The following is a 141,625-nucleotide window of genomic DNA, read 5'->3' on the forward strand; positions in this document are numbered from 1 at the left end:
GAAAAGCCTTTCGAAGACTAAGACTTCAATACCCATTTACACAATCTTGCTATTTTCAAACAGAAATAACACTATGAATTTGTGGCAACAATACCTGTACAGGGAAATGCCAAATTTAAATACCTACAGCTACCTCGCTTCCTTGAACAATTATCATCTCCTGTCACAGTGCAGTAAGTTTTGCCGGGCTCCAATGAAAGCAGTTTCTAACCACTTCATATCTAAAGCATTTTGATATACTGTTATTTTCTAAACATGCAGCAATAAGGACAGAATCAAACCAGTTGAGAATATTGCTTTAATAAATTCTTACAAAAAAAAAAAAAAAAAAGTTTGTTTCTCTACAGTATTAATTTATTTCCATTTGTCAAGTAGCATTTGAATCTAAATCAAAAAACTCCAGAAAGTGAACTTACAATAATAAAAACTCATTATACAAAAGCTTTACACAAAACACTCTGAAGTTACAGAGTAACGATCAAAATTAAGTAAGAGAGAAATGATCCCAAACAAAATGTTCCATTTACTGAATAAATTCCTTGGAGTTGTGCTTGTTAACTTCTGGAATATCTGTTAAGTGATGAAAAAAAGGACGACCATGAACACAGCCTTTATTTTCCCTTCCAAGCTGTTGCTTCATCCTGTAAACTGTGTTTTGTACATCTTCTTTTGACAAATGTAAGGGCAGCTGCCGAGCTAAACGCACTGCTTCTCCCTGTGGAAAGGAAAACAAAACCAAAAACCCAATAGTATTAAAGTGCCGCTTTGTAACATATTAACCTGAGGCTACCAGAAAGCAGGAATTAAGCACTCACTGTTGAAAGGTCACTTTTCTCTTTTCTGCTGATATATTCTGAACATTCTGAATCCCAGAAACTCAAATGGAACTCTAAACATATCTTACTGGTCATTTCATGCACTTCTACAAGAGTCACACATAGTCAGTCTCCTGGTCATGTCTGTACTCTTTTCTTTCTTTTAGGGTCCACTTTTGCAAGATGCTCAGTGTTTCTGAACATAAGATTTTCTGTTGGCAACAGTATCACCTGAAGACATTTATCAGTTCACAAGACACACTGTACACCACAAGATAACGAACTAGCATAAATTAAACAGCTAAACAGTTTTAAAAATAATACAGTGAAATTTTAAATCAATGCTGTATTAACTATAACCTACTTTATTCAGTTACCTCACAGTACTAGAAAGCAGAAGTGACTAGTTACTAAACACAACTACCGAAGCACCCACCCGCAAAGAATCCGACAACTTCCAAATGATTTTTTCAGACAATTTTTGCTTCTGGGTCTACCAGAAGATGGTAAAAGATGAGGAAATGCTGACTGCTCAAACATGAAACTCATGATAGAAGTTGCAATTCTGAACATGACAGCAAACAGCATTTCCAGTGTTTAGCCCACCAGAATGGCAAAAAACACCCAGTGTTTATCTTTAAAATCATTTTTTCATGATTGCAAGCCACATACTTCCTAGTAAACATGCATTTTCCAGCTACTTTTATTGCTGTATGCGCTTCCTCTTTCTAAATGCTCCTCACAGGATTGAAAATTGTTTTTAATAAAGCTTCCTTTGATAATCTCTTAATATTTATCTTTATTACTTATATATATACACACCTTTATGCACACACCTCTCTTCTAAACACCAGCCTTCCTACAAACCAATTCCATCCCAGTCCATCTGACTAATGAGTATTTGTAAGTAGAGAAAATAAAGCTTCCACCTCCAAACCAAGTTACATTCCTGCCTCAGGGCTTAACTCACCCCTTCTTCAAGGGTGCATGAGAATGGTTCTGTGGTACACAACAGAATCACACTTGCTTCAAAGGCAGCTGTAAATTTGCTGCCTCAAAAAGACAGGAAAAGATCTGTACAAGTAATATTTAAAAAGTCAAGTATATATTCTTTGTAAGTGCCCAAGTCCCACTCAGTAGCCTGATTCAGGAAAGTGTGTTGGCAATTACTTAAACCAAGAAAAAATTGAGCACATACTTTGGTATTCTTTCTTCACAGATTGCTAGGAATTGGAATTAAGGATAGCATTAGTGAAACATCTAGAATTAAGATTAAAAAAATGATCGAAAACTACTCTTGTTAGTTACTCCAGCTTTCACTAGTACCGTATGTATTAATTGTATGTGCAAATTCATGCCCATTATTGTCTCTGGACAGACAAGTTCATCTATTTGCATATCAAATATTGACAAAAGGCATTCCAGTTCCAACTGTTGCATAGTAACTTCTGAAAACAGATTAAAGATTCTTTTACTCAAGTACCATACCTCTAGCTGCCTATGAGAAATGCTGGCTGCTGGTGGAGAACACGTGGTTTCCTCTGCCAGCACACAGCAGAACTTACTAGTGCACTGAATGCAGTGGTCTTCTAGGACTGTCAGTTGTCAGCATGTGCTTCCTTTAACTGCAGAAGTTAGTGATGTTACCTAAATACAAGCATTTGCAGAAGCATATGGATTTCACTGCTTGTGAGACGTCATTTTTTTTACTTCCATGTCTTAATTCCAGTGACAGCTTGCTTTCTGGCAAGGAAGTCTCCCTTTGTCTCTATCCTGTCTTTGACTGAATCATAGGAATTTTTGTTTGAGTGGAAATGGTGTACTTTCTGCTTTTCAGGACGTGTATCTCATTGAGTTTTACATGACAGTTAAGCTTTTGATAACACTTTTCATAAACTACTATATTAAATCATTTTATCATTTCTTCACAGATGCATTTACAAAGGAATAAAAGCTTGAAGACTTCTGCGTTCAACCGCTTGTAGAGTTTGTAAGCAATTTTATGACAGTTCTGTATTCTAACATGGAGCTTTCTAGTCTGAAAATTGCTTAAGTAGAAAAATTTTGTGAACCTAAGTATGTATTGGATCACATTGCACTGTTTTGCAGTATGTCTGATGGAAGTATTTAGGTAAGCAATGCAGAACTCATACACCTCAAAGAAGATCTGGTGTTCTCCTTTTCAGAAGTAACTTCTGTATGGAACAGAACTACATTACTTAAAAACTGAAGAAAGATTTGTCAAGCTGTTTAAAGACTTAATGTAAGCTTAGCTGGTCAGCACTTACTAGCAAATTGTTACATCTTACCTCCAAGTAATTTATCACTTTGAGAGGCCTACATTCATATACTTCCTTTGCATTCCTATTAACTACTGCATTCAGAATTTCTTTCAAATCAGAAAGACCATAGTATGGCAGACAATTAGCCATTCCTTCTATTTCCATATGACTTTCTGTAGGTGAAGCACCTGAAAATATGAAAACAAAACAGTAATTTATACACATATACACTTCGATTTCTATTCTGGAGCAATTCATAGAAAATTAAACAGATGTAAAATCGCTTAATAAATTAATATAATGAATTCAGTACAACCAGGAAACCTTTTTGTCATCCTTCTCTGGAGTGAAGAGCATTTTTTTTGTCCCAGGTTTCACAGTCGCGATGCGTGCATATTGACATCACAAACACTTCTGTGTATTTTAATTCAAATCCTGGCTGGCACAGTTTAAATGCTTAAAGCATTTTGCAAAATTCCCAGTCTTGAGCATACCTTTTTAAAACTTCTACTGCTTTTATTAAAACATACATAAAATTGAATTAGAAGCTTGTAATAAAATCCAATTTAATTTGAAAAAAAATAAAACAGCGTTGGCACTACTTCCTATGGAATTGGTTTAGACATCTGTACAGTTCAAATGCTAACAGAAGGAAGCTCACAGATGCTAACAGATAGGTTGAAAACAGTTCTCTAAATATGAGCGTGTCACCAGGTAAATAATGTTGGACTTGTTTTATGCTTCATGGCCAGAGACACTTGGACCAGAGTGGGAATTTGATACAAGGAACTAAAAATCACATAACCTACTTCCAGCTATATATTTAGCACCACTTCAGATTTGAAGCTTTATTTCCTTTTTCACCCAGCATTGTTGCCCTCTTCTTTTTCAGGCTGTCTTTTGCTAATCTTGGCCAGCAAAACCAGCCATTTTTTATGTACTGCTGTAAGCCTGTGATCAGAATCAGCTGAAAGCAGAACTTTAAACTATCTGAAAGGTTGCCAGCTACTAAAGGTGAGATAAGACCACGTACTATGCCAACATTTCCCCACAAGAAAGGCCGCAAGAGACAGCGTCAAAGATGAAGTGTCTGTTCTTAATCTCCTCCAGCTCGTTTCATTTTTATGCAAATTTTGTTTTAATGAAAGCAAGACTAGATTTGTGTCACTGTTCCAGACCGCTTGCTGCTTTCTCTCTACAAGAAGAGCATATCCTATCTGATGAACCTTCAATAGTTCTGTATGCTCTATATGTTGCCAACGACAGGATTTTATATGCTCTATAGGCTACCAAAGCTCTATATGCTAACAAAGACAGGACAAAGAACTTCATTAAGTTTCAAATGTTAAGATTTTCAGTTTAGAAGTTTGCATTCCCTCTTAAAGTCTCACGACACTGAGTTTCAGGATTTGCTAAGCATTTTTTTTTTTAAGCAAACCCAGTAAACTAGTCAGATATGCTTGCTTGTAAGACTGCTGATGCTCAAAACTTTTTAGTTTTACCGATAGCAATTTCTTTGTATGCCAATTTTGACAGTCAGATTTGACTTCACAATACTTTTCACTTACTTGAAAGTCAGATGAGACTTCAAAGCAAGTGTAACATAAGAACAAACAATACAAATCGTGAAATTTCCTTCTTTAGCACTTCTGTTTGTGTATCATTCTCCTTTTCTGCTTACATTCTTGAAACTAAAAAGTAGTCCATTGCATGCTGATTAACATATTTATCTGCAAGTCTTTGCAGGAATTCAGATATTGGCAGCATCTGATGATATAAGCAGATGTCCAAACCTCAGTGTACTTGTAAATTTTTGACAAAATATACATTAAGATTTTTGAGTACTCAAACAGCAGTCTTCAAGCAGTATCCATGGTAATTTCTGTGAAATGCTCTGCAACTTCCAAGGAAAATATGTCAGTGAACAAATAAACTAGTTTTCAACTCACTAAAAATGTGGATTTCTCATTGCTACAAATTTCCCCTTTTTCTGTCCAAACAAAACATTTACAATCATCTTTGGATAATTCCTTTTTGATGGCCAGGAAAAACTGCTCTCTTCCAGCAGCCACCTAGATTAGGTGACACTCTAAGTCTACCTAGCTGACAGTCTATGATCAAAATCAAGCTGAAATAAAGGAGCAGCATGATTTTCCACTGGTCGGTTACAAGAGCTGAGGCAGCTCATGTTACCAAGGAAGATGGGTTATTTGCCTGTTACTGCTCTTTGAAGCCCTGTAAGCACATTCTTTGCATATACATAGGTTAGATGCACATATTCTACTAAGCATACAGTTCTACCCTAACAGCACGCCTTAGGGCATGACACTAGGCCCACCGTAATAAAAATAAATAAATAAAATAAAAAGGGTAAGACGTGGTTGGTCCCTGCTCCCAGTTCCTTTCCACCCCAAAATTCATCCTATCACGGAGGAAAGAGACAGACGTGTTGTAAAGCTCCATATTCCAAAAACATGTTAAGAAGAACTGGATGGAAAGTAATTCGTCTTACTTCTTGAAACGCTCCTCTGTATATAGGGATCACTGCAAGCTACACCCAGCAAACAAATGCCTGGAAGATCCCAGAGTACTGAGCTAAGTAAAAGCAAACAGGCTGCTCTCCCAAAGGTAGCATCACTTGAAGTCTCAGTAAGGCCAAAACATGAGGGGGCGGGAGGGCAGTGGAAGGAGGACTGGAGCTCAGCGTCACAGCTCTGCAGATCACAACAACTGGCACGTTCCACAAAGAAACCATTGATTTTGCCTAACTGACATATTTACAGCAAGAAGCTTTTTCTGAGCTATTTCACAACATGTTTTTCACTGTCAGCTATCCAGAGAAAAATCTAGTTAGAAACTCCTTAGACTGCTGAGCAATCAATATAAGGAGAGACAAAGAGACTTTATGAAAAATATTGGTCTACCAAAACAAGAAGATATGACACATCCAATGTCTAAGATACTTAAAACAGCTTTGGTTGCAGTCAGAGTCTAAAAACAATAAAAAACAAAGCTAAATGACATTCTTTTCTCACAGCAAAGGAGCATTCAAAGGACAGACTTAGCCTTAAACGAAGGCAACACACAAGTAAGGCCTGAAACTCTTGCACTTCTTTAAAAGTTGCTATCCAAGAGCTGCACTGGTGAAAAAGGATAACGTTGCCAGAAGCTGAAAGAGTTTTCCTGCTAAAATAACAGGACAAGATCAGAACTCCATGTGAAAACGAGTCCTTGACAGGAGGAAAAGTCCTAATTAGACCATTCAAAACCCTATGAGGCGAAGTCAGAGAAAAATATCTTGGCAATATAAGGCTGATGAAATTGAAAACTAATCATTCAGGCAAGTAAATCGAATGAAAAGTCAATAGTTTTCTGTTACTAAAAAAAAAGTATCTCTGATGGAAAAAAAAAACAACAAAACAAAACACAAAACCAGTCCAATTTAACTTCAAAAGCACTTCAACACCCCAACAACCCCAGCTTTAAAGTGGCAGGAAGTGCCCAAGCACAGTGGCAGATCTGCCAGTGTTAATAATGGCAGGGTTCTGATTTTCCCAACAGAAGACACAAAATTCCAAAATGAAAACTTCCTTGAGCGCTGGTTAGCTAGCAATATTGGCATTGCTCCACCTGAAGTCAAGCATTTCAGTCTTCCTGTCCATGGGATCAGAAGTAAATCAAATGGATCCTTTGGAAAAGAAAGCTCTGGGGAGGGCCTACATGAAATCATCTTGCTTACAGAACACAAAAAGACCAAGCAAGTGAATCACCAGCTGGAGGAGGATGAGCAGGTGAACAAAGTGGCCGTACTCTACAGATGTTGTCTTCTCTTATGGCTCCCGTTACAAGGTTGCCTGGAAAACTCCACTGTTGCACCCTGCCTGCATGGAGAATTACTGTAACAATAGTAAGACAGGGATCAGCCTCTGATTTTTGTCTGCAATTTTGGGACATTTACTGCCCCAAAGGCATTCAGACTGTCCTTTGAAGGGGTATGAAGTTATCAGAGGAGTTGAATAGAGTCAATATTAAGAAACAGCAGTCAAAGGAAGATTCAAGAGAGCTGACAAATTAGGCGAGACAGCAACCCGTCCCAAATAATTAACAGTATGTACCGAAGAAAAAACTTTTCTGAGACAACTTCTAGTCCAAAACCATCTAAGCAAACGTCCCATTTACAGGCTGTATCTGAGGTTAACAACAAACAAATCAAAGACACTGTAAAATGTTTTATGAGATGAACTTGTACTCGAAGTTGAGAAATGCTACAGAATATTCCCGTGTGAGTGGGACAAAACATGCCTGATTTGCAGGTCACTTTACGTAAAAATTAAGAGAAGAAGGATCTAGAATAAAGAACCCCAAACTACAAAGTGAAATTTCCAAAAAAGGGCAGGCAAGGAGTGTTAATAATTAATATCTGTGTTCCTGAAAAATAGATTTAGTGTTTGTAACAGCAAGAGTTTGTGGCGTATTTCAGGGGGGAGTTTAATAAAAGAAAGAAAAGAGAGGAACTGATGAAGTATTAAGTAAAAATCCTTGGGTCGGTTGGAAAAAAGGCTGGGTGAAATTCCATTTTTTTTCCTGGTCTTTCTACCTTCCCCTGCAATGCTATGCTCTTTTAAAAGCAGGGGCTGTAACTGCCGTAATGTCATCAGCAGAAGCTTATAAACATGACTGACAAGCCTCAGATGTGAATAACGTTTCACTCAAGTAGTTAAAATATCAGACTGGGACAAAGAACAGAATTAGATTCCCATTCTTCATATGGGCTGGCCATAAAGTACTCATCAAGCCCATGGCTTACCTACCGTGGTTCCTCAACCTGTACAGTGCACAAAGCCAATGGAGTAGCCTTCATACTTCCACTAACTGCCATCCAAATGCAAACAAGTTTCCTCACAAGACCTCATTTTCTTCATTTTATACAGCTAGGGGCATTGTATTTGAAGACAGTCACTTACTACTTCCTGGTTACTAGGTCGAGTCCTTTGGTGCTAAATATTATTGTTAAATACTGCTCTTACCCTAAGCAAGCCATCTTAAAAGTCGTTTCCCTCCTCCAGTATCACGAGACTGCTCAACAACTCTAATCTGCTGTTACCTAAAAACTGTCTTCACAATTCTCCAGAGTGAATTTATGCACAACCAGTTTACATTAATCGGATTCTGCGCAAACCTGAATCCTGGAAGAAGCCCCCTACACCTCCAAGGAAGGTCTGTGAGCAAAAAGGCTGAGTTCAGATCCCTTCCTCCCGTATTTGTCTAGAGACAAATCGTAGACCTGCTCAGCTGCTGATTTACTTGACCGAGCTTTGGAAGAGCTGTCTCTTACCATAGGCGCTCTATTCCCCTAATCATTCAATCTAAGAGTATTTCCACGAACATTGCTTTTACAAAGTTCTTGTTATTTATCACAGGATTTAGCCAGTCAGAAAGAAGCGTCCTTGTTTTTGTTGTGCATGGTTAAGAAAAGAAAACAGCTTAGGCTCTGCTCTTCCCAAGAGCCAGCCTCTGACTGAGGGAATTACTCCACATCCCTTTTTTGTCCCTACTCTTAAAAGATCCCATATGTTGGAGTAGATCTGTCATCACTATACATATGCGGGGTTCTGTAACACATGAAGCTATAGCATTTCTAACAGCTCTTATAGTGAACCTTTTCTCCGAGCTGTCACAGCTAGGTACCACCCCCAAGGAAGTTTGCTTTTCTTGGAATTCTGCTGGAGAAATCCTGTTGCACAGAACCGACCCTGGGTGGGTTGCCTCTGGACTTCCAACAGCATCCCTGCAAATCACTCTTCAGGAAAATACTTAAACATTAAATCTCTCTTGTTAAGGTGAAAGGATGTTATATTAAACAGATCTAGTCTGTGATCAAATTAGAGGCATTGGAAAGTAGACTGAGAGTTGAGAACAAACTACCAAAAGGGCTGACAGTGATCCTCTAACCCTCTCTTCACTGGCCCCTTTGGGCCCTGTATTAAATCCTGATAGAACAATAACTATCAATAAATTCAATATTCAATAAATCCTGAAGAACAGTAACCTGCTCCGGCTCCTTACTGGACCTCCTCAATTTCTGAAGGGCAGAGGGATAGTCCGCTAAAGCACATACTCACAGGGGATTATGCAAATACCTATCCTCTTGGAAGAAGCTGCAGGACTATGGAATTCTCATCGCTTTAATCACTCTGTCAGAATGGCAATCCAGCATTTGGAGAATGATTTTTTTTTATTATTATTACTTTTTTTTAATACAAAAATGTCAGGAGAATGTGGATTTCACACACTCTTTGAAATGCTGAGATGTGTGTGTTTGCTCTCTATAGGTACCTCAAGGGAGGCTGTAGCGAGGTGGGGGTTGGTCTGTTCTCCCACGTGCCTGGTGACAGGACGAGGGGGAATGGGCTAAAGTTGAGCCAGGGGAGTTTTAGGTTAGATGTTAGGAAGAACTTCTTTACCGAAAGGGTTGTGAGGCACTGGAACAGGCTGCCCAGGGAAGTGGTGGAGTCACCATCCCTGGAAGTCTTCAAAAGACGTTTAGATGTAGAGCTTAGGGATATGGTTTAGTGGGGACTGTTAGCGTTAGGTCAGAGGTTGGACTCGATGATCTTGAGGTCTCTTCCAACCTAGAATTTCTGTGATTCTGTGATTCTGTGTAAACAGGAAGTGCTCATTACATTGTTATCTACAGACCTTTCCTTTTTTATTCATGTTTTCTCTTCAGTTACTAGTTTTTATTACTCAATGTTCCACGTAGACAATTACTGGCCTAACAAAGCAATAAAGAATCACAGAATCATCTAGGTTGGAAGAGACCTCCAAGATCACCAAGTCCAACCTTTGACCTAACGGTAACCAGTCCTCCACTAAACCATATCCCTGAGCTCTACATCTAAACGCCTTTTACATTCTCAATCTTAGGGAAGGCAGGACCTCGGTGTTTTAAATGATAAGGTGATGTTGAACAACAAGATCTACATCATTTAATTCAGTAAATCAGAAGAAGCAAGCCCCAGTAAGACTAAAAGATTTTAAAACCACCATACCTTCAATCATTTTTATCTGGAATCCATTTGCTACAAGCCTTGGGTCTGTCAAATAAGCTGATCCCTTTAATCTCTGGTAATCCTTCTGCATTTTGTGAAGAGCAGACATATAGTGAGATCCACCAAGAATACTGGAAAGAAAAAACAGCCAAAAGGTTAAAAAAAATATAATGAATTTGAAAATTAAAACTGTGAGAAAAATGCACTAAAAATGTTAAGGCATCGAGAGTGATCAAAAATTTTTTTAAAGTATTTGGAAAAAAGCAGTTTGCTCAAAGAAGAAATATAAAGCATCAACTATTCATGTATCTTAAAGAATGACCAAGTTTAGACATATAATAATAATAATTACATCAGCCGTTCCCTAATCCGTGGGGAAAGTTAGCTAGAGTGAAGTTGTGAAAATGTGCAGCATTTAGTTTCCCTCTGGGGGAAGAAACTTGTCTTCACTGCACTACCAGCCAAACAGGTCAAAACTCATACTTATTTCAACTGGAGTATGACCAGGCCTGCTCATTATTTGTTCATTTGTTTATCTCTAAGAGCATATTTTTATGCTTTGTATGCTTTCAGATTAAAATAGTCACAGAATCAGCAAACAGGGCCATACAAACCTACTCTAACTAACCATCAATTATTTAAATAATACACAGGTTTTTGCTCATTTGTACGCTACCTGTCTGTTAACACGATTGGCTTGTCCAGTTTCTCTACTGGAAGCTGGTGATTCTTCAGCAACCTTTTGTGCAGCAGGGCTTCTTCCAACCTATATGGATTCAGCAACATCAGCTTTTTTTCCGTAGCGAATATCCAGATATCAGGAAAGCTCTGACGACGGATCAGGTAAAGCTCGTGTTCAGCTGAATTACTTTTCTCACGCCTCTGATGTCTACAGGAGCTCAGGGAAAAAGGTACTGTCACAGTTTTCAGAGGCTGCTCAGCTTTCTGCTTCTTTTCAGTTTGAGCATGGAACATTTTGTCAAGCTTCTGCTGGTTGGACAGGGAACTCTTCAGCCTGGGTTTCTGTCTCTCTGTGTCCTTCGTGGGTCTGTGCACTGTTTGCTGCATAGCTTTACTGGCCTCTCTGTTGTATCGTTCCAGGTCTTTAGCAGCTTTTATTTCATAGCTTAAAAGAGAAAACGAACCAGTTGAACCAAGCAAGAAACCCCAGACTTCAACACTAGCAAAGGGCAAGGAACCCATCCCTAGACAGGCGAGAATCCCCATGGTTCATTAATTAGCCACATCAATAAGCTTCCACTACGAATGGGGTGGGAGGGAGATTGGGATTGGTAGGTGACCCTGCCCAGCGAACAGGAGGAGGTGGAAAATTTCCTTCATCATGACAGCCAGCAAAACCTCAGCAACTGAACAGGGAGGAGTGAGCTGCATCTTACAGCATCGCACCAAGAGCCACAGCAGATTGCATTAGACCTCAGTCCCAAAGGCCTAACTCAAATCTGCAATCAGATGCACAGCTTTTGGAGGAGCTTTGTCAGAGGCGCATCCAGCCCTACTCACAAAAGTCATTTCAGCTTCTAGAGCTACGTGAATTTCAAGGGGAGTCCAAGCGCTTGCCTAGAGGGATGGAGGTTAAATCATTTCAGAAGCCTCGAGCTTCAGTTGAGGTAAAGAATTACGCTGACTTCACATGGCCTACAATTAGCCACAGAAATAAAAACCCATGAATCCAGAATAAATAAGGTTATCACAGAACTCTAATAAATTTACAGATTTGTTTTTACAAAAATACTCAATAATGAACTCTTCTAAATGCTGTCTGAACAGTGCAACCATTGCTACGTACTAAACCTCTACAACCTGAATGGATTCTTAATGAGTTTGCAAGTGTCAGGAAGATAGCTCAGGCTTTAGAGATGCCAGGTTTATGCTTCCCTCCTCCACAAGAGCCTGATTTTTCAAAGGCCAAAGGAGCAATGTGCTAACTCCCTCTTTTGCCCTGATTTGATGTTCTGAATTCTGGCAGGTTATTCAGAGCAGCCTGATCTTCACTAAAAGGTAGTACTATCATGTGTAAGTGTTGGAAATAAGTATTTTAGCTGGTCATATTTATTTATTGCTACTTGCTGGAACAGTTTAATTCAATTATGTGTATGCACACTGGAAAATTAAGGTCAACAAAAGGGTCACCATTTGCAATTAATTATGATGTGCTAGCACTCACATATGGTACCAATATTTAGTTAACTAAAAAAGTCAGCTTAAATAGTTTCTTGCAATAAATCATGTCCTAGAAAATATGGAGTAAATGTTAAGATAAAAAACATCTGCTCCTCTTAAAATGAATGGATGAAATCACTTGAACAGAAATTTTTTCGCCAGAATACATTTATAGCTTTGACCAGATCAATAAATACTTTGTTTTGAATAGACACAGTCATAACGCAGGAGAATATTCAACTACGAGAGCACCGAGCTTTCAATGATACAGATAACCCAAAACGAAAACACTTTTTCCAAGGAAATCTTCCTTAGTTGTCATTTTAGGCCACCATCAGAAAATTTCTAGCCTTGCAAGCTCTGACTGTGAGGGTTTTGCAAGTGACTCTCGGTGATTTGTTCAGAACCACTGAAAACAGCCAGTTTACAAACTGCTAGGGAACACCTTTGCTTTTTCCAAGGGCCTTCCCCAGAAGCAAGCGTAATCAACAGGAGCAGTTTCTTCCCTGCTTTGTGAATTAGGACTGTAAAGTCAGGGTCCTTGCCTCCATTTCCAAAACCTACAGCCAAGGAAATCTGCAAAACCCTGGGTGTAAGGAGGGAAGTGGAAGACTAGAATAAAGCCTCGTCTCAAAGGAAACTTTGGCGCAACTTAGAAAAACGCATCCCACAATTTATTACTTTCTCCTTGCAGCTTAAACCTAAACGAAATATTCAGCATCTAACAGGAAAAAAAAAAAAAAAGAAAAAAGAACATAATGTCCCTCAGACTGTTACACTGAGTAGACAAATAAAACTACCGACCTCAGGTGAGCTATTTGGAGTGAGCTCTGACCAGAACTGGTGACTTGCACCGATGTGTACAAGTCCAGAGCAGAGGTATCTGAATGTAATACCCCTCAGCATCACATAACGAAACCCAGAGCACTCAAACTCTCACCAGAAGTAAATGTCATCTTCTATTTCTGTGTCTCCTGCCTTTGTGAAGCCAAACAAAGCTTTGAACTGCTCCTATCAGCTGGTCACCGCGTGCTTCTGACGTGCAGCTTTCAGGGGAGCAGCCCAGCTTCCTCCGGGTGGACAACATGAACCTGCTACTACTGCTAAACAAATGCTGGGGACAAACAACAGGATGTAAGGACTGATACCAATTATTGATACAGTTATTTAGTGTTAATATCTGGCAGCATCTGAGTGGAGCTGGCTAGGAATACAAGGCATGGCTACTGACCACCTGGTGACCCCTACCCACATATTGACCACAAGGTTAAAACAAAGGCTTCACGGATATTTTTTCTGAAATTGCTAAGCAAGTATAGTTACCCCAAAGGGATCTATACCAAAAGATTTGCAAATGAGCTGCACACAAAAGCCACGAAATGCTTAAAAATAAATCAGGCAGGCAAAAGCTACCAGCCAGGAGCTAGTTCCTGGTCACCAACAGTCTATGGGCACGCTCCAATCTGTCAACCCGCAGCAAGGGCCATGCTACCTGGAGTGATATTTCTCCCAAATATACTCACAAAGAATTCCCGTACGGCACTGACAAGGTGATTTGTTAGCCCCATGATAACGCGTGTGTAGCTCTGAACCCTTCCTGCACCTTCAGGCCAATTTCTGCTGCCTGTCGTGGCAGTTGGGTGGACTTCTCCCCCCGTTACCTGAGCCTGATACGCAAGAAACATTAAGGCCAGAAACACACACAAGCTGTGTTAAGTAAGAGCAGAGGGAGTCTACGAAATTAAATCCTGGCTGTGCAAAGCAGGGGGATATGCGATGCTGCCAACATGGACATGCATGGAAGCTTTCCTCTTCTATTATAACCTAAAGACCATAACATTTTACATTCCGGTTGAGTAATAAATGCTGGCTTGTTTTGAAAAGGCTATCCTATGTCATTCTGAGACATCTGTTAGTTGCGCTGCTCCCAAAAGGCATTTAAATTCATTTAGACCTGCTGGAGAAGCCACAGAGATAAACAGGGACGCTGAAGCCAAGCACACCCATTGCAACCCAAACACGCGACTTCATCGCAGGAGGACGGAGGGCTGGAGCCTAGCAAAGAGGGGGCTTGCAGGAAGGGTGGCAGCGAGTTGGAGGGAGAGCGTGCTCAGTGGAAGCCCTGCCGCATAGACATTTGTTGTTACCTCTAGGTGGCCCAATTTATCCAGAGTATCTGGTAGGCAAGGCTTAAGCTCTCTGCCAGACCTGCAACAGTTCCTCTGGATTGTTGCCTTGAAGGAAAAGATACCTGCAGATGTCTTCGTATTTGGTATTTTCAGAGGCAATCTCGCAATATGAAAAGTGGAAGAGAGCTACGCCAAAGCTGAGCTGCATTGATAATACTGGGAAATTTTTCATCGACTTTAACATGCATTGGACTATGCTGCGTTCAGTCCTGCATGTAAGATACAAATTCATTACCGGAGAGGTCTCCTTCCTGAACTAACACAACGTTAATCTGTAGGCACACTCTTAAACATAACAGTTGTACCAGGAAAGCAACCGTGAAATCTCAAAAGCTAAAGCAGAGCAAATTAAAATTTTCTGAAACAGCTGGCAGAACCTTTTGTTTCACTTCATTAAAAGCACAAACATAATTGGAGTGGATTTCTACTATTACACTGAGCTTTCTGCTGAAGCAGAGATGGACAACACACTATTTCTCACAGGCATGGCTTTGTGATCAGAGCACGTTGTTTGTTTGGTGACCTCTACATTAGGTAAATCAGAAGCTAGATATTAAGGTTTTGCTTCACTCTGCTACGGCTGCTGTTCAGAACAATGCAGAGGATTTCAAATAGAAGAGTCACGTAGTACAGGGTCCAAGGAAAAAACAGTAATTAATAGTAATTCAGCAGGTACAGCTCCTCTTTCTTACCATTCTCCTCCTCTAATCTCTCATTAGCATTTAAAATTATAATGTTTGGCTAACATAACTTCTTCAGTGGTCTTAATTCCCTCTCTTTGCTTCCATAACATTAAGAAAATACATCTTCAAAACACTGCCAGTGACTCTGTTCTTCAAAAACAAATTCCATTTCCCACACTTTCTGCCTCCATCACAATGAGCACTCAAATCATTGCTTGTGAAACTGTTGCAGAACTATCCTCCTCCTTTGTATGATGCCCCAAAGTGTTTTACATTTCACAAAATTACCAAAAAATAACAAAAACCAAAAACACCAAAGAAAGAAAACACCCACCTTCCATGTTTTGAACTGTCTTAGGATGCCTCAAGATCTGTTATTCGAATTAATCTTTTACTATAATATAAATTTCACATAAAGGACAACATTTACATATTAACTATTCCACTACCACCTCTCCCTTAAAAAAAGAAAAAAAAGGGTAAAATATTTCCCTTACTTGTAGATTTCATTTCAAAAATACAGTACTAGAACTCAGTGTGGAAAATGAAACTTAGCTGTTCAGATTGTAATCTGAAAAGAGGTTTGGTTTAGAGCGAAGCAGAGGATAGACAAGCATTCAAACTATACTATACTCTGAACCAGCACTGCAATATCTGTTCGGGGGGATAAAGAAATTCCTTGTATCATTTGATTGGGTTTTATAAATACAATAATGGGGTAGCCTGGGTTGGGATACGTACTAAATGTAGGGGAAAGGAGTTTACCAAATGTTCAAGTACTAAAGACCCTGAAAAAGAATTCTCACTTTAGAGCAATAAAAAAGAACTGCTGGTTGGAAAAAGTTCTGGAGGAACTATACAGTGCCTCAGCCATCACGGGGCTGGTTTTCATTGATGCTACATCTGAAGTGACAATATACAGCAAGCCCTTAAAAAACTGAGGTTTGTACAATTGAAAAAAGTACATTTCTTGGCTGTTAGCTCTACATAATAACTCATCAAAACTGTCCCGTTAACTGCCGCATGGCAAGTACAGTGGCAAAATGAGTAACTCAGCTCAGCAGTGCACATCTGCGCACAGCAAAAGATGACAACTTACTAGATCAGTGCTGTTCTTGAAAAGCCAAAAATAATTTTCTGTTCTGTTTTTCATCAGTAACTGGGAAGTTATATACATATATGTATATATATTTTTTATTCACAGCAAATGACTCATTTGCTCATTGGTAATTACCAGAGATTTAGAAGCAAGATACAGCCTAGAAACTTACTTCTTCTTTTCCTCTTCATTCAAATTCTTCCACTGTTCTTCAATTTTCAACAGGATGTCCTTCATGCTAGTCTTTGGGTGCTCAGAAAACAATTTTGAACGATATTCTTGGGTGAAGAGGGCAAATGCAGTCTTTGGTTTCCTTATTATTCGACTACTAATTAAGTCATAAGCAGTTACTTGTCCTGTTTTATCATTTATTACATTTGTTTTCCTTATACTTTGATTTGGCATTTGTGGATCACAGCTGTGTTCACCAGCATGTTCGCTTTGCTTATTAGCTGCTCCTCCAACTTCAGGAATTAAAATCTTAACAGGTTCCAGGTTGTCTCCTAGAGAGTCTTTAAATCCGTTCCCCATACTCCAATTATCAGCAGAGATTTCAGGTAAGTCTTTAGGTACTGAGGCTTCCTCATTCTTTTCCATCTCGCAAGTATTATCAGAACTCAAAAGATGCTCATCAGCTTTTTTGCATTCAGGTTCCATTGGAGCCCTGCGAGTTGGACTAGCAGTTGTGTTCTGTCCATTCTGTTCCTCCTCACACAATAAATTTAAGGAACCGTCTTGAAAGGCATCACTCTTAGAAACCTCTTTTTCCTCTAGGCGACTACGTATATTATCACCACAAAATGCCTGATGATTTAAACAGATCTCTGTGTTTTTTCCTGCTTGACAATTTTGCACATCACTGCTGACTGAAAGGAATGAAGTATGAGCATGTAGATCATTGTTTCCAGATGGTTCCATTTCATTAACAACCACATCTGTTTGTCCTGTTTTATGAACAAACATGTCTTCTGAGGTAACATCTGTTTTATTAGCTTCACCAGAGACCGTAGCAGGTAGTGGCCCATAGAGTGATTTCAACACATTTTCAACAGCAAATAAGACAGACTCCTGGAGGGGAAAGAAAAAAAGGAAAAAAAAAATTTACAGAAAAAGCACACACAACCATAAAAAAAATACATAATAACTGACAGATATTGAGAATAAAGAACAAAGTGATCTTGCTCATAATCTTTTTCAAATAAATCTGGGCGGATTATTGCAGTTCAATTTTTCACACGTGTCCCAAAAGACTCTGGAGTAGACACCTTTCACCTCAAATATTTCTTGAGAGGTGCTCTGCTTCACTCCTGTACTCCGGTATTACAAGGGTGATTAACTGCTTTCTTTATAACACAGCGTACCAGTTGCTTCAAACTGTATCAAGTGAAGCTATTTCCACCTAACACAGTGTTAGAAGCTTATAGTAAGGACAGAAATACCAACACCAGCCCAGTTTAGCAAGCATGTTTGCAAAGAGCTTCCAGGACAGTTCTGCAACAAAAATTGGAAATAAAACAAACAAACACTTTGTAATGCTAAAGAAAGTTTTAAGCTAGAACAAATGTGAGAAAGTTATGTTAATTTTAATACAAGTGGCACTTAACAGGCAATACATTTGCACAGACAAGCACAAAAACTTTCACTGAAGACAAGGACAGTCTCAGTGGTGAGTACCTACCATCACTCTGAATAACAGCCTTACCACTGCAGCTTCCTTCATTTTTGTGGCACTCACATATCAAGTGCCAAAAAGTGAAACTGAATTTATGGAACATCTATCACTACATAACATATAAAACACGGGCATATACTGTTCAAATTTCCAGTCCTGTTAGCACGAACTGGATGTCCTGAAACTTAAGTGATGTCAACAATTATTTACACATGCAATGGCAATTATTACATTTGGTAGAAATCATCTCCTCCTCCCCTAATGCGCGCAGTGTTTGAAAAGTTTATTACTTAGTGTAATTATGAAACTAAACATGAGATTTATTCAAGCACACATCATAATTCCATTTAGCTTCAGTCACTGCTACACAGCCATCTGGAAGCAAAGCGATACCCACATGTATGTGACAGCACATAAGCGATCTTTGAAATCAACTGGGAAATTAGTTTCAAATAATCCTCCCAAAGACTTCAGTGGCACTGTTTACCTTCAAACATTTCAGCAGTTCCAGAAGCCCTTATTATACGTACGTAAGTAAAAAGTTGTCAACTCAAAACCAGAATTAGACATCAATTACCTTATACTGCAGTAAAACTTGACTTTTATCAGGCGTTAAATTCACATCCACAGCAGATGCAGGTACAGTAATATTCAAGAAGAAAACAGGGTATAAGCGGGTACTGTCCTTGTGTGACGCCGCACTGTAGTACTGCCGAATTAACTACAGATTCATTTAGCAAAGAGATGTCCGTACAGGCAATAAAAGAGACACAAAGGCACAGATGTTACAAAATCATAACTGTATTTCCCCCCCAAATTAATGCAATGCTAAAAAGATCTGTGTGGATATATATATACACATCAAAATAATCACCCAAAGGGGAGTTACTGGTGGTTTCCATGTTTTCACAATTAAAAAAAAAAAAAAAGGTAAGAAAAAAAAAGGAAAAAAGAACAAATTCCAAGAAATTAATGGCAGCTACTTTGACCTTCTGAATGAATACATTGATCATCTTTGGAAGAAAAGACATGATACGCTTGTACTTTGATTATTCATAAATTTAGTATTTCTCTGCAACTCTGCTTGCCCTTACTGTTTTCTCTATAATCTCCCTGAAAATTCACGTCAAAAAACTACAAAGTTATTTAGTTGTTTCATAATGCAGGTCTTGCAAACTAGAACGATCAAATAAAGGTCTTTGTATTTTCCTCTTGTGTTGTGGATCCTTTCCAGTATATACTGGAGAAAATATGTTAACACACTAACAGTATAAAAGAGCTTCTGAAACTTGATTTTTAAATAAAAGTTAACTATAAAATATTATTTTAATAATAAAATAAATTAAAATAACATAAAAAAAATATATTTTAACCTTACTATTCCCACAGTCTGTTCTCAGCTGGCACTGAACTGCAGTAATAAGAGGACACAACTAAAAAGTGGACAAAAATAAAAAGCATCACTATCACCACTATGTGAACAGCCCTAAATGAAGGGCCATGTATTTCTACTTTGTATTACAGTAATCTGAACCCCACCTAGCCTCTGCTCTGGTTAAAAAGCTGTCTCTTACATGGGACCCAAACTGAGCTTTGAACTCCAGCAAGAGCCAGGTAGATCAATTACTGTGTGGCCACGGAGCACAGGACTAGCCTTGTTTGTCACTTAAGATATGAACACAAGTTCAGGGTTTACACCCACAAAACTGCCAACTGAAACCTACTCGATTGTCTCCACTTTAAAACCTACACGTACACTTCAGCATGAATGGAATTTTATTTTCTGTGGAGGGCAAGGATTAGAACAGCAACGCTGCTCCGGGTGAGGTGCTGCAAGGTTCAGTAGTGTGAGAAATCCAAGAGTATCAAATTCTGCCTACACAATGCCTAGCGGTAGCCAATGCCTCTGCACTATCACTTTCATTTTTATTCAATGCATACACAGATTTAAAGGGAAAGCAAGCAGATTTGCTGGTTAAGTGAACAAAATTAAAATTTTATTTTCAGGAAAATTCTCTTACAGGAAACCACACAGAGCTCCCTCATGGAAAACTGCCCAGGTGTGATTCTGCTACATTAATATAAATTTTTCTGTGCTCTTATTTTTTTCAAGCAGCCATAAGGATAGCCTCCAGCTCTGTGGCTGCAAGTCACTGCAGAGAACGTAACAGAGCTGAGATACCAGGAGCATCAGACTTGTGGATGAGGTTTCTATTGTAAATGCTTCACATGTAGTACTCCACTTATCTCATGTGGGCAGATATTGCAGATAGCAGAGCCCTTTCTGTCCTCAAAGAAATCATGTTTTTATTCCCTGAATAAGAAGTTAGAGGGTGTTACCTTCAGTATTTCCTTCTGAAGAACCGGACGATTGTTTATAAAAATGAAACTCCTTTCTGAACCTGACAGACATGTCAGAGAGCTGTCTGACTCAGCTTTTGGGAGAAATCCAGAAAGATTTATCTGCAAGAAAAACAAATACAGTACAGAAGTCTTTAAAAGAGAATCCCCAAAAGCTTTTTATTTAGGGGTGCAACATTACAGTGCAATTCACAGGAGTCCCAGTCGTTCAAACACATGCACCACTTCTTTAGAGTTACATGTATGATTCAAAAGCACTTTAAAAAAGAGATTGGGATGGATGGTTCTATATCTATTACCCTTGATTCAACTGATTGAGAAATTTCCCATCTGGACTGTCAGTTGCAGTGGGCTGCTGCAGTGAGCGTGTGCTTTGGGCCTGCTGACTGCAGGGCTGCCAACCTCACGCCTGCAAGAAGCTCAAGGCGTGCAGTGCTGCCCATGCTGGCGAAGGCAGCAGTGAGCTACCTCTAGCTGGGAGCACCAAAACATGAAATCCCTCCCTTTGTTTACCCACAGCACCTTAAATAGCTCATCAGCAGGCATTTATGGAGGGCACCTAAATTTACCTACAGCACCTGTATCCAAATCATCTGACTTTGCAGAGTGCTGAGCACCCACGATTCCCAGCCTTCAGCAGAACCTGTGAGCACCCAACCCTGCCAAGGAGCCCAGGAACAAATCACACAATTCCAGTACCTAACATTAACTCCAAGGTTTAAAACTTCTCTGCTAAGCTCTTCTAGCTTTGGGTGTGTTTTTTTTTTCCCTGTCAAAATGAGAGCGATGACTTGTGCTGCCTGCCCCACTGCCTCCCCCTCTCCCCCCCACCGAGCAACTTGGAAACCCTTGGATCGATTTCAATTCAATCTGATGAAGAAGCAGAAATCCCAACGATATTACGTTTCCACAATTTCTGTGATAACTGGCAGCTGTTTGGAGAGGGCAGCCTCGGGATAACGGCCTTACTGCGGAAAAGGCAGTTGTGACTTCTCACAAGCTGGGATCCAGCAGCACGTAAGCGCTGGCTCGCCGACCTGCCCATGTGCTGCCCCACTGCAGGTTGCCCAGACAAATAGGAACGGGAACAGTGGGGGCCGGTGCACAGCAGAGGCTGAGGTTCTGGACATACGGGAAAGGTTGGAGAATATTCTGGTAGCAGGGTGGATCGCAGAAGACAGAAATCAGACCTCGTTAGTTTTTCTTTTGGCAGAACCACTTGTATTTACTAAAAGCCGAGTGATCATGCATTTGAAACGGAATTTAAAATCCCTGGGACTTGGCCTATCCTTCCCATTCACCGACGTCACACCAGCGATCTGCTCATGTGCTCCCTTATTCCCTCTTGACCTTGTAACAAGCATTCTGTGCTAAAGCTGGAGCGTTCTGGTCAGCAACGTTGCACAGAACCAAACACCACTGGTCAAGTTAAAGAGGTGTCAAATATCTCTTGGATGATTATCAGAAAACAACATGCAGCACTTCTAGATTTTGTCCTGCAGCTTTAGCACATCCTCTTTGAATGTTCCTCCCTTATGCTTCAAATTCCTTTTCCAATTTCCAAATATCCGTATAAATCTTTCACTTCAAACGGCATTTTTATATACAGACAACATTAAAACAAAACTGAAAGTCTCTAAATAAGACATTTAAGAAGCTGCCATATTTAGAAATGGCTGACTGCTGTTACTATTTAAAGCCACGTGGAATATCAGTATGCTCGTTAAAAGTTAGTAACGATCCTAAAAGTAGTCGTAATTGCTAGAATTTTCTTATACAAAAGTTTTGTTTTCTTTTTGTTTTGTTTTGTTTTTTATTAAGGCAGAATTGCACAGACTGGAAAATATTAATTACTAAACACATACACGTATTAAAATCTATCTGTGTTAAGCGGACAATGTCTTCCTACAGTACTCACCTTTTTCCCAGAGGCCTGTGTACCTGCCAAACTTAACTTTCACACAACAGGAAAATTCCTAGGAATTCCATAGGAATTCCCTTCACTACAAAAATTTCCCAAATGAAGCTTCTCAGCCAAAATGGACCCACCCATTTCCAAGAATGGGGATGCAGAAAGCATAGATGCTGTTTTGCACATTAAAAGCTGACAATTCTTTATTTTCTTTGGTTTTCTTTCTACTTTGCGAGTAGTTCCTGATTTTTCCATGCTTTGGGGCCAACTTGAACTATGTTCTTGTTTCATTCAGTGCTCATAATGGAGAGGTTTTAAAAGACTAGCCATCTGCAAACCCTGGGATTGCTCATTGCAGAAGTTTTAAGTGTGCGGTTAGCAAGATACAGCTTACAAAAAGTTGTTTGTAACAACTCTGATTTTGCCTTCAGAGTAGACTTTGCAGTGAAGGATTAAGAAGCTACGTAATGGACGAGTAGGAAATGAAAAGAATTAAGGAGCTGCTCTTTGGTCTGTGTACTGAATGAGACATGGGTCTAATAGGAAGGAAAATTGGCATATGTCTAGTCATTGAATACCTCTCCCAATTCCTGAACACAAGGGAGAAAGATAAGGGTTACGCAGGCAAGCTTAATTCTGTCATTTCAGTGTTTGGCTGCTTGATTTAGAAATGTCCACAGTTTCTGAATGTAGATCTGTGCAAGTGCAATATGCATGGATCACTTATACACCTATAAATGATGCACGTGGTATTTTACACACTATTTAGAGACAGAGAGAGAGATGGAATGTTCCCCAACTTCTATTCAAGGAATATGGATGCCTCATGATATAGCAAAGAGGTAACGTGAGAACCTGAGTGCCTCCTTCGAGCCAGTCCCTTCTAAATACCCCCATGTCTTCCCTGCAGAGCTCCCTGCACTTGCCATATGAGGCACAGCCAAGTGGGCGCTCAGGTATGAGCAGAGCATCCGGACTTGTTCGGACAGAAACAGGAAAAACTTCTTCGTAAACCCTAAGAAGCAACTTGGCTACTCCCCCCAGCCCCTCCCCACACATTTCCCTGTGTGTAGACACCATGGGCATTCTTACAAACTCATGATTTAAGTCTGAATAAAGTTTCTTCCAGCATGGCATTGTGTTTAATAGCCACTCTGACTTCACAGAAAAAAAAAAAAATCAACTTTCCAGGCTCAACAGGAGGAAGCCTCTCCGTTGTAAGAATGTCTGAGACAAAAATGGGAGTAAAAAAAAAAAGCAAATATTAGACGAAGGACAGTATCGTGGGGAGCTCCTTCAGTTTCAACAGGAGCAAAGAAAGTTATGTGCATGAGAATTTTTGAAAGCTAGCTAGTATTTCCTTGACACATAGGTTTATCATATATTTTGCACAACTTGCCTTCTAAGTACATGTTTATTTTACTGTTGAGGTGCCCCTGACTGAAACTGAGGAGATATTCTTTAGAAGATAAGGCTAAAAGGCCACGAGGATGAGAACGATATAAATGCCTAGTTATTAATCAAAGCACAACCTGCCTGCAGGCCAGGAATCCTAACTTAGACAGCTCTGAGCAATCAGCAATTCTGCATTTGTCATCACAACTGTTTTTACTGCCATTTGATCAGTGCCACATGAGTCCTGACTAGATGATTCTGGGAGTGCATTTTCAATCACCAAACCAATTAATTTTACAGAGAGAGCTGTAAGAGAATCAAATGTATTAATCAGACGTCAGCCTGGAGATAATGTTCTCTTTTTGAAAGTCTCCTTTCTGAGTGCTGATTTAGCTCCTCATTGACAGGCTTTAAGTGGATTTGGGAGAAGGAAGTTTAAACTCACCTCAGGATCTTCACAGCAGTGTTGAAAAGGTACCATACTGCCCATAACGGCTGTTCCCAGAACTGACATACAGGCCATTTTGTGATCTGACACCCTGGTCTTTTGCCAAATAACTGCCTGAAACAAATGGCACAGAGTCAAATTTTTGACATTATATTTATATTTGTTGAACTCAAGTCATGTCTATTAACATGCATATGCAACTGCACACATACTGTATATGTAACATTCTGTACTTTGACCCTCTTACATTCACAACTTTCAGTGTTAACACACACGATATGGTACTTTTTGGCATGTCTTCTCATGTTGTATTACTTATTTAGAGTCGCAGCCATCAGAAAATCTAGGAGTTCGTATTCATGAATGTTACGTGGCTAATCTGGACTTCTGCACTTGAAACAATTGCTAAAAAATAGATCAATAAAAACACCACTTTTCATCTAAGATACACAGCAGTGGGCTATGTATTTTTACCGTGCACACAAATTGAGGGTTTCTGATGTTTTTGGCATGACGGTCAGCATTTGAAGGTGGACCTTACACCACAATGCCTGTGGTATTTAAAATACATGAAAAAGCCGTTTTCATAGAAACTGGGATGTTAGGGGTACATTCACAGTTCTTGTCTGAATACTCTAGGTCTGTTTTTTAGAAAGGAAAGCAGTTTCTAAGGAGGTATCTCTATGGAAAGCAGTTAGTTGCTTAATGACAGTTTTGTAAACGTTAGATAGAAGGATATCTGCTCTACTCGCTACATACCTTACAATTCTGTTGCAAAGGTTTAATAAATACAGTACAGCAGTACAAAATGCAACTTGCATAAGAAGACTTTACCTGTTAAGTCCTCTTACATACACAGAAAGTATTAGCTGCTTTGGGAAGTGAAATTTGGTCTCTCGCTAATGAGAGGGAACGAATGACTGTATGAAACAGCCACAAATTTAACTCTGAACCTGCTTACTTTTACCACTGTATCTCAACAACAAAAAAATTGTGTTTAATTGGCTTTCCACTTCCTGGCAACTGAGTCTACTGGATTCTTTGTATCTGCTTCTCTCATTGTTAGCTGAGTCTGTTTCACTGTGCAACATTCAAACATAAAAGGAAAGAAGTGTGGGAAGTTGCCCGTTAAATCTGACACTATGATGCTAGTTTAAAAAGAGCTGTTTACATAGGCCCAATAAATCCAACATGAGTTCCCAGTATTCTGGTACAGGATGTCATGTGAAAGCACGGTGAGCAACGCACCAATCTCAAGAAACGCAATACAGAGCCTTAAAATTCCACCTGTCCTGGAGGATATTCGCTGGCCTTGAAGGGTGAATTCCACTGCAGAACACGGTGCTCTTGTAAAACGATATTCCCTTCTTACAGGACAGGTGGGATTTTAAAGCTTTGAGACTGGTGACCCTAAAACTGTTCCCCAATCTTGAATTTTCCACTTCCAAATGCACTCCTGCCTGAATCTAACTCACCTTCTGCACACAGCCTGACAGCCCTTCACCCACACCGCGCTCACAGCCCTGCCATCCTACAGCAAGCTGGAAAACCCCCCAAACAAAAGACAATTCACACCAGGGAGGGCAGAGAATACATAACGGGGTGAAGGAGAACCACGGGCCACATGGCCACGGCTCCGTGCTTCGGAAGCAGGCAGCAGCAAAGGACGGAGCGGGGCTGCCCAAGCCTGCTGCGCTCGGCCTCCCTCCTCACACCTGCTGCACATCTCCTCGGAGACATTTCGAGTGATGAAAGAGTTGGTCGTCTTCTTTAGAGCTCCTCTTATAAAACATATCCTGTACTGTGGCTATTTTAAAACCGATTACTTAAAATGGAAACACGGAGTGCCAAACAATTTTTTCTTTACTGGGCACATTTTAAATTAAACGCTTGTGACCAAACAGAGAAAGACACTTGTTACGTGACTAATATAAACATCACGCTGCTTATTTTAGGTTATACTAGCGTGATGCCACAGGTACAGATATAAATCGTAGCTGCTGATTAATGCAAGGTTGTTATTACACTGTCTGACCTGCTGAATGGCTGATACACGGGCCTGTAAAAAGATCACTTCAGTAAAGTGCTTTTAAAAAGCCAGGGAACATGAGAACTTATTAAATGCAAACCTGCTAAAAGTAGATGCTGCTAATGAGTTCAGGAGGTATTTTCTTCATTTGATTTTTGAGCTACCCACATATTTGTCAAATTTTAATACTGGGAACTTCAGAGAAAAATTTAGGAACTAGTTACCATCCCCGTTAAATTACCATTACCATACATTAAAGCCCACACACTAAAGAGGCAATGCAACTCCTGAAATTTTTATACTAAGTAAACACAGAATAGTCTGTGTGCTCAGCTTTAGCCCTGACTGCATGTTCTGAAGCCACAAGGTAGGATCAGCCAATTCATTTAAAGAAAATGATTTCTGAGACCCTCTAGATGTACCAACAGGCTTTAAAAAGAAAACTCCATGAAGAAACAATGACTACTCCATTTCATTTATTTTACAAAGTGCCTGTTCCTGCAATACCCTCATTTTTTTAACCTTGATTATACCCTTTAGTTCAGCTAAAAATACACACCCCCACACACCCCTCATATTTTTTTTGTAGGTCATTTAACCTGGTGTCCAGGATGAGCCAAGGAAGAATCTGACTCTGGTCAGTATGATGACACTGCAAAAACAGCCTACTCGCAGATATATTATTACATGCGGACCATCTTGGGGTTTGTTAGAGCTAGCCAAATATATCCCACCTCCCTCTCTGCTTCACTGAAGGGGATTACATGATCTAGATCTTATTAAAAAAAAAAGTCATAATGTATATCAAACTCTGTTGCACAGACACACGTGCTGCATTTCCCTATCTGTATTTCTTCAGCCCCATCCAGCTCTAGACCACAGGTGTGTGCGGGCATCCTTCTGTGCAGGATGACAACAAACACGTATGCATGCAGCAGGCCTCTCTGTTTCTTTGATGTTACACATAGCCCGGAAGGATTCCTAGAAAAACATGAAAAAAAAGAGTATGCAAGCTCTTCCCATCGAGATCCGTGGTATTCGTCACTAAGGAGAAGAAGAGCAGTTCATCACTGGTTTCCTCAAAGACCCCAGGGAAGGCCCAAGGAGAAAATGCAGCCAACCAATCCTTCGTATTTTAGAGCTTCTACCAGCAGCCACAACGATCTGAGATCCCAGACAAAAGACAAGTCTTAGGAAGAGCTGAGGACTGGATGCTGTTGCTGAAGATGGCTCGTGCAGTGCCAACAATGATGCCAAAAAAAATTCCTCCTGCTTACTTTGCCACTACACGATGGCTGGAACTTAACCAGCCTCCCGTGGCACAACGGGGATTTTTGGATGAAAGGTGATGTGGACTTTCAGTACCCAAACCCAGTCTTCTTTGTTCATGTATCCTGTGGTTGGTATTGTGTTATTTATCCTGTTAATACCGTTTCAGGGTGTAAAGGTCCAGCAGAGCACGCGCTGCACATGAACTGTAGATTAGTAACCTAAGGTAGCTCTGTTAAAAAAACGTATTTCACAGGCTCACTGATTTTGTTCTACACGTTTCCAAAATCCTGTCTCCCTGGCACCTGAGACCTCACTTCAGAAAGTTAAATCTTTAGGTCAGTATGTTTCTTCGCTTTCCTGACTTAAAACTTGAGCCTGACAATTTATGAGGCTCCAACACAACTGAAAATATCCCTGCCTACTTGTTCACACGGCGTATAAACAGGAACAAAGCCAGGCAGCCACAGCAAGAGTTTGAATTCGGCCGAAGCAAAACAAAGCCATCACCTTGTACCACGTGTGTAACTGCTGCTGCCCGTGATGCACTGACACCCTGCTGCAAGGGCAGGCACGTTCTCTGCGGTGGAAGAAAATCTATCAGCTAAGATGAAGAAGACACCAAGATAAAGACTTAACCACGTTCTTTAAAATGCCAGCCTTGAAAAGTGGCGATGGTGTTTGACCTGCTCCAGGCCATGACTGGTATCTTGTTTTAAAAAGCGTGGCAAGCTACCTTAAGAAAAGAGAACTCCTGCATAATCCTCCCTTGAAAACAGAAATCGTGGCATTTTTGCAGTTTAGCTTACAGAAAAGCAATGCAACCCCTTACAAAATCCTAACTGATTTCTGCATACATTTTATATTTGCCTCTGGAGAATCTTTGCAACTGATGGTGGTTCAACCACCGGTGGAGGTAGGGAAGAGAGAAACTCAAGGCACTGTTTTTCCCCCCCCAAGCATAGGCATCAGCCATTACAGCTATCACAGAAATTTGATGAAAGGTAGCTATTTTCCACAGCACCCTTCATCCTAGAAATCCCGAAGAATTTCCTGCTCAGATTTCCCATTTGCGATATGAGAGCACCCGCCCGAGGAAGAGGCATTCTTGAGCATCGTGCCGTGGAGAAGCGCTCAGAGCTGGAAGGTAAGTTATGAGAGGAACCAGGAGATGGTACAAGGAGCCAGGGCCCTCCACCTGCTAACACCTATCTTCACAAGCTTTCAAGAATCACAAAGGCTTTTTTTTTGGCTGCTTTACCCACATGAGTTCTGCTGTGGTGGATAGAGAAGTTCCATTTCCATATAAGAAAATAATAAGATAAAAAAGCAAACAATTCAACTGCTTAAAACAAACAAACCCAACAAACTACACAGTTTCTAATCCTAAATTGTCAGTTAAAAGATGCAACATCATCACAGTGATTTCCACGTTAAGAAGGGCGTTCAAAAGCCTTTTGAAAGGTGCCAGTCAGTAGAAATACCAGGGAACGTACCTAGCTGTGACAAAGTACATTGCTAAGGAAGAGGGAAAACTCCCCAGCGGCTTTGGAAACATCTTTTTTGTGCTAAGCTTTCAAGCGTACAACAAAAATGTGCAAGCCTTACAAGAGCTAAAGGCACATCGCAGGCACTGCAGCACACAGGGCGTATGTGAAACAGTAATTGTTTTGAGATTTCAGCCATATACTGTGCTGTCATTTGAAAAAAGTGATGGATGAGAAACTGGAAACCTCAGGGAATTAGTAATAGGATATAAAGCATTTCACCTCTAGGTCACCAGTTCAAATTCAACCAGGTTGGTAGCGACCAAAAGTAGTTACCATCTGGCAGCTGTTCTCTGGCTGATGTAAATTGAGTTGAGGGTCTCAGCGCATTTCCTAGTGGACAGGTGTCCACATCACAAAAAAAAACCATAATTAACTCTCTGTTTCGCTTTCCCTGCAAAGCCACTGAGCACTGAATGGAAGAAAAGACTGAACTGTACTCCAGGTCAGCATGAAAACACGTTGGCTGCAAAGCACTGCAGATTCTTAATCGTAATTCCCCTTTACATTTTAAAACATAGCTTAGGGAAGGAGTCAATTTATCATCATTACATTAAAGGGAGCAGCCTTTCCAACTCCAGGAAGAGCTTGAGTGCTGCTGTTTCTGCTCAGCGTAGACTTCTTTTCAACACGCAGCTAGGACAGAGTTTGGAAGCACAGCGAATGAATCTGAAGTGCAAACCTGTTATTAAAAATGGTGAGTTTACCCTAATGCACAACTCTGGTTATTCCACCCCTAAAAACAAACAAACAACAAAGCCCAGTTACTACAGAAAGCAAACTGTTACTGTGCTCATGGACACAGACTGGGGGCGGCCAAGGCTGTCCTGTAAGAGGAGACTAATTGTAAAGCAAAAACTTGAGCTTATAGCAGACAATAACGTGGCATTTCCTCACAAACAACTAAAATGGTAAGTAACTGCAACCCAAACCAGGCATCACATACACGCCAAAAAAGGCTGTTTCCAAATCTTACGTAAGGCTGATGTAAATCATTAAGAAGCATCTCCCCACGTGGCACACGCTCCAACTCATCACCCAACGGCATCCCTCGGTTTAAGGCCAAGCACAGCCACAAAAGGGGTCTGGGTAAGAATCACACCCACCCTCACAAGGGCTAGGGAGGGGGCCACTGGCACCCCGGAGGTGTAAGCCACGTCCCCCTGGCAGAGTGAGCAGAGAACAGCTGGGGGACACGGCTGGAGAGGAGCTGAGGTTCCACCTGATGGCACACCGGGGCGTTTCTCCAACATCACCACCTCCTGGGGCTGCCGTGGGCTCCAGACGCCGTGCAGTGAAGAGCACAAAGGCTGTTGTTGTGGGGCTGAGCCCTGCGGCACCTCCTGCAAAACGCAGCCCGAGCCCGGAGGTGGCCAGAAGATGGCATCTCGGGCTGAAGGGTTTGCCGTGGGTGAAGCGGTAGCTGACTCCGGAATGTTCTTCGCACGCCTTCAGATAATGTTAACTTTAAATAAACTTGCTGAATACTCATGTAAATTATTTCCATTTGGCTGTCTCATTATTCAATATGCTTTCAAGGAACATGGTGATGAAAGAAGAAAAATACCTCTTTCTAACATAACCATACTGGCAAGAGGATCAACATTATCAGTATTCAAAGAATGTCTTGGCAGGATAAACCTTCATAAAAAGAAGGAGCACGAGCTAATCCAAGTTGTCAAAATAGCAATAGGACTTCAAGGGTTGATCTGCAAAGTGATTCATTATTTATTGCTTATGCAAACAAAACACTCCGAGCAGAAACAGCAACCAACTATTTCCTATCAGAAAGTCACTGACAAAGAGTACACGATAAATAAACCCTGGGAGAATTGATAAAAGGAGATCTGTTTTTCTTGCTAGAAAACAACTCAAAGGCAGGAGGAGTATCGCTCTTCATAGAAAGCAAACCAGACATTTAATGGACATATTTTCATTTGTACTAACATGGATGTGAGATGTGGTATAACAGCAAGGAAAAAAACACGGAAATTTCACTGAGAAGCATGAGATGAACACCATTAAAATCAATGTAGTGGAAATACAGCACGCAATGCGCTGTGGGTCCTAAAAATGCATATACATTCAACAGCTCAATAAGAAGCCTGATTTTCCAAAATGCATTTCTTCCAGAATCAGTTGGACAACCATTTTCAGATGCCGAACTTCAGACACGTTAATGAAACTTTCAGCCTCATTACATTACATATTCTTCCTCAGTAAAGTGAGAGCTGTGCTTTCTTCCATTCTCCCTTCATTTCTTATAAAATGCAGGACTTTAAGGATTATTGTAAAATATGCTGCTTTTGTCACTTATTTTCAAGATCTTTTAAAAACACGTGTTGTGCTACCCTTTCTACTTTTTTTTTTTTTAACCCATCTTTCCTCATCTCCTTCTGCAGTACCTCATCTGTGCTACCTTCTTGCTCTTTTAAGCCTTGGAACCTGATCTCACTCCTGACGTGTATCATCTTCTATTGCAGCAGAAAGCATTGGCTCAGCCTCAAGAATTTGGGATTCTAGGAACTTGTTTGAATAATTGAACATACAAATTTTTTTTTTTCAAGTAATATATAATCCACGAGCTCCATGAAAAAATAAAGCTATTCTAAGAAGTTGATTCCTGGTACATGCCAAACAAATACAACAGCCACCAAAAAAATAAAAAAGACAACCTGACTCAGTAGAGTATTACCCTAACACACACATCCTGTAGCATCGTATAGGAGATGCATCATCTGATCTGAATTAATAATTGTAATGACAGTAATATTTAGCATCTGAAGGAAAATGAATTGCATGTAGACTTGTTGAAAGTAGTTATGCACTGGAATTACACAATTCCAAATTTCTGAAAATGCACAGTGCAATAGGCAGTTTTTATTTTGCAAGGAATGACAGCAGTAGACACACAGGAATATGCATTCATTTGTTTAAAATAGTTTGAACATTATTTTATAGCAGTTTTGAAGCACAGACAGACTACACTTTCTATACGATTCCTTTGGCCTTTGATATTTCCAGCTCAGCAACAGCTACTGAGCGACCTCTTGTGTTGAAAAATGTCTGAGCATTTTTTTTTTTAAACTAATTTTTATTTTAAATAAATTAAATTAATTAGGGTCAGCAGTGCAAAATGAAGAGCCGAAAAAATCGGCACTACTTTTGCCATTACAATGAATATATCCTGCCCGCAGAAAGCAGTTGTACTGATTTACTTTACCAAAGAAGCCTACCCAAACATGCTACTGGAGAATTTACCTCTGAAGCAGAGAGGACAGGACGCCTTCACACATTCCCAACAACTGGAAACCAAGTGGTTTGGAGCACGGATGCATCACTTCCTAAGCTAGGTTGAGACCACTGCCTGAAATGAGCTTCAAGTAGCCATTAAACATTTCTTCAAGTACTGCTACCCTCCCATGGCAAAGAACGCAGTGACAACTAAAGCAATTCTCTTGTCTCTTCCTTCCTTTTTATATCAGAGACTCATGCCAAACCACGTAATATCCTCTATTCCTAAGACTACTGGTCTGCAGAAGTATCACACATGCCATTAGATAATAATACATAGGGTTTTTTTTTTTTTTTTTTTTTACATGATCAGTTCCCATACCATACACGTCCTGATCATTGCTTCCCCCCCCCCAAAGTTTTTTTTTTCTCCAGCTTGCTGTTGTCCCACACTTTGAAGTACAATGTCACTATCAGAAAATATTTCACTGTCAGAAAAAAATGTTTGTATGTGTACAGAGTTAACCTGGTGACAAAATATCCCTAAAAAGCATTTCCTAACCATTCCCTCCAACAAAACCAAAGCAGCTTACAGGACACTGCTTGCATTCCTTCTCGTTGGTCAGCAAAAGGACAGGTTGGTAGAACGGAGCCATTTACATCTTCATGCATTTCTTTCAGCTTTAAGTGGGTTTCAGATACCACAAAGAACGGAACAGTGATGTTGCAAAATGAGATCATTACCAAGTCCACTGCTCAATGAAAAAAACATACTATTGGGTCCTTAAGTGAATTTTCAAAGCTAACGGCTTGCAGGAATCTATTTTGCCAGCTGAGCACAGCCAGCATCAAAAACATGCAATGCTTACTGTCTCAACATTTTTCTTGTAAGTGCCATGAAAGAGACGTGACCAACCTGCACATTATTGTCACTGCATTAAAATAGACATTAAAAAAAAAAAAGCTATGTAGTAGCCTAATCAAGGGGGATGAAACCAGAATGCCATAGAAATCATTCGCAGCCTGTCAGTAGCAATCTCAGCACTGCTCCCCTTCTCATTTTTCCACTCCTCAAAAATCACTGCTTCCTTACCCAGGAGACACGTTCCTATGCCTCTCTGCCAACATCCAGAGGCATCAATAGGAATTTCCAAACAGACCGGAGCACGCAAACTCTAAAAGCAACCATGCAATAGATGTCTAGATCAGCAAGGTCAGCTGAGCAACCACGCTCTGTACAAAAAGCAAGGCATTTCCCAACACAGCATATCAAACTCAGGATCTGTCATAGAAGATAACAAGCTACAGTTGCCACACGGGGGAAAAAAAGGTCGACAGAAGGTACTGTACTAAGCCCTTGTAGTAACCAAGAACCATAAATAAAAGCCCCAGCTTAACCAGAGAAAAATTGTACCACATCCATCAGAGAGAGCAAAAACCAAGCCACCAATTAAATATTAAATTAGTTTTATTAACCAACATTTAAGACCAATCCTGTGAAGCACTGCTAGATATGTCAGCCAGCTTAACACAATTTATGAAGTAAAAAATCCTGAGGTGTCTCTGGTTTTGAGCTTTCTGTAGTCTCCATGAAATACCACTGAATGTAGTTACTCAGCTTTGGAATACCAATTCCGTAGCCACAGGGCTAGCTTTTCGGTATTCACCACATCTACACTTTGATATTTAGAAATACATACCTAAAATCTGATCAAAGTATGTTCTACAACTCCAGAAACAGATGGACAATCTGCTGTCTTTTCAAGAACACACAGTGTAATTCACCATTTCCCCTGAAAAGGAACTCCTGTGTGAATGTTTGGTTGACAAGCAACCGATCCAAACCGAGCAATAAACAGGGAAAAAAACAAGGTCAACAACCAGAAGTTTAGAATAGAAGAATTGCTGAGGGGTCTGGCCACGAGATGTCACTCTCGACTTTGTGGCAACTTGGGAATTCATCAGTGTAACTTCCCTCTGGTGTGTCAAAAGCAGGAGCACAGCCAGTAAAATTAGCTATGGGAAATTGAGGTCAGGTAAAGGAGACATGCTTGAGGTGTCACTTCTGTAGCTGTGTGTTAAAATTACTGTTCAGTAACCTGTGAAGTCTAAGTAGCCTCCAAGAAGCCTCTCAATTTGTTCTCTCAATTTCAACCAACAAGCTCAACTAAAGCTTGTTGTTACAACACGTTACTCTTACACCCATGTAGCAAGCTGTTTTGAAATTTTCAGCTTTTAAAAATAAAACCATCATTATGCATTGAGCTCTTATGAGTCAGCACACAGCAAGCTACTTGCATGTGCTATAGGTTAACACTTGAGTGGGCCTTTTGTCATCGTAAGAGCCGAATTCTTTGTTCAGCAAACACCAGCTAAAAATAATGTTTATACTTCATACGTCTGCCCAAGATATCTGTTGGAGCAGGACAAAAGGCAGAGTGTGGGTTTTAGGAGTTTAAGATTAAAATCTGTAACCATTGTAAAACATACATATATAGAACAAAGAAAGAAGTGGAAGTCCAAAAGCAACCTATGATGAAAGAAACTTCCTAACTATTTGATGAACTTCATAAATTCCTCAGAAACTGAGCCTTAACATAGCTGACAGAGAAATAGTCATTAGTACCTTATTATGTGTAAAGATTATCCTCAGCTCTGGTTTTATGATGCCATATGCTATCAGAAGATCTTGGATTTTTTTCAGTTCTTCCTTGCATTTTTTATTTGTTGAGTAAAACTGTTTTCTTACAGGAAGGTTCTTAAACAACTTGAGGACTGTCACTGTTGTACCTGCAAGCGGGTGAGAAAAAAAAAAACAAAACAAGCAGAAGTTACATTGAGTAAACAAATTATTTTGCACTTGAAGAGGACTGTATGCAGCCCACTGCATACAAATAACTCCTAGTAACACTAAATTACATTATATCTGCTCGAGGAGAAGAAATATACCAAGTTAGCAGTCATCTCACCAAAATCAGTGCCAACAGACCTCACTCACAAGCTTTGCCTCCCCTAATGTACCTCTGCTCAAGGCGCAGTGCCTGACAAAAAGAAGGGTATTAATCTACCAATACAACCGTAAAAATTCCTAGTTGCCAAGTTAGATAGTTCCCACAGAATTCATTTTTCAACAGTAATTGTTTCACAATTTTGACAGAACTCACAGTAACGCAACTTCCAGGCTCCAGACCAGGAGTTCTGGCTGTGGAAAAGACTGCAGCCTAAATCCTAAAAAGATTTCCTGGTTCAAATTAGCTCTCTGAGATGCAGAATTTTCAGATTCAGGCCTTTCTTTGGGATTTGTCCATTGACTAGCCCTAGGCAACTGCTTCTGACTTAATGGCTCCCTGCTGCCAGTCAGCAGACTGACAAGGAAGAGACAGGTCTGGCAGCCAGGCTCCCCTCCGGGTGTACAAGGCCCTCCTTGCTTCAGGGGGCAAGAATATTGACGAGCAGCTTCTGTGGCTCAGCTGGGATGTGCTGAGGGTGAGAACAGAGGTACCTTCACAGACAAGCAGCGACTGCTTCCTCAGAAGCCCACCTTAGTCACAAGAAGGGAGCAAACAGCACCTCCTCTGGGAGCACAGACCTGCTGGAGCGTGTATGTGAGGGGACAACGCTGTCTTCAACAGTCCTCACCGGGCAACAATCAGCCAACCAGAGCTACCAGCAGAACAAACGCTGCCCCAAACCCACACCAAGTCTGAAGCACCAAGGCCACCTCTGAGGCGAGGGCAACCTTTATCTTTCACACAAACATGCACAAGGATCTCTATGGCATGCCCTTCCGGGCAGGTTAAAAATAACTGAGGCTTTGCTCGGTTGGTCCTACAGCCACGCTGCTTCCAGCTACTCCCTCGTGTACAGGACAGCAACTCTTCCTCCTTTAAACAAGGGTTTTGCAATGCACAGAAACATTATTTTTGTTTTTATTTCCACTCTGCCAGCTCGAAGAAGAGAATCAGAGAAGGAGACGCTAGTTTCTAATTGCTATCTAAGACAACTTCCAAGACATTCTCATGATAACAACACGTTCTCAGCTGACAGACATAAGGCAAGACACGTTTACAGCTGCCAAGATTTCACACTCAGCCTTCAAGTATAGAACAGATATTTCAACATCAAATAAGAGCCCCAGAGAAACAAAAAATACCTGTCTGAATGCAACGCTAGAGCGCGGCATCCTACCTTGTCCAAGATGAGAAGGCCTTTGGGAAGTTATGTGCCCACTGTTATCCAACGTATACTGAGTGCTGACACTATCAGCAGCTGTCTTTGTTGTGATCAAAACCTGTAAATAGGAAAAATAGATCATGTTAATCAAGGATTCCCAAAGATCAGAAGGGGCTTAGATAAGCTTCGCTTCCACTCTAACCATCACGTTATGTTAGTCACCACGATTACATTTAATGAGTTTATAAAACTCTTCTCCTACAGGTGTTTTCACAGTCACAGAACACATGCAGCATTATCACTCAGTTTTTCCATCCATTTAACTAAAAGCCACGCATTTCTAACAGTGTGACAAAGTGCAAGGTATCCCTGGTGCCCACCAGGCGCACTTCTTTGTCTTCTATTCTGAACAGTTTAAAGGAACAACTAAATCCACCGACCAGTTTGCACTTCCATCCCTCACGAGAGAAGATATGCTATGCCAGCTACGTGGGATTACACAGACCCAGCTACTATCAAACAAACAGAATATTATCTTTCCACACCCAACTGTATCTAGCAATCACGCAGCAGTGTGTTTTGTAAGCTATTAAGGTAATACTCCGACCATCTTTAGCAAGACCAATCGCACGCCAGAAGATCAATCAAACTGCACCTCCCTGAGTTCAGGTACCAAGATTTTGAGTGACAGAGCCACTGTGCTTGAACCACCTGAGAGACAAAGGTTAGCAACTCCTACAGAGCTTCAGGATGTTCTGGTTTATTCTAGTTTCTCATACAAAACATTCTGAGTTCAACCTGTAATTGATTAATTGGAAATGACAATATTACAGACATGGTTAAGGGCCAGTAGTACAGTGCCTCTTAACTGAAACTTCAGGGGGCAGTTTGGGTAGGCTGAATGCAATTAACACCAAGAGCATTTAATTAATGTAATTACTGATCCATGGATTAAAGAAATGCCTACTAAAGTACTTAATACACTCAGAGCAACTCCCATCTCTTACGAAACACAACCTGGAGCTGCTTAAATGCTCAGAGCAGATGGCATCCTGTTCTGACAACTTGTCTGCAGGAGCCAGAGATTGAGGGCTGGCATCGCCTGTCAAAACACCAACACTTCTGAAAGCATCTTTGGAAATCTCCATCCACACACACAACCCACTCCTGCTTAGTGCAACGCGAACGTAGCCCAAGGTAGCACGGAGTCAGGCACTCTCAACCCCTGACACCTCTCCTGACCTTGATGGTTGACACTTCCCCTCAGCCACTGACACCAGAACCTTCCTGCGGGATCTAATCCTCGGCAGGCTTAGGAAGAAGAACCCCACACTTGATGGTGGCACAGCACACGGACAGAAAGGCAGAGCACAATGGAACACGCAGACGCCATGCCCTTCACATGCAGCACGAACATTGCTGGGATGGTTTTGAACTAACGTGGCTGCTTTTAGTCAACAGCTTACGTCGGAAGTGTCCGTACCCTGTCAGCGTCAGGCAACACAAACACCGGGCTCAGACTGGGGCAGGCCAGGGTGCGGGTTCCTGTTTACTCCTCAGGACAACACCAGGTTTGTGCAACTGCTGCCACACACATGTCAAGGAGCGACGTGGAGCCCAGCAAGATCCCATGACTGCTGCTCACCTAGATAACATCAAGGCAGAAATCCTCGCTGCAACTGCAGCTATGTGGGCCATCAGTGCCCTGACTGAATCCTCCTGGCCACCACCTTCTGCTTCTTACTTTGACGTAGCTTAATGCAAGGAGCAAACTCAGCCACACTCTTAGACTTTACATTTTCTGTTAACTCTACAAAGGGCAAACCGGTGTACCAAGCAATCACCTATCTATCTATACCCTGACACAAACGAAAAGGACAAAGAAACACGAAGCAATCCATCCCTGCTCCATTCTGGCTGAGACGACTTCTTGGGTAGAGAAAGGCAGCACACGCAAGGCAGACTGTTCTGGCAGCCTGGATGGAGCCTGTTTTCTGAACAATTTGAACACTCTGCTCTGAAATTTTTTTAAAGCTTTCACAGACACGCACAAATCACAGAAGTCCAGACACACAGCAACTGCTCACCTCTGATATGCAACAAATTGATCCCAGGGCTTCCCCACGAAAACCGTACGTTGTCAGCTTTTCAAGATCCTCAGAAGAGCTAATTTTTGAGGTGTAGTGTTTAATTGCCATAACTGGAACATCAGTGACCTTGACTCCACTGCCATTGTCTCTTACTTCTATTTTGTCAAACCCATAATTCTCCTTAAAAAGAAAAGAAAAGAAAAAAAGAAAGCAAACAAAAAAAAACAGAAATTGATCACAAAGACAGACAAATGAATTAAGGCACCAAAAAACAGCTAAAAATACTGCTTCCCTCTTTTAATATTACATGTCAATCTGCGTGATTCACCTTTATGTGTACGTGATGCATATTTTACCGGTCTGATTTAAATACTTCTCATTTCAATAAGCACCTGCATAAATAGTTACAACTCTGAAAACCCAGGCAATTAGAACAACTAAATGAAAGATGGAATTCAGATTCTGTAACATCTCACACTCAGCCCCAGCAAACAAATGCTTCCTTCCAGCTATATCATAATCTGCAGGTGTAAAGCACAGCCAAAGAATTCACAAGCCAGGAGGTTAAAGTAATTAGAGCTGCAGGATAACTAAACTTCTTTTACAGAAACCATGTGTGGCTCTTTGAAAAGATTATGATGTGACATGCAGAAAAGCACGCTGTACTGTGTGGTACATCTAGGAACCTTAAAACAGGTTTTACTTCGAAAAAACGTCTTGAGTGAGTGGCTACCATGCTTCCAGAGCATGTGGTGGGTGATCACAGAAAGCTAAACTGAACTAACTTTGTTGTTCCACCTGGACATACGCTAGAAGCAGTTAAGAAAAACAGGATGTACTCCCAGGGTTATTTCTCAAGGTAAAAAGTAATGCAACTCAAAACAAAAGGAAGGCATCTAAAGATAACACATGTATTCACATATAACCTGCATTATGAAACAGCAAAAGCCTCTGAGGCAGGCAGAGAATTATAAATATTTAGTTAATTGATATACAATAGAAACGTTGGTAGTTTTTGCTTTGAGTATTAATGAATATTGGTAAAGTTATCTTCAGGTGAAAAACAATGCTTCTGCTTATATTTGAGTCAAACTCCTACTGGGAAGCAACATGGAAACTGTGATGTACCTCAGCTGGACTTAAAAACACGTCGGAACATAGAAAGGGGAAATGTTCCACTCCACTGCAGTATGCAACAAGGCAGGGTTTGGGTTTTGCATTTTACCATGAACAACCGCCTTCAATTCCGACACTTGTCGTTCATCTGCTTTGGAAAACAGTGAGCAGATTTATCTTCTTCACAATGTTACTGATTGGTTTTCCATTTCATTTCTAATGTTCTTCATTTTTACTCACGCACATTGTCTTAAAATATTAGTGTATAAACTTTGTATTTTGTTAACACCTTCCACTTGTGCTCCACGGCCTTAATCCCATGTGATGCTATGAGATGTTTATGCTATTCTAACAGACCACTGATGCCAAGCCATGTGGTTCAGCTCCCTCCTCTTTCACTCACGACTGCATGGACCCATCTCTGCTTCAGCTACAACTCTCTGAAGATCAGTTCAGCTCATTAAACTGGCACAACACAGTCCATCCTTCTTGCTGGTCTTTTGCATTAGCGAGATGAACTGATCACGAGAGGCAGAAAGGTCTAGCAGTATCAAGCACAGGGTTTTAGGTCCATACTTTCTGAATCCCACCTCTGCTCCAAATACTACCATAGGCTGTTGCTCATCTCTCTGTTTAATTACAACACACGGGTGGAAATCAGACTTCAAAGATTAGTCTCAAATTCCCGTCGCTAGAGCTCAGTCAGTGAAATCGATAAAACCAATGCCCGTGGAGTCTCTGCACTCATACACAAGCAATTATATTGCTTAATCAACAGTTTTTAGCATACTTCAACCTGAACCCAGGGCATCTCGTCAAAAATAAAACCATTGCTCTACATATGCTTATTGCACAGTCATGCTACTGAGGCAGCTGACCCTGCTGCTCACAAGGCAAGCTCCAGCGTGTTTGTCTTTCTAATAGCAACAGAGCTGAGGTTCAAATTAATAACTAGATAACACGTAACATCTTGGCCACAGTTCAGTTTTTGATTAAATGACTAAGTTTATATTGTAATGAAAGCAGTACCACGTTATCTAGAGCTACAGTACGAGCTGATGTGTTCCCCAGTCTTGTCTAAAAGCCATCTGACACACCACGCGAAGACAACACCACCTATTGGAGTTTGGTCAGCCAAGAAGGCAACAGAAATAAAACCCCAGCCAAAGCTTCCTGCTACAGCTTGCCACTGCAATGGCTTCTACCTGCAAACCACCTCACCTGCAGGTTACCTCCTGCCTGGCAGTAAAAACAAAAAAAAAACTCAGTAAGCCAGTCTGGCAGTGAAACTCAAGTCCAGCATCTTTTAAAACAAGCTATTAGTCAGAAAAAAAATTTATGAGTAAGAAAAGAAGTATTAAATAAGCTGGCAATTCTTCTCAAGACACACTCAGCAGCACAAACACAACTTGTCGTTTCAGTGGGGCCTCAGAACATTAAGGGAAAATGATTTGGAACCACTTTTATTTGAGGTTAAAATGTATACTTATACACAATTATTAATACCCTCCCACCAACAAAACTACGACAGCCTAAAAAAAAATACACTGGCAGTGGAACAACCTTCCCAGCATCTTATTTTATGTATAATTACCTGCAAGCATACAAGAAAGAGGACTTACCAGTTTAACATCAATACTCGTGGCACTGGCATCCAAAGAATTTTCTATCAGCTCCTTCACCACGCTGACAACAGAGGTAATCACCTGAGAGCTCGAAAGGAGACGAACAGTTTCTGCTGGGAGCTGTTTCATAGTGGAATTAGAATCGGAGAAGCTGCGCAGAAACAAAGGAGAAATAGAATATAAAAGACACGCTACAAATCTGCATTTCTAAATAATTGTTTTACAGTGACTTTTAAATGTAAGTGACATGTAACGTTACAGCTAAGGAATAAAATTTTCAAGACACACTAGGACACAGCTTTCTCTCCAGTCAGGGAGTTTGACTCGTGGAAGAAACAGTACACAGAGGTCTAGACTAGAAAATATTATTTTAAGCAGACTTAACTTCTACCAAAAAAAAACCAACAAACAACACTTCAAGAATTCAGAGATGTAGTGAGGAAAGCAGTATACTATCTCACATATATAAAGTCATCTCCTCTAAATTACCATAACATGTGACTTTGATCTTGCAATTATAACAGAAAAGACATTACATGGCAACCTGGAGTGCTATCAGAAATGTCTTCAGGTAGAGTACCTACCTAGCACCACGTCTAATTCTAGTGCTAATGACAAAACCTAAAACTTTTGAAACTTTATCATTTTTTTCCGAACTCTTTGTATAATTTTTCCCTGCGTTTGTAATTTCTGAGCTCCGTGCTGCTGACTGTGTTCTGCATATGATTCCCAGTAGCCAAAAATTCAAGGAAGAAACGTGACTTGAAAGTAACCGCTTTGGATCTGGTGAGGGCAGCACAGTGGTGCTGAGAAAAGTTGTATTCATTGGCATTATGAACTACTGTCAGTAATAATGAAAAAACAAAAACAAAAAAAACAACTTCTGAATTATAACCTTACTTTTCTTATCAGACTTAGTATGTACCCGCAGGCAGCTCACTTGATTTCTGGGTCTTCCAACTGAAAATAGAGATGCCTCATATTATATGCCAATAGAGATGTTTTTATCAGTGAAAACACTTACAAAAGGCTACAAACTCTCAGTTGTATTATAATTTGAGACAGTCTACCATAAGGATTGTAAGTGGATCTGCAAGTTTTGGCATATATTGATCTTTAAACACACGACTAGACGTGATTAACCAAGCTCCAGCTAAAATCTTTGCTGATCCTTGCAGCCCGACACAAGGAACTCAACCATAGCTTTTGCTTGTACACAAGAACGGGGGCAGAAAGAGCATTACTAGCTCTTTGTGCCTCAAGGAGGGTTCAAGCGCTACGTCACTCCGTCTTACAAGGAACGTTGTCTGTCCACAACAGCACCCTTTACTGGGAGATGTGGAACGGCCATTATTTACACTGAAAGACAAACAAACCCACAATCCCAGTTGACTGATTGCTTCAGTCCAAGCTATCTGCTGGAGGACAGCGTGGCCGGTTCCCTGACTGCACACTCAGCATCTGTCCCGAGGATATGAGCACGTGGGGAGGAATGGAGCAAACCCAGAGCTCTTCCTGACACGGCGAGGACACCGGGAGGGTGTGCACAGCAAGGGACTGTGGCCAGCACCCCAGACTACCCTGCAGGGTACCTGCAGCTGATACAATTACAGAACGCTTCTCTGCCTTGATATCCTTCTCAGAAGTGCCACTGTAAACATGAAGTACAAAACAAATACATGGTTACCTGGAAAACAAACCAAACCAAAAAAAAACACTAACCACCACAAACCAATGCACAGTGTTTTGAAGAAGCAGCAGAATTAGCACTTTTCTGAGCACAGCACCAGAAGTTTTTTTTTTCTCTTTATACTTGGCATTTGCATTCCAAAGAGGATTTGCCCTTTAGATGTGGTTAAGAGATCTGACAAATCATTTTCCCACCAAACACACTGACAAAGGCAAGGCACACGGGAAGACAGGCGTTAAAGGCTGACCGATATTACTCGTCCAGAGGCACTCAGGAAGGCAGGTCAGGTCGCACACCTCACTCAGGGCTTCTGCAGCAAGTGTTTTCTGCCTTACTAAGAGCAAGCGCCAGACTGCAGCCGTGCATTTTTATTAAAAAACATTGACTAAGCTGAGGGAGGATCTAAGAAGCGATGCTGCACACTCCCACACCCACTCCTCGGCCTCCTGGGGGTTCCCTGGGGGTTCCTCTCTGTGGGAATTAATAAAAATAACACCAGAACAGCGCCAGGCAGCTCAGGGCCCTCTGCACTAACCTGGAAGCGATGGGGGAAGCCCCACAGCACCCGCAGGGCGCAGGGGCAGGCGTTACACGGCTGATTTTGGGGTCTGCCCCGCTTTATGGGGGGGTTTCCGAGCAGCCAGGCCCGCTATGGCGCTGGGGGAGCCGGGCGCAGGCCTAGGCCTGGGCGGGCGGCCGGTGGCGGGCGGGCGGCTCCTCCTTTTTCTCCCTTTTTTCCCCTTTTTCCCCTTTTTTTTTTCCCTTCTCCCCCCTCACGACCCATCCGCGCCCGCCCCAGCCCCGCCGTTCCCCCGCTACCTGCGCGCCCGCCGCTGCCGTGGGCGGCCCCGGCTCCTCCCTCCCTTTGCCTTTCCCTTCCCTTCCCTCCCCTCAGCGCTGCCGGGGGCGGCCCGGCCGGCATTGCCCTGCTCCGAGCTCCCCCAGCGCCCCTGTGGTGAGCTGAGGTGAGCTGAGGGGAGCTGAGGGGGGGACGGGGGGCGGCTGGGCTGGGGGTGTGTGTGGGGACTGGGGGTGTGTGTGGGGGCTGAGGGGCTGTGTATGGGCTCGGAGCCGCAGCGCCTCACGCCGGGGGGCTGGTGCTGGCAGGAGGGGCTGTGTGCGGCGTGGAGCTGCCCTTTTGTCCCCCACGGGAGGGCTCGGCGGTGGCTGTGCTGTCCCATGGCCGCCCCGCCTCGCCGGCGGCCCCGCACCTGCTCCGCGCCCTGCCCCCGGCTGTGGCGGTGCCGGGCTCCGGCCCTGCGGCTGCAGCGGCTCGGCGCTGCCCGGGGGCGGCTAAACGAGAAACGTGAAGGAAAAAACGCTGTCAAAATCTCCTAATTTCTGTCTGCGTGCTCACAAACCAGTGATGCTTTGTCCTAGCAAGGTGGTGGCAACCTTCTGTTGCAAATCTCAACACATGCCCGTTTGGAAATAGCGTGCAACAAGTGCTGGTTAAAACCAGCGTTGCCCCAGTTCAATTGCAGGTTTGTCGCATCTGTTTTTATTTTACCACCTCTGCTAATGTGCGTGTTGTACATATCACAGCGTGTTTTGCTGCGATATCACAGCTCCTACAGGGCTTTACTGTCCTAAACAAGGACAAGAAACAAACTTCCTAAAAAACGCAAATTATTTCTGCCAGTTAAACAACTCTTTTGTATGCTGATTTAGAAGGAAGTTAACAGCTCTCCATCACGGTCCCATAAATAAATACAGTCTTCCAGGTATATTGTCTTACAAGTCATGTGAGTATGAAGTATGCAGCAACTTTTTTTTTTTTTTTTTTTTTAATAATTATTAGAAATTTTAGTATGCCAGGCCAGGAGGGTCTCCTCCATTAACTTGTGTCAATTTCCCAAAGTAACCAGGATCACAAAACTGTGCTGTGTCTGTGTCTGTCTGATCTCAGCCAGACAAAAACGTCAAGGTAAGAGTTCCAAAATCTGCAGAAAACTGCCCGAGGGAGGAGGGAAATCTGAAATCTGCACTTGGCTGCAAAAGAGCAGGCCTACTTTAACCCTTATTCAGTCTTCCTAGCACTAGGTTGCCAGGCACTTGGTAAATGCAGATTTCCTGCGTAGCCTTAACACGAGTGAGAGGAGGGGGACAATCACTTGCTATGGGAAGTAGGACAGAACTGTGGATATTGTAGTGGCAGGAGAAAGAAATTTAGAGGATAAAAATTACAAAGATCAGTGTCGCTATAGGTTTGCACCTTCAGCTTCTAACAGCACAGCTTACTGTGTTTTGTTTTTTTAAACGTCCCTGTTGTGGCAGGCCTGGTGGTGTGGGTTTTTTGTGTGTGCGCGCATTTTTTTAACAGCTTCCAGCAGCCTCTTTGTAGTGACTTCTTTATAAAACATACCTGAAGATCTCGAGGTACATCTCAACTTAGGCACCATGTTCCTTCCAGACCTACTTATTTAAAACGGTCTTTTTCCTAATTCTCAGCCTGCATATATATATATCTATTGGGTAACTCTATAATACAGCAGTCTCACTCTTCAAACAGTTCTGTTTTACAGAGTTAAAATGAACGTAGGAGTTGCCCACAGCGAGGTAAATCCAAACACGCGGGTGATGAACAGTCGTGGAATGTGGCTGACATACGCACTCGGAGTTGGCATGCTTCACATTGTCTTGCTCAGCATTCCTTTCTTTAGTGTCCCTGTTGCATGGACTTTAACAAACGTGATTCACAATCTGGTGAGTACCCTCTCCTGTAAGACAATTTAAAAAGTTGTTCACGTGTATTTTTAGAAGCAGTTGAAGAGGAAAAAAGCCTGACTGTATGGGTAATAAAATCCATCTAGCCAAAACACTTTCTCTACATGACATATCTGCTATTAAATGGGTTGGCACATTTTGGGAAGAGGATTGCTTTGGGTCGAAGCAGAAAAGTTATGAGATATTTCTTATGTACTAAACAGATCTAAGAACTGTAAATGTAATGTATTAAAAATATTTTCAATTAATGTTTCTGCATAAATGTGTTCATGTCCTAAAATGTTTGATTTCAGTACTTCAGATGATGCTTGTTCCTTGAGCAGAAGCATTCGTGTTCTTTTTTTGTTTTGGTTTCTGGTCAAGCTAGATGACTTCAGCACACAACACTGTAACTATACATGACATTAAAAAAATTATATTTGAAAGCGGTGGGAAAAACTGGACCGCATTGACCCATTGAAACTGATTTGTTACTCAGTGGATTGTGATTTGAAGGATGACTTCTGTATGCAAAAGCATTTGGAAGCTGAAAACCTTGAAAATCTTTCTGCCTTCTCTCCCCAGGATGATATAATGCCGTTATAACTATTTAAATAATGCAAATGCGTATATTGGTCCTGCCAAGCTTAGAGAAAAGAAGGCTGTAATGCAGCAATTCATATTGTACTTGAGATTTGCTAACACGGCTTTCAAAGGCTAGCAAAGAAGTCTTGACAAAAAGATATCTTCCTCCTTATTTAGGAAAATAATAGTTCAACTTGAGACTGAGGTTAGGTAATATCCTCTGTAATCCTGTAGAATTGTTTTTATTTTTCCTTGAGCCTTTTTTTTTTTAAAAAATAAAATAATAATAGCAGATTATTAGGTTATTATTTTAATAATAGCAGGTTGTAAGCATTAGTAGAACATTTCGTTCTTTATCTTTGACAATATCAGACATGCCTGACTTAGGAAGATACTAACAGAAGCAAAAATTACTAAATATTTCCCAAATACCTTACTAAATTAATTCAACTCGATATAATGACAACAGGGATGAGAGTGTGCACTGGCAAGTGGTTTTCTAGTGGAACACAGAAGATGAGAATAAACCATAGTTTGGATATTTTAGCATTTACATGGCAGTTTTGTGTTGTTATTATTTATTATTATTGAAACAAATCCTTAGATGCTTTGATAAAGATTTCTGCTAGAGGAGAACTCTCACCTGACCTTAAAAGCAATTTTGGCGGTCCTTTGTGTAAGTATCGGTGCAAAATAAAATGTGCAGTAAGCATTTGGATGTCCAAAAAATGCCTTTTGCTTATTAAAACTGAGATACTTTGAACATCATGAATATTACGCAAACTGGTTCTTTTGTGGTACTAGGCCTCCGGTTAGGAGGCTGTTTCAAAAAAAGTGTAAGAAGACATGAAGTGACTTGCTCAGCTCTCACCTCCTTTACAAGAATTCAGAAAAATGTGATTTTTCTGTATAAATCTTTCTATAATTATTTCTCTGGGTGCATAAAAAATAAATGCACCTGAAAGAAAGAAAATTGGAGTCTTTATTTTCTGGTAGAGACTCTTGCTTGGAGTTGGCATGCTGTTTTTGATAGAAGACAAATGTTTGTTAAAATTGGAAAGTTTGTTCATTTGTTGAAACTGGACTCTCCTATACCAAATGAAGGGACTCAAATTTATCTTTTAGAACCAAGTAGGCATCCTTCCATCATATAATAAAAAAGAACAATCCAGTGTGGCTCAGGAGAAGTAGCAGAGATGGACAGATGGCATTCAACAGATTGCTGGTAGTTAGCTTCAAAGTATTTGAAGCTAGAGGGGGATTGCGAAAACTTTCAGAAGTTCTTGTAATATTGCCAACGTTCACAGAGATTTTTACTTTGTGTAGACTCTACCTTGTAACTCAATTTAAGACTGTTAGGGAAGCAGTAATATACATTGGTAGCCCTAAACTTTTTACAGTACTTGTTTCAATTCTGTTGATGTCATTCCATCTTTGCCATCTGATGTAGAAGACGAGGCACTGGATTGCATGTCACAGACCTCAGCTTTAATTCTGAATCCGCCACTGACTGTGTAACTTTGGGCAAATCATTTCTTGTCTTTTCCTTTTGTTCGCCACTAATGTGTTATTTCAGGTTAGCTGCTCTCCTGGGTGAGAATTCATTTAGTCTTTTTTTCTTTTTTCTTTTCCACAATGCATTGAACAATGTAGCAATTATATAACACAGATAAAAGTGCCACTGTATTTGCTTTTTTTTTTCCCCCCCCTCAGGGCATGTACGTCTTCTTGCATGCAGTAAAGGGAACTCCTTTTGAAACACCTGATCAGGGGAAAGCTAGGCTACTAACACACTGGGAACAACTGGATTATGGAGTACAATTCACATCTTCAAGAAAGTTCTTCACAATCTCTCCTATAATTCTGTGAGTTCTAAACTACATTATGATGATTTGAGTCATATAACCCTGATTTCAAAAGCTTTGATGAAATGAGCTGCAATTTACATTTTAAAGCATATTCTCTCTTTCTTTGCTTGTTCGTATCTACATCAAAGATGTAGGGAATATGTATTTAAAGACCATATCATCAACAGTCTTCCTTCCTGCAGCTTTCAGTACTAATTCATGTACTGAAGTTGAAATTTTAAAACCCATCCCATTAATAACTGTTTACAAAATTAGAAAGCTTGTGAGGAAAACTTACTATTAACCCTCAAAGTTCTTTCAGAGATTTTGAAGTCACAGATACTGAAAAGCTAAACTACTTGCCTTTAATGCATATACATTACTTTACAGCTTTTATTAACCATTTTGGATCTTGTGAGTTATGCCCTCATAACTTCCGTAAGTGGCAGTGTGCACTGAATGAGGCCCATGGTACTGCATGTCAGTTGTGCCTTGTTCAGATTGTCTTGTGTACACTGGTTATGTAAATAGACTGATTGGAAACTCTACAGCACCTGTCTCTGTTGACAAAAGTACGGTTGCATAACTGAAAGAAATCAGATACGTATTTTATATCCAGTCCTAAAAAGTTTGTCTGTTTTTCCTATAAGGAAGTTGTCCACTGGCTTGGCAGGGTTGGGGGAGGCGTGAGGGAAGATATGGTGTTGTGTACAGAAAGTTGTTTCACAAAGGTTAGAGTATGAAAAAAGTACTTATAACTGCTCAGATAATCCTCTCTTTCTTCAAAGATAGCTTCCTGCTCGACAGTGAGAATTTTGTATTCCTAACACTTGTATATGGTTCTCTTCACGCACCAAGAATGTGTAAGAAGCTGAATAAATGTCTCCCATTTGCTGGAAGAGCAAACAAACAAACCCAAATGTGATAACGCCACTGCCATGACTAGTTTTTGCAAAAAAATAAGATGAAATTATTGGTTCAATGTGTTAAAAAGTACGTAATGAATTGGGTTCTGAGGCACATTCCCTCACTTTTCCAGTTGAACAGGCTGTGGACTAGCTTTAAAGCAAATTGTGTTGGAAATGCAAACCAGACATTTTAAGATCATCCTGCTCACAGATGTGCTTAGCAGAACTGAGTTTTGCACTGAAGAATGTCGAATGGTTTGTCACTGAGTTTGCAAGGGTAGCTGAAATGCACATAGTTTTGGTAACAGCTCTTACACCATGTAAAGTCTGTATTACAAAGTCAGACGCTCTAACTTCAGGGGTGGGGAGAAATGCTGGAGGAAAATTCTACTTGAGAGTTGCTTTCTAGCACCTTGAGAATAATTGAAAGAAGATACTTAGTCCATAATATTATTCTATGGCGTTATAGAACCCAAAGTGAGATACAGGAGTATATCCATTGCTAGCTAGTAAAATGTATCTGATTACTGGAGCACCTTTTTCAAACAGGCTTCGTTGGTGTATTTGTCGATAAGGGTGCCATCAGCTAAGCTTGTTCCCTTTTCTCCTTCAGGTACTTTCTGGCAAGTTTCTACACAAAGTACGATCCAACACACTTTATTCTCAACACCACCTCTCTTCTGACAGTGCTTATCCCCAAGCTGCCGCAGTTGCATGGTGTTCGAATCTTTGGCATCAATAAATACTAAGCAGAAGGTGTGATGCTGACCGACCCTGACATGGCTACTGCTTCTTGGGCAAAGGAAACAAGTAGTCTACTGTGCCGTTCGTCTAATTGTATTCGATGAGAGATGCATTTACATCTGAGGTACAATTACTACTTCCTAAAGCATTGTCTGGTGTGAAAGTTGGGTTTATAAGAAGATGCCTTCAAATACCGAAATGTGAAATGGAAACGTCAAGAAGAAAGATTTCTGTGAAGAACTGGGCAGGCCTAGCTCTAAAGCATAATCAACACTAAAGACTGTATGTAAGTCTGGCTGATGCAAGTAAGGAAGCTACGAATAAATGCTGAAATGGAGAGTGATGCTTCACAGATGCCCAATCAGCCATGACACAAGTGATAATCTACTAAATAAATCCAGAATTTTTCCATTGAAAGGACTGGTGGGGCTACCATTGCAGGATAGTTAAAAGTAGCTGGTTACTGCTGTATGGATTGTAGATGGGTGTGTTTGTTACTGCATTGTGGAAGTTTGTCTCACAGTAAATACTGTGACAGTTGGTATAAAATGGTGGTATAATTCATGCCTTATCTGCTCTTGTGATTTTTGTCACAAAGACTGAAGAAAGTCCTTAACTGTCAGCTCAGGGGATTTCTACATCAACTTGGTAGCTCGGTTTATGTATGCTTTTGCAAATTGTCACTCTTGCATTTATTTCGTTTTGCTTACCAGAACGTTGATTTGTCAATGTGTAAATGGGACATCCTGAGAAACTGAAATGTCTTTTAAGGTGTAGCTTTTTGACTGCTTTCTCTGATACTTGACTGATGGATTATTTTTCAGTAGCCGAGAGACCTGTAACAGTGGGGGAAAGGGTTGCTGTTGTTACAGGAGAAGGAGCTTCACTATAGAACAATATCAGAATATGAAGAGAAACTGTAAATTGTAAGTTAGAATAGAAGTGGAACTAGAAATAGGTGAATTGACAGATTACATGGCCTAACAGTATGCTTTTGCAGAAAAGGATATAAATAATTTGCATGTCTTGGAAACGTGCAGGAATACTGCATTTTAGGGGTACCGTGTAGTATTGAGTAATCTTGTATATAATCAACTCTGGAACTAGAATGAAGGAGGTACAGCTGAGCTCTAAGCGCTTATTTCTGTATCCTAGCAAAAAAAAAAAGGATGAATTTTTAAGTATACCATGTGGCTTCCAGACAGAAGCGACTCAAGATTTGACAGAAGACTATTTAAGACTTGATTTACATTTTGGTTGCAATGACAGCCAGTGAGGGGGAGGACAAAAAAAGCTCAGTGGTGTATTTCTTTTCTTGCTAAGAGAATGTTCTGGCAATGTGTGATAAATATGTTGTTTAAAAAAAAATGTCATTGGAAGTAAAAAATGTCTTATTTGTGCAAAAAAGTGGTAACTGGCTATTTTTAAAATAACATCCATCACCACATTACACTAGCCCCTCAAAAATGTCACAGAAAATCCCTGTTTTGTGCAAAAGTGCCCACGACCTGAGGACACGGACTGGGTTATCAACGCAGCGTGACGGCGGCTGGTGGCGGTTAGTGGCGAAAGTGCAGGTGGGACAGAAGTAGGAACCGCGGCTTCGCCGCTTTAATTTTAATTTTAATTTAAAATGTGCGAGCTGCCCTCCCCCGGCCGCCTGCCCCCTGGGGGCTGGGATGAGCGCGGCCCGCCCAGCCCCAAGATGGCGCCGCCTCCGGCCGGCCCCAAAATGGCGGCGGCTCCGCCCGCCGCCCCGCCCCGTCATGGCGGCCCACAGGCCGGCGCTGGCTGGAGGCTTTTAAGGTCGCGGGTAAGGCTTATTAAGAAAATATTTCTTCCTAAGGTCTTAAAAGCCACCCGTGGTTTACTGGTTAACGTTCAAAGTGCATAACTTTGAAAGTTATAGCATATCTTCACAGTCACGCATGCTTTAAAATCCTGACTTTCAGAGAAATACATACTACTGGTATATTTTACCTAAAAATCAGCACGCGAATTTTAAATCTGTAGGAGTACTTGCTTGAGAACCCTTCAGTAGTAATAAATTTTACAATCCTTTCCTAGACGTAACGTGATAAATGTTTAGCCATGAAGAGCATTGCCAGGAGCCTTTTGCAAACAGCCAGGAGCAGCCCGGCTGGGGGGCTGCGAAGCCGCTCTACTCACTGTGGCAAATTGCATCGCCCTAAACTTGTGCTGGGAATAGAAACGAGCTGTGACGATACGGGTGCTGCAGTCGTGGATGAAGCTGGCAATGTGCTGGGAGAAGCGCTGCAATGTCAAAGGGAAGTCCATCTGAAGTAAGAATATATGGCTCACGGGGCTTTCTTACAATACTGTAGTTGTGGCTAAATATGCTGCTCACTAGTGATTTTATTGTTACACTTCCATGTAATATCATCTATATAAAAGTATTCTTCAGAAAACTTGACGTGAGTGTCAACTTTCTTTGGAAAGGAGCCCATTTTCTTTGGATAGGAGCCCCTTTCTTTTGGGCTCCAACACATACTGCTTTAGATAATAGCAAGTATGAGGAAAGAAATGCTGTGCATTTAACAAGTTTTTTTTTTTTTTTTTTTTTTTTTTTATTGAGACAGAGTACTCATCTTACTTGATTAAACATTCAATTACTACTACTACTAAAACTGCCATATGTATGTTTTAAGGGAAAATTAATCACAAATAGGCATTAGTTACTAAGTACCTCAACTGATGAATGAAAGACTGTGAACATTAAGTTACAGACATTGCTTTGCAACAGCACTGAAGTATATTTAAAATAAATGTATACCAAAAAAGGGAAAGTTACGTTTTTTGACCTCCCAATGGTGATTACACTCTCTTCAGTGCATAGATGTTCTTTAGACTAAACAAGGCATTCTCAAATGTTTTAAGGAACAGGCAGGACCTGGCAAGATCAAGGTGTTATAAAATCACATAAAAATATGTTTTTAGTTATGAAATACAAATATATTCCAAATACTTGTTTTTAACTAGAACAGGTGGAATAATTCCTCATGTGGCACAGCAACTCCACAGGGAAAACATCGAGCAAGTGGTGAAGGAAGCACTTAGTGTCAGTGGAGTTTCTGTAAATGAACTTACCGCTATCGCGACTACAGTGAAACCAGGACTTGCGCTAAGCCTGGAGGTGGGACTGGACTACAGCTTGAAACTGGTGAACAAGTACCAGAAGCCCTTCATACCCATCCATCACATGGAGGCTCACGCACTTACCATTAGGCTGACTAATCAAGTGGAGTTTCCTTTCTTAGTTCTTTTACTCTCTGGAGGCCACTGCATCTTGGCAGTAGCACAAGGAGTTTCAGATTTCCTTCTGCTCGGACAGTCAATAGATATAGCACCAGGTGACATGTTGGATAAGGTAATGTTTCCACACGTAAGTGAATCTACCTGTTTTTATTGCAGCTACACTGCTCAATCACACTATTAGGATCAGCCTGAAGACAGTAATACAGTGTGATAAGAGCTTTATCTAACATTCTATTTCTCTATTTTGAATAGATAATATATTCAACATTGATAAACATATTGATATTTAGCAGTCAATGTGTGTTTCCTACAGCATAAAACTTGGCTAATTAATGCTTCCTGCAAAATTTGATGGTCCTCGTGTTTGCCCAAATTATTATAGAATTGCATTTCTAATTACTCTAGCAAAAACATCCATGTGCCATTATATTTTGTCCATATAGTGCCCTGTTCATAATTTTATCTTAATAACATTGGATTTTGTGGTGTCTGATTTCACTCTATTAACCGCAAAACAGTTACGCGGTTACATACGCAGAAGAATTAATTTAGCTCCCTATATTGATTCTGTTTGTTATCTCCTCAGGTAGCAAGAAGACTCTCTTTAATAAAGCACCCCGAATGCCACAGCATGGCTGGGGGGAAGGCAATAGAACACTTGGCTCAAACTGGAAACCGGCAACAGTACACGTTCAGGCTTCCCATGCAACAATACCGTAACTGTGATTTTTCTTTTTCTGGACTTCAGAACCTCATCAATAAAACCATTATACAAAAAGAAAAAGAAGAAGGTATTTTTAAAGTCAGATATGAACCGTGTGCTTGATGAGCTGTACTCAGGAAAACCCCTTTGATCATACATTTCTATAGGTATTCAAGAAGGCGAGCTCCTGTCTTGTGTTAAGGATATCGCCGCTGCCGTACAGCATGTAGTAGCCATTCATATTATCCAGCGGACATATCGAGCTATGCTTTTCTGCATAAAAAATGGCATCTTATCACCAAAACATGCAACTTTGGTGGGTATACTTGAGTTTCTTATTTATGTTACGGAGCATGTTGCATTTTCTACTTATGATAACATAACTTGAAGATGCAGTTGCCTTGTTACACTTTCTCCGTTGACAAAAATGGTAATCTGGATGGGTGAGGAAGACTCACAGTATGTATTAAATTCCCTTAAAACACTAGGATTAAAGTAATACTCATTTCAGATATTCATATGACATCTTTTATACTTGGTCTTATGCTACAAGGTGTTTGTTTGTTTGTTTGTTTTTGCTTATTTTGTTTTACCACCTAACCTATAACAACTCAGGCCACATGCTTTGATCTAGTGCTAACCAGTACTAGGTAGCTGGTCTATTATTTATTGCTGTCTTCAAAACTATTTTTTTTTTCCTTTTTAAATATAATGCTACTTAGAATGCTATCAGTAGTTACTTTTGAATTAAGGCTTTTTTTTTTTTTTCTTTTTAAAATTGCTGTCAGGTTGTATCAGGAGGAGTTGCAAGTAATCAGTATATCAGAAAAGGCCTGCAAGCTCTGGCAAATGCAAACAGTTTTGCTTTTCTATCTTCTCCTCCAAGACTCTGCACTGATAATGGTGTTATGATTGCATGGTAAGGACTGGTTTTCTTTGTATTTTTCTGTAATGTTCTTTAGAATTTGACAGTAAGAATGTCCCTCTATGGTGACCGAACCACATACACTACACATACATTTTTACATAATTACTTTCTTGCTTAGGAATGGCATTGAAAGATTACGTGCAGGACTTGGTGTTTTAAACAGCACAGAGGGCATCCGCTTCGAACCCAAGTAAGTACTCAATTATTCACAGTCTATTTCTTCACTTATTCACTGTACTCAGTGAAAGTGGAAGGAGATAGAAACTGATGAGTAACTTTGCAACGCAGATAAGGTCTGTGAATCTGCACATCCAAGTGATACAGCACCACCATCTTACTGCAGCAATACTGTTATCTTAATTACTTTTATCAAATATACTACTTTGTTATTTTCTAGAGCTCCCCTTGGAACTGATATTTCAAACCAGGTTGAAGAAGACTCCATCAAGGTGCCAAAACTAAGGAAGATACTACAGTTGGCAAGTTAAGATATAACTTAAGGTAAATGTGACCAGAAATGGTTAAGCGAAAACCATTTCAAAGCTGTTACACATTTGCTTTCTGTTGTTGAAGATCACCTGTTGGAGAAATAAATGCTGTGTGGTATCACCACAGTTATTCCAGTTACTGTCATTGCTGTTCTACAAGTGTCTGAGAGTTCTAGGTATCAAAACAATAACAAGGAAGTACATTTTCTATTAAACCTAAATGTAAGTGAAAGTACCTCCATTGCTTATGCTTACTTGATAATTTGTAAAAAGATGTAATTACAATACATATCATCTAATAATTTAATAGTATAATATATAATTTATATAAAGTAATTCAAATTGCATATAAAAAATCATACCTTCTGTGAGTGAGAAGTGAAGCTGAAGAGGTATGATAGACACTGAAAATACCAAAAGATACAGAAAGGGTGAGCCTAGCAATCTATTCTCTCACGTGTAGAAAGGGCAGTTAGTAAAACAGGTTCCTCAATCACTGGGCCCTGTAAAGTAAGGGTTAGGAATGCTCTACAAATAAAATCCTAGAAAGGTAGGGGAAGGGACCTTAAAGACCACCTTCTGTAGAGACCACTATTTCGTTCTCCCCTATAGATGCAGTCATAATGAGATTCTACAAGTATGCATCTATTTGTATTAGTTGGATGACTGTAAAGTCAGAGTGTGTAAAAAAAAAAAAAAAAAAAAAGGCCAAACATTCAAAAACAAACAAACAAACACAAAGTTTTACTGAATGTACATTTAGGATAAATACAACATTTTGGATGCAGCTTTATAATTCATCTACTGAAAGTAATTTCAGTCGGCTGCAGGTGTCAGATGCTTTTTCACTGTTGCTCTCCAGTTTTGCAATCCGAGATCCAAACTGTACAGCCCTTTTTGGCAGAACAGCCGAGGCTTTAAGACCAAGCTCCTTGGCTACAAGGCGCAGAATCAATTTCTCACCGATTCCTCGAGGTAAAGTCAAGTCTGCTTTTTCTGAGATAGGCAGTGAATTGAGGAATGAAACAACATCTTCATCAAGAAAAGGAAACCTAAAGACAAAGACATACATAGCAAATTATAGATACACCTTAAACGTTGGTGCCAAGTCTCCAAAGCAGGTATACTGTGTGAGAGGAAGAAGGATTTAAACACAGGAGCCCTGAAGTTTTCAAAACTGATGCTCGTTCTTGCTCTTTGCTTGAGCTTAGAAATGCTAGTTTTAGACCAAGGGAAAAGAAAAAAATATATCAGAAAAACACTATGAAGGAAAAAGATAAGTTTTAAAGCAACACTTGAAGATAAACATTAAAGTGTTAAAATACTACAGGAAGCTAGGCTGTAACTTGAAAACAAAAACATTTACACACTACATTCTCACAACCTTCTGAGTTCCAGGCATTCATAGCTAACCACAAATGTTATTAGCAGCATGAACACAGATGAAACAGAATTAAGAGACAAAAAAAGTGCACACAACTTTCAAACCGAGCTTTCTCTCAGACTGATAAAACCAGAATCTAACCAGCAAATCCAGTTTTGCTTCACATTAAAACAATACTACCTGGCTTCTTTTCCATGATCACCAATAATTCTGTCATCTCTACCAAGATTTCTAGAAGAAATGCGTCCTAATTCCATTTCAAGTTCTTTATTTAGACCTTCTAAGCCGTATTTTTTGAAGCAAACACGATGTCGAGAATACCCAGCAAGTTGTTCATCTGCTCCAATGCCTGTAAGCACAACCTAAGAGAACAGAATAAAAGAAATTTTTCTTGGCGTCTGTGCAAGCTAATAATACGTAATGCTTAAGTAATTAAATGCTTAAGTACAACATGATAAGGAAAGTAACTTTAATATGTATCTTCTCTATATATTACTATGGTGATGGCATGTTCCTTATATATTTACACAGCTTACCAGTAAAGCCACTTGTTAACAGGTTCGTGATCAGACCTAAGTACACACATTTATACTCAAGGAAGCAGAAGAAACTGAAGTACTGTGTGTCAGAAATGGGTATCTTGGAAGAATGTCAGTTTCTGTTACAATAAGCAGCACCTGCTAAGCACCAGCCTTTAAAAAATTCATTGCCAGAGATGGTGCTATGTCACTTTAAATAGTTACCTGAATGTACACCGAGATGATACTAATTTCCCAGCTACTGGGTTAATAACCACGTTACATCACGTAAAAATGTTGTTGTCCTGTCTACTCAGTGATATGCACGTAAAATGTCCTCAACACCTGATCTTCTACCTGATCTTCTACTGTGCCTTCAACAGCAGCTCACTGTAGAATAACCAGTCATGACTAACCATTTCTTTCAGCGTACTACTAACGTGCCACTAGCTAGTTAGCAACCACATTTACCTGCACGCAGTAGCCACTGATAGGAGAATGAGATTGTCACTCGGGTTTGGAAACTCACACCTCATTTCAACGTATTCTGGACCTGCTGTGATTTTATATTTTGCAAATCTGAGATGCACAGACTTGAGCAGAGCAGTCAACTAAATAATTAGTGATCTACAAGTGGTAGTTTTTAAGCACATCATAGCATGATGTCATAGCACCAAGACCTTCTATGTTTTTGAATTGTTCTGAATATAAAGCATCAGGAAATTGGGTAGGGATGAAGGAAGGAATTAATGTATTTTGTATTTTGAACAGTCATTCAATCAGACTGTAATTATAAAAGATTCAAAGTAGTTGTCTTTTCTGTCATTATTAATGTCTATTTCATCATGTACATTTGTCTAAAGGAGCAGCTAGTAATTTTACAACTTCTAGGTGCTGGCAAGTGATACAAAATAGTATCACTTCACTTTAATTAAAATTTCTCTCTAAATTTATTAAGCTATTCAGTTGGATTGAATAACACTTCTCTACTACTGAATTAAGACATTGAGCACGAGAGGTGCTGGGTGTTATTTTTTCCTAGTCACTGTTGCTTATTCAAGCTTACTGAACAGCTACACACATTACAGGACAAAGGAACTGAACAGTTTTTAATTCCAGAATTATAAAAAGATTATCAGTCCGGAACTATCCTGCATTCAGCCACTGAATTTCAGAAGCGTCATGAGTATTAAAAACTGCTGCTAATTTCTGCAGCGGAACTATTTTCACAGTCAAAAATCAAGTGTAAGAAAGAAAAATAAAATAAAATTAAAAAAAAAATCAGTACCTTTGCAGGACTTTTATATGGTTTTATTTCTCCTTGTTTACTAACAGACCCCTCCCCTCTGGAAGCAAACCAAATTGCACAGCCGATGCTATCATCCAAGACTGTATCCAGTGGATAAATCAAGTGATTAATGCGTTGTTGTCTCATCTCTTTCAATTCCTCTAGCGTAACGTTAATTTCCACAAAGTTCCAGATTCTTGAGGGGTTAAGGGCTTCTAATTCTTTCAGTCCTGCCCTACCAGTGAGTCTGTCAGGGACATCAAAGCAAGACAAATGACCAGCAGTTTTAGCATCCGTCTCTTTACAGCTTTCTTGACAGCTATGCAAATCAAGCCTTATTTCCTGGTTGCTGCGTTTTTTAGTAGTACCCTTCTGCTTAGCTTGTTCTTTCATCATGAAAGCTACGTTGAGAAGATCAATTGGTTCCTCCACAGGAACGTGGCGATCAGCAAGGGCTGCAAGAACCATAGAATCAACACCACCAGAAAAGAGCACTGCAACGTGGGCTTTCCCATGAGAAAGGCTTTGAACTTCTCTTGTTTCCAGTTCATTTCTACAGAGTAATAAAACCCGCCTCTTCACTGCTTCATTTAAAACATCAATAAACTGATGGACTAATTTTTTCCTGGGTTCCTTTGCAAGAAATCCTTGCAGAGTGTCAACAGAAACCATAGGGGTAACGTCACTAATATTAGTGCTTGCACATTCGTCTGAGGCTTCAGAAATTGTTTTATTTAAGGGGATAACCGGTGCTCTGAGACATAGTTTTGATTCATTCATCACAAGAGGTATGTGACTTGGTAAGTCTTTTGAAACTTGGTCCAGAACATTAATGAATATTTCTTCTACTGTTTTCTCTGAGGAGCTGTACTTCCATGGAAAGACTGTTAAAGACAAAGATTTAGTTGTTGCCCAAGCTTTGAGATCAATTTTGAAAATTCCAGATGCTGGGACTTCTTGATATTGGTTCCCAGATTCAGAATAAACACTTACAGATGTGAGACAGAAAGCCCCATCAATCTTATTACTGAATTGCCAAAGCAAACTACGGCGACCGAAATAATCTCTACCAAACCATAAACTGTGCTTAGAAGCCTGATAATAAATAAAAGACCATGGACCCCGAAGTGATGAGAGGAGCGACAAAACGTCAGCTTCATTACTGCATAATTCAAGATGACGAAACATAACTGCAGTGTCATTTTCTGTATCTCCTACAGGCAATCCATTGAAAATTTCTCCGTTCCAAAGGAAAATACTGTTATTGGCATCTTCCAGAGGCTGAGGAGTCAGTACTCCCCTCAAGTGAAGTACATGGCCAGAAAACAGACACTCATATGACAGATCAGACGCAGTTTTTATCAACTGTTGGCTACTGTCTGGTCCTCTTCTTCTCAGACAGTGGTGCATGTCTTCATTAAAGGAACCATGAACAGTGTGCTGGCTAGGCAAGGTAACAACACAACAAATACCACACATCGCGACCGAATTCAGACCGGCTACTTCTTGATTTTAGTCTTCTCTGAATTTTCCATCTCCTGATGTGCCTTCTTTAATTCATCTAATACAACTGTGTGATAAAAATACACAAATAATTAGTTCCAGTCAGTTTAGAAGTAAGCAAGTTTAAGAGCATATCTAAGAAATGAGTAACTTCAGCCACTTGTTCAGTTAAAGAGATGAACACAAAACTCTGAAATAAAAGGTCTATAATACTGATATAACACAGTTAGTTCACTGTAGCCTGTTTGTCTTCAATTATACAAAGTTTATGATTTTTCCCCTCCTCAATGGAAGCCACACTGGAAGTTTAAGAATTGAAGAAATGGCCAGCTATTGCCTACATCATCAATAGGATTTACAAGTTCATAATAAGTGAACTGTTAAAGTATTAATGCTGTAAATCCAATCAAAAGAAGTGAATTAGTTTAGCGGTTTTTCATTCCAAGAAGTCTATTTATACATTTTAACCTGTTCAACCATCGGCTCTATTTATCCTCCATTATTCTGCTTTCCTGGTTCCACAAATTTTACACAGCTGAAATTTTCTAGCCTAGCTTGCAGTTCAGTTTGTCATTATTTAATTTATATTCATTCCGTGGAATTTTGGGGATTTTTTCTTTTTTAGAAAAAAATAGGACCAAGTGCACACAGATTCACAAAGGGCACAAATAATAGCGACTCCTCTGCAGGGGCAGATGTTCTCCTTCCTGTCTCAGCACTTGCTTTTGTATCGTATGCATATCAAGCAGAAACATTTTCACATTTATCCAAGCCAGAGAAATAAGCACCCCTGAAGCATACTTCTCATTTAACATGCAGTTGCCAGTTTTTCATTTTAATGTATAAATTTTAAAAGCTACACAGAGATCTTTTAAACAGTTAACTGCTGGATTACCTTTTAGTCTGCAAACTTACTTTTGCATTGAGACAGTGTTTCTGTTCGGTCTGCAAGGAAGAATATGTTACTGTTGGGTTGCTGCTTATAAACTTTCTGTAAAACAAAAACAAACTGCATTAAGGGAAAGTAACAAACTCAAGCAACCACACCTCAGCAGAAATTGATGCAGGTTCACTGAAATATCCTTCACTTTTAGGTCAGAAGGGCTACTTTTACCCTGCTGACAGCAACGCTCTCATGTACATTTCAGAAAACATTTCATGGTCAGCCCACTCCTATTTTGTATTTCTCTCTTCCTCATGGGATCACATTTTATTTTAAAACATATAAACATGAGAAGCAAGAATATTTAATGACATCTTCTGGTCAACTCAAACATCATAACTTAGATAAAGCATTAAGAAAAATACCTCAATGTCACACTGTATTACACTATACAAATAGCCAAACACAAATCTGTAAGTACTTACCCTGTTCTTCTTCAAATTAGAAAGCTCATCAATTATAACTTTCTGCTCTTTAATCTGAAAAGTAAAAAACATAATCCAATTTAATTATTAAAAATAAACTATTGTGTTATAATCCTGGTGGGGAAAAACCCTTACCCATATTTTAAAAGACAGCTACAAGGACACACAGTCACTGTTCCCTGAATGGACTGTTGAAGTGAAAGTGGACACAGGAATGAAGAAGTGGCATTAAACTACCCAGTATTCCTGTCAGGTACTGCGATGCTTTGGGCCAGGTAACTGAATTACAGTTTGCAGACCTCTTTTGAGCTTTAAATGATGAATACACCTGGTTGGTGAAGCAGTACTAATAACTGCTCTGGGAAGGGGCTACCTTGCGGGAATTGGCATTTCCCCTATCCCCCAAAGCAATCATTACTGGGAAGCCAGAGTATGTCCAGCTGTTTATGATCAATATCTCTACCTATTTATGATCAGAGATTGCCCCCAAGAAAACAAAACCAGAGCAAAGCAATGTGTGAACAGCTAACAACAAAAATATCAAAGAACTTTTGGAGACCAAAGTTTAGCATAACCTCTACAACAGACTTTACAATCACAAATATTCTCCAGATTCAAAATGAAACGGACAAAGATAAATACATACATTAGAAAATAAAATACCCCCCTCCTAAAACTGTATTAAAACTGTCCCACCAGACACAACAGCGGTGCCATCTTTTGCTGCAGAGTTTACAGGCTGCAAAACTTCTGTGCTAGCCCTGCACGGCTCCTCAGGCGATTAAGGAATGACAGAAACCCCCCGGAGTTTATAGGACAGAAACTCAGCGGCGATTATGTGGAAAACCCCTGAAGTTTATAGGACGGGACCGCATGATAAGGCAGCCCCCTGACAGCACCGTCCCCCCTCTCCTCCCCACGGCAGCCAACAGGCTTCACCACCTGCCTCGCCGCCCCTCAGCCCCCCTCAGCTCACCCTGCGGCTCAGCTGGTCCCTGGGGCGCAGCCCGGCGCTGTCCCCGTCGCCTTCCTCTTCTTCCTCCTTCTTCTCTTCCTCCTCCTCCTCGCCCCGCCGCGCCGCCATGCCCCGCACCACACCGGGCTCCTCGCGCATGCGCCGCGCGGCCGCCATTAGGGCGGGAACGGGGCTGTGGCAGCGCCGCCGTGTGAGGGAGGGCGGGAAGGGGAAAAGTGAGGGAAAAAAATGGAAAAGGAAGAAAAAGAAAGAAAGAGAAGGAAAGGCCCCGGGCTGCAGAGTTTGGTACATGCGTCAGGAGGTCCTTTTTTGAAGTCTCCTTAGTTAAACGAGCTGTCCCCGTTGCCAAGGGTAGCGGTTGGGCGCCTCATCCTTTTGCGCCTCTTTTCCAGTTTATTAATTGCCCCCAGCTTGGGGTGCACATCAAACATCGGAGCAGCGGCGGTGTGCCTGGTCTGGACACCAAATGAGAGGCAGAGCCAATCGTTTGGGACTACCAAACTGCAGCGTTTGGCAATGGTCACAAAAGCTGGGACTAAGAGAAGGCGGCATCACAAATAAAGCAGCGAGGGGCTTCGTGCCCGGGGCGTGCAGCCCCTCAGAGGAAGCCGAAACGAAACCACCACATGGGAAGGTATATTTTTTTTTCCCCAATTGAAGTGTTTGCAAACAAAAATTGGTTTGGCAAGTTCATCGTGCTGGGCACATGTAAAACAAAAATCTCCACCTTACCTCTCACCCTGGAGACCTTTTTCTGGCCTCAACTCATGCTTTGTTGGCAGTCTAGAACAGGAAGGAAGCCACTAAATGGCTTGTGTCAGGGTTGCTGAAGGCCACAGCATTGTCAGAGGCAGTTTGTTCAGTGATTTAGTGGATCTCTTCCAATTTCGTGCCATCAGTGACTGGAGTCCAGCTCCGGTGTATGGTATACTGGTACGTTATAGGACTCTTATTGTTCTTTTGGAGAACAAAATGTTGTGATGGGGAGAATGAAACCCACAAAACAAGTAGATCGGTATCCAGAGGGAAGGGAAAACTAACCTGCAGCCCATGCGTGGATTGCATGAATTTCTGCCATGTCAGGCTAGAGCAGCTGTTGCTACAATAGCTACGGGTGTACCCGTGAGCAAGTCCAGCAGTCTCTTTATGCAGTCAGTCTTACAATTTATTAGACTGCTGATGGGTTGGAATGCCACTACAGCATTGCCACCAAAAAGAAATGCAACTGTTGAAATAAATACTTGTATTAAATGATTTTATAATATTGGCAAAGTGTGTCAATGGGGAGGCATTTTGTGCTCACGTGTTTTTGAAGAGATTTAAAATGCCTCAAACGATACAAACACAATTATTAGAAAAAAATGATTCAGTAAATTCAGACCTGGGGCCTCGTTCTGGTATGGCACCTTTAAAGTGTGAATGCCTCCAGCAACAGGACTTATTTCTGTCATAATATTTATGTGAGAAAACATCAGACTGTGTGGTCATCATATACTATCTCCTGTATTTTTGCTTTGTTGCCAAAGTAGATTTTGTTTTCTTGTGATTCTGTTGGGAATATGAGCATTGAGTGATAAGTCCCAGTCTTTATTTGACCATCAAGCTTGATAATTAAGCCCCAATCACAGAATCATTATCATAAGAGACAGAAAAAAAATTCTCTTGGCTTTACTTTGATTATTTAAGGAGTACAGATGAAAGTGTGGATGTTTCTGAGTGATGATGTAATCAGCGTAGCACATGAATTTATCTGCAGTTTCTGTACTTTGATGGCACTGGTCTTGTCCTTGTCAATGAAGTGCGTGCTGTTGGTGAGCCCTTTTTGTTGTCTCTTTGAGTACATGTAAGAGAAGCACAAGTGAGGCCTGCATCATGAGGATGCTTATTTGAAATTGACACTCCAGAGGAGATATGAATTTTGTGCTACTTACAGATAGTAAGATTACATAGTTCGCCCCGTGATATGATGGTCTCAGTTCTCTCTCCTTCATTCTGCTCTAGGTATATTGCAGTGATGCATCTGTCTTCCTGTCTTTGCAAATACATCAGGGAAGCAGAGAGTTGTTTAAGTGGCGGGATGATGAAAACGCAAATAATAGTATCACGATTCAATATCATAAATAAATTTAGGCTGAGAAATGGAGAAGGAGCCAAGTTAGTATGACAAGAATGTTCTGAAAATGATTTATTCTGAGGCAGAATTTTATTTGGCTATGAAAGAAATTTTCTGTTCTGATCCATGGTGACTGAAATGTGTATCTCAAAAAATCAGAAGTCTGCTGATTTTCATGGAAAATAGAGCATATATTTATTAATGAGTAATAGTGGAGGGCTTAGGTAAGGCTTTATTAAGCAAATTGATGTAGGAACATTAGTGTTGTTGTGTTTTTGTTTGTTTGCTTGCTTGCTTGGTTGGTTTTGGTCTCATTTTATCCCTTTCCCTGTCCGGTGGAGTAATTCCTTTAATCGGAGCACCTCCCAGCCGCCTGCCGGCGGCGCATGTTACTTGCTGTTCTGTTACAAAGGTTGGTGATTAAGTAACCCGGTAGGCAAAGTTGATCCCTTTCATGCTCGGTAATAAACACAGTTAATGTTTATTCATCAGAAATGCTGCTGAGGTTGTTCCATCGGTTGGTTCGTACATGCAGGAGTGAGTAATGGTCTCGAGGCGCAGCAGCCAACGTTGTACCACGCGTTGTGGATACGTGCTGATACGGAGCGTGCTTTTGAGAAGTCCTTTTAAAGATGAGTGGCTTCCTACTGCATCCCTGCTCCTGAACGTACCCACGTTTTACCCGCAGTAAGAGTAGCCTCGTTTAAAACCCAACAAAGGAAAAGCTCTGCACCTTTCCTCTCCTTGTGCAGGCCTGTGAGGTGGGGGGGTGAATGCTCTCACCACCTCTAAAAGGTGAGCTCAGCAGCTCAGTGGGCAGTGTGGTTCAGCGATAGGGCTCTGCTCAGCCTGCCTCTGGTGCTCCGGGCTATTTTTAGCATGAACCTATTTCGGAGAGGTAAACTTGTAAGGCTCATTCAGTTCCCAGAGGGGGCAGGCAAGTGTGTATGTACAAGGAGGGGAAGTACTCAGCTGGGGCCGGGGAATGAGCTGTTAGCTGCTCCAAGTCTCCCAAGAGCCTGGAAATTTTTGGCAAAGGGGCTGGAGGTAATTTTATCCCAACAGCAGCCTTGAGAAATAACAAAACAGGAGAGCTTCACCAATGCTTTCCCCTTGCTCCACGGGAGGAGTGCTGGCTGGGAAAGGATTCCAGCTGCTGCCAGCTGGGCCGCAGCCAAGGCGGCCTTCATGTGTGCTTTCCCTCAGGTTTCCTCCTGCCCAGGGGATTTTACTTCCTACCTGGAGGACTGCACTTCCTACCCGGCAGGTGACACAGTAGGGGTTGTCGTCCACGTGGGTCACAAGCACTAAACAGACAGGGCACCCAGAAGGAATTCTACCCGTCTACATAGCTAGCTGAGTTAGACAGGAGAAAACCATTTCTCTACTGTCTTGCAGACACTGGTAACTACTCAAATTCACTTTGCCTTTGTGATGCTTGAAAGTCGTTGGAACTGAACAGGGCCAGGACAGCTGTAGCTCTAAGGTTGGCCACAAGAGAGCAAGCTGAACCTGTGCTGGCTCTTCGGCAAACCCAGAGCTGGTCAGAGACAGAGCAGAGCCTGGGTTATAGGACGGGTAGGTAGGGGAGTGCGTGGTCAGGTGGTGTCTGCATTGCTTTTGTCTTTTTTGGAATCTTTTCCATTCTGATCCTGGATTATTTGGGGTTCTGACATTGCAACTTCAGGATCCACACGAGTAAATTCTGAGGTATAACAACCATCTGCATTAACTTCTCTGTCACACCCATATCTTAATAACTGACTAACTCATGCCAGGGTAGTCCAAGAAAATTCAAATTGCTGAAATTAATCAGTGTAGCTTCACAGTAAGCTTTTTGCTAATTTGATTGAGACGCTGGGATTTGAAGGAAGTCAGGTTAGTTTACACAACTAGGAATCTGGATCTTTGTACCTGAATCTATGCAAAGTTGTGGTTTGTTTCCTTAGGTTAAGTATCTGGATTATCAGTTGCACAAGAAACCTTGCAAACCCTCTAATCAATCTGCTTTAAAAGTCCTGTTACTGCAAACAAAACAATCTCGGAGCATTTTGTGAGCTTGTAGCACAGCCAGGTTTTTTCAGGATCTGCTTTTGATACACTTTTAAAGCAATCAGTGACCTCCTTTGCACAAAACTTCCGTGTTGATCAGATGCAGGCAATTCTTCATTTTCCAATTAAAAGCAGAATTTCATCCCTTTCACACGGAATGTTTCCAGGCTATTGTGAAAGTAGTTAAGAACTTGCACAGCATCGTCTATTAATAGTTTTTTTATATTCTGATTACATTGCTTAAAGCTTCCGAGTGCATTGGAGCTTGTTTATAAAGATATTCCCAGCATAGTCTTTCACCTGATGATTTAAACATAAAAGGTCTAAAAATAGACTTTTCCAAGTCCACACCGTGTTCTCTGGTGTAAAATTGAGATATCCCTAATGAATACAAGGTCCTTTCTCCAGGCCTGATGTCGCTATAGCTGAGAATGCAGTCTGACCTTTAATTCTCATATCTTCCCTTCCTTAGTGCACAACACCTTGCTGTGCACTGCTGAGAAGTTCACATGGGCTGTAGTTTTACTTAGTAAAGTAGAACAAAAAGATTTGGGTTGTCATACTTGTTATACAGACTTAATAAACTGACACGGCATTCCCTCACATATGCTAAATAACCAACACACAGCTTCACTTTAGTAAGTGTCCAGTTTGAGAACGGGATCAGATCTCTAGATACACCTTTTGAGCAATGAATGTTCAGGCACCTTAAAAAATTGAGTGCTCTGTCTTGTAACAACAATCATTTTGTTTGCAGTGCGAAGCCTGGAAGCTGGAAGCCTTTCCTTTGATGCTGTTAAAGGGCATGGGTGTGAGCAGCTCCGAACTGCCTGTGGACAGCAGATGGACCCGTGCCTCATTCGTGCTACCTTGGATTGGGGCACCTCGATGCAAAAGCAGATCACTGCTAATGTATCTATCTAATAATGAAAGGAGAAGAGAACTGCACCAAACACACGCCGAGAGAAGAGGCAGCCTGACTGGGAGCCTGTTTTTTTGCAAGTTGAGCTGGGAAGCCTAAAGAAGAACAGAGGGATAATGATGTGCTTGCTCCTGTTTCCTGTTGGGAGATCCTCCCTGTTGGTAAGTACTGTGTTTAAAATATTATGCACAAGTGATATTTTCTTGAAGATAAAACACAGAGATTAGATTGCTTTGAAGGAGGAGGCAGGCCCAAGCAGTATGGGCTAAAGGTACAGAAGTCAGGGCCTTTGTCATTGCAGAATGTTACATCCCATAATGCAGGTTCCCTCAGCCAGGAAAGGAACCTGCCCAACTGTGAATTTGGGCAGACCAGAACACATCTGAGTAGGCTGGAGGGAGGAGGAAATGCCTAATACTTTTGCAAAGCTCTCTGAGGCAAGAGTGATGGTAAGGCTGGTCAAAGGCACGCAGCTGGATTAGGATTTACCTAGACTGATTTATTAAATGTGGTGCTCTTGAGTGCTCTTTGTTGCTTTGTCCTCCTTTTTACACACATTTGGAGTTAGTGCTTGCTAGTGAGCAAATACAGCCTCTTGAACACCAAGGACAGAAAATTTAGTTTTCCCAGGGTCAGAGAGGGGACTGATTTGGAAGGAAACTCTCAGGTTTTCAAATTCTGATGAGCCAGAGGACATGTTATCAGACAGTTTGTTGTGCTTTGCTTATTTTTATACTTTGTCCTTTGTATCTTATGCTATGCTGAGGGCTTCCCATTTACCCACTGCCCTTATTACCCTCGAGCATTTTTTTTTCTACTTGAAACTTTGGTACAAATCAGCCTGCACATGTCAGGACAACCTGGGACCCACATAACTGAAGTCCTGTTGGAGCCTGGGATTCCACAGTTAGGTGAGCTCTGACAGAAGAGCTTAGAGAATAGATCTCATGAGACATTTATTTTAGAATGTCATGGGACAAAAGCATCTTCGATGTTTTTTGTCTGAACATCACTGAGAACTAACTGTTCTCCTCACAGTCACTGACCATATATTCTTTCCCACTTTTCCCACAACTTTTGGAATAATTGCAGCTGTTAGAATTGAGCAAGGACCTGCAGCAGTATGAAAGGACTACAGCTACTGTGAGGTGTAAGAACCTCATCTCTTAGATGGTATTGCAGCACTCAGAAGGCTTCCTTCTTCTCCAAAGCAGAACCACTAGACACTAAGAATCCAGCAGTGGAAATCTGAGTAGGCTTTGAATATTTGTATAGCTGTAGCTGATACAATTATTTGAAATGTAGTCATGTTGACTGCATTTCTAGTACTCACAATGGTGATTTTTGAATAGGGTGGCTCATCACTTGGAGCCAAAACCACCACAAGGGAGGGAGACGCATCATTACGTAATTCCTGGCATGTGTTTGACCTGGTGGATATTTAGCAAAATATTGCCAATGACTTGGAGTCTTAACAGTGGTTTAGGTAACAGAAAACTTTAAAAAGGTTTTTTTCTTTCAGTCAAATACACAGCCATATGTGATAGAGGTAGCCTAGATAAATCATACAATTTTACAACATTGAACCTCAGAGTAACGCACTGTTTTTATAAATATTTATTTAACGAATGATGTTGGTGTTTAGCACTTCTGAATTCAAGACGGTAAGGTAGGTGTCTGGAGAAGAAACTATAACATCATATTAGCCACCTGTAAATTAAAATCTCAGCCACCACACGTTGAGAGTTCAGTTAGTGCTGTTAGAGCAACCTTTTCAGACTTTGTAAAAAGAGAAGAATATGAGACTATTGGTGTAACTTGACCGAGATGCTAAAATGCCCTTGTTAGCAGTGGAAGTTAGTAATAAGACTAGCAGATTGAGAACGAACAGCCTTTGTAAAATTCTGCTTACGGTCTTCATAGGCTGAAGATGGCAGCAAGGTAAGTAAGGTAAGATTACTTGGGTGCAAAGGAGGAAAATTCAGAGCGACCTATGAGCAACATGCAACCACGTTTGATTCTCTCTGGACCAGAACAAAGAAGCACAACATTAAGTTGTAATTGAAGAACAGAAATTCCTAGAATTATGCCAGTCCAAAAGGAGGTATAAGTTCTTCCAGAAAAAGGGAAAACTGGCAAACGTTTTTCCCCTCTCTTTGGATCTTCTGAGCCTTCTCAGGTGGTTTCCTCTGGGATTCTCCCAGTAAACATTACAAAATAATTATCAGGGAGATGATGAATTGCAGTTCTTGATGTGGAAGCTCAAAAGTGGTACTTGAGGAACGTGGTAGATTTTTCAAGTGTGGACTGTGAATATTGACATGGCTTTTCCTTATAATGCACCAAAAATAGCCCACAATATTATCTCTGTCATAAAGCTATTTCAGTATACTTGTACCTGAATTACAGTACTAAGTTGGTACAAGGAAAGTTCTGCTCCTACTGATACCCAGCACTCTGTGGAAACAAGTAAGTTAGAACCTCAGATATGAACAAGCAGCTGTGTGCAGTCAGATCAAAGGTCCATCTCGGTCTGTAGGCTGCTTCTGGCTGTATTCGAGAGCTGAAGCCCAGAAAAGAATATGCAAAGAGCTATAAACAAGAAAACAAAATGTTTCAAGTGCTGATTGTACTAAAAAGGTGATCTGTGGGGCAGTCCTTTGGTTTTTGCAAGCATGCTGCCTTCTTTAACGAGATGAGATGAGATGGGTTTGTTCCTACTGCTTGCTGGTAAAGGAGGAGCCAGGTGCGTGCCTTCTCGGAGTAGAGAACGAAAGTGCAGTGTATATAAAAACCCTGGGGAACTTGTCAGTTTTTCCAGGTAGACAGCTCAGCACTTAGGAGGAATTTTTAAGGAATAAATGTTTCTTTGCTTCTTCTAATTTACTGGACTAGGAGAACTACAGTTTTCTAGCACAAGTGAATATTAAAAAGGAAAGACACGTTGTCTCTCAGTAGTAATCTGCAAAAAGGGTTGTATTGCAAAAATCCCTATACAGATGCTAGGATGTGTGTAGCAATGTGTGTTTGTAGGATGCAGAAAGCAAGAAGTAATTAATTCCCCAAATGACTGCTGGAGACCATCCTACATAGGTGAAATGACGGGGGAGCATTCTCACTGTTCCTGTCAAAGCCAGGATTATAATTTAGTCTATGTTTTAACGCCATGTGGAATGCACAAGACTGCACTGCTACTCCAAGGATCCCTGCAGCATCTCTCCCCGTGGAAATAAATAAATAAATATTAATAATTAAAAAAAAAAACAAAACACAAACACACACAACAAAAAACAGGCCCAAGCCCCTACAAGGCTGTGCTGACACGCTGGTGAGCAGAACTTAAGTGATATGTTTGCCACCATGGCTAATGAAGTTATACTGTGTTCAAGACAGTTAAAGGGTAGAGCTGACAGGTTTGGCAAATACTTTCTGAAAAGGCCTCTCTAAAACAAGCAAAAGAGACTGCCAGGCTTTGCAACTGCCAGATTTGCTCTATTAGTTACACTGCTACTGCAGAAATTGTATTAAGATGCTAATGATTGAAATAATATTAACTAGAAGGATGCCATGATCCTCTTAAAGTCAGTGAGATGATGCCATTACCCTTTCTCTTCTTGTAGTTTACTTACTGGAGGTTTTATTGTAGCTTTTATCTGAAGTAGTTAACTGACTTTTAAACCTCCATTAAATAAGTCCACTAAATGCAGTCCTACAAGGCCTGTCTGCTACTGAAGCAACAGGTTCTTAACAGCACACAAACCATTCAAAGTATTTTTGGCTAAGAAAGGAAGGCTCTCGTGTTCAGTTACTGCCTGTGTAACTTACACTTACTTGTTTACTGTATCTTTACACAAAGTGTTGCCAGGAGACTTTGCCATGCTTATTTTCGGTCACACACTTGAAGAGACTCTTGCACATTACATGCTTCCTCCTTTGCTGTTGTACTTTTAGTTTTGCAGTAAAAGAGCTGAGAGCTGACAACCTGGAGACATAAATACATCTTCGTATGATCGCTGTTTGGCTATCAGTAGCTGTGACTTCTGCATGAGCAGACACGCTTAGGGTAGTTTTTGGTCCTGCTAGGTATTTACTTAGGCTTTCAAGCCTCACAAATAAGCAGTAAGAGCCTCTGAAGTACATGCTCCTTCCTCTTCATTGCTTTCATAAACAGATTTCTACCAGAGACAGGTTTCAGACATTAATCGATAATTGAAATCACAGATGTTTTCATGACTTTTGCATAACTACTGTAGGAGGTTGTACACGTGGTTTCAAATAATTGAATTAAAACTAGAAAAACATCTGTCAGATTCATAAGAATCCCATTGGGTGAGTTTAATTTGGCAAAGGAATCTTTGCACTTTTGATACATTATTCATTTGTTATTAAAAGCTCAAAATCATGTTGAAAAATGAGAAAATTGGGTTCATACATTGCGTTGGGAAATAAGCATTTCTTGTTCCGACTAATAATGGGAAAAGGAATTTGAGTTTGCAGTCACAGTTAGTATTTTAAACTGCAATAAGAGTCACTATTATGTGATGAACCGACTTCCATATAGGAAGTTAGGCAGATGATCTGCATCTTCCTTGATGAAATGACTGCTAGTCCTCAACACCAAGTCCTCTGCTTTAAATAATTTGTATCACACAACTGTTGATTACAAAGTGACACGAGCAAGAGTTAGCTGGTAAAGACCTATTTGGATGACTGCGTTCATTTGGTAGGGAGTGTAAGGAACATGGGGTTGAAAGCCTTGCTTTTGGAGGATCCCCATTAGCTTAAATGGATGAGCTTGTGTGTGTCTGTGTGTAGAGAGAGAGCATTTTGTGTACATAAACATACTTCATGAGATAATAATCTTCCCAGACATTCCAGTAATTCTGTAAATAGCATTTTTGCTACATAATTGCATAGTGCGTATGTGTTGTATATGTGTGTGTGTGGCACCAAACAAGAAGCTTGTAGTTAAGCTCTAAAAAAAAATCATTTCCAAGTTTCATCGTTCCTGTGAAAAAGTGACGCAGAGAAAGATAAAATATTAAAACTGTGCGTAGGTTAGCTTAAGAAATTGCCAGTGAAAGTGAGATAAGAATAATGTGAAATGTTGGTAAGGACTGAATTAACTTAGAGAGAATACTTTGGGAGTTGAGAACTATGTAGTAAAATTACGTGCTAAGAAGGAGGCTCTTTACAATTCAAAGTGGAGCTGACTGTGCAACACAGGTGCTGAATTTGTTTGTAAAACAGCTTTCTGACTTAAATAGTTCCAGATTCTTGTGAATGTTTTGTTAGGTCTGGGTAAAAGTCACTAGGAATCAGTGGACAAGTGGCCACAAGTTTGAGCAAGCTGTTCTGTAGAAACCCGCTCCAGTTTCAGAATTAAGTTTGAACTTGATCAGATTCTGTCGATACGTGATGTTTAAATAGTGTGTCTGATGTACACGACTTGGAAGATACCGTATGGGTAGTGGAATCTACTGGAATAGCTGGTGCTCTGTGTGGGGGACAAGGTCAGACTTCACCTAGAGGATAAACTCAAGTCAGGATGCAGCCCTGCATTGAAGCCCTGGTTCTATAGTTTAATAGATGCTGTTCTACTTCTGTTTTGATCTGCCTTGAATAGTGATAAAAATTTTCTGTTAGGCTCAATTACCCCTCAGGATGCCAGATCCTGCTCTGAATAGGATTTTGAAATCATCATGGATAACTCAGCTAATATTTTTTCAAGTTTATGCAAGTCATTAAAACTCAAGTGAATTAAAACACTAATAGAAATGAAGCAGGAAGGAGGGCAATTTCCACACCACACATCATGAATCAGACCTAAATATGCATCTAAGAGCACTTGAGCTTACTTTTTCCTTTCAGGCACCACTCCGTTCCAATCACACAGAATCTGTAACTATTTATTTTGATAATACATTCAGTCTTATTCAAGCTGCTTTTAGATTTTCAAAGCTGAAGGTAGAGCATGTGGCTGCGCTGTGTACTGGGCTGAGGAGGAAAGCTGGATGTTTACCTGTAGTTACTGGCTGCTTTGTTTCCTAATCACTGCAGAGCTGTGAGTGTGTTTCACCTTCTGATGCTGAGGACTAAGCTGAGGACATCAGCGGTAAAGATTTTCTGTACTAATACCCAGATAGGGAAGTGATTTGGGGGCGAGGGGGGAGGAGAAGTCTCGTATTCAGCCTCATCCCTGCACAGCTGCTAATGACAGGTTGCGCCATCTATCCAGCCGAAATATCTGGCCCTACACAGAGCAACAATGAGGAAATACTCACTAGATGATCGGCAAGGAATTTGGTAACAGTGTTGACATTAATTATGTTTCTGATCTAACACCTCGTTGGTACTACGTGGTTGATGTGTGGGAGAATTCGTGGACAACTGTATTAAAACTGGAAAAGTGGTTGAGTGGGACATGCAAAATGGGATGGCTGCCTCTCCGAAATGTCATTAAATAACAGAAAAAGGACCTGTGAACAGCAGTGTGTTGGGAACTGGATATATTCATGATGCACACGGTGGGTGAAATGGAATGTCACAGAAATTCTAAGCTAAAAATGCTGGCTTTTTAAGAGACTAGTTTTAGGAGCACTAATGTCATTTTTTTTTTTTTGTTGCGGTGTACAGTAGAATAAGAGGAACCACATCTCATGCTTCAGGGCATCAGAAAGGAATTCAGGTGTCAGAAAGGAATTGTTTTAAGCCCTCAAGTCTCCTTCTGCAGTGGTGTGTGCAAATGCAGCAGTGCCTGGCACGTCTAGCTCTGTTGAAATCTGCTTTTGTAGTATTGGCTGTTGGTCCGAGCAAAAGCCAGGATGCCAGACACTTAGATTGACTGGGATAGATCTGATGCTCCAGTATCACATTTTCTGTTTAAGAAGTCAACAACAACAACAAAGCGTCACAGGCTTGGCTATACCTAGCTGCTGGTAGCTGTGAAGTAACAGAAGTAGAACAATTTCACAAATGCCAGTGTTGTCTGACTTGTCCTCTTGCATGGGAGGACAGGTAGCTGCCAGTGCTAACTTCTGGTTCGCAGCTTCAGTTCTGATTTTTCTCTATGCTATTTAGAGTGATGAATTGAAAATAACTGGATCCAACTTAAGTTCTTTGCATTTGTGTTTTAATGTGAGTACTTTTTTTTTTCTTTTTTTCTTTTTCCTGAAGCATTAACTCCGGTTTTTACCGAGAGACATGACAAAGGGGAATTCAGCTTAGGCATTAATGTGATCCATTTAAATGAATTTCTACCTAGTTCATCTTTAAAAGACTTTATCATATAGCTGTAGGCAGTAAATAGGTCTTCTTGCATGTGTTTATGATGTCTGAATTTCTGATGAGCAGAATAGGTGGCAGCTGTTTTGAAATCATACTTAGCTCATGCACAGAAGAAGGATTCAGCAAGATTTCATTATTTAATTCTTAATAGCTTTTTTTCTCATCAAACTGAATATAGTTGGGGGCTTGAATCGAGTAGTTCTTGCTGCTTATAGAGCAGGCTGTGTCTAATTCAGCAGTGGGCTAATCACTTTTGTTAAGTGCAGCAGTTAAGGTGAATAGGCTGGGGATATTTTTGTTCTGTGTGTTACTGTCATTTCATGTTAGCCTGTACTTTTAGACCTTTGTACTTTAAAGCTGTTAGGCAGGCTTCCTGCCTGACTTTGGTGCCATCACTTCATGTGTTTATTTACTTACTGGTTTGTTGGGAAATAAAACTTCACCTCTGAGAATTTTTAAAAATCATCAACCAGCCCTGCATCGCTGTGAAGTAATCCCCGTTTCCTGGCCAAAATTCTTGCAGAGGACGGCTGTGCACGGTGGAACAGCTGCAACATCCGGACTGAAAACTCGTCTGAGGAGGGAAAATGGAGTAATTAGTCCTTGAGCTCCCTGCAGGCTCTACCAATTTATCAAAAAAAAAAAAAAAAAAAGAGCTATCTTTAAACAGGAAGGGTTATTAATTTGAGGACATTCTCTGTGTTGCCCAGCCAAGTTCAGAGCGTGCATTGTGAAAGGCTCTTGCGAGGAAGAAGCTGTGTCTGTCAAGCTTTTGACACATACCAGTTTTCCTGCAACCAGAGATTTGATGAAAGAGCAGAGCGCCACACCTCCCCACTCGCGTGTGGGAAGAACATTTATCAGTGCTTTGTCTGGGACACAAATGATGTTGTTGAGTTTTAATTCTCTGAGGTGACGAGCACTCTGGCCCCTGTCTCGAGGCGCATACCGCAGGACAAATACAAATCTGTGTCGTGGAGGATCGTGCTGTCCTTTTCTACTCCTGTAACTACTTCTCCCACAGCTGCTGGTCTCCCTTGGACTCCCTGAGGCACTCAGGGTGCAAGCTAAACAGCCGCTGGCTCCAGTTGCTGTTAGTTACTGTTTTCTTGATTATTTTGGCAGGAATGCTTGCACAGCTGCTTATTTTATTTAATTATTTATTTATTTGTTGCCATTAAACATCCCTGGGGACTGAAATCCTTGTTCTGATGACAGTGCGAATATTTCAGCCTGTCCAGGAGCCAGGTAGGAACTCCTAAAACCCTAGCCCAAGAGGCTAGTGCCTCGTAGCCTCCTGGATTCAGATAAGCCAGCTGTGAAAGGCAGTGCCACCTCCTAATGCCCTACAAGCTCCTGAACAAAGGTGGGTTTTCTGAAGTTTATAATGTAACATCATCTCTCTTCTATTTTGTTACGCTTATATGTCGCCACAGCTCATAACACACGAACTCTGAAAAAAATAATTTCACCTGCCACCTTAGCAAAATAAAATCCATTCCAGGCTGTCAACATGAACGAAAATGAGGCAGGAACAGATGCGGGAGATACCTGGCAGCTGGAAGCATTAATCCCTTTCTGAGATGAGATAAAGCAAGACGCAGATGAGGACAGTCAGGCAGTGGAACAGGTTCTCCAGGGAGGTTTTGTAGTCTCGAACTTTGGAGGTTTTCAAGACCAGACTGGATAAAGTTCCGAGTAACCTGATCTTGTAGCTGACCTTGCTTGGAGCAGGAGATTAAACAAGAGACCTTGTAAAGTCCCTTTCAACCTGAATTATCCTGTTATTCAAATCTGTGATTTCTAGAAAAGTGTGAAAGTGTCTAGCATCTACAAGGTCGATAAAACCTCTCACAATCTGACCTGATGTTTACCTGCAACATCCTCCTTTCTTTTTTCTGCCCTTCTTTCCAGCCAGGCTGCTCCCATCTCCTGGTTCTGTCAGTTCCTGTGCGGAGCGCTGCCTACAGCAGAATGACTGACGTTGGAAGGGACCTCGCCCCCTTGCCCTCTGTTCCAGTCTGTGCCCGTTGTGCACTGGGCACCACTCAGCTGAGCCAGGCTCCATCCCCTTTCTACCCTCCCTTCAGGTATTTATAGAGATTAGTAAGACCCTCTCTGAGCCTCCTCTTCTCCAGGCTGAACAGGCCCAACTTTCTCAGCCTGTCCTCACAGGAGAGGAGCTCCAGTCCCTTACTAATCTTTGTGTCCCTCTGTTAGACTGTCTCTAGCACGTCTGTCTCTCTTGTTCTAATGGGCCCACAGACAGACACTGCCCTCCAGTCCTCCCCAAGTGCAGGACTTTGCAATTCTCCTCAAACTTTGTAAGTTCCTGCCCGCCCACTTCTCAAAACCCTCTCAGCCCATTTCTCAAAGGAGGTTCCTGCCAGCTATTTCTCAAAACCCGTCTCCCACACCCACTGATCTGCCCCAGACTCCAGTGCAAAGATTGTGCTGATCGCTTCTCTCTGAGGCTGTTTGACTTCCACGAAGTTATCCCGGAGGGAGGAGTGGACAAGGACAGCGTGTACCATATTATAATTTCAGGAAGTTTTGTTGTTTCCTTTCATGTGCTCAATTACTGAAGTTAATCTCCTTGCCTCGTTCATGCTGATGATGGCCCTGTATGAGATCAGTGCCACGCTGTTTCAGGTACAGTAGCGTTTTTGACCTGTCCAGCCAAGCCACTTTCATCCTCTTACTCCGGCCGTTCTTTAATCCTCACGTTTTCCCCAACACCTGCAATAAATTACTCACATCTTGTATTTCAGACTTAAATTAATTCCACTTTCCCTCCTGCCCCCTCTGTTCAATAGATGTGCACTGTTTGCTCCTGCACCTGCACTCTCTGTGCTGCTGCACAGTCACTGCTCCAGTACTGGCAAGGCACGCAGGGGACAGCTGACTCTGAAGACCTTCAAGGAAGGTGGCCCAAGGAGAGCCCAGTGCAGGGGACAGCGTTAGCGCTGTCACTTGTCCTCCCAAAGAGCTACTTCTGACTCGTGAATCCTGCTAACAGTGCACTTCCCATGGGGATTTTAGAAGTGCTCAGCATCCCGCTGCAGGACCCTGCTGCAGAAATGCGATCGGTATCACTGGGGAAGGAGCGCAGCTGAGTTTTAGCCCTTTGGAATTTCTCACTTTTAGCACAGTAGATCTGTAAACCCAGCCGCGCGTTTTCCTGCATGAACAATTCTCAGCAAGTAGCCCAACACGGTTAACCCTGAGAACTGCCCTCCTTTTTAGGAGCTCCCTGAGTTACAGGGTCACAACGAATAGAGAACTGGGAGCTAAGCTGCAGCCCTTGTTCCTCGCAGTTAATTGAGTGTCACCGGGTTGTAATGGCCATTGTTCCAGCAGCAGCCTGCGCACAATAACACCGCTGTTCCCTGTCTCCTGCTCCCTGGCCTCTCCGTAGAGTCGTGCTTTATGCAATCTGCGTGCGGTGAAACTGATAATAATATTCTTTGAACGCTGCCTCCCTTTCCATGTTTGCCGAATACTCGACTGACATTCGTGAATTTAACCTCTTACTGACCCATTAATTATAACAAAGATAATAATTGTCATTTTACAGACGAGGAAATTGGAGGATATAAAACTAGACATGACTGTACGTGACAGCTGTCTGAATTTACTGTGCAGGACAATGTTCATCTGCAAATTTTAATGTTTTGTAACTTTTTGAGTGATGTTATTTATATGTGATGTGCTTGAAAACTAGTGACTGTGTTCTGTCATGTTCAGCGATACAGCCTGTATTTCTTTTTAAACTAGCAGTTATTTTGTTTTTCTAAACAACTCCATCTTGCAGGTTTTTTTTTTTTTTGCAAAACCTGTGAGCACATTTGATTGTGTTCATCTAAGTATTAAAAGGGTCTGAAAAAAAATAACATTCTTAATGATAATGTACATAATAACGTACACCCCTACGCTTCCTGCCTTGCAGAAATTGTAAGTTATTTTTCATTGGATTGCCCCAAACTGAAAACATTCAGTTATTCCGCATTACCAAATTGGGTCAGGCTGTGATTTCATTGAGAGTTGCATATGTAAAGCCTGAAACACATAACTTCAAATAAACTCCTGATAAAGCCAGGCAGAAATAATGGTTGACTGAGGGCACCCATAAGACACGAAGGGCCTGGCTGGCACTGGTTGGCTTTCCTGAAAAAACACAGCTTTGAACAGAGGAATCATTAGGGAAAGTAAGCAACCAGAATTTTTGCAGCCCAGAAAATCGGCTTCTGGTTTGATTGTGACCAAACAAACACAAAGGTGTCTAAGATGTATTAGGCTTTTGATATTAGGTGAAATAATAAATATATCCTGTATTTTTTTGTGATTTTTTTTTTTGTATTTTAATATTATAAAACTAATAAACGCCAGCCGTCAGCAGTGTATTTCAATGCTATGCCATCAAGAAACACAGGCCTTACGAACGGTTCCAGCCTCTCAGAGCTGATGACCAACGCTAAATGTATTTGTCACTTTTTAAAAACTTAACCAGCTATTATTATTCGTATTTGGAAAAGCATTTACCAGATTTTCCTGACATCCGTAGGTATATGATAAAAGATAGTCACTTTGCACACCACTTACAGGCCTGGAATCTAATCCGACGATCGTTTGGGCACGTGCTTCCCTTTAGCTGATAACTGGTTGTACACCCAGGATTTGCCTGAATCAAACATCAGCTAAATGCTGAGCGTAATCATAGGAGAAAATAGGTAGGAGAGAGAGCAGAGTGCAATAATAGAAATGTATCTTGGCATGTTTTTTGTGTGTTTTCTCTATTTATAGGCTGTGTTTGCTGAATAGGAATAAGCGAGCCAATTCACTGCCTCCCAGCCATTGCTGTGAATTCAGCCTTTCATCTTCAAAGTGCTTTCCAAACATTTATTAATTAATCTTTACAACATTCCACGAGACTGGTAGATAAATATCACCCTGCTTATGAGAAACTGAGACATAAAGGTGGAGTCATTTGTTCGTGGCCACATGGTGAGTCAGTAAGGAGTTTAAGATCAGGATCCAGAAGTGCCTGGCACCCAGCCTGTTGGTCAGTCACTGGATCCACCTCTTTCCTGGGCCTGTCTTCCTGTCTGCCAAAGCCTCGTTTTTTTCCTTGCTTTCTTCCCATTTGTCTTCTACTTCCCCCAGGCCCCGCTGGAGGTTAGATCATGTCTACACCAGCAGATACAGTCTCGAATTTTCTGGTTTTACCCCTCCTTTTGTAGTTCAGTAAATGTCCAGTTTTCTTCTTCTCTTAGGTGCTCTCTTTGGTCTCTGCATTTTAGAGGAAGTAGTAAACCTAACTGAATGTATCTTGTGTTTGTTAATTTGATATATCAGAGATAATTAGATAATTTTACTAAATAAATGCCAGTACATAACAAAGCTGAATCACAAGAACACATCTAATTCATCTTCATGAATTAGTTAATGAAATACTTCTTTTGATGGCTTCCTTTAAACCTCCAAGTCTAGGCTTCTGCACCAAATGGTGAGGAACTGAAGCACGTTATTGCAAACGGTGTTTCCCACAGCCCATCTCCATGCATTTAATTATCTAGGTCACAATAGCTGTGAAGACAGACATGTTCCTCTGGCCACTTCGGAATGGTTTTCTCCTTCGTGGTGAGGAGCTCCCTATAACCTGCTAATCACTGTAACAGCACAAGATTGTGTATTGCAGAGCCATCATTTTCTCTTTTCAGTTTTCCCTCTAAAAATCAGCCAGGATAAGTTCCCCCTTAGGCCTCCATCCAAGGGTTCTGGTAGCTGCAAGTGGGCATCCTGACATGGCTCCAAGCACGTGCCATCTGAATTGCAACTGCGAGATAGGGTTTTGATGGGTGAGCTCTATGCTCTGCCTGTGGAAAATACTCATCAGAAAAGACTGAAGTAGAATTTGGGAAGGGTGAATGTGTCTCAGTCTTCTTGAAGCTCAGCTCTTCCACAACGTAGCTGTAATACCTAGTGCAGAAGCACTGCCGAGTCTCAGCAGAGAACCATTGGCACGTGGATAACGTACAAAAAAAAAAATAAAAAATGACCATAATAATAATAAACACATACTGTCCTAAAAGTTTAGTGCATCTCTAGTAGCCTTAGTAAGGTTTGTAACGTGTCAGGATTTTATCTGTTTTTCTAAAGTTAGACATCTAATATCATCTGAGATGCCACAGGGCATCCTATCTGCCAGGGAGCTGATTCTCCAGAAGAGCACAGGCCTTTTATGGGACCTGTTTTTTTATTTGCCATTCGGGTGTTTCGGATACCCAGGGGTGTCTCAAACCAGACGCTTGGTTTAGGCAGCTTAATTTGGCTCTGCGTAGCGTGAAGTCATGGTGTGATTTTTTAGCTGAATTAATCGCCGTTTTGAAGCTTGTGCTGCACAGCAGCAGAAACAAAGCACTTGTTTTGCAACGGGAGGTATGAAATGGATTGCTGGCAATACGAATGCGGTCAAAACAGAAAGACTACAGAAGAAAAGAATTCACAAATAAAAAACCTCTGTTCCCCGGGATGGATGTGAATATTGTGTAAATAGACATTAGAGTTGGAGGTTTAATTGTGTCAATGTTTTCTTTAATAATTACACGTTCCAGCAACTCTTCTGTTTGTTCGCAAGGTTAACTACATCACAACAATGCTTCTGACCGTGCCCGACATCCAGAGTTGCATCTTCACTTAGGAAACATCCTCTGCCTGTTTATCCTATGTAATTTCCCAACCACTTAGGAGCCCTATATTTAATTGACTTTGGCACAGACTCTCACCCTAAAAACACTTGGAAGCACGTGCATAATAAATACTTGACTATTTTGACTGAACACAGTAATGGACAATTATCTGTTTTTATAGAACAGAAGACGTGATTAGTGAGCAGCCCATAGATTTAAAAGACTGCTTGCTTGAAAATTACCTTGAGAGGCAACTCAAGTCAGTTAAGCAAGAGTCCTGCCTTAGCCCCAGCTGAAGTCACAAAAAAATCAATATATTGTTTTTATGAGATGATTTAAAATCTGTTGATCTTGCTGCTACTTTTCCCATATGCAAGCACATGCAATGTGGGTTAAGAATATAGCTAACATATAGCTGTTCTGTATCAGTAAGATGCAGACTTCATCAGATTGTTTTCTTCTTATAGTTGTCTGAAAATATTTGCTCTTTTTCTCGACACAGGTGTGTTAGGAAAGGAGTCTTGCACACTTGACTCACGTGCCAGGCTTCATATATATTTAGACCAAGATCCCCACGATGTCACCAGCTTTCCAAATCAGTTCCCTTAGTTTGTTGTTTGGTCTTCTGATGTTCAAATTATCAAAGATCTGCTTGTGTGTATTATTCTGTTAGCTTTGCCTTGATTTAAATGGAATTGACTCATGAGCACTGAATACAGATTTATTTTTATGAGCAGTTCTTCTGTAATACCTGGTTATTTGCGACTCTTCCCCCAAATTCAAATCCACGTTGCCTCTTCAAACAAAAAGGTACAGTCTTGCAAGTGCCAAACAGGGGGGAAAGGATCATTTCTCTGGGCCTGCTGGCCACCCTCCTATTTACACAACCCCGAGTGGAGATGGCCTTCTTTGCTGCTTCGTGTTCAACTGCCTCACGGTCAACTTGCTGTCCCCCACGTCCCTCCGATCCATTTCTTCAGAGCTGCACCCCAGACAGCTGTCCGCCAACCTGTACTATTGCGTGGAGTTATTCCTCCCAAACACAAGACTTTGCGTTTGCTTCTGCTGATCGTTTTTTGAAACGCTGACCACACTTGTTTTTCAATTTTTCAGTGGGCACTCATATGGAGACTTGATTTCCCTGACTAATTATTTACACGTATCACAGTTTGTGCCATTAAGCCTAATTGTTCCATGAAAAATTGTACTTCAGCCATATGTATGGGTTGGGATAACAGGTCGTGCCATCCATTTGGGAGTGCTAGCCATAATAATAGGGTGGAGAAGTATTATAGCAAGATAAAAACAAGCTATCACCCATATTTGTGTTTTCTTGTTAGCTTGATTTCAGCTAATGAATAGATTTGTGCTTAAGATATCAGAAAAAACCCTCTGCAAATACTTTAAGGCACATTTTCAGCTCTGATGGAGCAGTGACTGCACAAAGCAGAAAGGGAGGGCTGAGACCACCTCCTTGAAGAACACCCTGGGGCAGTGAGGGTTGGATCTTGTCGCTGAGCTCAGCTGCATAAACCCCTGGTGCCAGCAGCCTCTGCAGACCATTCGGGATACTGGGGGGATCTCTGCAATATCTTTGAGACCCTGGGCGTCACTGATGGAACAGAGAGGGAGTGCTTTCCTTGGTGCTTAATTGCTTTAACTTTCATCTTAGGTAATTGAGAACAGTAACACAACTATTAACATGTGCATTCTTCTTCTTTCTGTAAAAGAAATTGCAGAATGAACTTACATTTTAAGGTTTTCTTTCTTTTTTTTTTTTTTTTCCAAATATTTGTTAATGATAAACACATTGTACGAAGAAGGTCTGAAGGTGGACAAAGCTTTCTGTGGGCCCAGCGTTACTTGACTGAAACGCCAGCTGATCTTTACTGGTGTTAGTGGAGTCATCTACCATACGGCACGAAGGTATTAGGTCGCGTCTGATGAGTAAAATGACTCTTTTGAAAGCTACAGCTAGAATTTATTACAATCGAGAGCTAAGTAATTGTAGAATGATAACTAATTACTAGATGGGTTATTATGCATAATCAATATAGCACTTGCTCCAAAGGATTATATTAACGATGTTGCAAAAGCAGGAGGCTGGTTTATTAATTCCTCCTAAGATACAGCTGCTCAGTTAATCACTGCCTAACATCAAGCACGCCTAGAAGCTTGTACATTTTTCTCGTACCTAGAAATGCCAGAGTCACCGCTGCAGGCTCTGCTGAAGGTTTATTTGGCTGAGTCCTGTGCCCTGTTGCAGAGTCCTGCTCGCGTGGGGTGCTGCCTATGGGCAGAGGGCCCCACCCTTCCTCTTTGCCTACAAAATAGATGCCAACAAAGCCGATAGCTGGTGAGGCTGATGTTATGTTTGTAATTGTAGAACTGCTGATATTGATGATTTTATTCACTGCCATCATCTTATTTCCTCGTGTAACTCTAAGTACTTCCTGCCCTGTATGCTTTGCCTTCCCAAAAAGTACCTTAAAATGATGGCTCATTTGAACGTGAGTTAATATTGGCTCCAAAGACAAGACATATGTTTTTATAAAGATGGTTCTGGGCGACACACCCAGAAGCAGAAATTGATAGCACAACAGATAGTGCAAAAAACACATGTACATCACATTCAGAAGCTCTTCGGAGGGATTTCCCTTTTCCTGCTGCAGAGGTACAGCAGGAAAAAAAAATCACTCATATTACAGATAGTTCTGTTCGAACTCATGCAAGTCAAAAGGTTTTATTCCCCAGTTCACTTCTCGACTGAAAACCTTTCAACATTACCTTAAATCTATTTTATTTTTATTTCATTGAAACCAGTGAAAATTAAATGTGTGCCTAAATTTTAAAATGTTTTTTTTTGTTTGTTTGTTTGTTTGTTTGTTTGTTTTTTTGGCACAGAATCAGAACAAAATATTGCAGAGAGGTGAAGGGGGGTGTCAAAATCTGACTGTCTTAAAGACATCAAGCATAATCTTCAGTGGGAGTTGTTCAAGAGGACAATGCCTTCTGCTGACAATAGGCTATTCTTGTTAAGAGATACAAATAATTCCTGACTTGCTTTCACATTTGATTTTATTGCATGTGTCAAAATTCCCGAACACTGAATGGAAAAGTAAAGCCAAAATTTGTAGGTGTTAGAAGGCTGCAGGGAAAATAACAAATCCCAAAGTTTTCATATTGCCTACTGAAATACGGACAAGAAACAAAATGCTGCTTAATAAACATTGTGGGATTGTTTAGTAAGAGAACAGTGACACCCCGGAGGTGACAAACGGCTGAAGTTCTAATGAGGAAAGCTAAACAAAATGAGCTTAGCTTGCAGATAGGCTCTTATCTCACCCTCAGGACTCATTTCAGGCCCTTTCTCAACACCGTGTTCAAATTCAAGTCAGTAATTGCACGCTCTTGAGGATGAATGTTCAGTAAGATAGAGGGGGTTTGCAGAAATGTCTCTGCTGTCATCTGAGTGTGAAACATCCACTTGTTATTAGCAGACGGAGTGCTTTCCTTCCTTTTAATTACCTTTTTTTTTTTTTTTTCTCATTTGGTACAAGATGCGTTCGTTACTTGTGTTTTGGGTACAGTGTTTTCCTATGGCTGAGAGTGATCTCCCAAAAGGAGTCCTACTGAAACAAGATAACCTAGGATGTTAGGTGTGTTGGTTTGCTCACCAGCCAGGCCACCACTGCTTCATTTACAAATGCCTTGGATCAGGCATGTGAGCAGAGGGCTGCTCCAGCCTCCTGAGCTGGACTTTTGTATAAGCTACAGATCGAGTCCTACCCGAATCAAGTCTTGAATTGTGAGTTTGCTCGCCCCTCAGAATGGATCCCCTACAAGGGTTTGTCACTGGTAATGACAGGGATGATCGCTCCGGATGACAATGCCTGCAGCCTGTCATCGGGCCCCAAGAGGCAGAGCTGGCACTTTGCAAGGAGACAAATCCAATAGGAGCGTAACACCGCGGGTCTTCGGGGAATGCAGGAGGGCCCGGACATTTCCTTAATGCAGGTTAGCGCGTACAGATAGCCAGGTTCCTTGGATGCAAGTGAAATGAATGGTTTTGGAGGAAAAAGCATCTCTTTCTGCATAGGAGCAGGCAGCCTAAGAAACTCTCTCCATGCCGTCTCTGCCTGTTTCCCCGTGCCAACGCACAGAGTCCCAGCAGGGCCCGGCTCAGCGAGCAGTTCCCCGCTTTGCCCTTCAAAGGGCCGCAGATCATGCACATTCTTCCCAGCTTTGCCAGGCCTTGTGTAAGCTGATGAGTAAAAAGCCACCTTGCACACCAAGAGGGGAGCTGTAATGAAGAATGGCAACATCCTGATAATTAAGCTTCATGAAACCTCTCTGCTGAGCGTAAGATCTGAGCTTCCATGAGGTCTCTCACCATTATTCACGCCTCTTTGGTTGAATCCGTGATGACATTTGTAGAAATTATTTTGTGAAATTGCGGCTGCTCTAGATTCAGAAGCCCTATGACAAGCACCACACTTATACAAACTGCCAGTGATGTGGGCAGTGGTTAGAAGCTAAACATGCCCTCTCTTATTTTTCAAGACATGTCTTTCCTGGAAGCGTATCTTTGAATATTCTTTGCATCATAGCTATGTGCTTACCAATCACTACAATGCTTTCTGTTGTTCCTCGTCTTGTAGTTGAGCTGTTGTCCTTGTTGCCAGGCAGGTTAAGTCTACCCGGACTTTCTTAGTTACAGACAGATGTTTCGTTAGAAACATTTTGAAGAATATTTCTGTCTTGTGAATTGAGGTCTTTGGAGATCTTAATCCGAAGCTTAAAAATTCTAAACTACTCCAGCAGTCACGTTTCTTCACTCAGGTAATAACTGGAGAGGCAACGTTAACCATATATTTTAAATAAAGCATAAGGAATCAAAGATTTTTTATCCACCAACAAGTTTTGCATAGGAAGACTATAACATAAATGCAGGGCTGGTTAATTCCTGCGCATTGTCAGAGAGAGACAGTAACGAATTAAGAAATTTGTTAAGAATAAAATGCCTTTGTGACAGCTACAACAGCAGTAAGAGGCTCTTGGGCTGCCCACAAACGTATATTCTAGTGACCGGTGCAAAGCCAGCGTTATCTGCATAGCCAGGCTGTCTTGCTGTTTTGGTCAACGCTTGCAAACACAACCTAGGGCTTCGGCACACGCTGCTTGCCCTTGTTGTAGAGGAAGATGAGAATCCTGCTGTTTACAACCTCTGAAAACTCAGAAGCTATTATTTGCAAACCGAAACATAGATATGAAAGCAGACTTTCTAAACTTACAGACATCTTTCAGCACCTGTGTTTCAACAAAAAAAATGATCTTGCATCTCCCCAAATCCCACTTTTTTGTCTCCAGTTCCACTCTGCCAATGACAATTAGTCAGGCCTGGGCTCAAATCCACTGCTGGTGTGCTGTCCCATTATGTAAATTATTGCTGTGAGGCTGCCGAGTCTGGTCTATACCAAGTAAAACAGGTAACTCCTCTCGTACGGCTTCCAGCTATTAAACACCTCCCTGAATGCATCTGAAATCTGTAAATATTGTGGTGAAAGGGCTCCCTTGAGCCACTCACCCAGAAACAGAAGCTGCCTCTTTAAAAATATTCACAAAGAAATCTAATAAAATTTGGAGGTATTGGAGGTGTAAGTCCAAATATAAGAATATTTGGGCATCTTTTAGTGACTTCTTAGGTGTAAAATCAAAGCACTGCAGCTAATTTATTGGGTCAAACCTCATCCTTGTAAGAAATGTTCCGTGATTCCCTGCTTGACAGGGGAAGGAACGTGGGCACAGACTTCTCTTAGTAAGCATCTGGTGAATGATCAGGCAGCAAAATGGTGGCAAATTCAGAAAAACTGTGGATTTCCTCTACCTGCCACCAGCACTGCCTTTGGAAGCAGACAAAAGCCTCACAAACCAGCGGTGGCTCTGGCCTTTTAGCCTTTGTGCCTTTCCTAAGGAACGCACCCGGGAGAGCCAGCCCCATTAAAGCAGTAATTTTAGGCTTCCTATGTTTATATGGATTTTTATCCCCGTGCTGTTTTTTTTCCCCAAGGTAGCGCTCCCTTTACGCGAAGGATAACGCGTGATTCACGCGCAGAAAGCCATCTAATTAACAGGAGCGGCGAAGCCCAAACAGATTAGTGGCCTGTTGTGTCACACACCTGCTGCGGGGATGGCCTATATACTTTGGGGGGGAAGAACGAGAGGTTTTTTGGAGCTCGGGAGGGATTTTGCGGTGTGAGGGGATAACATGGAGGCTCCCGCCCCGGCAGCTCGCAGCCACCACACGCAGCCCACCTCCCCCCATCCCGCCCTCAGGCGGCTTCGCCTCAGCGCCATACGCGGGGGGCGGGGCTCGCGGTGAGGGGGCGTGGCTTGCGGGCGGTGGGCGTGACGGTGGGCGTGGCCTCCCCGCCGCCTATAAATTGCGGTGCGCGGCCCCCCGCTTCCGGCCCCGCCGAGCAGAGCGGAGCCGAGCGGAGCCGGGCAGCCCCCGGCAGCCCCGCGGCCCCGGCAGCGCTCCCGGCGCGGCGCATAAGGCCAGCGCTGGCCGACTTCAGCTACAGTGCTAGCTAAGTCGGGGGAGGCAACCACGGAGCGAAGCGGCGCGGCCCGGTCACGGTCCCGATCCCGATCCCCGTCCCGAGGCATGGCGCGGGGAGCTGAGTCCGCTGGCGAGCGGCGGCGGCGCTGCGGTCAGTGGGGCTGGGATTGGGACTGGGATTGGGATTGGCATTGGGATTGGGACTGGGGTTGGGGTTGGGACTGGGGCGGCCGCTGTCAGCCCCCAGCGCTCAGTTCTTGTTCCCCTGCAGGCTCCGTGCTCGGCTACTTCACCTCTGCCAAGTTCCTCCTCTACCTGGGCCACGCGCTGTCCACATGGGTGAGTGACACAGGGACGGGGCGCTTGCTGCTGCACCTTGCCGTCAGAAGCCCTCGCTCACACCCTGTCCAGTTTCCAGCCGCATGTGGGACTACCCTCAGGGCCTGCTTCTGCACCTCTGGTGCTTTCTGTGCCTGCAGAGCCAGGGAGGTTCCCCGAGGAGTGAGCTGTCAGTGAAAGGCACCATGCGTGGTCCAGAGTAGGATGGGAAAGGCAGGTCGTTGCAGCTCGTACATGGAGAGCTGCACTACTTGCTGCCCTTACTAATAGGAAACACACCGTGTTTGCAGCAGACCTCTTGCTGCTCTCTAGCTAACCTGTTGAGAGGGTCAGGGGGCTGCTCCTTTCCCTGTCAAAACGCTTAGCTGCTGAAATGCTTTCCTTCTGGACTAAATTACTCACTCTGACATTTCTTACTAACTTGAGTTGTGGTTCAATAACCTTAAAATACAAACAAAAAATAGAGGCTCTGGTCATCTTTCATATCGGAAAATGAAGAATAGAACCTTGTGCTATAACCCGAAGTCTTCCTTCAAATGACTTGAATCAAGAAGAAATAGAGAATTTCCCCCCAGTTCTCCCTGCTGTCCCCAGTGCTGGATTTGGGCTGGATCAAAATGTGCTTTGTATAGCCCTGGCCAGTTCGCTGCTCTACGGTTACAGCACTGCGTGCCCAGCCCCGGCAGTGCCTGGCTTCCAGCACCACAGGAGGCTGTGCTGGTGTCCCCTTAATGGAAGGAGGCTCGGAGTGGTATCGAACACTTGTTTAAACAAGAGCAATGTTTTAGCAATTACTAATATCATTGAAAGAGCTGTGCGGTGCTGTGCCTCTTTGGCTCACCATTCTTCAGAGGCCAGGCTTGTTACCCACCAGACTTTTCATCAGGAGTGCCAACAAAGGGCTTACCTGGCACTGTGGCCGGCCCTGCTTGCCCCTGGCAAGGCTGGCGGTGGGGCTGCTCTCAGCGAGGGAGGCTGACAAAGCAGGGTTTGAAAACCCCGCTGCACCCTATGACAAACAGGCTGCAGGGCGTCTGTTCAGCTGGTTAGCAGCATTAATAGTGTACTCCTCGTTCCAGCGTGTTTTCTTTTGTGCTGAAAACCTTGACTCAAAACAAACACCGCCAAAAAAAAAAAAAAACCCACCCCTAAACCTGCTGAAACAACAGAAATGCGGCTTATTTTGGCAGAACTGGTGCAGGGCTGCACCTTCTCTATCTCCAAAGCTTTAGTGTTCTGGGCTGAACATTTTTTTTAACAGGAACAGCAACCAAGCACCTTTATCTTCAGAACTCAAATTGCTATAGCATCCTTGTTGTAAACAGTCTGTGTCCACAAGACAAAGCCTGGGAGAAATGGGGTTTTGCTGTGGTTGAAAGAGCTTAACTTTGGTTTCCACGTTGCTAAGACATTCCCAAAAACAGAGAGAGGCTGTAAATGATTAAATACAATGTCCTCAGATCCCAACAAAGCCTAGCATACCTTTCTGGCTCTCGTTAAGTAAAGCATTTGAATCTGGGCTTGGCTTCAGCGCCTTGCTCTCCTGGAGTCTCAGACCACATGCTGTTGTCCTCATGTATGTAAGCCATTCCTGTCTGTCACTCAGCACCAAAGAAGGAACAGAAAGAAACAAAGTTCACCGAGGTGCTGCCAGGCTGATACTCGTCAAGAGGCCAGCAGCAACTTCCCAGCTTTGCCTGGGCTCAGGAGGCCCGGCAGCAGCCAGGCTCCTGCTGGCTTCAGTGCTGGGGTGGGGTTGTGTACAGCCACTCTGGGATGGTTTATAAGGGCGATGATTACAGCTGGAGAGCTAAGAGCCATCTTTAAAAGTCTGGTGAAGCTAAGCAGCTATAGTTATTGGAGTTGAGATACCCATATTTTGAGACTCTTTTAAAGTGGGATTAAGTTATGTAATTAAGGTTTTGCCCATTTCTGAAGGCAGTATGTACTGCTGAAATTTCAGTAGTTCTTACACACCAGCTTCAAACCTCTGTCATTCACTCATGCTGTTCTTCTGTGACACTAACTTATCCTTACTTGCTCTTTATGGTTTTTAATTCCTGAAAGAAACCCATCTTTCCTGATACTAACATCTTTAGTTACCCTAGAAGTTAGCAGTGTGTATTGGCCCGGTCAAATTACTCTGCGTAAATGTTGGATGAGGTTGAACAGAGTCCATAGGCTCCTTAAGCAAATTGTATGGCAAAATCATGATTTCACTGGAACCAGAGGAGGCGTCCTGTGAATATCAGGTGAGATTGGGTTTCTCACTCTGACAGCAGACCTGTCAGAGATTGTCACTGACTTTCACACACTGAGGTGCTTTTAAAATTACTTTCACAGTCATTGAATTCTTATCCCAACTGGAACATCCCTGCATAAAGAAAAGCCAACAACTTCTATGTTCAGATTTTGATGCAATATTCCTCCTTTGACTTATTTATTCTCCCACCTTAAGCAGTTACCCAGGCTAATCAAAATGTAGTTAATCCACCTGCAGAGATTGTAAGTGGAATTTGGTAACGGGATGCCTCAGATCATAGTAGGCTTAAGTGGGTGCTGGACTTGGGGAATGACATCCCTGTTCTCATGGCTGGAATACTTTCCATGTGCCTCCACTAAACATGGAGTAGAAGTGGAACATGCCTTAGAGAACACATCTTTAGAGAATGACAATTCTCTCCTGTATGAGCAGGCAAATCTAAGCCAGTTGTGCCTGGATACACATTCTCTTATTTATTATTTAGGAAACATAATACCCAGATTTTTCTTTGAGCAGGTGAAATTTTGTTCCCACATAATTGGCATGTAATTCTTTTTCTGCTCGTGGTTAAGGAAACAAATGTTTATGCTCTGAAGAAGCCTCTTTTGGAGAACTCCATTGACTAAGTTCTTTGTGTGCCTGCGCTACCCTGAGGACTTGCATCAAGCTTTGCAATTATGTTGCCCCTACAAATAGCATGCATTTTATATCTCTATGGCTGTGCTGCTTGACAGATTTGGCAGACTTTGCTTTGTAAGCGCTTCTATGTTGCATCTTCTCCCCCAGCCCTTCAGAGTACTTGAGATTCTTAGAAATTGGTGCTATTTGCTGTTTCCCAGAGCAATTGCTTATTTTAGATAAGGCAACAGAAGAAAACAGTTTCATCTTTCGCTTATGACAGGCTAACATTAGGAACCCTTGCAAAACAAACCATCCACGAACAGGACGAATGATTGTATTTATCTGCCTTTTGATTAAATAAAACGCTTTCTGTGGTGTACTGGCAGCGTGTTTAAAAATAGTGAGATGCCGACCTCCATCATGTGACACTGGTAAAACCTTGATGTGCATTCATTAGCAGGCCACAGGTCTCTTTGGCAGCAGACCTAAAGATGTTTCGAATAGTAGGAAAATTACATCACTTGGATGTGTTTAGTGTTTTGGGCTTGTTTTTTGCCTGCTGTTACTGGTGTTGGAGCACTGAAATCCTGTATTCCAAGCACCAGTACTGCGAGGGGCTAACCTAGCTCTGCTATCCCATCTCTTAGCAACGTGCCCAGCTTCACCATGTTAAAGATGTCGAGTGCCTTGATTTCAGAAGCTTCAGTTAGTATTCAGGAATGTGTAGGGTGCCACTGTCCTCGATTTGCCCATCTCTATATTATGGCTTGCTTTGCCTAGACTTGCTTTTGTATTTTAAAATGGTATTTCTTGAGCGTTTTCAAGAGCAAACTGCTGTCTTGCTATGTTATTTAAATAGCATTGCTGATCATTAAATCTGTTGGTGCTAGCTGATCTCTGGAGAATCCATGTAAGCTTTCTGAGTCCTGGTGGATGTGGCTGGTAACACTGTTCTGTATTACAAAGAAATGAGGATTTTTGGTGTGAGCTTCAAAATATATGCTACGTTTGATTAGTACAGATAATTTCAGTGATGCCGGGATAATCAATGATGACAAGATGCATTGATTAAAAAACAAACAGCCACCCCAAAATCAAAACCCCCCACCTCTGTATGTGTAACATATCTGATACTTCTAACACAGATATTTTCAGGGCATTAGTAAAACAGTCAACTAGCGTGCTTGAGAAGTGCAAATACTAACGCTGTGTGTCTACTTTCTGTTACTCTTAAAGGGAGACCGTATGTGGCATTTTGCTGTGTCTGTGTTCCTGGTTGAACTGTACGGAAACAGCTTGCTCCTGACTGCGGTCTATGGCCTGGTTGTGGCGGGATCGGTTCTTCTCCTGGGAGCCATTATTGGAGACTGGGTGGACAAGAACTCCCGGCTCAAAGGTTAGATGTCCAGAGCAGGTTATTTACTCAAGGATAGATTAAATTAATGACAAAGCTGTTAGTTAACTCCTGAAGTCAAATACGAGAACTGGGCTTGCTTGGTTTATTACAGGTAGTGTTTCAGAGTGGTTATAACTATACAGAATGTCAAAGACAGGAGGCAAACAGTTCTGTATCATGATACATTCACTACTCAGGCTAAACCTATGCAATACATAGAGATCCACAGAAATGCAAAATATAAAAACCATGGGTTAAGGTAAAAGCTACAGGCAAGTTCTTTACCTTCTAATATGAACACATCATGCATTATTTGTTGTCTTGTGTCTAGATATAAACATCTTTTGTGTAAGTGATACTATTGCATTTGTGTTACCTGTGTTTGAAATATGTTTGCTCTAGTCTGTTTCAAAAGTAATGTGGCATCACGTTCTTCATATACATGCTTGCTTTCCAAGGGTTTATGCAGTAGCATCACTTGCATACTACACTGCAGATAAATTTTAGAGGCTTAAGCTGAGTCTCTTGACCTTTTAAAAATGGTGTCAGCGTGCAAATGTTTTTTTTTTTTTGACCGGGAAGGACTATTTAGGCACTACTTCTGTCTGATGCAACTTCACAGCTAGTAAGTTCATTTTCTAAGACAATGGAATGTTCAAAATCAAAAGTGATACGTACTTTGGTTTTATATTTGGGTTGGGAGAATAGGAAGCTAAACAATACTTAAAGAATCCATGCATGTTCCTTAATTTTAACCTTTGTAAGGTTATAGTTTCCTCATGTTCACGGTTATTCTCTTTTGATTTACAACAGTGGCCCAGACATCCTTGGTTGTACAGAATGCATCTGTCATCCTGTGTGGTATTATCCTGATGATTGTCTTCTGGTTTAAGACACAGCTTTTGACCTTATACCATGGATGGCTTCTTGTGAGTGCTCCAATTTCTTAATAAGGAATTCTTTTATGAAGAAACTTCTGGGAGTATGGGAGACAGATGCACTTTTGTTTTTCTCGTTGTGTTTAGACACTGCTGTGAGCTAAAACTGGCAAGTAAAACAAAGTAGCTGGGGAAACAAGTGATTGTTTACTTTTAGGAATTGTGAAGTAGACTTGGTCTTGTCTGAAGAATAACAGTAGAATGCATGATTCAAATGTGAAAGTGTCTTTTCTCCTTGTACAAGGTAGGAGCGAAGATCTCCCTTCATCGCTTTTCTCACCTTGTAACTTTTCCCCCCATTTCTCTAGACGATGTGCTATATCCTGGTTATCACGATAGCAAATATTGCCAATTTGGCCAGCACTGCCACAGCGATCACAATTCAGAGGGACTGGATTGTTGTGGTTGCAGGGGAAGACAGAAGCAAACTGGCAGGTGAAATACATTGCCTTTTTAATACTTTAAATTGTCTTACTTTCTGAGTTTGAATTTAGGCTAGAATTTTACAGAGCTCAGCACATCTTTGAGTTCCAGTCACTGTGTGAAACAGCAGGTAGAAAGGGCAGCCTTTATTTCCCCCTTTCCTGCTCTGTGCCAGACTTAGAGGGATTAGAAGTTACTGTTGTGCTAACAACTCAGTCGGGTAGCCCTAAACTACTTTTGTCCTTGTTTAGTGCTACTGCAGCTTTGTCAGAGGAAATCTTTATTCTTGTCATCCAAATAAACATGCACCAACTCCTAAATCAAATAGTGAGTGTTTAATAGAAAAGCTATTTAACCTTAAGGCACTGAGAGCCAAGTGTTGCAATACTTTATTTTTAGGTCCCTGGAATGAAACGGAGAGCTGTTGCGTAATCGGGCTCCTTACCTAGGGATCAAAGAGATGCCTAAGAATGAAGTCCAGAACAATAAAGTGTATGGATGGGGAAGCTGCCAGTAGGAAATGCTGTGCATGCGGATGTATTTGAAGTCTCTCAGTTCTCTAGCATTAGTGTCTAACTCAAAGCTGTGGATTCAGTTGGAACTGAGTACTCAGTATTCCTTTGGCAACTGATAGCTTTGGTCATAGAGTCTGGACTTAGCCTCCTTTTTACTCCAGTAAATATTTTTCCTTCTTTTTTTCCCCTTTCTTGTGCAGTGGCATGGCATTATTAGGAGAAAGAGTTCCCATTCAAATTCTGCTGCAGCTTGGTGGCCATGACACTCCTTGGATACGAGAGATTTGGGGATCTTCTGCACCAAGGAGGCATTGAATCCGAGTGCCCTTTGCTGGGGAGTGCTCCTAGCAGCAAGGCAGTTCCCACCAGGGGCTATGTGATCGATCTTTGGCTATGCTGCTGCTCTGATATAACAAGATTGGGAACTGGCTGCTTTTGCAGTGAACTTGGGCATGCTGTAGGGACTCTGATCAACCCGGTGAGGAGATTTGAGCCTTCCCAGACAGAGGAACTGATACTGCAGTGCAAACAAGGCACAGAGCAGCTTGACATTGCTAAGACATTTATAGCTCGTTGAACTAACTCTGGGACTGAAAGTTCCAAGTCTGAGACACTTCTGGAGTTCAGATACCTCAAGACTTAGACAGCATTTCAGCTTCTGGTCCCTAATTTTGTAGGAAGCTGCCTAAATTATCCATAAGTTCACATGCCTGAATCATTGTAAAGATTTGCATCACAACCACAAGGAAGAAATCTGCAGTGTATCTCCTGTGATGGAATTTTACTTGCCCATCTCATCCAGGAGAGGTTTGCTCTGCTTTAGGTGCCTGCAGTGTCTCACTTTCATTTCCAAGTATACAAGTTCTCCATTCTAGTCTTCTGTTTTGACCTTGCAGTGCTTTTCTAGGTCATGCCTTCTGTAGAGCAGCAGTACCAGTTAACTTTCTTTATGCACGTAGGAAAAATATGATCTGTCCAGAGTAGCTTTGAAGTTCTTCTAATGGTTCTCATTAACCTTTCTTCTTATGTTAGTTCTTATTCAGCAAATCATGCTCCCCAATCCCTGTGCGCCTTCCTGAGATAAGGTACAGACCACACCTGCAAAGATCTGCTGCAAGGGAGGCGGTCGTGCCTCTGTACAGCTCGATGGGTTCAGTTACATGACCACTTACATTCTGTACTGAAAATTCAGGCAAGAGGTTACTGTGAGTTCTGATGCAACTCGGTTTTAAAACCAAGAAAAAGCCCAAACTAAGCACCTTGGCTCATCGGATCCATGTAGAAGCAAATCTCACTCAGGCTGGATAAGGTGGCTTTGTACTGAGTCATAATGTAACTTGGAGACTGAGGTTCCTGAACTTAAAAAAAAAAAAAAAAAAAAAGTTAAAAAAAAAAATAAAAAATTAAATGCCACCATTGACTTTGCAGCAAATATTGTCATCTATCTCAGCACTGCTAGATTTCTTGAAAGAATAGCCTTAGTTAAATAAATTGGTGGGAAAGGCAAATAATAATTGCCTTGGCTTCCCCTTCTTTCTTGTCCATGATTAGTCTTTCTGTTCACTCTGATTACTTTTGTAGCTCTCCCGAGTTTGGAAATACTATCCTGACCCAGATAAAACAAAGCTTAGTTCTTAGAGCTTCTAAAGCCAAGTATTAGGCAAGTCTGACTCACTCATCTTAGCTAAATATCAGTGAAATAGTTAATACTGAACCAATTAATACCGAATTGACTTTGAATTCTAATTTGAATACCCTAAACCAGTCTCTGAATGCAAAGGAACCATTCTCTGTAGATTCAGTAAGCCAGCTTTATATTGCACTAATTCCATTTTCCCTTGAAAAGCTTTATTTTCTTAATAGGAATCTAAAATCAGTTTGAGCTGTATTGCTAAGCAGCCCGAAGCCTTAGTGTGCAAAATCATGGAGCATCCAGGAGCTGTTAGGGGCAGAACAATGACACCATTAATTGAAATCCCCAGCAACCTGGAGGGACTGAAGCTGACTTAACTGGGGAGGGTGAGACATCTACCAGCAAGTGGGAGATGTATTGTGGGCTTCTTGTTTTGCCCGTAAACATCCACGTGTGGAGCAGAAGGGAGGGAGGACTTCGCTCAGGAAGTCCGTAGCATGCCTGCAGCTACCATCGATCAGTGTGACTCGATAAGGAAATTGAAAGCCATTTCAAAGGTCTGCTGCTATCATGGTGGGTACTGTGGTCACCACGTATTAGAAGCGAATGCAGGGAGACTGCAGCTGCTAAAATTATCTTTTCAGGAATGAATTCTACCCTGGTAGGTTTCTGTTAGTGTCCCGAGTTGTGCATGTTGGGGTGGAGTGTTAGTGAGTCCATAGTGTCACCTGAATGTAAGGGCAGCCTGTGATCTACTGAGAAAGCATTTCACCTACAGGAATAAGCTGCCACTGTAAATGCAGAATCCTAAACCTGGAAGACCATCTGCAGGCAAAACTGGCAGAGGAAGGGTTTGGCTTATGAGCTCCTGGATCGGGCTCAGTAAATTCTGACACTGGAACGCTTTAAAGGAGTGTCTAGCAAATCCCTGTTCCTACTGAAATCGCTTCAGGTTGAGTCAATGCTTATTGATGTGTGTGCTTCAGTGCAACTGTCAGTTCTGGTAGTGAATGTCCCACTGTAAGTATTCAGCAATTGATATCCTCAAATCGGTCTGACAGATATGAATGCCACGATACGACGAATCGATCAGTTGACCAATATCTTGGCCCCAATGGCAGTTGGTCAGATAATGACGTTTGGCTCTCCAATGATTGGCTGTGGATTCATTTCTGGTTGGAACCTGATGTCAATGTGTGTGGAATACCTGCTGCTCTGGAAGGTTTATCAGAAGACCCCTACCCTGGCTCTCAAGTGTTCAAAAGTTGAAGAATCAGAACTGAAACAGCTGAATGCAAAAAAAGGTATGGGAAACACAAACATCACCGTTGCAGTCTGTGGTATCCTCGCTGTATCAGTCAAAATGAAATTGTTGACTTCTGTCTTCTCACTGCTTTGAAGCTCAAGCTTTTTGCTCCTAGCTTGAAGCTTTCAGTTTTTGGGTAGAGATGCAGAGACTCCTAAGTAGTGACAATTCCTCATGCAGCTATTTGACAAATCCCATAAAATGTAGCCCCAAAATGAATACTTTCCTCTTAATCCTTCAGTCTACCCTGCTATTCAGGGCTGGTCTTGTTGAATGCACCCCTCCATCTGTCTCACATCTCAAGGGCTGACAAAGCCCTTTGCTCTGGAGTGTCTATGAGGAAAACAGCTTGTGTAGGTCTCTTCCTGCTAGCTTATCTCTACTTATGCACAGTACTACCAGGCTTTCAGGAAGATATAGAATAGGCGGTAATATTGCTAATCTAGCAAGTTTTCAGTTCTACGTGCTGCAGGAAACAGAGGAGGAAAGTCTGGTTTGGCCATCTACTCAACTTCCTTGGCCAAGCTGAACAACTGGGATTTGCAGCATAGGTGGCTGCGATGCTGATCTTTAAGGCAACTGCAAAACTAATACCAATGTTAATTTTGATTCTCTTAATAGCACAAAATTAGTTCAAAGCAGTCTGTTTGTTCTGAAGCACTTGAAATGTACCAGATACTAGAATGCAAGACTTGAGCCCAGTGGGGCTACCAGTATGTAAATTCTACTGAAAGCCCATGCTGTGCATGGTACTCCCAACGACAGCATGCTTCTTTTTTTTTAAAGCTAAAAGTGTTTTTGAAGAACTCTAGTTTTCTCTTCAAAAGTGAGCTGACAAATCTGTTCTTTGCTCAATATATAGTGAGCTGGGAGGCTGCTATTAAAAGTGCTGAAGAGACTTTTCTTCCCAGGCGCAGAAGCCTTGTGGTCCAGTAGGCTGATGGCAGCCCTAGGGTAGAGGAGCATGATAAAGAGGGCAGAAGGCTTTCTCTCTCTGAACCCAGCTCTTCTCTGCTCCTGGTGAACGAAGCATTTAGCAAACAGGAACGTTCTCTTAATCTGTGCTGTTGCAGTGTTTTGATTCAGTAGAAGGCTTGCAGTTTTTGAAAACTTGCCAAAATACTTGAAGTGCCCCAATTGCAATACGGGGAGTTTAGGCAAATATAAACACTGCCATGACTTTTCTTTTTCAATTTGCTTGTGGCCAGTGGAAGCATGGTGCCTTTTCCTTATGCTAAAGGAGTAAGCATGGAATTGTAGGAAAGCATGATCTAAGGTTTTAAAGCCTTCTGGCTTTGGTAGGCTTCAACAGGCTTCTGTCTTGGCTTTCCTACCGTAACATATTGACGTGTTTAAATATTCCCTATTTTCTCTGCTTAGTGCATTTAAACATACAAAGCTGTATTAAAATACCAACTAATGCCAGCTAATTCTCATCACATAAATCATTTCCTTATGGAAATGAAGCATTTAGTCACAAGTCTGAAGAAAGCATAGCCTGCTTCGTTCTTAATACAGTTTAATTGAAAAAGCAGGAGTTTAAACTCATACAGGAACTTTACTTCATCTCACTGTGCAGGTGAGATTTAAGACGGTTAACGAAGTAGAGGAAAGCTGATGAGCAAATTGAACCGAGGCGCTTCTGGAGCAGTGAGCTTACTGCAGCCGCTTGCCTTGCAGCTCCCTGGCAGGAGTGTATCTAACAGTTCCGTTTCTGTTTACAGACAATGACATGAAACCCGCTGAAGGAGTGCAATTAATTGTTGAGAAAGATGTAAGTGGCTTTGAGCCCCAACAGGAGAAGGAAGTCGGCTGCGCTGCCCGGGTTGCCGAGCCTTTCATCACCTTTCGTGATGGATGGGTTGCGTACTACAACCAGCCCGTGTTTCTCGCAGGCATGGGGCTTGCGTTTCTGTATATGACTGTTCTGGGCTTTGATTGCATTACCACAGGCTATGCATACACTCAGGGTCTGAGTGGTTCTGTGCTCAGCCTCCTGATGGGTGCCTCGGCAGTCACTGGCATCATGGGAACGGTGGCTTTCACCTGGCTTCGTCGCAAATGTGGCCTGATTCGCACGGGCCTCATTTCTGGAGTCGCCCAGTTCGCTTGTCTGATCTTGTGTGCCATCTCTGTCTTCATGCCTGGAAGTCCGATGGATCTGACGGTTTCCCCGTTCGCTGACATCAGTGCTCGGCTGTTTAAAAGTGAACCATTACCTACTATTGCATCTCCAGGAGGGGAGCCTGAAATGGCTTTGGCAACTGGGATGCCCAACGTGTTAAACGGGTCTACTACTCCTGCTCACAGCGGCCCAGAGATGAGTCCTGAGCCCGTGCCTTTAATCTCTGTCAGTCTCCTGTTTGCAGGGGTCATTGCTGCTAGAGTTGGTGAGTATCGCATCGCTATTAACGTCTGATTGATTGATTGCTTTTAATTCTAGAACCTACAGCACTTGTCAGCTAAATACCAACTTGAATTGCGAATTGTAGGCTGCAGTTGGTGTTGCATCACACTTCTAAGTCTAATTTGTTGCACTTCACAGGCAAATGAAATGTTCTTACACAAAGCAGTATTGCCAATGCAGGCACTGCAGTCCTGACTTGTGTATCACTCTGCTCTAATGTGAGGAGTTGGCATACATGTACTTGGTGTAGCTTGTTCTTAATTAGTATAGCTTGTTCTTTGGAATGATCATCTCTAAATACTCTTCCTTTTTTCCTTTCTTAAAAACGTGTTAATACGAAACAGGTCTAAACCCTACTGCTATGTAAACCTTCAAATTTTTCAGTTTACTAAATTAGTTCCTTAAATAAATGACCTCTTCTTCAAACTCTTCTTTAAACTTGTGACCAGCAAAGGAGTTTAGAAGAGGAAACATTGATTTGAATGGCAGCTTGATTTTTTTGAGGAATTGCCAGATAGTCTAGTATTTGTCAACAGTGGAAAAAAAAAAAAAAAAAGTTAAATATGTATATGTAATAATTTTCATCTATGGAACCTTTATACTCCTAAAAATTTCTGCAGCTTATGCTGAGTTTTGGAGGAAGAAAATACTTGATTCACACGTAGAAAGCTTTTAGCAATGTCAAGTTGCTGTAAAACAGCTATTTAAATAAGGAACAGGTGAGCAAAACATTGTTAGCTTAATAGGTGTGTTGAAGCAAAATGTAATGGGGAAGTTGATGGGCAAGCTGTTTGTATTAGTTCAGGAAATATGAGTAATGGGGAAAGAAGTGTCTGTTTGCTGTGCCAGTGTGAAATGCATCGTATTCTGACAGGAGGTTAGTTTGACCTGCATATTTTAGGCAGAAATAAGTGTGTGCAAACAGAAAGAGATTGTGTCAATAATGAAAGCTTATCTTGAGAAGCCCAGTTGTATGGATAACTTTTTTTCTCTCCTCAGGCCTTTGGTCCTTTGATTTGACTGTCACACAGTTACTCCAAGAAAACGTGGTAGAATCTGAAAGAGGCATCATAAACGGTGTCCAAAACTCCATGAATTACCTTCTTGATCTGCTGCACTTCATCATGGTCATCTTGGCCCCTAATCCTGAAGCTTTTGGCTTATTGGTGCTCATTTCTGTGTCTTTTGTTGCAATGGGCCACATAATGTACTTCAGATTTGCTCAGAAAAGCTTGGGAAAACAACTTTTTGCTTGTTGCACTCCTGATCCCAAAGCAGTCTCTGATAGTTCGCTGCCTGGTAATACGTCCACTGTCTGAAAGGATCCACTTCTTACTAACTTGCTACACAAATATCATAGTTAAAAACATATATGGCCTTTTGTTACCATGTCTGAGGTGTTTCTCTAGAGTTGAATGCATAGCTTAAACATGTGAGAAAGCCTTCCCAAGAGAACCAAAATCCATCTTACAGCGAGCCTGCACAAATGTTTCATGTTTGGCTAGGGACAACCTCGCTGGATCTTTATGAGTAGTGTTTCAAAGGAACCTCGGAAGTAGTACATCTAGTATTTGATCACAGAATCATGTCAAATTTAAGTCCCCAAGATCCCTACGGTGAAACTGTTCTGCAGTTCAATGTAGTCACTTTGTGAATTCTGAACGATTCTTTTGCTCATTGAGCAAAACAAGGTTTTTATTTAGTTGCTTTAGAAAAGCTTCATATACCATATTTTTTTCCATTTTTCCCCTATTCAGAAACATTCTGTTCCACATATTGCTCCCCTGTCTTCTTGAAAAGGTTAAAATGTTCCTGAAGGAACTCCGAAGTTCTGATGCTTTCCCCAAGGAGCTTTTTAGTATTATATCTGTTCTGGTTTAACTTTACAGAAACACCTACGTAGTTTTTTTTGTTTTTTTTTTGCATGTTTTCTTACAAGTTAGATTAGCCATAGGTACAAGATATTGTATTACACTGTTGCACTTCATAAACTAGAACATAACCTCATTTTAGCAGAAGCTATTAATATAATGTAACATTATAAAGCATGGCTTTTTTAATTGCAAATGACAGGTCTGCTCAGGTTTGATGTAGCAGAGAGTGATAAGGTCAGGAGTACTGGTACAGAAAACTTAAAATCTGGGCTAACTTAGCCTTTGCTTTTGAGTACAAGCAGCTCTAGTTTACCTTCAGACGCTACTGTTTTCAGAAACCCTATTGAAGTCTGATGCATTGGAAAATGGTTCGTATTCCAGGCAGAAGAAACAAAGTGGATGACTTGCTTTTATCTGTTTTACATTTATGTGGATTTTGACTTAGTTTGTTCTAAAATACTGCTAGGACAATGAGATGTTGGATTGTGTGGCCCTCTAAAGCAACTTCAGAGAAATGGAGAATGCTATATCCCTCTGATTTTCAAGAAGTTCTTGTGTTAGTTGGCCCTGCACGTGTACTAACGCAGTGCTTCTGTAGTCTTTACCCATTTATGCACTTTTGTGGAAACTATTCCAAGCACTTTGCTTTTCTGTAGAGTTCCAGGTTTTCCTATGGTATGACAGCATGGCTTTTCAACCTAAAATCTTTGCAAAATGTTTGCCAAATTATAAGAAGCATGCAGAAACATGAAGGATAATTTTCACAAGTTGCTGACATAACTTTGAAGGTTTTTATTTTAGGTACTGTCCTTCACACAGTCATCTATGATGCCAAACTTCGACCCTGGAATGTAAGTGTGTGAACTCCGTTGATGTTAAAGGCGTTACACCAGGGCTGGATCCAGGCCATCTGTCTTAAAATTTGTGGTGATTATCTAAATAGAATGTAAACCACTTCTAGTGGCTTTTGTCTCACAGTATTTTGTAAGAAGAGTGAATGAATGGGAATTCAATGTACAATCTACTTGTAGCCCTCAGGATTCAATAACTGGATGTAATAATTTTTTGCCTCTAATGGACCAAAACTAATGATTATTAATACATTACTGAAAGGTTCTCAGGGATGTTTTCACTATGTTTGTGTTTTCTTTGTCCAAGCTTTGGGGTTTTCTTTTAATGTAATATGTAAATTAGAAGAGCTTTAAAATTTGTGACTCAATCCTGAGTGTAAATTCTTGAGGAAAAGGGAATTTTGCCCTCAGCAGAACTTAAGTCAAAGAGAAATAAATCAAGCTAAATCTAGATTTGTAGAATCAAGATGCCCAAAGAATTGCCTTTACAGCATATGATAGAGAATAGGGTTGAACCAGTGAGGAATTTCAAAGTAGTAAATAATGTCTGCTTTGCCAAATATGTTGTCTCCTGTATGTAATCTAAACTGGGACCAGATTTCAGTATTGCTGAATATAAACAAAGGTAGCCCAAATAACAGCGAATGCCTCTGTACTGCGCTTTGAGGAACTTCTAAATACCAACTTATGTCTTGGACTCGCTGGCCGTCAGGGAAGCCAAGCTGAAAATGCAGTTTCCTGTGGGCTTTCTATAGCCCCCAAAATCGAGTGTGCCTAAAGCTTAATGCTACAGCCCTAAGCAGCAGGCATCCCAAAGAGGATCTGTTCCTGCAGTCTGGAGAGCTCCAAGACCATGCAGCAGGTAGGGCTGGGAGCTTCCCAAGTGCCCATCTGTTCCCAAAGCATTTTTATTTTTAAGATCATCGTAGTCCTACGTGTAGTTCAGTAGGGTAGCAGTTTGTTTCGCAAAGAGGCCCACTAAATACTGCAGTCTGGATCTCAAGCCAAAAAAGTAGTATTGGGAGGGGGCTGGTCCTTCGCGTTCTGTATGCATACTGTTCCTGGGATTTGCATGTGCAGATATACAACTGGATGGCAAGACAATCCTGGAAGGCAGAAAAGCAAGATAGATACTAGCTTTAAGAGGAGTACGGAGGTCTAAATTGGAAATCTAGTCTAGTATGCTTTAGAGTGAGTCAGATGTCAGAAAATGTACGCTGCTTGAGCACAACCCGTGTGCATGTCTTCAAAATGTACACAGACACCTGTACTGATCAGTGCTTTGAAGCAATGTGGAGCCTGAAGTCTTACTTAGCAGGACTTTCATTAAGTAAGCATTTTTGGCCTTGTATTTATTTATTTTTTTAAATGTGTCCAATTTGGATGAAAACTGCCCTTAAAATGTACGCACTAAAAATTAATCTTTCCAAAATAGCCTATTTTGTTATACAACCTTATGCTGGACATAGTATTGATTTATGTATTAATCTTGTTAAAGCTAATGAATAAATTTGCACAAAAAATGTTGTTGCGTGTTACTCAGTTTGCGTGCAACTTGAACTGATCCCATAGCTGGTTTTTCTAGCGTGATGGGATGGGAACAGCCAGGAAGCACTAACAAATAGCTCTGAGGAGAAGGGAAATAGTAAATGGAGTACAAACCTTTCCATGACACTATGTCTGTCTGCAGTAAGCTGCTTTTTAGTTACCATTCCACAGAATCTTGCAACCTCAGGACCAGCAGTTCTGTCTCCTGGCTTTCTGGGCAGCAGGAAGCACATAAATTTACCTTCCCAGTCGTCTTCCTGCCATACTGAATTTGAGCTGATGGCCTTTTGTAGCAGCAACATGTAGGTGAGAACACTATACAACAGCTAGGCATAATAGTGGTTGCAAACAAACATGGTATTTCTCATACTGTGGGTTGCATCTTGAAAAGACTTCAGATGAGTGTTTTGTATGGGACTGCTGCTTGGTATGGAAGGTGTGTATGTTTGTGTGATTGCTAAGTCTTTGGAAGGATGCTCTACTTGTTCAGTAGGATTTCCCTGATGAGATTCTTCTTGGTTTTATTTTCATAATGGTTTTCTTCGAGCTAGCACTTCCAGTTTTCAACCCCCAAATCCTATCTTGATACAAGGAAAAGGATGGAATAAGCTCAGTCCCTATGGATTAGACTATTTCCCGTTTCTTGCCTCAGTCTTGCCTCAGAAAGCTCTGTCCCTTAGAAATGCAAAACAAGTAGGCCAGGTTCATTCTGAATATTTTTAAAAATACTGTAGTTAGGGCTGTCTTCACTTCCACAACGCAGGTGGTGGATGGGATCACGTATGTCCCAGATTAGCTGAGCGAACTCCTTGGCTTAATCAAGGGGTTGAGTGTTTGTCTCCTATCAATCTCAAAGCCCACACCTTTTCCTACGGGGTTTTATTTTCCCCTCTCTTTTCCCTCTTCTTTCAGAGCCTGCTTCATTAGTGTTGCCAAGCAGTCTTTAAACCGGTAATGTACAAAGGATCACATTTTGCAGATAAAAATTTCTAAAGAAAAAAACACATTCTGTAACAAATAAACAGCCCATTCTTGTCTTTCATTTCAAATAACTTCTGCTGTTTAGTATTAAAAAACAACAGCTGTTACTGAGTCAGTGTGAAGTCATAAGCTCCTTGCAAGTCCAAAATGATAAAAAAAAAAAAAAAAAAAAGAAATAATTCAGAGTAAAGATGTTTGTTTCTGCTGAAGAGCAGTGCTGCTAACATGTGACTTTTCTCTGTGGAGATGAGTTTGCTTTCTCTGCTTTGAAGTTGACCAGTTTTTAGGTCCCCCGGGAATTAATTGCTCTATTCAGATTTTTCTCTTGTGCTTAGTAGCAGAGAGGCTGCTGGTAGGCATCAGGGTGCTTGTGCTCAGTACTCTCTTGCCCTCTGTACTCGTGTTCTTTTTTTCTGGGTGCTGTTAACCGCAGGGTGTAATAACCACTGTGGGATTAAAAGAAGGTATTTTGCTCCCGTAGTAAGACTGTGCCTCCAGCTTGTGCTTTCAATAAGCCAGACTGTGTTTTGCAACTCCGATGGGCAGAAAAAGCTGGATGAGGATGTTTGCTTAAAGACTTGCAAAGTGCACGGACAAAGTGCGAGCTGTTCAGTAAAGCTTTTTCAAATACTTCAGCTCGTCCTTGTGCGGGTCAATATTTCTTTCTGGTTAAACTTTTATTGCATTTGGTCACAAGCCTGCAACCATGTGCTTTCCGCTCGTATTCTAGGTAGAGAGTGATGGAGCAATCGGTTCACACGCGCAGACTTAGAGGTCTTACTCCGTGGTAAGTGTGCAGGAAGTTACCTGACTTACATCTAGAAAATCTGATTCTACTCCTTAGGCAGATAAGGGAATGAAAATGCAGAGCAGCATGTGCCCTTAGGGCTTCAGCAGGTAGCTGCACCTCTGCTTTAAAGGAAACAAGCAAAGCCTCCAAAAGCAGCAAAGCAAACTCTCGTTAAAATGGTAGTATCAGCTCAGAAAACCCAGCCAACCGTTTGTCCGTGGTACAACGTACAGCATATCAGCATCCCGATGACACCGTAAAGCCTGAAAATACATTTTTGGCTTGAGCAGCCCATGTAACGCAGCGTGACTTGGTGTGTCTGTGTGTGTCCTAGGTCGCTGTACGCCCACTGCTGCCATCACCGTGGCTGCTAGCTCTGCCTGGGGTGCTCCTGGCTCTGCCACCACATCTCCTCGCAGCGCTGCCCGCTCTTATCGGCAGGGCAGAGCAGGGCACCAGCTCTGCCTGACCTCAGGAGCACCCTGCCTGCAACGGCCCGCGGGTGCTCGGGGGCTGATTAGCCAGCCGGCAGCACAAACAGCACCAAGGAGGGAGTCCTGTGCTCATGCCAAGGGCTTTGCTCTCTGGGAGGGGAAGCAGTGCCAGGCTTGCCTCCAGCCAGGCGCTGATTCTCATAAACCCATTAAAATGGATTCTATGATTAAAATCCGTCCTGGAGACCTTTCTCTTGTATCCTGGGTAGCTGGAATTAACCGTGTGGCTCGGGAGCTCTTTGCCACGAAGTGATGGAGGAGCGTGTTACAGAAAGCAGGGTGACTGTGGGAGTCCCTTGCCTATAGAAAACAGATAAAACGGCAATATGCCTGTAACGAGCTGTGTTAATACAGCTGTAATTAGTCGATTGCCAACAGCATCCTAACCAATTGATCAAATGGTCTGGAAGAAAAAGAAGTCGAAACCACCTGTAGCCAAGTGCAAGGCTCTGTGTTTAAGCTGGCACAACTGACTGCTCACATACTGGCTAGGGAACACCCATCTGCTTTTGCAGAAAAGACTTGCGGTGTTATAGCGTCAAGGCCAAGCATAAGTCAACGCCATTAACATGAAAAGAGAAATGGGAACAGGTAATGTAGTGCGTGATTCATGAAGTGAACCATGCAGGCTGTTCTTTGGGACTGGGCAGACTGGGGTACTGCAGCCCACTTTTTCTTGAGCAGCAGTGCGAACTGGAGAGAAGCCAGAGGAGTGAAAGAAGCATGAAAATCCTCTTCATGCTTAGAAAGTACAAGTAACACAGCTTCAGCACCTTTTCACCTAAGGATCCTTTTAAAGGAGGACACCTAAAGTGAAGAAAACATTCATTCCTTACATTAGCACTTGCAATACGGTTCAAACCGTTTCAGGTACTTTATCTTGAACTAAAGGACTCAAAACAACGCCTCTTGATTCATGCCCTTATCACTTCAGCAGAGAATATCTTACGCTTTATTATTGAGCATGACAGTTAGGGATGTTAGATCCCCTCAAATTATTTTGGTGGAACAGTGCAAACAATCCTGTTATCATTAAGCAGACTTGCCAAAACGGTTGCCCAAAACGCTCACATGCTGCAGTATTCCCGTGCAGAGCCTGCCTACGTGATATGTGCACATCTCCTGTGCAGTCTGCTTCGTCAAGCTCTTTCAGCTGCCTGGAGCCTGCTGATTTAAGTAAGAGCTGCAGACCTTAGCTTGGAGAATTTGGGCTGTGTGTTTTGCGGGACTGCTCCTAGAACGTTTTGGTTTCAAGACTCCCGAGAAGGTGCTTGCGATGTTTGAATGTCTTCATTTTGGGGGGCTTCCCTCCGCAGGCTGACCACGTTAGACACGAGAACTAACAGGGAGTTACAAAAATATGTTGGCTGTCCAGCTGAGAAAGAGGGAGGAGGAGTTGTCCACGTTAGAAATATTTGTTCAGCTGCTCCTGGAGTAAGGCCAGTCAAAGTCACTGTTTACAGTATGAAGTGTGCTGCAGTCCATTTATCTCCCAAAGATAACAAAACAAGATAAAGAACCCATTCTTGGGGACAGCTTCGACAAAAGTTTCAGAGGAATAAAAATAAGTTAATTGAAACGTTATGAGCTCTGATATTTTTATTTGCTTGGCTGCAAAATGCTTATTCCAAGTCAGCGTGTAGTGACTTGGCATTGCTCAGCCGTGCCCAAAAGGAGCAAACTGTGTCACAGCCGGGGACCACAGAAACACTAAACAGCCCCTCTGAGCTGCCGGGCTTCCTCGGTGGAGGTCTGAGCACAGGAGGCTTCATGCACATGATATTTTCTTACAAGAGGTTGTGAACGAGCAGCCAGAGCTGCTCTGCAGAGACCCACTGCAAATTCTGGTAGCGTAAACTCAGGATCTGAGGGGACTGAGGGGACAGCATCAGGAACAAATTGCCCTGCAACCCCGGCACACCGCGAGGTGGTTGGAACATGAGCAGTTTGGAGAGAGACACACAGCGTGGCACTACGGCACTGCATGCCCATGGAAGGAATATAAAACAACACTAACATTAAATGCTTCTACCAGGAGAAAAGCTTTCCAGGAGAAAGTCTCCTGAATGTCTTCTGAAAAGTTTCTTCCCCATCTGAAACCCATAGAAACTTCACATAGGTCATTGTGCTCATTTATTTTCAAGACCCAATGGTTCTCTTCCTTTTGTGCAGGATAGCAGTCCTAGAAATTGTCTAATGATAAGAAAATAGAGCTGGTTTTGTCGTGCATGTTTCAAGGGCCTTTAACTTTACTGCTGTTACTGTGCCAGGATCGCCTTTCTAGAGATTTTCAGTTGTCTGAGAGGCAGAGTCATGGTTTGGCTCTTTTGTTTTCTGCTCTCTTGCGTGCTTTAAATAGTGCCCAAACTTGGCAGACACCACCAGCCTCAGTGCTGAAACCACCAGATCTACAAAAGAATGCAATATATCTCATCACCTCTAAGTCCTGCCCCTGACTGTGTCATTTGGCCTCATTGGGCCAAAAGAGGGAAAGAAGGAAACTGTGCTCCTGCTGCTTCTTTTCTGTACCTTTAGTTCTGTGGGACCAGGCGGACACCCAGAGGAACGGATTTGCTGAATAGAGGAATTCAGGGAATAGAGGACCCAGAGCTGAGGATGTCCAAGCTTTGGATTCAAAGCAAACACAGCCTGATTACACAATAAGAATTATTTGATTTTTTCCTCAAGGTGAATGCATAGGTTTGTTCCCCCTCTACAGATAATGAGTTCTTAACGGGTTTTGCTTTGCTAACTGAGACTAGGTTTTCAGTAATGAAACGGGAACTTGGCTTAACTGGCTTGGCTGGTAACTCAGGGTACCAGTTAAGTTCAAGTTCAAGGCTACAAAGGAAGTTAGGTCTCATTTTATCTGTTCAGCTGAGGTAAAATCTCAATGTTTGTCTTATCTAAATGGAACAGAGCAAACAGAAGAGACGAAGGGCAATATTTGGGTGTTCAGCAGAAAGCTGTGCCTTCAGACTGGTTTTGTATTTCTTTCTGATGTTCCACCTGCTGCCTCGCTGGCATTCCTCGTATAGAAGCTGGGGACACGGGTTAGGTAAGTATCAGAGCATGGAAGCAGAAGCACTAGAAGACAGTATGAATAACCAACCACTGCGCTTTCTAGCAAGTGTAAGTACTCTGAAATGTGATAAAGCAATTGAATTACGGGTCCACATTCTCCTCAGCCCTAGCCAGGCACCTCCACATTCACAGAGCCCCAGACCATGGAAGCTGCACCCGTGTCTTCAGGACAGGTGCTGATTTTGGGGTCTATATTTCCAATGCATCGCCTATTTGCTGAGGATGGGTTTGTATTCATGGACAAATTTGACATCAGAAAAGAAGGATCTGGAAGCACTACCCTGTTGGTGGCACTTCATCAGGGTTATTGGTGGCCTTCAGATCCTCAGCTTCAGGGTGCAGACCTGACGTGCTGCCCAGTGCCAAGCAAGATGACCAAGGCAGCTGCAACTTTCAATTTTTGTCAACTACAAAAATGTTTGCTGCACTGCCGCAGAGAGGTCTGTGCACTGCTGCTATAAATTCCAACAACCTTCACCTTCGGGAAGGACAACAGCAAATGTTGTACTGAATTAATACAGACGTATTCAGAGAATGATTTCTTGGTGACCATTTTGATCTTCAATGTAGTCATTTTATATTGATGCCTACACAAATTGTTCCTGAGCAAAGTTTTAAGGAATGAAATAAATATAAGAAGCTCACTTCGGTAGCACTGACTGCAGTTCTTACAATGTGTTTTTATTCAGCCAACTTTGCATCTATGAATAGCACTGTTTGGAAAAAAAAAATAAAGGACAGAACAATTTCGCAAGAGCACCCAGAGGAAGTGATACAAGGCATTATTGGGTGAACTCGGGGAGGAGTCAGCACTTCTTGCCTTATGTCACGCTGGGTAACATAGACCAGAAGTCCAATGCCTGTAGGAGAGCATATTGGAGAGCTCAGGCTGGAAAGCTAAAAGGATATAAAATGCTAAGAAAGAAGGAAGTGCAGCAGCTCACCGGGAACACGTGACGGAGCACGGGCAAATAAATATCGAAGGATGAGGTTTTTTGGTTTCGCGTGATCACCGCTCTTCTAGGCACTATTGAAATCCCCGCACCCTTCAGATCTTTATCGTATTGTGTGGCAGCTCCCGTCCTTCCCTGCTCCCTCACCCCAAACCATTGCTTGTCTCACTCTCTCAAACTGCCTCGAGACTTTGGGGGCTTGGATAGGCTCAGTCATTTACTGCTGAAATCAAAAAGAGTAGGGCCAAGAAGCAAGACCTGTTTGTGAACTTCTGGAAAAAAAAAAGTTTAACCTGTCAGGCAGAGTGACCAAGAGGAATTACCCGATTACAGCTGTGCCAAAGAGTTTAACCAATTACTCACAAAGTTGTGAGAAACAGGTAGCATAAGTGGGAAAGGTAATTAGGGAGGTGAAGTACCTATAACCTCCTGTGCGGCGTGGAAACTGCAGATGAGCTGTACCAGGCAGCGCTGCTAAAACAGCAAACTGACTCAGCACCTCTTCAGCAGCCCCCGTGTGTCCAACCCACCGCAATTTGGAGGCCTGTAAAGGAAACACCAGGAACACCCCCCTCTGCTTTCGGAGCAGGCTGCCCTCCACGGAGACTGGAGAGCCGGGCTGCCCACGCTTCCTGCCTGGAGAGCATTCTCTTTACAAAGGTGGATTTTATTTGCAAGACAAATGACACGATTGTATTTAAGTTATGGGCAAAAATGCAAGAGCTGCAACTTCACACAGCTGGATTTACCGCAGACATTTTACTTTCCACTGCACTAATACAAAGTGCATGAGAAAGTTTCATCAAGTGATGCACAGGCTCCTGAAAAAAATTGACAAGGCAAATGTTTAATGGGGAGTATAGATTTTAACTGGACAGTTACATCCGTGTCTCATTACCAGACCTTGTACTGTTTTCCCAGCCCCAGCAGGAGCTCAGCAGTAGCAGCGATGCCCCAGGGGGAGCACAGTTGGTGATTTTGGTGCTGGTCAGCCACCACAGAGAGGTCAAGTCGGGAGAGAGATGGGAAGTGATGCTCCCAGACTGAGCAGAGAAAACTGCAGTCATTTTCCTTCCCTTCTGAAGTTTCTCCCTATACTTTCTTGGTGTCCATCCTCTGGCAGCTAGGATGAAGGGGCTACTCTGCACAACCTGCCCCTCCAGCAGGGCTAAGGCACCTAGGGTAAGGCCAACAGCATCCATGCTGGCATCAGGCACCATGGGGACCAGGGGACAGAGAGAAGATGAAGCTTGTGCTGCTGGAAGTGGGGCATTGGCCTGCCTTAGACAGACTTTGCCAAGGTCACGCCAGCCCTGCACTGTGCCCTTTCTGCTGATAAACCTGGGACTTCAGCCCAGGGCTCCGTCACACCAGGGCAGAAGGAGTAAGGGAGGAGATCGCTAGGCTCCCCGAGAAACTCAGGCGGCAGCTCTTGTCTCTCCTTCCACCACCGGGACGCCAGGGGCAGGGAAATGCAGTCATTACAAAGCCTATTAGAGAACATAATTAACTCTGGCTGGAACTTTTGAACTCAACTTTTAAAAACCTCTCACCTCTTGTTAAGAGTATTAAGCAATCACTTTTTCTAAGACCTCAAAGAGCACCGCTTCCTTCATATTGATTCAACATTTAATCGACATAGATAGGCTCTTTTGCTCCCTTCGATCTAAGAAATGCCTTCGAGGCCCCAAACTGAAAACATCAGCCTCACCAGAGGACTGACCGTCCCAGAGGTGAGTGATAGCTGCCACCCTTCAGCGCTCTGTGTGAGAAGGCACAGACATTTTATTCTAAGGTGCCTCCAACTCAGAAAACTCACAGGATGGTTTGAAGCTGTTTTGGGGGCTTTATTTATTTATCCCTACTTAAAAACTAATGTTATGAAAGGGAGAATTAATGTAGGAAAAAATAGAACCGCTATTCTCCTCCTCCCAAGGAGGCAGCAAAGTTAGGAGAGGGCTTCTTCACCTTTACTGAGCAGCTGCTATTCAGCAGGCATGAGACAATAGGGAACACGAGTAGCTTGTATGTGCTTTGCCAAATTAAATGTTATTTTCAGTATGACCGTGAGGGAATGATTCAGCAGTTTCCTAGCCAGCAAGTCGCTCAAACCTATCCCAGAGTATTTTAAGGCTTGCTATCACGTGTTCCTTAGTTATAGTTTTCCGTTTTTACTTTATCTGTGATTATATGGTAAATCTATTAATGTATCACTCATTAGAAGAACGAGAGCGCACGAAGTTATACAACATAAGGAGAGGGCTCAGCCGAATGAGTACAGTTTTCACTAAAAATATTCCCACTGAACATAATTATCTTTGGCACTCTCTCTGAAACTTCAGTTCTTGTGAGAAAACTGTTTCAACCAAAGAGACCCCAAACCCACAGAAATATGACCGTGACGGGGTGAACTCCTTCGTGTTACACAGTAAGGCTTTATGTCACTGTGTGCAGGCAGGAGGCTTAGCAACACCGAAGAAGGAACTTGTATGTCTCCTGGATTGGGGTTTGATTTGCAATTACTCGTTTGTATTTTTCCTGACAATCAAAAAACACAACGATTCGAGGTCAGCTGCAAGGCTCGCAAATTGAAACGGCGGAGTAAGGACGAGCATAACCATAGCTGGATGCTGCCTTTTTATCTTGAAGCAGGGGATGTGTGTGAGAAACGCTCGTGCTGCCTAACCTGCAGCCCGGCGTGTGCTGCCCCATCGCTGTGGGTAGGTGCTGAGGGTTTGCTCTGCCCAGCATAAACCCAGCACCACAAGCAGCGAGCGGCGCCTCACCGCGGGCCGCCTTCTGGCCTCCCTGCTCCAGTACCCACCTGGCCCTTCAGCTTAGATTTCATCGTCCCCCCCTCAATGTTGAGCTAGAAAATAGGATGCAGCACATCTGGTGGCCCATGTCTACCTTCTGGCTCGCACAGAGAGGAAAAAAAAAGCCCCAAAGCCTGTGTGAGATGCTGCCTCTGCAAGCTCCTACGGCCTACAGAGCCGGGAGGTGGCCTCGGGCCCACCAAGAGGCCATGCAGCTCCCTGCAGGAGCAGCCCCGACAGGGACTGCTCGGCAGATCTGTGGGGCAGGAAGGTTCCTGGGAAAGCAGGGAGAAACTTCTAGCATCCCCGTGGCCAAACTTGCTCCTCTGGAGAAAAAAAATCTCATGGCATTTCCTTTGCAGGGAGGGGCAGGGAGCGAGAGGTGGAAGGAATCTGAGCTGAGAGCGGTGCCGGCTGAGAAAACAGGGTAATCAGCACAGCTCTCCGTGCGATTTGGTGAGAATTCACGATATCTTTGCAAATTCAGTCAGTGATCGAGACCTAAAGTGAGGTTTACAGCTAGGCAATAAAACTAGATACTGGTTCAATGGCTGAACTGAGGCGCGGGGGGGGGGAATTATTGAGGAAAGAAAAACCACAGGTCTTGCTCAGCCTCAAAAACTTGAATGCTCTTGGCAAAAACAAACAAAAATTAGCAACAAAAGAACACACACTCCAAAATGTATTTTGGGAAAGCCAAATTATTGAGCTTTATCCAAAATGTGACTTAAAGTATTATTCTCTAAACAAAAGTAACTCTGCAAAGTAGAACATTGAAATGTTTTTAAATGTCAAACCCCAAACTTTTTTTTAAAAGTCAAGAGGAAAAATTGTTTGTTTTACTTGAAGCCGTTCAGAGATTTAATCCAAATTCACATTTCCTTGCTGCTGTAGTCCCAGCCTATTGATTCGTATAGCTGGGGAGGGGAACGTGAGGTGTGAAGATGAAGTGGTAAGGAGTACAACGTGGCATCAAGGCCCCACAACAGCAACAAACCAAAGAATTAAGAAAATAAGTAATCCCCCCAAGAAATAACCAGTTTCCCTCTGGCATGGGTAGCACTGGTAAAATTGCTGTCAAGGGTTTGTGTGCTTCTGTGTTCACTCAGCTCACGTTCACGTGGGCAAGAGGAAACGTTTGGACAGGACAGTGCAAATGTGAGGCTTCTCTTGGGAGTTTTTCTCCTGGCTATTTTTGGCAAAGCAGGGCCCTGTAGGTAGAGACTAGATAAATAAATCCAATTTTTTTTCAGTCATTAGAAGGAGGGGAAGTTTTCATGAGAAGATACGTTAAAAGAAATCTGTAGGGGCTGCATATTGTAGCAAAAGCTGACCTGTAGCTACTGGTTTAACACAGCACGAATTAGTTACTCAGAATGAAAGCTTGCTTTTCACTGGATTCCCACAGAGTTTACATTGTTGTGAGCAAGTAAAGCCCAAGGAAGATATGAAAGCCTTACAGAGCGCTGGGCTCGTCAGCCTCTATGTAAGGCAAAGTTCAGCTCGCTGCTCGCCGTCGCTGAGATTCTTGGCAGGCGCAACAAAGCTTTCCTCCCACCACTGCCGGGGCCGTGGCGCGGCTGTTTTGATGAACGTCTTCCCTGTTTCAGTCTCAGAGAAGCTGTCAGAGGACGCTGAGTGTTATTACCTGCGTCTTCTGTGTGTGGGTGTGTGTGGGGAACTAAAATTGACTGTCAAAAACTTCTGTGTTCCCTCCTTCAGAAATGACTGAAGTATTGACATTTTATAGGAAGTTCCAAATAATGATTCAGTTTACAAATTACAAGTGGTTGTGATGAATGGAAACCTGTGGCAATCCAGAGCATTGGTAAGGATTTTATAATACCTTGCACTTCCCTTAGATTCTTTTAGCACAGGTGCTTGTGAGTTTCCTAGGTGGTGACAGCCTTTGCTTTCTGGTTTTTCTCCATGTAAAGAAGTTCCTTGCCAACACACATTGTGCTTTTTAGATGGAGATATGACTGGCTTTTACTTTCTTTCATCTTATCCTTCTGTCTAAAACATCATGGTGATAAAACTGCATGTGTGAGTGGCTCTGTGTGCCTGGAAAACCAAACACACTTGATTAGGCTCCAAAATGATTTCCCCCGGATAATACTGTTTAATGACAACAGAGAAGTCTGTACAGTCTTCCATCCTTTAAAAGAAGAAACAATATTACCATTACCACTCACCACCCACTTCAGATTAATAATGTTTATCTCATAATGCTAATTATTGAAATGATGAGATATGAACACAAAAAGTTGGATGGCACAAATCTGATAAGGCTATGGACTTGAGGTATAACCCTTTATTTTAAAGTATATTTTTACTTCAAGCTATCAGTATGTGCAGCTAGCACTTGACACAAACCTGAATAGATTCCCTGTGTGGATTACAGGCTGTAGGAATGAGGAGAAGCTAAAAATACTGCCTGTCTGGTTACTGAAGTGTTACCAGAATGATGGTTACAGCTGATCACAGAATAACCGTCCGCTTTTCCAGCTGCAGGTGTTGAGTCTGTGCTGACATGAACAGAAGTTGTACTCAAGTGGTCAGGAGATGTGTGCAGTTTCCTATAAGACACGTTTATAACTACCGATCTGTATTTTCAGCTGCATTAAATCACAAGCCTGAGTTCTGATTATCAAGTCAGAAAGCAGCTGTTGCACAATGTGGTAACGTAGCTCATTAGGTAAGAAACAATTTGTTGCTTTGAGCTAAAATAGTAATAATCCAATTTTTAGAGGTCTTAAATATTTTGGATGGGTCAGGTTTCTCTTGTAAGTTAGGCTTAACACACAAGGAGTGATAGGGAGCAATCAGTAGAACGATTTAAGCTTTATAAAATTCATGGTACTTCAGTGCAAATAAATATTTCTCCGTTGGCTCTCTATTGCATCTCCTTCCTGAGCTAAAGAGGAGCCAAGAAAACTACAGTTTAAGCTGAGAGACTACAAGTGAAAAATACGCATATTAGATGTTTTCCAGAACAGCCTAAGTTCTGTTAACTGGCTGGGCAGGAGGAGGGGACACAAGAAGTAAATGCAAGCGTCTCTGCACCAGCAAACACCCTGAAAGCAGCTCTCAGGGTCTGGGGACAGCTTGCCATTACTCTGACCTTCAGACCTGCTCAGCACCTTCAGGCTGACACCCTAGCTTGGCTGCGTTCCTCCCCGAGCTTCCACCTGAGTCTTGGAGCTTCTTTCATCATCTTGGGCAGCAGGTAAAGCCTCCTTCCCACCCACCAGTCTGTCGTGCAGCAGCCTGGGCTTGCTGGCACCCACAGCAGCTCACAGCATCGTCAGCCTCTGGCCCCCCAAAGGGCTCGTGTCAGGCGTGGTGAAATGCCTGCAGGGAAGAGCAGCTTGGGAGGAGAAAAATATTGCCCACAGGCGCCCTCGGTATTGCTATAGCAATATCTGCTGGGGTTTCTACAGTGGTATTCTCGAATTGTTGAAAGTTTGGTCGCATTATTTAGGCTGATGGTTTGTAGATCAGGGACTAAGTGGACAAATGCAGGCCAGGCCCAAAGCCCGTGGAAGTTGACAAGGGAAAAAACCTACTTTATTGATAAAGTAGTGAAAATACGGCCTTAAACGGAGATGTGGAGTACAGTAAAACATTTCGATGTGCAGTACGGAGGTGTGGGTATGAGGTCAGCAGTGTACAAAACACCATCTGCGCCACCCCAAGGCTGTGCTTAATTTAATACAAGGAACTCCACCTCAGCCCCAGAATATATGTAACTGTCTTCCACGCTGCCACTGATATGGAAGAAATGTTGTGCTGGAGAGCAGCTTGATCTGCTGGTCCAGAGGCCGTGAATAGCAAGGATGCTTTAGCTGCTGGAGAGCCTACTCCCGTGCCTATTCTACATCAAGAGGTTTAACCTCGACACGTGGCTGCCGACTCCAAAACATTATGTCTAAGCGAACCAGAAAATTCACATGATGCCTCTTACCTCAGGACCACTTGTTAGAATATTTGCTGTTATTTATTCCAGCACTTAGAAAGTCGTGTGTCTCAGCACACACACAGCAAATGTAATTATGCTGATACTTGTAACTATGGAGTTTCATTTCCTTGAAACCCTTCTCTTTCCTCTGACCTTGGAAAAGCAGAAATGCATTAAGGAAGTCAAACTGTTGTCTATTGGTTATCTGTGGAAAGTTGGCACATGCCTCACATGATCTTTGTTTTTGCCTCGAAAAGAGCTAATGTGCTTCTTTCGCCTCGCATATGGTCTGGAATGAACTTCTGTTGCTCCTGTTTGCAAGCTTTCAGAGTTTTTTTTTTTTTCTCCACCCTCCTAGCACAGGCTAGAAATTAAAAGCAAAAAAGATTGAAATTGAACAAATATTTTATGAGTTATAAAAATATTTGTAATATCAGTTTCAAGTAATTTCAGCTGCTAGGATAAGAAGGGATTCTCAAATAACATTTTAATTAGAAAGTGGTTTGGTAGTGATTTGTATTATGGTCCAGCAGTTATTTGTTTTGTCAGAGTGGCAGAGATACTTGCCAGAAATGTGAGGATGAGAGGCAGCAGCTGCGAAATGACTGCGCATTGCTAAGAGACGCCGAGCAGAAAGGCATTGCAAAGATATTCAGGCATTTGGAGAGATGTATGACGAAAGCTTAAATACAGCAGGGAAAATAAAAACAGTAGGGTACGTAAAAGTATTTATTTTGTCTGCCTATACAGCTACGTCTAAGAACACATTTTTCACATGCTGGCACCTGCTAAAGTTAACCAGGTGTTTCTGCCTTTAGGTGGATGAAATTTGTTTTTAATTTTATTCATTTACTACAGCATCAGAAACAATTCTATTTATTTATTTATTTATTTATTTATTTATTGGTCCTGAAAATATCTGGGCTTCTATGAACAGGGCAAATGTGTTTCTTGACCAGGTTTTGGTGGTTCTTTCTGCTGGTGAGCTACACATTCAAGGGAAAAATGACTTATACCACATCAGCTTTTGCTATTTGGTTGACAATCTGTGGGGGAAATTGGTTCTGTGAACCTTTCTCATTACAAGTTAAAGTGGGCAGCACCAAAGCCCTAATATACACATCGTGCTTAATGGCGCGTCCTTTACCATGTGAAGTAATATGTGTGACAGCACACATGTACCATCAAACCCTAAATGACATTTCAGAAGGGGAAATGCCTTCAAAAAGGACCCATTAGCTGTAAATAGTCTATTTTAATAGATCAAAATCGGAGTCCAGTGCATTGTGATTCCACCAAGAAGCACGCAGCACGCACTGTGATTTGCTCCTGGGAGCAATTGTGTTCATTGTGCTCATGACATGTACAAATATACAAGAAATAATACTTCTGAGGTTTCACATCCTTTCCGAGTGTAATCAGAAGACCCAGGAGTAGACGTCTGAGCAACGACAGGGGTACTGCGGAGTCATATGTTTCCCATGGACATCAATCGTGACTTCCCACTCTTCGCTGCCACACATCTTCAAAGCACAAAAACAGCTTGTGTTTTGGGCAGGACAATTATTTGCTTCACATCAAAGTTTTTTTGCAGCTCTTAATTCAAAATAGGTTTCAAAGGAGTAAAACTAGTGCAGGTCTGTGTAACGCACGGGGGGCGATGTCTTCTCCGCCTCTAGTACCCTTTCTACTGACAGAGCTCTGTCTCCTCTGCAAACATTAATTAAGCTGCCAGCCAGAAAGAAAATGTGCTTACTATTTCAGAATCAGGGCCACTGCTAATTATTGCCACAACTCTTCAGCGTTTGCAAAGAATTGCAAAAATAATCAGCCCCACACCTTACCTGCTGTGCAATTGCAGTGTGATACCTCTCCTGGTACTTCAGCCTAGAGTATCTGAGTGGTCTAGGCCTGTGAGGTGGGATTTTGTCCTTCAGGATCGTGCCCTTGTTGCTGCTTTGATTGGTCCTAGGGGCAAAAGTTTAATAAAATAAAAATAGGCCCTTTGTCTTATGCTTAATGGATTCAATAGCTATCTGAAACCTGCAGTTAAACGTCATACTAAACAATACAAAAAAATTACTGGAAAAATGAATTATAAAAGGGATTCCTCATCCTATAAAAATCTCTATGCTGTGCGTATTCTGCTGTAAGAGTCTATCGATAGAGATGCTCATTGCGCATAGACAACCTCCCGTGATTATCTGGACTTTTTGACCCAGGGATGAAGCAATCCGTTTCATCCTTGACGTAGGAGTTCAGCATCCACTGATAAAAACTGCGGGCAAGGCTCTTACTCCCTTCGTCCTGGCTGCAGGGCAGAGCAGCCCAGGGCCTTGTGGCCACCCGGTGTCCCTGAGCACGGCTCTGGGCTGCTGGGGCCGTCCTGCGCTGGGGGATCCTCGGTCCCCTCGGTGCTCTCACTGAGAAGTGCTGCTGCTGCAGGCTGCTTGCAGAAAGCCAGTTGTGAACGTCTGCTTTCGAAAGTCACACTCGGTCCCAAACGTGCGTGAGCTGAAGGTTGTTTCTGTTTCCTGAGGTTAAAATGGGACTTTTGTTGTGTGACGAATTCACGCTAGGCCAGCCACTCAAGCTATTGCTTGCTAGTTCTCTCCAGAAGCTTTGTGCCCCCACAGAGAGGTGAGTGAGGCAGTTGTTCAGCATTATATTTACCTTTAGAAATCATCAAATCTCCATTCAAAACCCTTTACTAAAAAGCTCTTTAGACTTGAAATTTTTGGAATGGAGACAGAAAAAACTCGTGGTTTGGTTCAAGACTGTGCTTTCTTCTTATCTCTCTGATTGCCCTTAGCCATCCCTGCCTGCCTCCAGACTGGACTCGCTTGTTCTGGCTGCCAGACTTGCTGGAGTCCAAGCCAAGGGGAATTTTTCTTTTTCCACATGTTTTCTGGGGGGTGGCTGTGCAGGGGAGCTGCTTCCATCCCCAGCCGTTTGAAACACATGTCATCTCATGAAGGAAGCCAGCTCTCAGGAAGAACAGGAAGGAAACACTTTTCCTGTTTCATATAAGCTCCAAAGGCTTGTGAGCTACCTTTGCAATTAATCCAAGCGAGCTGCAGTTTGTTGGTACGAAAAGAGATGTTAAAAGAGTTGCTAATCTTTGAATGCCTTTCCTCTTTGGAATTTGAACATGGAATAAAATCCTTAGCGTAGGTATATTTTTATTAGGAAAAATTGTGTATTTTTCCTCCAGTCATGTAGTTGGCCGCAGATCAAAAATTGGAGATAAAAGCACTCGGGGTGAGAGGCATACTTCAAGCTTTCTCCATCTCAGCTATTTAAAAGTGCTTTTCTAAAAATACATTTTAGCTAGACTGAAAGCTGCACTTGGAGACAGCCTAGAAGATGCTTTGGCTGGCTGAGGCCACCCGTGGCAAGGTATGCTTTGTGGGAAGTCAATGGTTAAGGACTGCTTTGCTTCTTGTTTTCAGCCTTCCTGTGGCCCTGGAGGTCCTTGTGGGAACATGTTCCAGGGGAACCACAACCACAGCTCCCTTACTTTATCTCCTGGGTGGTTCGTTCTTTGGCAGGATGCTTAAAATAAATACATGCCATGTGAAAAGTTAAAGGAAAAGCTGAAAAACATTAAAAACTCTAAGTAATGAGAGCTACAATGAAGACAGGGCAATACTCAAGAGTTTTTGTTTGTTTGTTTGTTTGTTTTTACTCTTTTTTTTTTTTTTTTTTTTGGTGGTTTGTCAGCCTGGCCATTCTCTGCACAACTGGGGGGACAGCTAAGCATGAAAGATCCCCCTTTGCAAACCCCAGAAGCCACAGCAGATTTGCTCCATCGGCTTTCTCATCGGTTTAGGTGCTGGGAGCAGGAGAGAAGTGCTGTGACTCGTTAGTGGTTCGATGAGCAGGGATGTCTGAAGGAACACTTAAGGAACACAAATGACCCCTAAGTCATATGATTTTGATCTGGGGAATGTGCTCGTGGGATTAAAGCGAAGTCTGACATGTTTTTCAGCTTTGATTTACCAAAAGTCAAAATACGTCACATGACAAAATACGAATTTAAACAAACATGGGTACGAAATTAAAAACTGCAAAATATGAAAGCAGACTCATGACTAAACTGCTTCAGGGGACTGCCCACACCAGTGTTATCAGTCCCACGTGAGATCAGCATTCTTGGTGGTGTCATGCTGTAGCTTTTATCTTTGAGGCCTAGCAGGCCTCGGTACTGTCTCATTTCACATGATAATTTGGATCTGGGACTATCTGGATATTTTCTGAGTTTGTCATCATAAACTGGGATTGCTTTAGTTTCTCTGGAAATGAAAGTGAATAGAAATATCTATTGAAACGTCACCAGTGTAGTTGGAGGCCTTGCTGCTCTTTGTAATGTAGGCAAATCCAGCAGGGTACGCAGCGAGGGTTCCTGTCACCCAGCGCAAGGTGCGTCTTTCATTACACATAACCCTAACCTTTTACACCAATATTGAACAACTTTTTCCCCCATCTTCCTTAAAAGGCTGTATTTTTAAAAGCTTTTCAACAGCATGATGTATGAAAGGAGTTCCTCAGTGGGATTTTTAACTTCCCAGCACAGAAGCCTCGAGTTGTGCAGTACGCGCAATTCCCCGGGTTGTTGGACTGCTGAAACACTGTCTGGTGACATGTTGTGCTCGCTTCCCAAAGCAAGCAGACAGGAAATAACAAACCACATACAATTTTTGTGCCATGGAAAAAAGAGCCCTTATCCTTTTGGTGACAACCTCGCTGTTGGACTTGTGGATGCCTGACCTCGCTTTTGTCCACAAGCCTTCTCTTAGTGAAATGTTCTGGGTTTCCCCCTTACAGGGCTCAGCTCCAGGCAAGGAAGCAGTGCTGCAGAGAGCTGCTTGTGCTGAGCAAGTGCACTCGGTGATGGGGGCACTGGTCACAGACCCTGCAGCCCAGGGACACGAGGTGGCCTCTGTCTTTCAGGACTAGGGTAACTGGCTGTAGGTGCAACCACGCCATGATAAATTCCGTATGAATAGAGATAGAGGGGTAGATTTATAATGGAGAATGTGGGAAAACGGCTAGATATGCACTGTTATTTCAAAGCTGTAGTCTTTTAAGCCATGCAGCCTTAGGATATACAATGTACAAATCTAATTACGTACCTGATTACCTTGAATTCTTCATATAGACTATAGGCCTGAAGCTAGAAAACTATGCATATATTTGCTCAGGTGAGACTTTTGTTCAGCAAAAGGGTACTGTCTGCCGTTTTTCCATGTGATTGACCTCACGGACTTCAATGGGATTGTTTGTAATCTTAAATATGATGTATGCTCAACCAACTGAATTGCTGTCCAAGTAAGCTCTTTTTTCTCTCCTACATCCAAAGCTTGATATGCTCAATTTATTTATTTAGTGTGCTAAACTACCGCCACTGAAAGCTAAATTTTATTAGAATTTCTTTTCATCCTTTTTAATAATAGTATCCACTCCAGGGTTTTAGAAAAAAAATAAACAAATTGTAAATGTTCTGTGGATATCATCTGGTTCTGGTTTCTGACTTCATTTTGTTTTCTAAATAGCCATGGAACCAATTCAGCAAATACAGGAACAGTCCAGAAACATGGTATCGATTAATGAGAGATGGTTTGGAGATGCCTGCCATATAGCTCAGCGCATTCTGGGTGCGTTTGTGTGTTTCAGAGAGATCCCCTGATTTCCCTTATTAGCACAACGTTGCGAGTTGACATTGCTTAAAATACTGTCATGCAAAAACACTGCAAGGGAATAGATTCCTTGCTAAGGAACAGTGCCCTGTGTTTTGCTGATGGACTGTTTAAAGGATCCTTTTTCATTAATTACAGTTTCCATAGAAGAAAGTCAGAAATCAATGTCTCAACTATTATGGGAATATGAATTAATTTGACGTATGAAATCTAGTAGAAGAGTGTTTCCTAGTAACTTCTTCAGGTTAAGATGTTCAGAAAGTTATATGAATCAAAAAACAAATAGCCCCAAATGTCACATTTCCTCTTTTTAAATGACCAATTGTTTTCAAGAGTGCGACCATGTATGCTATTGAGAGTTTAAGGGAAGAAGGGATTAGTAAAATCTGTCTGAGCAGTGATATCTGATCTCCCAAGAATGACACTTGATAAAGGATATGGTATGAAATTCTTGTCTTATTCTATGGCATTCTGTGCCATATTATCATTAATATGTCAAATCCCTTTAAAGATCTGTTATTCAGGTTTGAAATGTGCTCTTCCTTTCCTTTCATCTTATCACTTTCTAAAGCGGAGCACAGCTGTAGGATGATACATCAATAATAGATGCTGTAAATACTAATAGCTGCTCATATATGGATTGGACATACCAGTGGATTTGTAGAAGGAGCAATGGGCTAAGCCAGACACGGCTGCCAGGTTATTTCTAGAACAATTTTTCCTCTCTTTTCTCTTGAAGAGCAGAAGCGTCACTGAACTATGTCAGCTAGGAACTTGGGCTGAAGGTAGATTTGCTGCCAAGAACATTTTTCAAAGCATTCAACTTGCCTTCCATCTTTTATTTCAGTCCATTATAGTCAGATTTACAAGCGCGGTGCACCAAGTACTTCCTTCCCCTCCTTGTTTCCAGACCATTTTAATAAAGGCTATCACGTACATGATTAAAGTAGTTAAATTCTAATAGTCTACAAATATTTGAAGGATGCTATGAACTTTCTGAACTATTTTTGAGGTTACTCATTACTTTAATGAATTAATGTTTGTTTAAATGCAAACACAGCTGTTTCATATGTTTGTTTGTTTTCTGTTCCTTTCACGAGGGACTCATGAGATGAGCAAACAAAACACATGGGGTTGAAAAACCTTATTTCTTCAAAGCCTGTAATCCCAAATGACAAATATTCTTGCTCTCCAAATTGCAAAGGGGGGTGGAGGGGGGGAGAATTGTTATTTTCTTTTGCCTTTTGGCTTGTAATTTACCCTAAAAGCCATAAATACGAATAAAACCGAGCTTCCAGTTACTGCTTTTACGAAGGAGCTTGTCTCCATTCATGAGATACCAAAATGCACAGACCTTTTTTCCCCAGAAGAGCTTTTATGCTTCCCTCCATCAAATATGCTTTCCTACAGGGCACTTCAACATTTACCATTTGCTCAAGTTTTTTCCAAAAAAAAATCTAATAACCTAATTTTTCTCCCTTTAAATATATATTTCCTTCATTTTATGCTAATTTTTCTTTATGAGCATCAAACATTTAACCTTCTTGATAGTTTGAGCTAGTAGTAAATATAGGATTAGCAGACTTGCATGGAGGGCTGGTTCACATCTCTTTCTTTGCAGTGTGATCTCCTTAATGAATAGTCGAACTGAATTTGGAAAATGAATGCAGGATTAAAAAAAAGGCTGCTTTGTAACTCTCATTTTCTACTTAAAAATAATTAATGTTGACTGGATTTCATTAAAAAAGTGGTTTTTACTTTATTATTTTCAATTGAATGTTTACTGTGAAATTCTTTACTCTTTTAATTTCCAGAGAGGAAATGCCTAAAGACTCCGAGTTCGTTTCTGAGGAACCCTGCTGATTTCATTCCTGATAAATTCTATAGATCTGAGCCTACGCCTGGTATGAAACTTAAAAGCAAATGACAAGTAGGGTGATTATTTCAGTAATGTGTTAAGAAAATTCACCTAATCCCTATGGTTAAGTGGTCAGAATTTTTTCCTCTGAAGGAAAAAAAATTAGAACAAATGCCTCATTAAAAGATGTGTTTTCTGTGGTCTGTCAAGCTGCTTTTACTTTAAACTTTATTTAGATCAGTGCTAGGTTTGCATTAGTCTAGATGTGGTTTCTTAGTAGCTCTTGGATCTCAATTAAAAAAAGAAAGATGTCCAAAGCTCCTGTAGGGGCTAGGTTCCGTAATGGAAGTCGCCCACTTCCATGGCTCAATTCTGTTTCCTTGTTAAAGGCCTCTTAGCACATTAAACAGGGCGCAAGGGCTTGATCCACATTTCTGGATGGCTATCTGGCACCAACAACATCTTGCTGCTCATGTGCATGTAGGTCAGCGGGGGCTTGAGGAGGGATTCTGGTCCCCGTGCGTGAGCATAAGATCGCCCCCGTGCTGCAGGTGGCCCAGTACGTGTGTGCAGGGCAGGAAGGCACAGCAGCCACCTCTCCAACTTGGCATGAGTGGCTAGTCGAGAGTTACACAAAAGGAAAGCAAATTGATTTCTAGGTTGGTTCCATTCAAAAAAAAAGAAACTTCCTGCAATTTCTCTGTGCGTGTCTCCCTCCTCTCCCCTCCCCTTCCAAATAACTTTTGAACCCTTTGGTCACTTTTAACCCTGCTTGATCGAGAGGTTGCCCTACTGTATGCTCATTGGGATGAGCAGCTGGTAAGAGGAGAGAGTTGCCATGAGCGTCCTGCTGGAGAGGAGCCTGTGTGGGACCAGGGAATTCCTACGGAGAAGAGACGTGAATGCTCCAGGTAGACGAAAAGTAGCTGCTGGAGACCGAGCTTAGAGAGCCCGAAGCCACAAAACCATGGGAAAATTAGCAATGCTGTGCTGTGCACAGAACTTTTTTCTTTTTCCTAAAGCTTTTAGGCATGTTTCCTTCCCCTTTTTTTGTCAGTTCCCCTTTGCTGCTCCTTCTCTTGCTGACACTACTCTTGCAATGTGAGCTGTGAGTCTCTGCAGGTTCGTGCTTGGCTGACAAAGGGATAAGCACATGAGCTGCATCAAATATGTCTTTGCATGTTGGATTTCTGCATTGTACATCACGCAGTTGGATGTAGTCTGAACAACTGCTCGAACTTTTCAATATAGAGAGATTTTCTTGCAAATAAGCAGCTTTTTTTTTGATCTGTTCATATGTGAACTGGCAGCAATGTATACGTCAAGGTCTCAAGGGTGGCTGTGCTATATGTGTAGTGTGGCTATCTTTGCAGCATTGCTGCCAGGTCTACTGGATTTTTTGCCTTAACTACGTAAATGGCTTGAGTTAGAGCTGAGAAGGGCCACAGAAAGCCTCCATCCAGCATTTGTATTTCCTAACCCATCTTCAGTTGTTTTGTAAGAAATTCTCCTTACAGTGCATTATTCAAGGTTGAAATGTTTTTGGAACATTCTTTGCTGGTTAAATGGAAACCTTTTATTTATTGCTTCCAGGTGATTTTCAGTGATGTGTGTTTGGGGTGGTTTTCTGGCTTCTTCTAAACCAGCTGATTTAGAAGTGGTTTTTTATTTTGCAAGTGATGCGGGTTTTACTTTCCACTTAATCCTTGAGATCAGCTAGTGGACTTCCCATAGAAAAAGGAAGATATCCCCAGCCTGCTCGCAGAATTTGCCATCCAGAAACAACACACCATACGGACTGACTGACGAAGCACCATGGAAATTTTCCTTTCCTGCCATATGTGATAGTTCTCAGAAATCCCGCTTTCCTTTCCACCGTGGCAAGCGAAAGAGGGCTCTGTGCAATGTGGGGTGTTTATTTCAGCTCTTAAATAGCCTCTTTGTACTAGCAGCATATTTTGTAGTTGGTTATGCCTGTAGTACTTTGCCTTCTATGATTTTGAAGTGGGATGAGAAATAGAGCAACCTGCAGTCAGTTCATGTGAAAAATAAGGAGAAAAGACCAAAGGTAGGCAATTTGGGGCTTGCCTTTAATGTCTTGATCGCAGCAGAGCATTCGCTGCTGAGCTGCTTGGACAACAGAAGGTGACAAACCCATCCTTCTCCTGAGACAAGGCTCTGGTCTTTTAATTGTCTTTCATGCTGGGAAGGCCTATTTAACGGAATTGTAATGAACCCCCTGAACTTACAGATACACGATTTTCAAAGAGGAAGAGGATTGTGACAGGTTTTTGCCCTGTCCCCCATATTTCTTCCTTTGAAGAGCCAGAACTCAAGGCAAGAGAAGCCGAGGGGGCAGGGAAACTCTAAGCACAGCCAGCACGTAACCTGAACAAAACCTTTCAATGCAAAACTTTCTGCTTTGGGGAAATTGCACCTTGCCTTGGAATGACAAACTGCAAGAACGCCAAATTGCAGCGGTATGATTGTTGCTATTTGTGAAGTAGGTAGCCATAAATGAAAGAGATGGCATCTCAGCCAACGTTGGGAGCTGTGTGTGTCTGCTGGCTTCTTCTGCTGGCCTGGGGGAGAAATGAAAACTCCTTTGGTCACTAAAGGACATAAGAGAGCCAAGATAGCTGGAGCTTTGATCACAGTACCAAAGCTGGAAATACAATAAACTAAGCAGCACTGCAAACAAACACAAGGTGAGGCATCAATAACAGAAACTGGAGGCCAGCTTTACGGCTGAGGTAATCCGGAGGCTGTGCTATTTTTAAATCAGGGAGTGATAAGCGTAAGAAAGTCATTTTGAAAAATAGCCCCCAGATTCTGACTTATCTGGGCAGTACCTTCTTTCTTGAAACCTGTGCTTTTTCCCTGCTCTCATGAAGCAATGTGTTGGGTTTCTGGCTGCAGTGTCCGCTCGTGGAAGATGAGGCTCATTCCTAGCAACACAGATCCATCCGTGTGGGTCGGCAGAAGATGAAGGTCACGGCTCCAATAACGTGTTGAAAAACTCCTAATTATTTAACCGGTACTGGGACTGCGTGAGAAAAGAGTGGGATTTTGGATGTTTAGCATAAAAGCATCACCTCCCATGCATACAAAGAGCTTCTGAAACAAAAAGCCCTCCTCTGTTCTCAGTGCAGCTTGGCTGCAGCTCGGTGCCTATCTCCAGCTGTTTATTTGTGTCTTATCGGAGGTAGTTCTAAGCCAGCTTTTTTCCCCCAGCCTAGCTCACCGCAAGGGCAGTGAAAGCTTGTGCTGGCACAAAGCTGGCAGGGATTCAGAGGAGGTTAGCTAGAAGGTGGGAACGCTTCTTTCCAGGGCAGCTGCTTGTGCGTTTAAAGCATTTAAGAGCCCTGTAACCTTCAGAAGTGCTGAGCCATACATTTCCAGAGCTCTGTGGTAACTCTTCCTTACACCCACAGTTATTTACCTAAAGGGCTTCATTCTGTGTGCTATACAGGACTTTTTCTTAACACAAGTAGCTTGGACTACATCCACTTTAAAACCAAGCATGCCACTAGGAACACAGTTGATTGCTGCATTTTAAGATTCAGTATTTGCTGTGGGTTATATGTTTTTGTGCCCGTGGAGTACAAAGCCCAAGGGTGCTTTTCGATGACTTCTGAAGAGTCAGGATTTCAGGCTGACTTGCTTTACAGTAACACAGGTTTCATCACAATTTCTGCCATCTCTGTAATGATTTCATGTGGTCATGACACTGTCATAGCAAGTTCTCTCCTTCATGTGCTAAGTTAATGAAGCTGTTTAAGTCCCGAGCTGTTCAGAGCATTATTTAAATGGCTTTTGCAACCTGAGAGGTGAGTGACCCTGCTGTCCTGGCGAAATTCCAGTTTACATAATCTACTACTTAACTCCCCAAAGAAGTGCTGTGCAGAGGCCAAAACTGATGCCAGGCCCGTTCGATCCGACCTGGTGTATGCACAGAGTGTGGTGCCCTGCTGAGATTCGGGATCTGGCTCAAGCCACCAGTATTTGCTGTGTAAAACCAGTGTTAGCTGAGGTATAAACTGCTTCCTATAAACAACTGTGGCAGATACTAAAGGCGATCAACAGTAACTACAAGCCAGAATAAAGAAAGAGCAGCTTTTAGGACTGTCCAGATCCATTTGTCAGTATTAGGTGACCCTGACAAAAATCACCCTTGAATTTAAAGTAAATTAGTCAGAACAATATTTGACCTGTAAACATTACCCCGAAGACCTTCCAGAGGATCATTCCGACTCTTCTAAGAGCATAGATGAAAACAAAAATGAAAGGTTGAAGAGCTGAGTTTGTGTTTGTTTAAAGGAAACGGAGCAGATTACCAGAGAAGTTCACGACAAATGTGGAAGAAAAAAAAAAAAAAAAAAAAAGAGTTGTGGCAAAGTAACCTTATTTTTATTAGGGAAAAAAAAAAGAAGTCATCAGAATAGATAAGCATTGAACAGATTGCATGGGTTGCAGAGTGACTTTTATGAGAGGATTACAAAATAAGACAAATATCTGCCAGGCATAGGAATATACCTCAGTTATTCTGCTTCAGGGCAGGAGGGGGGACTGGAAGACATGTAGCAGTCGCTGTGGGTTATGTTTCTGGTTGTGCTGCTGTTATTCTCTGCTGCTTCTACTTCTGGCTGTTGCCACGTGCTTGAGCAGGCTGGGCACATACTGGGAGCTGGCAGATGGAGGCAGCTGCCATGGTCAAGCAACAGAGAGGGTTAGGCAGAAAAACATGCAAAAGACAAAGATCTGGGTGATCCTAGAACACCCTCACAAAAATTGCAGTTTGTATTTTTTTTTTCTCCTGTTCTTGAAAAACTTAAAAAATATTGTAACCACTTTTTAGCTCCTTCTACTAGCCTGAAGGTGGCCGGTCGTGAACTGCCCTCCCAGGGCATCGAGTACAATCGGCCAGTAGTAAATATGGAGAACCTTCCTGTCCGCTGAGATACAGAAGGCTTTAAAAAAAAGCAGAAGGCTTTAAAAAAGCAAAACTAAACCAAACAAAAACCCCAGAGGGCCAGCAGAAACCAACTGATTTAAAAATAAAACGTTTCAAAACATTTGGAACAAATCAGAGAGCGGAGTTCCAGCCCTCCCTCCAAATCCTTTGTTGCAATTGCAGTACCTTTCAAAAAAGGTTTTCAAAAAGGTTGGTCAGAGTCTAAGTCCTAAATGCAGTAAATCTCTTAACAGAAACGTTTTTCCTGCTTGAGTAGAAGAAACATATACCAGAAGCACGAAGTGAGGACATGCACTGTAAGCATGAAAAACCCCTAAAACTTACACAGGACAAAGGTTAGAAAGGTAAGGGTAATTGCGATGTGTTTTCTTGATGACAATTCATCATACACTGCTCCATTACCCTAACACAAAACTGAATTGCATGGGAGTTGTATCTTGTTCATAACTGGTTACTTTCCAGCAAAGCACCTTGCTTTCCCAAGAACACGATAACTTTAGGAAAAGAAAATGAACACTAACAGTGAGATTTCCTTCTTGCCTTTAAAGTTGGACTTGTGTTGCAGGCTTTGATGCAGCAAGCATTTTTGCAACAATGCGAGTAGATCTATCTACTCAGCTTGCACTTGTTTTTCTCCAGGGCTGAAGTCTGATTTTATTTAAGAAAAAGACCAAAACCTTTAAGCGTGTCTTTCCTAGTATAGCACACGTTTTGAAAAGGGGAAAAAATGCATGCTCATCTTCTTTATTTGGTACTTTTAAAAACCTCTGAGCTTTCAAAACTGTCATTTGTCACTATCTGAACACATTTTTCTAATTTGTCATGCTGAAACTTTGAATTTAGGGGAATGTCCCTTGGGTCCAAGGTTCTGAAAAAGCAACACTGTCACCTGTAAATCTGTAAGTGAAATGGACAGAAATAAAAATTGCGTAATATTGGGGGAGCTGAGATTTTTCTTTGTGGGTACGTATACCTGAAGGTTATCTAAACAGCTGGTATAAAAAGGGAGAAAAACACAAACACAGAAAACTGGCCTTAGCTATGCTGTATGTAACAGCATTATTGCGTTTCTCTTCTCTCCCTGCAAATTTGTAAGATTAAAATAAAAAAAGTGAACCTTCAGGTAAACAATTTGAAAAAAAAAAAAAGCATAGACTTTAAGATGTGCCATTTCTCTGCTATCCCAAAGCCTATAAACAAACTGAAATGCCTAAAGTATGATTTTTCCTTAGCATTAAGATTTGTAGCAATATTAGTCTCAATGTAATTTATGACAGAAGAAAATACTTTGTCTGTTGTCCCTCACAATCATTAGTAATAAATAGTCTCAAGAGCTACGCTGTGACTTTGTTGTATGAGGAACTGCAGAAGCCCTTTGCTGCCAATTAATGAAGCCAGCCCCAGACAATTTAGCCTGAATCTGTAACAAGTGACGCTTTTCACCTCAGTCTAACAAGAAATATAAACACTTTGTGCAAGTTCCAGGCAAGAAATTGTCAATAACATGCTTTATGCAAGGCTGTATTTCTTAAAGTATGTTTTTTATTCCCCACCTTTATCTGTTTTGACATCCATGAGACCATAAAGTTCTAAAGTAAAAAGCATACTCTTTTTCCACACTAATGAATTTTAAACTAATTTTGATGTCGATTCAGCCAGTACTCATATTTAGTGGTAGACTTAATTGTTTTCAGTACAGTGGATGTTTACAAGTGATTACCATTGAGGACATGTTTTCATCTCCAGTACTTTGATATGAATGCAGCATCCCTAGTGCAGGGGGCGTTTGTTTGCTGAGGGTTACTGCTTCATTTACTGCACGGACAGGGGTGCAGAAGGCTTCTCATTTCTGCAAGCTTCTCTGTTACAACTGTAGATTAAGACCATATACTCTTGCTAATACCTCTGTCCTCAGTTGTCACAGGACAGCCTCAGGACACCAGGGCGCAGTATTTCCCAAGGCTCAGGGAGCAGTCCTGTTTGTACACCACAAGCTGCACAAGCTGACAGCCAGAATTGTCAGTGGTTCTGATCTGTATTTTAATCTATGAACTGCTTCACAGGGAGGGCACTGGCAGTTGGTCAGCATGATAAACAAACAGCTGCAGTTGCATTCAAGAGGGGAAAATAAGCTTTTCAACCCATGTATGCATGGAAGAGATAGCTTTTTTTCTGTTGAAGGGCACTTGTACCCTCCAAAAACCAAAACAAAAGCAAACAGGCCTTTCACTACATGGTATTAGAAATGATACAGAAAAGTGTTTTCCAGCTTGTTCCAAGGCAGGATTAAAGGCAGTAGCAAAGGAGGGAAGAGGATGATTTTTCACCAATAAAGTATCCTACCTGTTTCCAGTATTTTTAACTTAAATATTGTTAGCATAATATTGTTTCTCCAGAGCTCTCTGACCAATGCAACCTCCACCAGCTTGCTGTTATAGGTACATGACAGGACACTGTTTCTATGCTTAGCCCTCAGCTCATCCCTCTCACAGCTCTGTTATGCGTACAGTAAGGTGGCAGAAAGGAGATGTGTATCCCTGCAAAGTTCTGTGGTGTTCTTGATAAATGGGAGTGTAGAGGTTTCGTTATGAAATAATGAATTCAAGTGCCCTATGCCTAAGAGTCTTGGTACTGTACAAATACCAGAAAACACGTTAAGACCAAGTAACAGGAGGCAGCTATATTCTACAACCAGACATGCTGAACCAGCTGTCACCCACGTCAAATGAAGGAATTTCTGAGGAGACTTGTTACTTACCTGTATACAGCACAACCAATTTCCCCACTAGATCCTGAACTCTTGAATTAAGTACTTTATGAACTGAAGCCCTTTGCTGCTGTTCTTTGGCCTCAGTAGCCCAGTCTCTGCTGGGGAAGTTTTCAGAGGCTCAGCTGTGACTTCAGAAACTCATCACAAGTCCAGTAATGAATTCAGCTTCACAAGAAGCCTCTTATATGCACTTGCATGACAAAAAGATATAGGTCAGATGTCTTCTAAGCTCACAGTGAATCAGTGATAAAGCTAAGAACAGAGGCATTTTTTTCCAAAACTTTAATCCCTCCCCAGAGTTCTCTCTTCTTATGGCAGTAGAGGTTGATAAAATTCATGGTCAAAAGACGTGAAAGGGTTTTGGAACAGTATTTAATATCCAAAGCTTCAGCTTACAATACAAAAGAAAAAAGCACGATGTCTGTTTAGAAAGCTGATATCCAACTGTAGTCCATTTTTCTAACTTTTCGTAGCTCTTTTTCCTCAGCTTTGGACAGTTTACATGTTATCTCTCCTAATAAATCCATAGACTTTGTATTTTCTTGTTCCATTTCAGTAACATCTTTTTCCTCATCTGAATCCTCTTCTGCTTCTTCACTTTCCATTTCTACTTCATCAGCAACTTCTTCAGCACTGTAAAAAGATGATTGGAAATAGTTAAATAGGTAGTTCTGATCACACATGGTAATACAGTTCAGTTATCATGCAAGTAACTTCAAGCAAATATTGGATTTGTTTTTTGAAGTCTCAGGCTACAGAAGAACTACTGTACTTCTTGCCATCTCCATTACAAGCTATTTCACATGGCTGGCTTCTCCGTTAAGTAAACTTCCCAAATACACGTTTTCTCCAAACATAATATATACTGTCAGAACATGCAGCTCAGCATTATGGAAGAAGTTATTCCACACTTCTATAGATTAGAAACATAGCACATACTGGTGGATGAGAGAATTAAGGCCACTCTTCTTTCAGATAAGAGGTCACTTGGGGTCTTAAAAAACGCTGCAATAGCACATTCCAATGAAGAATTTTTTTTTAAATAGAGAGGTATTTAAAACAGCTGCTCCCTTCTCACTTGATTCAAAAGAAACTCATGCTGAAATAGAAACTATACGTTAAAGTAATTATATAGAACAACCACCACCTAAAATATGGTACTCTGATACTATTAATTCAAATACCTGTTCTGTCATTAGGAATGTCCTAGGTGACAGAATAGTCCTGGTCTCCTATAGATCATCTGATCTAGTGAAATTTATCCCTCCAAGTCAATGCTTTATAGATGTTTACCATCACTGTTTATTTATGCTGATATGTAAAAGAGAAGGATTTAACATTAGTAAGGATATCAGGCTATACAGTGATACACACTTACCAGCCTTTCAGGGGCCTGCTCCTATAGTCCTTGTAGCTGTATGCACTTCAAATGCACAGGCATACTAATTACTAGAGTCAAAGTATGAGCTCTACAGCTGCAAATATTTACAGAGGCCACTGAACTCCTAAATTCTTCTGTACTAAACCACATAGAAGTTTCTATATATTCTTTGTATGCGACTTTTGCCACTATTTTGTTGGCAAAAAAATTTACTTGGACAGTCCAGTAAGAATGTTGATCTCAGAAGAACAGGCTACCAAATGCCTGTTTGGTGTTTGGTACTCAAGGCCAGGCTGGATGGGGCTATAAGCAACCTACTATTCTATCACCTAAGAGGAGCAAAGGCAAAGAGTGTTAGAAAATTATCTGAAGTGTAAGAATAGCTTTTTTGAAGATGCATTTAAATTCAACTGATCTCAATAACTAGTATGAGTTCTCCCATTTTTCTTACCTTTTTTTCTCTTTGGAGATGAGCAATGAATTAATAAATATAGGACACAGGAAGGAAGCAGATGGCAAAACGTGTGCTGGAGTGTGCAGGAGCTGAAGAGAAAGCAGAGAAGCTTTATTATGAACGCTTTTGCCTGTCATTATTTTGCTTGTTCACTTACTGTAGTTACTCCTACCTCTTTAACAGCAGGGGAATCTTGCTCGTGGTGATTACGAACTACTTTTGTAAGGTCTATATCCCCTTGTGATTGTTGATGTCTGTGCTTTCCCAACAGCAAGCTAAATGGGGTCACCGGAAGGCTTTCTTCTACGGCCAGCTTGAATAAAAAAAACACAACTTGTACAACTTGTATTTGAAACAAGACAGTTGTAATTAGAACTTCTATTGTCAAAGATCTAAATTCCATCTCATTTTGAATTACCGAAATTTGGCTAGAAGAATTTAGAATCAGTCTAGGTGACAGAACTCCATGCTCAGATTTAACTGAGCTGAGCCATATGACATGGCTACTGATACTTATTTCTCTCAGGCCACAAACCAAGGCTCCAAGCATTAAAGAAACCAAAACAAGGAAGAGAGCTAGCTCAAATATCAGGTGGTTTTGCTTCATGCGTGCAATCTACATTCTTTTAGAAAATTATCAGATTTTGTTCAGGAAAATTAGAAAAGAAGTATTAGGTTACTAATACTTCACCTTTTAAAGGTTTTATGAACAGGACTTCTGCCAACATATAAGCAAGTACAGATTAGCGCCCCTTCAGATAAGGGCCTGTGACTCCCTGTCAGGATGTGATGAGTGTTTTCATGACAGATGGGAATTAGAATCTGTCAAGTTGAACACCGACAGAATTTTGAGTACCGCTACACATTTCTATCAGAATTTCTTTGAAAGGTACCTGTTTGCTTGACACTGTAAGCCTTTCTTCTGGGGACTTTGTGCTAAACGTCATTAGCTCCTAAAATAAAGAAAGATGTAGCAGAGTTACAACATCTAAAACTGCTTTCTGTGTTTCAGTACCTAGTCCACAAAAGTTTGGCCCCAAAAGATTTGTTTGTCAAGTGGAAGAAACCAATACAACTTCCTCTTTATTTTAGAAAGAAAAGGAAGCAGGAATGAGCCCAATAGCTCTGTACAGACTTTGCAGATAGAAGGGAAAACAGACAAAACAACCACACAAATAATATGGGGAAAATCTGAATATCGTATGAAACATTTGCATAGCCAGCAACACTTCAGCTTCTACATAGTTTTTTCTGTGAATGAAGCAAGAGAAACTACTGGAAGCAAAAGAGCAGTAAATAAAAATAAATCGATGTTAAGCTTTTTTAGCATTTGAAAGATTTTAATGAAGAACCATGTATGGCTTTCGTTGCTTTGAAATTATGAAAGGAAACTAATACTCAACAACAGCTGAGCACCCTCACATCCAAGGAACCACTGCTAACCGTTATTTCTTACTTGTGCATCGGTAAGAAGATACAGTTGGGATCTTCTTAGCCAAACGTATTTTTCTGAACCAACTGTTTCAGGTACGTCTCTTGGAACGAAGGCAGCAAACTGGATTTTTTCTTGACAAAGGTTTCTCTGGATACAGATCGGCCGTGGCTCATTTGGCTTAAACACAAACACTGCAAAAAGAAGAAGTCTCGCCTTTAAGTCATGAAATTCTTACCTTCCTGGATAGCTGTCAAAGCCCTGTGTATGACAGCCAGTAAGGGCTGGACTGGATTGTCTTTAAGCACTAGTTTGCAGGACTTTTAACTGGATATCCTCAATGCATATGAGAAGTTACCTTTTATGGTATTCAAATCCAGAGAATACGCTTGGTAATTAACTTTTCTGTAGAACAGTAGCTCTGGGAAGAATAAACATATCAGAGCTCTGACACAGTTTTCCACAGGTGCAAACACCAACTCAGGTTTGGCTTTTATGGAATTCTAAGAAAACCTTTTCTAGAAATTATGCTTTCACAGTTTTAAGATCCACTGACAACTACTACTTGTCAAAGAAGCCTTTGTACTCACAGCTGGACTCTTTTGAGAGCCATGAGACAGCAGCAATGTGTTCTGAAAGGGGATCAGGTTGCAGAATTACAACGTTGAGGTGAGCACTCCATTCCACTGAAAAGCAAACACAGCAACAGCCAGATGTGAGAAGGCAGCATTCAGTTCCACCCCAGTGCTTTGCCAAATAAAAGGTCAAATGGAAATGACTCAAGGCTTGGCCTCTGCAAGAGGCATACAACTTCACTTATTCCCAGATTAATTAAAACACAATTATCAACTTCCTCTACAAGTGCAGGAAATACGAGCTGTTACTGTGTTATCAGCTAACGTAGAATTAAATATGAACATGCATGCTAAAAAGGATACTATCTTAACTAAGTATTAAAAACTGACCCACTACAAAATATTCTGTGGAAATCTGGATCAAACCAGAATTATTTAATGGTACCATAGTAAATTTGTGTTAGATGTCACCACAGTCGCTCTAGTACACATTTAAGCTGATCTTACATGCACAACTGAGCAGGTTCCAGCAACAGAGAAAGCCATGATCAGTGGCACCAATAAGGTATTTGGAACATGTTAGTCTCCCAAAGCAGATGTCCCTACAGAAGCAAAAAGTCAAAAAAGTTAATGACCTTCAGATTTCATTCTTGTGAATCAATACAACATAGAGAAACAAGTCAGAGACATTCAGTTAAGATGTAGTTCTGAGATTTGGTCAGGATAAGTTTGCATTTTGCTTTCACCTCTAGCGAGAGGATGCTTTCTTTCACATGCAACCACAAAACAGGTCTGGAAGATGTCAAGTATGTATGACTCCATAAGGATTACGGAGAATTTGGAACTGTTCCTACGACATTCCGATTTTAAGCAGTGATTTTAACCTCATAAGCAACAAACATGTAATTACTAGTGTTAACACCAGGACTGGAAAAAGCTTCCAGTAGTTAAAAAAAGATTCCCACTACTGAGCTAAGAACTAGAACAAGTAAAGTAGTAAAAAAAAAAAAAACAAAAAACAAAACAAAAAACTTATAGGTTACTGATTTGCTTTCTGTAGAAAATAAGAACCTCTAACATTAGGCCAGTAATGACTTGGAGAAGCAGCTACAAAAATCTTAGAACTGAAAGGAAACATAGTTCATTTGTAGCATCACTCAGAATTTGTTTAGAGAGAGATCTGGCTCAAAGACTAACTAGAGGAACCAGCGAGGTCACCCATTGCCTGGCTTTCTTAAGGCAATCATAAAAAGGTGATGCTTCACCTGGATCAGAAACTACTGTATATTTGCAGTCCATCAAGCTTCACGTTGAGGTTGTCCTATTCTTTGGGACTCTAAATTTTATCTGTACTGCGGACCTGAGCCATTCCTCACCACCCTCATGCAACAAAGAGGCACCTGCACCTCTTCAGTATGTCTGTTAACATGGCAGCACCCAGCAGAACACGCTAGGATAGTCTGCCAGCCAAATACAGGTTTCCAGCAGAGGTTATCAGCAATCAAAATACACGTTTTATAACGCAAATGATGTAAATATGGCATAATGGCTTACCAATATACTTCCTATTTGAATTAATGCATACAAGAATAAAGCACTAACTTTTTATATTTATACTTCAGTATTTTGATTTCTCTCTACATTAATGGGGAAGTTCCAGTTAGTCTTTTCTATACATGAAATATGACATTCTGCTGTTAAATTCAGCATTTCTAGGAACACATACAAAATTGTGAAGTACTATGAATTGATTCTGTTTTGAATACTCAAGTAAGACATGAAAAGCCAAATATAGAAGATACAAAAGCCAAACATACCTTATCTTTCCAGGTGGATGGCAAAACGTACACTTCAGATCCCACGTACTTGAATCCCATACAGTGACAGTTTCTTCAAAGCTAACAGCAAGCAAAGAGCCATCTTCTGAGAAACAGCAGTTAGTCGCTTGGTAGTTGTGATAGCTGCCTACAAAGTCACAGCTCCAACTCAAACTTTGCTGTGCTGCATTGAATAAGCAAATTAGATAATTAAATTCAAGTCTATACACAAAGAGAGGAAAATTCAAGTATTAGTGCAGCAAAGTAGGCTCAAGAGCATGAGAGCTCAGTTTCAGAAGGCCTACTTTTTTGTGAAGTAAGCAGAATCTACCTTTTTCCAGTACAAGAAGCATCTAGTATCTAGATTTTTCATTTGCCCTCTATTTTGCATCCCAAGATTATCATGCTTGTTTTGCCAACTACATTAAATGTTCTCAAGTAAGCAGGCAATAGATTTACAAAGTGAGAAAAGATACTGAAAGAAATCCTTTATAATCATCAATTCACAGCTGTTACATAAGAACTGCCTTTGAAAAAGCCAGAACCAGTTCACTTCTTTAAGCAACACAGCACCATCTAGAGGCACAGTAGAGACTTGCTACAAAGAAAACACCAAAAGGTTGTTCCATGTATGAACCAGTTAGTTTATTAATTTAATACATGCTTTTATGGATATGTGCTGCACAGAAGATACAGCACATTCAATCCTTTTACCTGATAATTCCTCTCCTCCTCTGGAGGAAATACGTAAGGGAAGTCAACACTAATTTTTACTTTTATGCATGCCACGGAATAGAACTCAGTATAGTCACAAAACTAATAAAAACACCACCCCAGCATTAAAGAGACCAGTCAGCAGATGCAAAGCAATCTCAAAGGAAATAAAAAAAAACATTAGGTCTCATCTTCAGTCCACACTGACTTAAGATCACAGTTGCCTAACACTGAAATAAAATTAAGCAGTAAGAGATCTTTAGCATTTGATGTTCGAAGGCATATGGAATAATACACGCCCCTCTCGTGTTGTGTGTCATTATTTTGCAAGAAGCAAACTCCAGCGTACATTTTGAAGAGTAGGATTTGGTTACTTAAGTATATTGGAAGTGGATCCTAAATATCCATTCTAGGACTTGTTTGATCCAATAAAAAAAAAATCTATAAAAACCTGAAACGTCTAATAGGAAGGAAAGATGTTCAAGAAGTGAACTATCAACTGGTGGATTTCCAGAATGGTAAAATTTCTGTTGTTTTATACTAATGGCAACCAAAACACTATCTCTGTTCCACATCCTGCTCCCTTGAGCAGAATTGTCAAGACTATACTCACAGAAATGAAATGTCTGCTTTCCCAGCATGGAAGCATCATTACACAATGACAACCCTTTAAATACTGAATATAGGCTGCCATTCCCTTCTGCAGCAAATTCAGTAAAGTCTCTACTGTTTAAGGAACCTCTATATCAGTCTGTAATACTGCAGAACTACAGAACTTCATGACAGAGGATGCTCAGGAGAACATAATACTCCATGCACCTGCAGAAATATGTAAGTGGATGGGACCAGAGGGCCAGGTTCTAAACAGATGAAGTTAGGGTCAGATTTATATCGTGTGTTGTAAGGTGGCAAGTAAGACCATGTTACACTTTGACCATGCTTACCTTCTGGATCAGTGTCTTCTAGTATCACCCAGACTTTAAACAGACAATCTTTGCCAGCTGTTACCAGTATCAGGGAGTCATCTTCCATTTCATCCATGTCACGGAAGCACATGGCTGTTATGTGGTCATCGTGGGGCATGCTTATTTGAGTATTCAACTTAAAGCTAGAAGGAAAGAAAAAAAGCTTGTCACTTATTTCATTTTGAACTTCAGGAAGATTGCAGTTTAGAATTATTCTAGAAGGGGCAGGGAGAAAGGGAATCAGAGAAACAAAACTTGTAGTCAGAAAGTGATTTTTTAAATAAGCAGTCAAGAAACACATTTGAACTAGAGGCATGTTTTGTTAAAGAAAAAACAAGGTCAGTTTTCTGTAACTTAAGACTAATCAAATAGCAATTGAGTGGAGAAAGTAAGAAATTACATTCAGGACAGCTATTCCTAATCTCTACTTATTCTCTATTTATTTCATGTTTGTGGGCTGTTTCAGATGTGTCACATGCATTTAATCCCTTCCTATGGTTAAATCCAATTTTCCTATTATTAGTTCATTTGAAGAAACCCTTTACAAGACAACATTTGCGTAGATATTTGCATCATGCTTAAGATACAGACTTGGACACCTAGAAGGCCATCTCTAGTTACCATTACCTTTGTGTTTCTTCATCAAAGAACCACAGCTTCAAGTGTAACTCAAGGTCAGGTTCTTCTTCTCTCTCTTCCACTGTTGCTAACCACTTGCCTTGGGCACTAAATGCAACTTTAACCAAGTCAGTTTGGTTTAAGCCTGCCTGCTGGATGTATTCTTGTTGAACAATATCCAACTGAAAAACAAGACAAGAATAAATATGAGAATTCCAGTGTGGATTTACAGATATTAGTCAGAAGACAATGGAGAAAGGATGTGCTGCAAGCACTGATTAGAACTGGTTGGTCTTTGGCATAAAAAAAAAATCAAGATAAGCAAAATTATGGCATGTAAATTCCATAATAATAGGAAGTGTGTGCATGTGAAGAGGATATTGCATGGGGATTTTACCTACAAATTTGTGGCATTTAACTTGAGAGTAACAACATTGGAAGGATTTATTCAACTCTCAGCATTTAGCTATGCGTACAGGTAACAAGATTGTGACAAAGCTGGCAAAATCTCAGGCTGGAATCCAGTTGCAGGGTACAGGTGCTGGGTTTTTCTTTGTTTGCCATACTAAGTCTTCAGAGAAATTCTGACGTATCATATACTTGACTGAAGAAGTTTTAGCACAGGCCTGTCCAACTTACACTGTACAGCTGTTTGTCACTTTGGAGACAATAGAACTGCAAGTGGCCAGCCTCTCCATTCAGGACCAAAGCTTTGGTTCTAGGATCAACCACTAGACCAGTCTTGACATCCCTGGCTGGGAACAAAAGAGGACAAATGACTTCAGATTGGAAGTTACATATTCTACCCCTTAAGGAGAAGATAAACTTCACTGCACTTACCTCTAATTAGCCCTTGAATACTTTTGGAAAATCTTAGGTTGCTGTTTATTATTGTGATTCCTGAAAGGAAAAGCATATAGAGACTTAGAAGAGGCTTCCACCAAGCATTAACATCTCACAGAGGGAAAGGGCCTTAACCGTATACATATCAGATTGTGAAAAGATGTCTCCACTTAATCTGTGAGACCCCTACATCAAGATGTAGCCAAGCTACAGCAAATTTGCAGAACTGATGAAAGAGCAAAACAACCTGCTTTAAATCTATGTTCTTTCAGATCAGTGTTCAACCTGTTATGTTTTATCTAGTTAACTCATTTGAAATGAATGAAGTAGAGATAATACAGACTTGCATTCCATTTTTGCATTAGGTGGTACTTAAAATACTTGGCTTACTGTTGTCTGTATGCAAGGTGCAATAGAGAGTGCCATCAGACGAAACAGAGATGTACTCAATAGCAGATCCCAAGCGAGGAAGGAAATCCTTCTTACAGTCTGATCCGTTGTGCCACTGAACCAGAACAGCTTCAACTCCTCCACTCAACAAGCTGGTTCCTTTCCAGGAAATAAACATACAGTTAGAGGTTTTGTTTTAAAAAAATATTGTCAGCACATGTATGTGTTAGTA

General features: G+C 41.6%; 6 protein-coding genes across 12 annotated transcripts in view; 3 read left to right on the forward strand and 3 right to left on the reverse strand.

Moving 5' to 3' along the window:
- Nucleotides 1-345: 345 nt before the first annotated feature.
- Nucleotides 346-43,699, reverse strand: PMS1 (PMS1 homolog 1, mismatch repair system component). 3 transcript variants are annotated; one of them, XM_084288811.1, is made up of 13 exons: nucleotides 43,682-43,699; nucleotides 41,170-41,323; nucleotides 38,429-38,608; nucleotides 36,357-36,459; nucleotides 34,795-34,958; nucleotides 24,087-24,203; nucleotides 20,314-20,436; nucleotides 18,551-18,694; nucleotides 16,474-17,369; nucleotides 10,826-11,275; nucleotides 10,150-10,280; nucleotides 3,125-3,285; nucleotides 346-715 (listed from the first exon to the last, which is right to left on the reverse strand). In XM_084288811.1, exons 2-13 carry the CDS (start codon nucleotides 41,299-41,301, stop codon nucleotides 524-526), a joined length of 2,793 nt encoding a protein of 930 aa, XP_084144937.1. In that variant the 5' UTR covers nucleotides 41,302-41,323; nucleotides 43,682-43,699; the 3' UTR covers nucleotides 346-523. The 3 variants fall into 3 exon arrangements, with proteins under 3 accessions (XP_084144937.1, XP_084144935.1, XP_084144936.1); XM_084288809.1 differs by having other exon boundaries at nucleotides 38,429-38,611; XM_084288810.1 differs by lacking the exon at nucleotides 43,682-43,699 and adding an exon at nucleotides 42,073-42,084 and having other exon boundaries at nucleotides 38,429-38,611.
- On the forward strand, nucleotides 43,658-51,014 carry ORMDL1 (ORMDL sphingolipid biosynthesis regulator 1). The gene is made up of 4 exons (XM_084289325.1): nucleotides 43,658-43,827; nucleotides 45,375-45,568; nucleotides 47,867-48,018; nucleotides 49,522-51,014. Exons 2-4 carry the CDS (start codon nucleotides 45,395-45,397, stop codon nucleotides 49,655-49,657), a joined length of 462 nt encoding a protein of 153 aa, XP_084145451.1. The 5' UTR covers nucleotides 43,658-43,827; nucleotides 45,375-45,394; the 3' UTR covers nucleotides 49,658-51,014.
- A 401-nt stretch (nucleotides 51,015-51,415) lies between these two features.
- Nucleotides 51,416-55,484, forward strand: OSGEPL1 (O-sialoglycoprotein endopeptidase like 1). 2 transcript variants are annotated; one of them, XM_084288929.1, is made up of 8 exons: nucleotides 51,416-51,465; nucleotides 51,720-51,955; nucleotides 52,653-53,040; nucleotides 53,515-53,719; nucleotides 53,808-53,947; nucleotides 54,420-54,550; nucleotides 54,678-54,749; nucleotides 54,957-55,484. In XM_084288929.1, the coding sequence occupies exons 2-8, from the start codon at nucleotides 51,744-51,746 to the stop codon at nucleotides 55,045-55,047; spliced, it is 1,239 nt and encodes a 412-aa protein (XP_084145055.1). In that variant the 5' UTR covers nucleotides 51,416-51,465; nucleotides 51,720-51,743; the 3' UTR covers nucleotides 55,048-55,484. The 2 variants fall into 2 exon arrangements, with proteins under 2 accessions (XP_084145055.1, XP_084145054.1); XM_084288928.1 differs by having other exon boundaries at nucleotides 53,799-53,947; nucleotides 54,957-55,482.
- A 297-nt stretch (nucleotides 55,485-55,781) lies between these two features.
- On the reverse strand, nucleotides 55,782-62,234 carry LOC311211090 (asparagine synthetase domain-containing protein 1-like). Of its 3 annotated transcripts, XM_084289607.1 has the most exons (6): nucleotides 62,085-62,234; nucleotides 61,109-61,162; nucleotides 60,656-60,685; nucleotides 58,238-59,807; nucleotides 56,612-56,793; nucleotides 55,782-56,099 (listed from the first exon to the last, which is right to left on the reverse strand). In XM_084289607.1, exons 4-6 carry the CDS (start codon nucleotides 59,714-59,716, stop codon nucleotides 55,838-55,840), a joined length of 1,923 nt encoding a protein of 640 aa, XP_084145733.1. In that variant the 5' UTR covers nucleotides 59,717-59,807; nucleotides 60,656-60,685; nucleotides 61,109-61,162; nucleotides 62,085-62,234; the 3' UTR covers nucleotides 55,782-55,837. The 3 variants fall into 3 exon arrangements, with proteins under 3 accessions (XP_084145733.1, XP_084145732.1, XP_084145734.1); XM_084289606.1 differs by lacking the exons at nucleotides 61,109-61,162; nucleotides 62,085-62,234 and having other exon boundaries at nucleotides 60,656-60,731; XM_084289608.1 differs by lacking the exons at nucleotides 55,782-56,099; nucleotides 56,612-56,793 and having other exon boundaries at nucleotides 59,609-59,807; nucleotides 60,656-60,731.
- A 25,394-nt stretch (nucleotides 62,235-87,628) lies between these two features.
- SLC40A1 (solute carrier family 40 member 1) lies at nucleotides 87,629-103,785 on the forward strand. 2 transcript variants are annotated; one of them, XM_084289300.1, is made up of 9 exons: nucleotides 87,629-87,860; nucleotides 87,981-88,048; nucleotides 92,169-92,328; nucleotides 93,142-93,257; nucleotides 93,575-93,701; nucleotides 96,899-97,141; nucleotides 98,868-99,533; nucleotides 100,550-100,627; nucleotides 102,226-103,785. In XM_084289300.1, the coding sequence occupies exons 1-9, from the start codon at nucleotides 87,815-87,817 to the stop codon at nucleotides 102,285-102,287; spliced, it is 1,566 nt and encodes a 521-aa protein (XP_084145426.1). In that variant the 5' UTR covers nucleotides 87,629-87,814; the 3' UTR covers nucleotides 102,288-103,785. The 2 variants fall into 2 exon arrangements, with proteins under 2 accessions (XP_084145426.1, XP_084145425.1); XM_084289299.1 differs by having other exon boundaries at nucleotides 100,550-103,785.
- Nucleotides 103,786-132,559: 28,774 nt separating this feature from the next.
- The window catches only part of WDR75 (WD repeat domain 75), a 14,072-nt gene continuing 5,006 nt past the window's right edge, over nucleotides 132,560-141,625 (reverse strand). Inside the window, exons 9-21 of the mRNA XM_084288778.1 lie at nucleotides 141,394-141,552; nucleotides 141,001-141,060; nucleotides 140,800-140,915; nucleotides 140,170-140,342; nucleotides 139,522-139,685; nucleotides 137,864-138,047; nucleotides 136,554-136,648; nucleotides 136,062-136,157; nucleotides 135,496-135,665; nucleotides 134,933-134,992; nucleotides 134,212-134,352; nucleotides 134,037-134,128; nucleotides 132,560-132,837 (exon numbers count right to left, since the gene is read on the reverse strand). Coding sequence (XP_084144904.1) covers nucleotides 132,630-132,837; nucleotides 134,037-134,128; nucleotides 134,212-134,352; nucleotides 134,933-134,992; nucleotides 135,496-135,665; nucleotides 136,062-136,157; nucleotides 136,554-136,648; nucleotides 137,864-138,047; nucleotides 139,522-139,685; nucleotides 140,170-140,342; nucleotides 140,800-140,915; nucleotides 141,001-141,060; nucleotides 141,394-141,552 — 1,718 coding nt within the window. The 3' untranslated portion in view covers nucleotides 132,560-132,629. The remainder of the gene's footprint in view (nucleotides 132,838-134,036; nucleotides 134,129-134,211; nucleotides 134,353-134,932; nucleotides 134,993-135,495; nucleotides 135,666-136,061; nucleotides 136,158-136,553; nucleotides 136,649-137,863; nucleotides 138,048-139,521; nucleotides 139,686-140,169; nucleotides 140,343-140,799; nucleotides 140,916-141,000; nucleotides 141,061-141,393; nucleotides 141,553-141,625) is intronic.

Source organism: Netta rufina, assembly GCF_964035555.1.
Source record: "Netta rufina genome assembly, chromosome: 6".
Lineage (NCBI taxonomy): Eukaryota > Metazoa > Chordata > Aves > Anseriformes > Anatidae > Netta > Netta rufina.

What these genes read in the sequence shown, in the direction of transcription:
- PMS1 (XM_084288809.1), bottom strand. Translation starts at nt 41,301, where the DNA reads ATGAAACAGCTCCCAGCAGAAACTGTTCGTCTCCTTTCGAGCTCTCAG. An exon ending in CGAGTATTGATGTTAAACTG is followed by an intron (nt 38,612 to 41,169) that starts GTAAGTCCTCTT and finishes TTTCTTTTTAAG; the next exon opens with GAGAATTATGGGTTTGACAA. An exon ending in CCAGATAAAAATGATTGAAG is followed by an intron (nt 3,286 to 10,149) that starts GTATGGTGGTTT and finishes TCATATTTTCAG; the next exon opens with GTGCTTCACCTACAGAAAGT.
- ORMDL1 (XM_084289325.1), top strand. Translation starts at nt 45,395, where the DNA reads ATGAACGTAGGAGTTGCCCACAGCGAGGTAAATCCAAACACGCGGGTG. An exon ending in CAAACGTGATTCACAATCTG is followed by an intron (nt 45,569 to 47,866) that starts GTGAGTACCCTC and finishes CCCCCCCCTCAG; the next exon opens with GGCATGTACGTCTTCTTGCA. An exon ending in ACAATCTCTCCTATAATTCT is followed by an intron (nt 48,019 to 49,521) that starts GTGAGTTCTAAA and finishes TTTCTCCTTCAG; the next exon opens with GTACTTTCTGGCAAGTTTCT.
- OSGEPL1 (XM_084288928.1), top strand. Translation starts at nt 51,744, where the DNA reads ATGAAGAGCATTGCCAGGAGCCTTTTGCAAACAGCCAGGAGCAGCCCG. An exon ending in CAGGTGACATGTTGGATAAG is followed by an intron (nt 53,041 to 53,514) that starts GTAATGTTTCCA and finishes TTATCTCCTCAG; the next exon opens with GTAGCAAGAAGACTCTCTTT. An exon ending in GGCATCCGCTTCGAACCCAA is followed by an intron (nt 54,750 to 54,956) that starts GTAAGTACTCAA and finishes GTTATTTTCTAG; the next exon opens with AGCTCCCCTTGGAACTGATA.
- LOC311211090 (XM_084289607.1), bottom strand. Translation starts at nt 59,716, where the DNA reads ATGTGTGGTATTTGTTGTGTTGTTACCTTGCCTAGCCAGCACACTGTT. An exon ending in CATATAAAAGTCCTGCAAAG is followed by an intron (nt 56,794 to 58,237) that starts GTACTGATTTTT and finishes CTGTTCTCTTAG; the next exon opens with GTTGTGCTTACAGGCATTGG. An exon ending in GATCATGGAAAAGAAGCCAG is followed by an intron (nt 56,100 to 56,611) that starts GTAGTATTGTTT and finishes CTTTGTCTTTAG; the next exon opens with GTTTCCTTTTCTTGATGAAG.
- SLC40A1 (XM_084289299.1), top strand. Translation starts at nt 87,815, where the DNA reads ATGGCGCGGGGAGCTGAGTCCGCTGGCGAGCGGCGGCGGCGCTGCG. An exon ending in TATACCATGGATGGCTTCTT is followed by an intron (nt 93,258 to 93,574) that starts GTGAGTGCTCCA and finishes CCATTTCTCTAG; the next exon opens with ACGATGTGCTATATCCTGGT. An exon ending in AGACAGAAGCAAACTGGCAG is followed by an intron (nt 93,702 to 96,898) that starts GTGAAATACATT and finishes TCGGTCTGACAG; the next exon opens with ATATGAATGCCACGATACGA.